Source organism: Phycodurus eques, chromosome 7 (assembly GCF_024500275.1).
Source record: "Phycodurus eques isolate BA_2022a chromosome 7, UOR_Pequ_1.1, whole genome shotgun sequence".
Taxonomy (NCBI): Eukaryota; Metazoa; Chordata; class Actinopteri; order Syngnathiformes; family Syngnathidae; genus Phycodurus; species Phycodurus eques.
Window position 1 is genome coordinate 18,787,739 of NC_084531.1, and position 144,179 is coordinate 18,931,917.

The 144,179-nt window shown below is 40.6% G+C and overlaps 3 protein-coding genes and 1 non-coding gene across 7 annotated transcripts; 1 reads left to right on the forward strand and 3 right to left on the reverse strand.

Moving 5' to 3' along the window:
* Positions 1-25,561: 25,561 nt before the first annotated feature.
* On the reverse strand, positions 25,562-57,803 carry kcnj5 (potassium inwardly rectifying channel subfamily J member 5). 2 transcript variants are annotated; one of them, XM_061682177.1, is made up of 4 exons: positions 57,649-57,803; positions 41,190-41,272; positions 36,373-37,246; positions 25,562-27,829 (listed from the first exon to the last, which is right to left on the reverse strand). In XM_061682177.1, exons 2-4 carry the CDS (start codon positions 41,250-41,252, stop codon positions 27,456-27,458), a joined length of 1,311 nt encoding a protein of 436 aa, XP_061538161.1. In that variant the 5' UTR covers positions 41,253-41,272; positions 57,649-57,803; the 3' UTR covers positions 25,562-27,455. The 2 variants fall into 2 exon arrangements, with proteins under 2 accessions (XP_061538161.1, XP_061538162.1); XM_061682178.1 differs by lacking the exon at positions 57,649-57,803 and adding an exon at positions 41,556-41,629.
* A 13,494-nt stretch (positions 57,804-71,297) lies between these two features.
* On the forward strand, positions 71,298-75,215 carry kcnj1a.1 (potassium inwardly rectifying channel subfamily J member 1a, tandem duplicate 1). The gene is made up of 2 exons (XM_061681887.1): positions 71,298-71,388; positions 73,315-75,215. Exon 2 carries the CDS (start codon positions 73,333-73,335, stop codon positions 74,452-74,454), a length of 1,122 nt encoding a protein of 373 aa, XP_061537871.1. The 5' UTR covers positions 71,298-71,388; positions 73,315-73,332; the 3' UTR covers positions 74,455-75,215.
* Positions 75,216-78,991: 3,776 nt separating this feature from the next.
* fli1 (Fli-1 proto-oncogene, ETS transcription factor) lies at positions 78,992-115,392 on the reverse strand. Of its 3 annotated transcripts, XM_061681337.1 has the most exons (10): positions 115,212-115,392; positions 113,769-113,877; positions 101,521-101,732; positions 100,580-100,731; positions 99,431-99,634; positions 93,355-93,423; positions 82,886-82,945; positions 82,676-82,735; positions 80,555-80,602; positions 78,992-80,455 (listed from the first exon to the last, which is right to left on the reverse strand). In XM_061681337.1, the coding sequence occupies exons 2-10, from the start codon at positions 113,805-113,807 to the stop codon at positions 79,926-79,928; spliced, it is 1,374 nt and encodes a 457-aa protein (XP_061537321.1). In that variant the 5' UTR covers positions 113,808-113,877; positions 115,212-115,392; the 3' UTR covers positions 78,992-79,925. The 3 variants fall into 3 exon arrangements, with proteins under 3 accessions (XP_061537321.1, XP_061537322.1, XP_061537323.1); XM_061681338.1 differs by lacking the exons at positions 113,769-113,877; positions 115,212-115,392 and adding an exon at positions 109,011-109,231; XM_061681339.1 differs by lacking the exons at positions 113,769-113,877; positions 115,212-115,392 and adding an exon at positions 103,801-103,990.
* Positions 115,393-141,500: 26,108 nt separating this feature from the next.
* trnaa-cgc (transfer RNA alanine (anticodon CGC)) lies at positions 141,501-141,572 on the reverse strand. The gene has a single exon. It is a non-coding gene; the product is annotated as a tRNA-Ala (tRNA).
* Positions 141,573-144,179: the final 2,607 nt, after the last annotated feature.

The window sequence follows — 144,179 nt, forward strand, 5'->3', positions numbered from 1 at the left end:
TTTTAAGCTAGCGTATGTTTTACCATGCCTGCGCCCAATAATACGGTGCGCCTTATCCATCCATCCATTTTCTGAGCCGCTTCTCCTCACTAGGATCGCGGGCGTGCTGGAGCCTATCCCAGCTGTCATCGGGTAGGAGGCGGGGTACACCCTGAAATGGTTGCCAGCCAATCGCAGGGCACATCCAAACAAACAACGATTCGCACTCACAGTCATGCCTACGGGTAATTTAGAGTCTCCAATTAATGCATGTTTTTGAGATGTGGGAGGAAACCCACGCAGGCACGGGGAGAACATGCAAACTCCACACAGACGGGGCCGGGGATTGAACCCGGGTCCTTAGAACTGTGAGGCTGACGCTCTAACCAGTCGTCCGACGTGCCGCTCGGTGCGTTTTATGTATGTGTTAAATACAGAAATAGACCCCCCAACTGAGGCTGCGCCTTTTAATACGGTGCGCCCTGTGGTTGTGAAAAGATGGTAGTAATGAAGGAAAATGCTAAATTAGTTGCAATTTGAATGCATCAGTCATAACGAGCAACAACAATAAGGGAGAATGATTGCTGTCTGCATTTACTTCCAATTATGTGGGCATGCCAGTTAAGGCCATTTTCTTTTTTCAAGGGGACACTTTATGGGCTGCTGCAGCGAAGTGGAGAATGAGGACTGTCATAGTGCAGCATACAAAGCTTAGGTGCTGCAGCAGTATAAGCTAATGTTAGCATGTGTTTATTTTTGTCATTTCTTTCCATGTGTTGCCTTCATAGTAACACTGCTTTCCATTGCACTTCAAAATATCACAGCAGGAAAATGCAAAAACCACACCGCATTGAATGCACCGGTTGGACCAAGTAACAAAAACAGAGAAGGAGGGTCTTCTATCGGCTATTTACTTCTCAGCATGTGGGTACATTGGGAAAGAGTCCAATTTTCTTTTAAAGAGAAGACTACGAATAGTACCTGGTCCGATCTGCTTTAATAGCAAGTAGGGCCATGTCTAGTTAAGTCAGTCATGGGGTAAAATAAGAAGCATAACGTCCATGTCTGCTTCCATGGTTAATGTTACACTTTCCCTCTTTGCTAGCATCAATACCAGTCTTTGGTGGCAGCACAAAAAGCCAAAGAAAACGCAAAAAATGCTCGTGGAGTCCTTTAGATGCTCACTGAGCCGAATCTTGTTGGATTTTTAACGTGACGTTAGAGGCTTATTTTTATTTTTTTATTAGGCTTATTTTCCCTAATAATTCCAATTTGTACAGTATGACTTGATTGGTATTCTGGTTCATAGGCTTCTCTGTATTCTGTCTTTGTTTATTTTTCCATGTCACTGGCTCACTTTGGACAAGGAGAAGAAGTTTCCCACTACAGCAAATGCCTGGAATCTTCCAAATGGGGAACGTTTCAAGCTCTGTGAACTCCTAAATGGCTGTGATACATGACGCTGTGATTAAAAGCAGTGGAGTTCGTCTATGGGCCATACTTGATGCATTCTGGGATGTTTTCATTGTGCTCTCTAAAATGCACAGACCCATGAAAAGAAATGAATGCAATTCCACCATTGTACTTCATGTTCGCATGCATCTTTGGTTCAATACAGCCTACTTGATTGTTCATTGTTTGTGGAATCTGCTCTGTGATACATCCTTCGGTCATTTGCCAACGATTACAGAATACGTGGATCACGCGGACACCGAACAATTGCATCAGGCTTTATCAAGCCAAGGAGTCCTCGTGGGGCAGCATGACCACATCCTGCGTGAAGTGATGGACAGCGTTACAGCTTTGACTGGCTAAGTAGAATCACTAGATTCGTATTTGAATCATGTGTGTACACTTACCTCATCTCCTGTCACGATTACGCCCCCGGTCTCGAAAATGTCGTTTCTTGATGAACCTATTATACATTGTCCCTCGCAATATACAGGTGAACGTGATTCATGCGGACAATTCCTGAATCAACATGCAGATAACAATGGTTCGAATTCTACACTTTAATACATCAAAAACAGTTTGGTTGTCGATTTAGTGTTGCTGTTTTGGTTAGCAACTGAGTACAAATTCTGCTCAGCGCTAATAAACAAGTACATAAAGAATAAATAAAAAAATGGTAGTATGTGCCGCTTCAGTTATTGACGGTCCTTTATTTGTACAATGCACAAGCATTAAATAAAATAAACTGTTTTGGATTAATGTAGAATGAAATGCAACAACTGAGGCAGACTAGGCAGAAAAAAAAAGTCAGGTAACATATAAATATGGATGGCCTAAACAATTGTGGAGTGACCACATGTAAGAGTCTCCAGAAATGTTCATCACCAAAACTCAGTAAATAAATTAAAAAAACACAAATAGCAAACGTGTTATTTGCTGCCAAGACCTGTTTTCTTCAATGTTCTCTCCGATTGGTTATCTTGAGCTGCAAGAAAGTCAAAGTGCACTGATGAGATGTGCAATTTCGTATTCATCACCAGACGGCCTTAGTTGTAACCTGCGGGCCTGTTTTCTCAATTAGACTCTGACGGCAAGTCTTGTGCACTAGGAAGAACTGCAAATGTCACTTTGGACTTCAGTTTCGCCTCCATCCGTCTTAAGCGCTCCCTGTTGATACCCACTCTGTCTGTGTGTGCGTGTATGCGTGTGTGCGTGTTCAATGCAAGTGTATTGGTCTCTGAGGAGCAAGTTAACCCTGGTGTATAGAGGCAGGGAGTAGCAGCTGGAGATCCACTCTCCCTTGGTTCCTGTCCCAATTAATTAGCATGGACAAAGACGTTTACGCAAACACACACGTCTGTTGCCCACACGCAAATGCACACAGACACACACAGTGTGGTTTAATGCAAGCAAGACAGAGCTTATGCTACAGTGTCTTCCAGACAAAAGCCCCATGTTAATAATTACAACAGAAGCTATATCGGGTGGTTTTAGTGTTGCTAAAACAGAATATTTGGCTTATTAGTCAAAAAGTAGTCAGCAATGACTTTATCACATATTACAATGAGAATGAGTTAGAGTGCAAAGTGCCTCTTAATGCTGCATGTGGCTGGCCAAATCGATTTCTTTTTTTTTTTTTTTTTTTTTACTTAAGTTATATTGTGCATCTTGTTACATAAACTGCATTCACTCAAAAGCTGCAGTATGCAATTCCAGTACATTACGCAAGGCGACAGGATTATGTTCTATACATTCCATAATTCTGTGCCAACCATATTATTCGCAGTCTGTCTGCATATGATTGAAGCTGCTGGAAAAGCTATTAAAAAAAAGAGATGGAAATTTTTATGTAAAATTGGTTGGAATGATGAAAGTTGATGACCTGATAAAAATGGAGAAATGATAGTCACATCTTTAATATTTTGTCATTTTGGTCTAATGGCTCAATCGTCCTCTCGTCTGACCATTAAACTTTTGTCCAGAAGGCGTTTGGCTTACCCATGTGCGCATCTGCAAATTGCAGTTAAGCTCGAAGGTGTAAGGCAGGGCTTTTTTAGTAGTTGGCACCCTCTCAGCCCGTGGAGAAATAAAACTCACTTCACTCTGGACAGTGACATTGATGTTCCAGCAGTTTCAGGTTTATAGTAAGCTCAAACTTTGGAGGTTCTTGGGTCATGGCTGAACATCCTTGCCAATTTTCTTTCATCCAAGGGTGACATTTTGGGTCTTCCAGACCATGGCAATGTGTTGACATATTCCAATAACTTTTAAAGTTGTTTAAACTAATGATCTTAGAATCAACAGTTCAGAAATGGCACCAAAAGACTTTCATTAACTTGTGAAAATCTCCTTTTCTCCTTTTTTAGACATTCGAACTTGTCTGAACAATTCTTGTTTTTGAAAATCATTGAAGATATACAGCATGTTGCACCTCATGGAAAAAGAACAGTTTGAATATGTGTGTATGGGGTCTCTCTTTTTCACTAAACTGTATTATACTTTAGCATAAAGGTATATGTGTGTTTTCTGGTGTCTTTAACACTCCTAATACTGTACTGGACATTTTCTTTTTTGCTTTAAATTTGGAATTAGACCAATTCCTGTTAGCATTTACACCCACTGAAAGACGGAGAAGCAACCCACACAGATCATGAACTGCGTTGTGTTTACTTTTATTGTTACGTGTCCAACTATCTTAGAAAAAGTCAAAACATAAGTGGGCATGAATTGGAATCATTTGCAGACTTTCCTATAGAAGAATAAAGGTACATATCTCAATAGATTAGAAAAGATTTATTCTAATTTATTGAGATAACATTCCTAAATAAATTGCACAACAGAAGCCTGCAGATGACGACAGATGTTGTTTATTAGCTATAAAATAAAGTAGGAACACAGCCTTCAGCCTCACAAAGTTCCACTAAAAATGTGAGAAAAATAAACTAAAAACCCTAATCCGGACCACAAATAGGTGAATTGGCGGGTGCCGAACCAGGGCCCACTGTACTGCTTCTTATTTTCCAGGAGTTTGGATGCCCTGTGGCACCATCCTGTCTCTCACAGGTCACATTTGGTATTACGGCAGACATGATTATGTGTATGGTGTGCTGTGCTGGTTATCCGGAGTATCTGCACGCACATGGTAATTCTTCATCATGTGTGGGGTCTCTCACATTAAAAAAAATAAAAATAAAAAATAAATCGGTGTTGAAATCAGTGTGTGTAACCCTCTTGAAATGCCTGCTCGACAATAAAATCAAACAAAGCTTACAACATTTTACAAAACTGGTGCTATGTGGGCCTGCAGTAAAAGGTCTGGATTTATTGGCATGAAAGCCAGAAGCAGGATTGACTCCATAATATCATGCACGTTTAACTTTATGAATGGGTTTTATATTGAACACAGGTGAAAACACCACTGTGTGCTTGTGCATCCTTCAGTTGTGATGCATTTTAAAAGGGTTAAACCGCCTGCTGCGCCGCCCGCTGTTGCTGCAAACTTATCAAGTCACATGACGTTTTCTTCATGCTTGTGTCACTCAGCAGATGGCTGACAGCTCCTTCACATCTGCCCACTGGCGATGTGAGTGCTTGAAGAATGACATGAACAGGACATGTTTGTCAAAAAGGTTTATGCTTATTTTAAATCATTCTGAATGTTTCCTAAATCGGCAGCAGGCTAAAAGTGAATAACTAACACGAAATAACACGGTCTCCATGGTGATGAATTTGGTCTCAAATCGCTTCAAGGTCTCACATGCCTGCCAATGAATAGAGAATTAATCTTTACTCTAATGACCAGACTCAATAGTTGAATATATTTGAGTGAAAAATGGTTCTTCTCACATGAGGTCATCCGTTTCTAATTAAAGACCACTTCCAGCTGAGGCCTAGTGCACATGGGTGTGTGTGTGTGTGTGTGTGTGTATGCACACACACACACACACACACACACAAAATGAATCATTATTCAGTTGTCAAGGTACAGTCTGATATTGTTCATCAAAATTTTGATCATGAAATAAAGTAAATTGCGTTTTTGTCACATATGGGGTCATCTTTTACTCGGTCATAACTTATAGTGTTTTGAGGTTACAAAAGGCACGCAGTGAACTATTTTGCGCAGCTACATAAGAATATGTCGTAACACGGCACAAGAAGGCACCACTGTTCTTACAGGTTTTCCTTTGATTGTTTGATATTTATGTTTTTTTTTTTTAATATAAATAATAATTGTGATGACAATCCTAATTTAACAAAATAATGGAACATTTTTCATCTGCCTACCACAAACTAATTGTGACTAACACAACAGCGTCTGAAATAAAGAATAAAGAGCTGCAAGACCAGCCTGGTTTTCATGGAGCCATCTTTTCCAATTTTAATCGCTTTAGAAACCCAAACTGAATGAAAATGCTTCATTTAAACCTCAATCGGAATAAGCAGGCCGAATCTGAATGGAATTTCACTCGGTTTCACAGGGCTGGAATATTCCTTTTGCCAAACCGAAGTAAATTTTTGCCATGTAGGCCATCCTTTTGGAAAAAAAGCTGGGAAGCGCTTTGTCTGGAAATAAATGCACGGTGGCGTCAACCTTTACGCATTGCGCAAATATGGCAACTCCCGACGGAGTTTGTACGTGACGGAGATCTTGTTTTTAACTACTTATGAGTTGTTTTTAATCAAGTGTTTTTTTTTTTTTTTTTAAATAAATGTATAAAAACAATCGCAACTACTGTGCTGAATAGATGACAGACCGCTGTCTTGCTATATGACGTGACGTTCACGACGAAGTGCGCATGTCAGATGGCTGTTCCGAAGAGTGCACATGTAGAAACCCGATCGGAATAGGTGCCCTCACATGTAAACAATTGACCAGAGATCTTCAATCGGAATGATTTCAATCTGAATGACAAAGAACATCTCCGTGTAAACCCGGCTACTGTGTGGTTGGTATGTTCCGAAACTCGTTAGCTCGTCAGCTAGCTCACAAACACTACAAGCAGTTAACTTTCCCATGAGTGTCTCTGTTGTCTGAATCTAGGTGTTGCACATGAAGCAAGGCTATAGACTATTGGATGGCCCCAACACCCGCAAGAGTCTACCGGTCCGCCGGCATTCCATGAGCCCACTAGCGGCTAATGACGCAGCCGTCCAACTCGCTCACTGTGAGATACGCGCGCCGGCTCACCAGAACAATGACAATTTATCGAGTCCGGAAAAACTATAGTGTCCATTTTATTTATCGAAATATAAGCCAATATAGTAATTATCGTGACAGGCCAATCACTGCAATGAATCCAGGGTACCCATAATGCTTTTTGCTGTCTACATTGCAGGACCCCGATAGTGAGGAATAGTGTAAATGGTTAACCAAGGTTCACACCATGTCCATCCATTTTCTGAGCCGCTTCTCCTCACTAGGGCCCCGGGCGTGCTGGAGCCTATCCCAGCTGACATCGGGCAGGAGGCGGGGGTACACCCTGAACTGGTTGCCAGCCAATCGCAGGGCACATACAAACAAACAACCATTCGCACTCACAGTCATGCCTACGGGCAATTTAGAGTCTCCAATTAATGCATGTTTTTGGGATGTGGGAGGAAACCGGAGTGCCTGGAGAAAACTCACGCAGGCACGGGGAGAACATGCAAACTCCACACAGGCGGGGCCGGGGATTGAACCTGGGTCCTCAGAACTGTGAGGCTGACGCTATAACCAGTCGCCCACCGTGCCACCCACACCATGTCCACTTGGGCTATTGTTCACATCGCACAAGCAGGGCATGCTAAATAGCCATGTGCTTGTGTTGTGTGTGTCGATAGCGACGTCAGGTGCACAAATAAAATACCTGGACCTCTCTGAAGTGCGTTTTCTCAAATTGGCATTGAAATGCATATATGAAACTGAGAATTCTGGAAAGTAATATATTAAATGATTTGTCACTACTTCTTGGATTTCATTTCATTATTTACTGCAGGGGGTTTCTGGAGCGTAACCCTTGCGATAAACGAGGGTTTACTGTACTATGATCAGCCACTATTTTAGCAGTGGTTAATTTATTTCTATACCTGACAGCTATAATTTTTAAAATGTTACTTCCAACATTGCTTGTACATTTAATCTGAAGCTTTGTGATGGCTTTCCATTCCTGGGTTTGAATCTCTGCTCAGGCAACCCTGTGTGGATGTTACATGTTCTCTATGTGCTTGCATGGGTTTTCGTCTCCAGGTACATCTGCTTCCTCCCACATTCCAAAAAGGTTAATGAAGACTCTAATTGTCCATAGGTGTGAATGCAAATGAGAATGCTTGTTACTTGTTTGTCTATATGTGCCCTGCGATTGACTTGGGACTAGTCCAGAGTCAGATGGAATAGGCTCCAGCTCACACACAACAATAATGAGGACAAACGCTATAGAAAATGGATGGATAATTATTTCTCCTTTGGTCGACTTTCAATGGGAAAATAGTTTCAAATTTGAAACAGATAAGAGTCCTCAACTGCCTTTGTCTATTTTAGTTGGTTGGAATGTTTTCACCCAAGAAGTGCGTGCTACTCTGATACTTTCATGTCCAACTTGGCTTTGCCTCATTTACCTGAGATGCATAAAGAGAAAGAAAGGTTGATGCAAAAACCTGATTTTACAGCCTGTCACTATTCTAGTGGGATGCTAATAAATGGCTCCTCGATGCCAACATATTCACATGATTAGCCAACTGAGAAACTGGCTGGCAGGAAACATGAGGGCTGAAGATACACTATGTAAACACTTTGCACCTGCATGCCTTGATTAGACCATGTGCATGAAATGGTTTGGAAATTATCTTTCTAAAGATTTATTTAGCAGTCATTTTGCCCATCACTTTTGATAATCGGCATTTCAAACTGCACTACTAAAGTTTATGATTATCCTTGCAGATACTTTTCTGCCTGGAGTATCAATGTTTAGCATTTATGGCTGGTGGTAGATTTAAAAAAAAAAAAAAAAAAACATCCAATGCCAAACAAACTGTCATAACATTCTACTAAATGAGTCATCAATAAAAGGCAACCGTAGCTTTTAAAACTTGCGGTGCACTAACATTAGTGGCAGAGCTAGACTTTTATCCTTGGGGTGGCCGAGGCTATTTCAGGGGATCCCGGACAATGAGAATGAATTTGTTTCCCGACCAATGAATTGCAATCCGAGTCTCTGAATGTTGCAATGTACATACTAAGCACACCGAAGATGACGTTTGTGCCCATAAATTAAAGTTCATTAACAATGTTTACAACACAATGTACACACAAACACAACTTCAACAATTTTTCAATCATCACAGAGTAACCCGCTCACATAGTTATCCACTCACACACACACACACGCACACAAGCTATTCACTCACACTCTCTCTGTCCACCTTACCGTTACCTGGCTTGCTTCTCTTTAAAAAGAAGTTATATATCTTGTCCCCCTGTCTTTTCATTTTTCAACGGACCCTATGAAAAAAATAGGCCAGATTTGTTACTCTTAGCATTACTTAAAATTGCACAATGTTATCAAATCCCCACTTCAAGCCTAAAAAAATGTCAGGGGAAATAGACCACTGTAGATGTAAGTTTAATATTCAAACTTTTAGCTACTCAGTGGTTCTCAGCTGGTTTCGCCTCAGGACCCAAAATTTAACTTAGTCATTAAGTCACAATCCAAATTTTTGACATTCTTTAGCAACTCAAATTTATTTCACACAAAAAAAAAAAAAATAGCCCAGTAATACAAAAAGCCTTTATGCACTGTTGAAACCATGAAAACAGTATATATATATATATATATATATATATATATGAAACATGAACATGACAAACATGAAATATGAAATAAAAAGGCACACCTTTTATGAAGTAAATAAAAAGGCAGACTTCTTTTTTTTGTCGTTGAAAAAGCCAGACTTCTTGAATCGAATAATCAAATAAACAGACAAAATGCTTAAATAACAATGCTGAATTAACTTGAATTACATGTAGGCTATACCTATTTCAAACAAGCTAAATTGGTGATAGTGGTGAAATTTCAGAAATCAAACTCTAAAATATAAAGGCAGAATCAACTTGAATTCCAGTATTTATGCTGTTTGAACAAGTTACACTTGTGAAGCTCATTAACAGCACTTTTGTAACACCCTCAACTCCTGAAGTTTTCTTCGAAAGCGCTCCACTAGTTTGTCTTAAAAGTGTTTTTAGCTAGCCTGTTGTGCAGTACATTATGCATGGAATAAGATGCCGCACAGAAGAGGAAAAAAATGCAACAGCAACAATTTTGACACTGTAGCGGTGTCAGTTTTCAAGCTTTTAAACAAACATCAGTATACTAACGGTTCAGAGACATAAGGGCAAAACGTGAAGGATAATCCCCCATCCTCCTCCACGTTAGATTTAATATAAACCTAGAGCATGAAACAGCTAGCTGGCCGATTGTCTGCTTGTTTCATTCCTCTAAAATCATTGGAGAAACACGTCAATATATAAGCAGAAATCCGAATTAAATGTACACGTTCATGTGGAGTGGCTGTTTGAAGCTGACACTGGGGGGTCCAATCAGATTTCAAGGGGGTCCAGTACTCCCCTCTGGCTCCGCCCCTGACTAACATGAGCATTAGCATGAATCTACCAAGAGAGACAGACCAAAAATGAATTATTGTAAAATGAATATAGATCACATTTGTTCAGTTTTTGACTGTACAGGGATTAACTTCTCTTTTTACTTAAATGACAGTTAGGTTGCAATGTTTCAATCTTACGTAAAGTATTATTTGTCCAATTAATAAAGGTTGTTTGTGGGCGACAGTTTGACCCTGGAAAAATGTAATTATTTCTTGTATTGACTTTTTTTTTTTTTTTTTAATTAGAACAACCTAAAAGTCAACCAGACTCACAAAGCTGATTGTGTTCAACTTTGGAGGTTCCACTGTAGTTATAAAACGATCAGTTTTGCCGTTATGAATAAATGTGTGCAATAAATACGCGATTCTTCCCAAGATTAATTTTCTCAGACTAATATTGATGCTCACAGATAAGTGAGTTCTCGGTTTTAAAAATAACATCCATGGACCTTAGGAATTAAAATCAAATTAGGTAGACAAAATGAACAGATCCCCCTGTCTACCTTCAATAACCCAGCTTCATTTCAGGTTTTAATGGCATTTTCTAAGCGTGAATATCACATATCAACTCATATAAGTGCCCTGAATGTGGTATCAGTTAATTTTAGATAAAACAATCGGACATTATTTGTCCTCATCGCGTCAAGAAGACAAGCAGAAAGAGATTCTACAGCCTGATAGATCAATGAGTTATATTAAAAAATGGTAACGCAAGAGACTGATGGGACTTATTTCTTATCTTCATCAGAGAAAGTACTTATGTAAGAGGTTTCTTTCTCTGGGGGCCGGCTCAGTGTCAAATGGATATGCACTTTAACACTTAATAAATGTGATAAACCCCACACCTCCGTTATGCAACCCTTTAAGCAATTCCAGAATTAAATCACAATAGTCTGAGGGGGAGAAAATAAAGAATTTGGGTTAAAGATTATGGACTTGGCAGCATTTGGCTTAGAAGCTGACAGATATGCCTTCCAGAAGCTCATTAGCATACTTCTTTCGTCTAAATATAGCCCTTTATCCAAAGCTGAAGGGCAAACAAATGAATCTGCGTAAAAGGGTGTGTAAGCAATGTTGGATGGTCCCCTTTAGCTCGTCGTCTAAACTGTGACGACGATGCGTACCCAATGTTATACAAGTAAATAAGACGTGTGACGCCGATGTACCCGACGTTGCAATTTATGCGCCCATTTGGAAACGTTTACTATGCTGCTTGTGAGAGCGCAAACTGCAAATGACTGCAGGCTGCAGGGATGCCAGGGGAATGTGCTAAAAGGTCACAGGCAAAACAAGCTTGGCTGGAGGGAGGACACGCAATGACAAGGAAGCACGTGTTGAAGATACACAAATCTCGTGCCCCCCCCCCCCCCCCTAGAAAAAAAAAAAAAGTCCCCGAGACTCTATGGCAGAGTTTGCATCAAGGAAGTGAGACGTAACGTGTACTATACCAGGCAGGCGGTGGGTTCGGATTGGCCCACTCTGTATGGGAAGCGGCATGTGTTCGCTGTTCGCTTGATGTGATTATATATGAATCATAAAGGGTTGCTGCCTTATGCATGAAGAGTTGAAGCACCAAGCAGGTCGCAGATGCATGTAAATGCCAGGGCCCAAAGGAGACCATCGCCCCACGTGAAAAAAAAAAACAAAAAAACGTCAATTCAGTATAATTAATTTCACAAATATTTGATATTTTCAGAATACCCCAAAAAGCTGACCGAGTTTAAATGTTTGTGCTGTTACAAAGCGAGCAATAACTGTTTCTCTGTTGTTTCACTTCCTTTAATTTGCAGAACCATCAGCAGTGGGCTTCCATGAGAACCGATTTTGATTGCAATATATTGCGTCGCCCCTTGTGTTTCATGCGCTAACTTGTTAAGACAATAATCAAACAAGTGTAACCCAAATCAAACGATTTAACACTACTTCAGCTGTGCTCACAGGTAGTTTGCTACTCTGGTCCAGACCAAAATATAATGTAATAAAGTAGATCTTTAATATACAGGGTAATAAATAATAAATACAAATTATACTTTAGAAGTGCAAAATTCAATTAATTTTAATTTTTTTTTTTTTTTACTTTCAATATATAGTGGGAACATCATCTACTTTTTCCACATATGTGGCAATACACTTATGAACTTCTTGATGCAACTGTGGTTTAGTTTTATTGACAATCGCTGCTCCTGCTGTGCATGTCTTGGCCTGGTCTTGGCAGTGTGGTGCACACAATGAGATACACACTTGCAGGAACAAAGAAAATAGAAGTCACGATCGAATATCGCTTTGATAACTCGTTTTTCACATAGTTTGAAGAATATATGCCAGAGAGTATCGTTATCTTGCCTGTTTGTATGTGGTTGTACAGCGTTTGGGCACCAATAGTCATTATTTCGAGAGATATGTGCCGCAAGTTGAATGCTAATTTTCGTTGGCTCATCAAAGGTGTTTTTCATTCATTGTCTGTTAGGTTTGAGTTAGCGATTTTTGTGAACAAAAACGACGAAAGAAACAAAGGTTGTGATGTATTTGAACATTCGATAGGTATAATTCAGTTAATAATTCTTGTTTTATGTGAGTTTAGTTTTACAGAAACGACCTTAAGCAAGCAACATTCACTCTTAGCAACCTGTTGTTGTGATCACATGGGATCTCCATGCTGTCCGGGAGCTGCTGGATAACAGTGCTGGAGCGGCTCCTGGAATGGACTGCTTATATAAGAATCGTAAAATCTGAGATTTTTGATCCAATTCGATCTGATCCGATACAATTTTTTTTGCTGACATCGGACAGATTTCCGATCTCAAAGATTGGATCGCGACACCCCTAACAAATACCACGGCCAAATTTTGACAAAAATTCAGAACACATTTCTCACAGGCACATTTTCAGAACTGGAGAGCTCACAATAGGATTGTCTTTTCCACTCGTTATATTGCAGTTCACTTTTTGCAGGTTGACTGCATCACATCATCATTTTTTTGATCATACTTATATCACTGATTATTGGCTATGATGTTGGATTATGACATGATTATTTTGTACACCAGGACTGTAATTGCAGCGCTGTAAGTCTGAGTCAGGAAGAAAGAGTGTGTAAAAAACACATTGTCCAAAGTTTGAGATCATTTCATACAATAATGTAGTATGTGTGAATGGTGACCGCAAGTGGACAAAAATATTACCTGCAATTTACATGCATATATTTTGGTATTATACAGTATGTATGAAGGTTTAAAATCCATCTATTTTCCATGCCGCTTATCCTCACTAGGGTCACAGGCGTGCTGGAGCCTATCCCAGCTATCTTCGGGCGAGAGGCAGGGTACACCCTGAACTGCACGCCAACCAATCGCAGGGCACATATAAACAAACAACCATTCATGCTCACATTCTCACCAACGGGCAATTTAGAGTCCACAATTAACCTACCATGGATGTTTTGGGGATGTGGGAGGAAACCGGAGTACCCAGAGAAAACCCACGCAGGCACGGGGAGAACATGCAAACTCCACATAGGCGAGGCCGGATTTGAATCTTGGTCATGGGTTTCCAGATCATAGATAGCCAATATGACTAGATCCAATTAGCAGATGTGCCTACGTGGTGGCCATGTTGAATGTGGCAACATTATTTACATGGTGGCAGGAGTTCATCTATAGAGTAGCATATCGAGCATAGTGCTCTGCGCCGCAGAGAGAGCTCACATGGCTGTCTGCGGTGTTTATATAAAGAGAAATATGACACACAGGTCTCTGTAGTCTGGAACATGCTATTTTTGGTACAGTAACAGCTTTTTATGTATTTATCAAGCTGTGCAACTATGACAAGGGAATTCAAACTAGGAAGCACTTATTCTTCGTGGCTCATGAAAGCGACTCGCCTATGACGAGTACGTCAACAATGTCTACATAAAGCGCACCAGCGGTAAGTTTGGTTACATTTCGAAACTTTTCAAACATTTTCAAGCTTTTTTATATTGATTTACAATAACTTTGTACTGTGCTGGGCATTTTAGGCCACGAAAAAAGTAGAAAACATAAATTTTTTACTGTACAGTAATATGGCTGAATTTGGCGACAAAATAAGTGCTTCAATGTACTGGACAATCAGCTGTTAGTCCATTTTATTGAGGTTCCACTATATTTATTATTCTGAGAAAAATGACATTTATTCAACCAGATCTGAACATTTTACAAACTGTTCATTGGCTCAATCTGATTGTGTTCCACATCAGTTGACAATTCCCCAAAATGTTTTTTTCAAAATCGATGTGTGCTATTAGTTCTTTTAAAAAATTCATACAGTGGAAGAACGTGAGTCAATAGAACGGACTAATAGGGGCGAGGGGTGCGTCCTGCATTGCGCCACAGCGCCAGTAAACAAAAGCGGCCAATTCTGGAACAAACAGACTTTGTCAATGGCATTTTAAGTGACAAATGGAAACTATTTTTGGACACATTGTTCAGTCGGGACAGTGCGTTTAATCCAATATCTGTTATATCAGGGTCCGTTTTATCGAGGTTCCACTGTACGTGTAGAAATTTGGGATGAGTTGGAAAACTATATTTTGTATCCAGATAACACAATGGCATGATGCACTAGTTAAGAAACCTGTTTAAATAAATTGAGGAAATTTGTCATGAAAATACACATGGGTTGTCTTCACTTCTTCACCACTTCTTCAGTATCTGTTGTCAGCCATCGAGACATCACAATTAAAATCTCTTTGTCTGGGATTCCCATCGGTACATGTGCGGGGGGCCGTTATAAAACAAGTTCCCAAACCCATCAAGTCACTGGGATGAGAGAAAGTGAACTATTTGGGTGAAGGCATCATCAGTCAATCTATCTTCTAGGTTGAAACATCATGATACTGTGAGTGTGTGTATGTGTGTGTGTGTGTGTGTGTGTGTGTGTGTGTGCGAGCGCGCGCGCCTGTGTGCACGTGTCTGTGTGTGTGTGTCCGTGTGCGTGTGCTAAAACAAATGAGTCATCCACAGGTAGGTGAGCACCGGACAGCACTCTTTCCTATTCTAGTGTTGTTTTGGCGCGTGGGAGAGAGAGGAGTCACAAGGGGTCAGCTTTTCAATGAGCAGGAGAAATGGGTGGAAAGAGAGCGCGATGGAGAAACCCAAAGATAAATGTGGAGCATGAGTTTATCTCCCCATGAGGTCATTTGGTTCAAATAACATAACATAATGCTAATTTGGTCAGTCGGTTGGATACTTGTAGATGCGTGTACACCAAATATAAAAAAGTCTACATATCCCTGTTCAAATCAAATTAGCTTATTTTTTTTTTATAAATAAAAATGAGATCAAGATAAATAATTTCCAAAAATTTCCATCATTAATGTGACCTACAGTATAACCTCTACAACTCATTTAAAAAACGGAAATATTTTAGAGGAGAAATAAAAATAAACAACTGTGATAATGGTACTGCACAAGTGTGCACACCCTATATAATTGGGGATGTGGCTATCCGGGGAGGGTGCTATCTTCAGAATTAATCAATCACATTCAAACCCAGGTTAAATGGGAGTCAGCACACTAAAGCCCCCCTTTAAAGTGCCTCATATCAACCCCAAATAAAGTTAAGCAGTTGTAGTAGGCATGACATTAGGACAAATCAAGACACTATTGCAGTCTCATCTTACAGCACAAGCCATGATCCACAGAGAGCTTCCGCAACATTAGTGGGATCTCATTGTTCAAAAGGTGTCAGTTAAGAGAAGGGCACAAAATAATTTCCAAGGCATTAAATATACAATGGAATTGATGGCAGTTTTTTGATGACTCTCATGACTTTGAATGTGACTGGTAAATTTAGAACAAAACCACCTCCCCAGTTATAAGAGGTTGTGTACACTTGTGCAATCACATTATCTCAATTGCTTCTTTTTATTTTCTCTCTACTTTTTTCAGTTAATCACTGCCAGCCTTCCCAGTTAATATGGCTATTTGACTTCTAAGGCCGTCAATGGCAGTGAATGTGTTAAGTGGTACATGTTGGTACAGGTTCAGATTGGTATAAAATGTTCTGAAATTATTTATCTCGGGTTATTTTTTTATATATCCCCCAAAACCTGGGATTTGAACAGGGGTGTGGCCACCTTTGAAATCCACCATATATATTTTATTTTTGAAGATTTAATACAGCTTTTGTTTCAATCAGTACTGAGAAGATTATTTAAGGGAGAGCCACTGTGGTTATTCACACTGTTTGAAGGTATTAATAACAACACAGAGTTAATGTAGAGAGTTGCAAACACCATTGCTGATTTAAATGTATCCTGCACCGCTAACACAGGAATAAATCAAAACGAGCTGCAAACAGCTGTTCTAGGTAGCATGCTATAGCATACTAGGTATTGCTGCTTGTCACTAATCTGTATTGCAGCAATACCTACTGCCTGTACATATAGCCCTTTGTGTATTTTTTAATCAGTAGCGATGTTGTGGAACATAAGACATTTTATCAATCTAGCATTTGTATTGTTGACCTTATTTTGTGTCGTCGATTTCATGACTTTGCAGCAACCAGCAGAAGGTAAAAATTATTCATGCCCTATATTGGCTGCAGAGCAAATCAAGAAGGAAGTTCGGTAGCAGTTAGCAATGACATTCAACCATTTTGACAAAGAACATCAAATTTGCGATTAGCTGTTCACACATTCACCTATTTGCGTATTTCTATGTGGAACCTATCCTTTTGCGAAAGCCTTGGCAAATATGTTCATAAATGGTATTTTGAAGTGTTGCGTAACACACATGAACTTCTACTGAAAGGTTTTTCGAAATAAAAATCAATTCCATCAAATTTACAGTATTTTTGAGGGTAATGTCAGATGAGTTTTAAATGCTAATGATTTTTGGGATCAACAAGAATAAATAAATTACAATGGTTCTGGTTTTGTTAATCAATAGACAATTTCAGAGTAACAAAGTAATCTTTTTTTAGTTTTATGTTCAGAATCTTTTTCTTTTCTTAACTGACTAGCAAACTGTTTAGAAATTGGAATAAAAGTTACAGCAAACTGAAGTGACACTTGTGTAGGGTAGAAATGTTCTTAGAACAAAGGGGATCTTCGTCATGGAGCTCCCAGACAAAGTAAAGCGATTACTTCATTTGGAACTTGTGTGGAACGATTGTTTTATCTTTATCATTGATGAGGTCTTGCACATCTGACACACATTTGCTCACTTTCTCCTCCACATTCAAAGGCTCTCAAGTAGGATCAAATTCACCACATGAGTTCAAAAGCATCCTATTTTCCCAGACAAAACAGGTTATTGAACTGTTTAAATAAGAAATGAGAATGGCTGGTAACCAAAAGGGTATTGATTATCTGTCTTTACCAAAAATTTGCCTCATTTTACAATACTCTTCTGCATGCATCACTAGTACAGGATGTCAGTTTTTGCAAGTTCTCATGATGTGTTGAGGCAGGTCAAGTGTATATTTATGTGGTTTTATGATGGCTCCCTTAGTGTGGCATTAATTCATACAAATGCTATTCTGTTATCCACCTACATAGAGAGCTTAAATTGATACAGTAAATCAAATCTAGTCCAAAGCACTAAGTAGTGCTGGATTACAGGAGATGAGTGAGACGTGCTGTGCATATTTTATACACCTTTTAAATACACATCCTGTTGAAGAACCTTGAAAAAACAAAGTGTACTGTATCAGAACTTTAAAGTGGTAACACTGTCAAAAGCTGCTGCTGCTACTTCTATGAGTACAAAATAAATCTTCAAGCAACTTCGTGTCATAAATACAAATGACATTTTCGACCTGACAGATGCTAACGTGGTGGTTGCTCCTCAAAATGGTTGCGAGCAAACACACTGTCTGCCCATGACTTGCAGCCCTGGCAGCTTGTTTACTTTCCCTCTATAGTCAGCGTAACACTGGAGCTTTGACAGTCAGCTATTACATCAGAAGATGTATAAATAATGGAATTTGTGATAGAGTTATAGAAGAAAATGTACAATGGCCAGCCATTAAAAATGGTCACCACTTGGGTTGGACAAAGCAAATTGGCAGCAAATGGGTATCCCAACTAGGTTATCTAACACTAACTGATAAATCTGGGCTTCGTGTAGTCTGTCAGGTTGGGTTTAGTAATGTTTTGGACACATAAAATGAGGTCATCAGGCATTCCTTACTGAAACAGGCCCTAACCCAATCAAGATTGTTTTCGATGTGCTTACACAGCAGTATAATTCATTCATCCACCCATCCATCCATCCATTTTCTGAGCCGCTTCTCCTTTCTAGGGTCGCGGGCGTGCTGGAGCCTATCCCAGCTATCATCGGGCAAGAGGCGGGGGTACAACCTGAACTGATTGCCAGCCAATCGCAGGGCACATACAAACAAACAACCAATTCACACTCACATTCACACCTACGGGCAATTTAGATTTTTCAATTAACCTACCATGCATGTTTTTGGGATGTGCGAGGAAACCGGAGTGCCCGGAGAAAACCCACGCAGGCACGGGGAGAACATGCAAACTCCACACAGGTGGGGCCGGGGATTGAACCCCGATCCTCTGAACTGTGAGGCGGATGTACTAACCAGTCGCCCACCGTGCTGACCACAGAAAATGTGTGCTGTAAATTGACTCATCCGAGTCTATCAATTAGTCTTGATTCACCTGTAAAGTAAAGCTTATTTTCAATACACAAAATATTACAATAATGAGCCAAGGTTGTCGGCACTTGGTTTATTAAAACAAATTAAGGGCAATCACCACTCGTCTTGACTCTGTCCTTCAAAACAAAGTGAACTGGAGGGTGCGGTCTGAAATGGAAGTACTTATATGGTGGTCTGTAGAGCTTCTCATTAGAAACTTGTCATTCTAAAATTTCAACAGAACATGCAGGATAATGCAAAGAATCAAAGTGAAGATCATCATGAAGTCAACCCTTATGTTCACTTGATGTCAATGTGAGTGAAATTAGACTTTTTAACCGCAGATTTAAGATTCATTCAAGGGGGAAAACTCCAACTGGACTTTACTAGCCTTTTGGTAAATCGCTGAGCTTGGAAATGATTTTGTTTTCATGTGCGCTTTCCAGCAGCAGAAATTTGGGAGAGAAGCACTCTGAGAGGATAAAAATTGTCATCAAAGGCAAAGCTCTGTTTGCAGCCACGATGAAGGCAGAGGTTTCTCTGCCTTGTCAAGCTTTTAATCACGACCCTCTCTTCATAGCAGAGATTGTTTAATCTGTGTTCAGTCTTCCATGTTTCATGTTTGAACAGATTGCGTGTTGGTACATTTTGTCTTGTGGGGAAAAAACAGGTCATTGTCAGTGTAACCCCATGTTTTTTTGCTCTGAGTTTGCTTGTTTTGAACGTTGTTCCAAACTGCATCACCTTACTGCATTTCCTGATTGGTTGGCTGACTAGCTATGTCCGAAGACTCCTCATTAACTGAGGCTTCACAATCACGTTTACTTTCGATTCCCAAGGCTTACAGCATTTTGTTGCAGACAGTGCAGAGATCATCCTTTCCAGGAAACTCACAGAAAAGACTTAAGGGCTTTTGACATGACGCGCACATGAGGATGTACGATGCAGACACACAATGCAGCTGTATCTTACACAGAAAATAAGGTTGGAGGGGTATCATGCAAGAAGCCAGCTCTTTGTCAACATTCTCAGATCAAGACTGGAGTTTGGCATACTTATTTAAATACAGTATTGCCATTGACATTCTTTATAGAAACAAATGATAAAGCACATATAAGACATACTCTACAGTTACTACAAACTATGATATGCTAACAATGCCAAGACATTGTGTGCTTGGTTTATTGACTTGTAGAAATTGAAAGGGAATCACATTTTGGGTCCTGGGCGGCGGTCCTACACTTAGCACATGTCAATTCCCGCCACTGGTGGTGAACCTTCCCAGTTTAGAAAAATGAGCCCAAAAGCACAGCAAAAAATCATCCAGGTCCCAAAGGAACTCAGGGCAACATCTAAAGACCTGCAGGCCTCCCTTGCCTCAGTGTTCATGACTCAACAATAAGGAAGAGACTGGGGGAAAAAATTCCAAGGTTCCAAGGCGAAAAACACTGCTGACCAAGAAGAACATAAATGTTCGTCATCCTTTTGCGAAAAAAAACATCCAGACTTTTGGCAGAATATTCTATGGACTGATGAGACGAAGGTTGAACTTTTTGGAATATGAGTGTTACATCTAGTGTAAATGTAACACAGCATTTCAGAAAACAATAGCATACCAGTCAAACATGGTAATGGTAGTGGGATGGTCTGGGGCTGTGTGGTCCTTAAAGACCTGTACGACTTGCTGTGATTGATGGAGCCATGAATTCTGCTCTTTAACAGAAAATCCTGAAGGAGAATGTTCGACCATTAATTTTAGACCTCACGATGAAGTGCACTTGGGTTCTGCAGCAAGACAATGATGCAAAGCAACCCAGTAAGTCAACTCCTAAAAGGCTTTAAAAAAAACAAAACACACACACACACACAAAGAAGGTTTTGGAGAGACCTCGTTGCAGTCCGGACTTTTGAAATGCTGACAATTGAAATGCTGTGGCATGACCTTAAAAAGGCCGTTCATGCCCAACAATCTTCCATCGTTGCTAAATTAAAACAATTCCGCAAGGGAGAATGGCCCAAAATGTAAAAGAGTCATTGTCAGTTACAGAAAACACTTAATATCAGTTGTTGCTATTGAGGGAGGCCCAAACAGTTGTGTTTAGGTTTATAGGGCCATTACTTTTTCACACAGGGCCAGGTAGCTTTGAATAGTTTTTTTCCCTTGATAAATAAAATCACCATTTAAAAACCACATTTTATGTTTACTTGGGTTATCTTTGACTGATATTTGCATTTGTATGATGATCTTAAACAATAAAGCAGGCAAACTATGCAAATAAAAGGATTTGAGAACGGGGGTAATTTTCACACTGTGTTTTTTATCTTCAAAATTTTGACCAGTGATTAGGTTCCCGATGTGCAAGAATGTAGATCAAACAGACAAAACACTAGCAATGAAAACAAACCTCCCAAATTATTTTCACTGCAATTGCTCTTTTTTCTTATGTGCCCCTTTTCATTCTGACTACAATTGCTACACATGCATTATTTAAAGGAGAAGCAGAGGAAGTGTATTAACGAGCTAGTTAGCTGTATAAAGAGGAGTTGTCCTGCTTTTATATTCTTGGTAAGTTTCCGACTTGCTTTTAGGAAAATGGTATGCACTTCATAAACATTAGACTGTAGAGTGAGTGTTTGATTTTATTCACTTGCAAATGATGATACTTTTTAAATATATATATATATTTTAATGCATGCAAACACGACGGTGATGTGACAACTAATGGAGGTCAGAGAATACAACTGACTGACTGATAACGAATATCTAATATCAGCTTTGATGCCGAGTAGGTGACAAAAATTAAATCTATAATGAGCAGAGACCTGCTATTTTTCTCTTTTGAATAGTGTTTGTTGTCTGTTATTGTTGGGATTACTGTCTGCTCAAAAGGCACAAGGGATATGCAAATTACCACACCAGGGCGCAAATTAATTGTTTCAAACTTCGAGGCTAAAACGTTTTCCTTAAAGTTCATTGCTCTCTTCCTGTTGCAAAATGAGAAGCATATCCAGACTTCAGAATTATCTCTTGTCACCACTCACTGCTCTTTAATAATGCCAAATTAGAAGAGTTTGATTAGAGTGTAGGTACAGTAGAACCTCTGAAGTTAAAAAAAAGTAAAGCACTCAAGTTCAACTAAAATGTGTTTAAAAATATGCCCCTTAAGTAGAATTCCCGTTTTTTTTCTTACCTCGGAGGTTTTGTCGCATGCAGTATCATAACTAACCATGTCTCTCTCTCTCTCTCTCTCTCTCTCGCTCTTGCTCTCTCTCTTTCCTCTCTCTCTCTCTCTCTCTCTCTCTCTCTCTCTCTCTCTTTCTTTCTCACACACATACACACACACACACACACAGACTCTCACACTCTCTCCTTCTCACCACACATGCTGTCCCCACGCACAAGCTCCTGCCTGCACCTGCCCTGCGCAGAAATTTCAATGTGCCATTCGAAGGATGAATTTATTCATCGTACATTATTCAATTTTGAATCAGGCCTTGCCGTTCTAGGTTCCAAAATTTAATAGCCCAGACAGGAATAGCCTTGACAGCACACTGCTGGGATTCTGTGAATTTGGACCACACATCCCCCACACCATCCCTCTTGAATGTAACATCATGTTCCTGTTCTTAATACAGTAATGTGCTCATTAAATCTGAACCTTGCATAGCGTTTCCTGTGTTTCTTGTCGCTAGGCAATAGTTGTTTGGTTGCATTTATCACTATGTCAACGTTTTCTGTATTTGCAGTCACACACAAAGCTGACTCAGGGATCGTGCTGAATTTCACATTCCCTATTTAAGCGTTGCGAATCCATCAGATGATAGTTTTCAGAAAATGGACCTGCTGAAGTGTATCCACTTTTCTCTGTGTCAGTAAAAAACAATTGAAATACAATAGAACCTATCTAAAAATGTCACTTTGGAAAATGCTGTGTCCCATAATTTTTGGACTGAAGTGTCATAATGTGAGTTATTGGCATATCCCATTAGCCAGCATCAAATGACAAACTGTGTGTGTGTTTTGCTTTTTCATTTGTATTTTTGACACCTCTTCATAAAAAAGGACAATGAGAGGAGGAGACCAATATTCACCATGACGTAAGCAGACTCAGCGTTCAGCTTGTCGTGATATCTGTAGATGATCACCAGAAGTCATGTGATTGAGGGAAGTGGAGCTTCTGTGACTGTAGGCTAAGAGATATTTAGCGCTGTTAGCCCAGCGCTTTGTAAACATAGGACTTTGATTTGGATCGTGTGACTGTTGTGCATTTTGAGTCATCAGTTTGTTGTGTTTGATAAGAAGGAACATGAGGGAAAATGTAGAGTGCTGCGTTATCTTCTTGCGTTAGCTGCTAGCAAGCTGTCAACAGATGTTAGATCTTATCTCAAAAGGGTTCCCAAAAGCATTTACGGGGGTTTTGCCTCAAGCTTTGGCACACAACAAGATGCGCTGCATTGATCGTTAAAACACGTTTTCATCATGTCATGCACTGATAAACCAGTTTTCATTTACCTATATATTGCAACCGTAGCATTGTCAATTTGTTACAGAGTGCCATGTCACACTCTTCTAAACTAAGGTCATTTTTGTTCTTTAGTTTGCAGTTATCTGCACATAAAATAAATCACATGCAAAAATAATGCTGACCTGCTCGTTCATGCGTGAACACATTCACAAGAACATGTTCTGTTCTTTTGGCTGAATTATGTTTATTCCCATGAGAACACATAAAACAGATGACATTCCTACAATGAAAGAAGATGGCTCTCTTACAACAAACCTATCGTTGAGCAAATGGGATACATATGTAGATGCAGTGAAAATAATTATATTGATGCATCTGTGATACAAGAAAATTGAGCATTTTAAATGATATGATTTTGTCAATGACAGTTGGATATTAAAATGTCTTTGTATTGTAGAAATTTTATAATTTGCATGCCTAGAAAATACCCTGTATCTTTCACTGTACTAAATGTATTTAGAACTAGAGGACGTAGGGGTCATCTCATGCAAGTCAATTAACTACTGTCAGCCATGGCCAACTCGGAAGCACGTGTCTGCTTCCAAAACCGCTCACAAGGGCCATTAAATAGAAGACAAAGGGCAGTTTGGGAAACAAGTGCAGGCTGAAAATGGGGAAGGACAAAGAACACTTCAAGTAATAGGGTGAGGTCTTCTCATAATGAAGAAGGCAAATATCCCAGATGGTGGAGATTACACAGAGAACCTTTTCCTATCATTATCAGCAGTCGTGTCTATGCAGGTAGAATTCCTTATGAATAAATATTACAAGCCCAATAAAAATAAAATTCCAAGTTAATGATTATTTGCTAAAAACAATAAAGTTGATCAGTTTGAACATTAATTATCTTGTCTTTGTCGTGTATTCAATTAAATATAGGTTGAACATGATTTGCAAATCATTGTATTCTGTTTTTATTTATGTTTAACACAACGTCCCAACTTCATTGGAATTGGGGTTGTACATAAGCACACATGGTGTCTTTCTTTTTCCTAACGTGACTCTGTGAACATTTCATAAAACTTTTGAAAAATATATTTTATATAAAATCAAGAGCCACTTATACCTAGAACCAACATGCATCAGCCAGCAGCAGTCGTCTGGTGGGTAGTTTGATCAACACTGATCAAATATACCATCATCTTCCTCCTTATGCAATGCTAAATATTATAGCAGGGTTAGGGATCGAAAAGTATGTGATAACTGTACATTATTATTTGATTAAAAAAAATGTGGCTTGTCACTAGGAGAACAGTGCTTCTCATTGCCAGGAACTTCATTGCGCAAACATCTAGGCCACCATTAGATTTGTTGTTTTAACAATGCTATAATTACTTTGTATAATTTGAATGTCACTCAGCAAAACAGACCTGTTAAGAAGAAGAAAAAAAGAAGTTTATTCATCTGTTCATCAGTTAACAAGCTACTTCCTGGTTCTGGGAGGCTAATGAAAATGTGGGCGATGCCATTAGAATTTGTGGCGCTTTTATTGGACTGGATTCTTCAATTGATGCCATAAATTACTGTATCTTCAGTTTTATCTAGATTATCCTGAAACTTTATGGCTTATTCTTCAGTCAATGCACCCCTCAGCAAAGTTGGTCAAATACAAAAACGTTTAGTATTTTTGTGTTTTGTATCAGTCCTACAAATGATGGTTTTTGCTAAATATGAATGCCATAAAAAGGTTAGAACGTCAGTCCATAAAACCAGTGGTGGATGAAGACTTTTCCACAATACTGTAGTAATACTAGTTATTATTATCATTGTTTATTTCAAGATGGTATTGTAGTATTAAAGTCTGCCTTGGTCTCAGGACTGGTCTAGAGACCAATGAAGAGTCACTGATTGTAATTTAGCCCACTCAGGTTAATGTTGTTGAAACAAACAGAACAAAAAATGCCTTCATACATCAGAGAGAAAAGTCTAGTTAACAAGTCGGACAATGAATGAATGAATGAATGAAAAAATAATGTGAAATCAGGCTTCAAAATGGTCAAGAATGGAGACATTCTTTCAGCCTTCAGATTTTCTGGGAGAGTTGCTGAATGCTCTGAAAATGCCTCAGCTGTCAATATATAAATTTTCCTCTCTCACTCTCTCTCTCTTTCTCTCTATCTCTCTCTATCTCTCTCTGTATATGTATAGATATGTGTGTGTATATATATATATATATATATATATATATATATATATATGTATATATATATATATATATATATATATATACATACACATGTGTATATATGTATATGTAATTTTATATATATATATATATATATATATATATATATATATATATACATATGACTGTGATTGGATATTGAAGCAGATTAAAGTAGTGTAACCCAGCTGATTTTCATCGATTGAGCATACCATTCATACATTCCATTTTCGATGTCACACTGGCTGCATGAACATCAGCTTCATTAACCACTACACCATTCTCCTATTTCTTTTTTTTTTTTTTTTTTTTTTTAATTTTTGCAAACATTTAATATAAACCAGTCTCGATTTTGAACAGTTTCGGCCTTGGTGTTGATTTGGTTTGATCTCCTCAAAGTTTTGGTCGCGACGTGTGTCTTGGTTTACAGTATGTGGTCGTGACTACAACACTTAGTCTTCGCACATAAATCAATTGGCTTGGCTTCTTTCACTTACTGCCATGTTTTTGTACATTCCCAAATTCTTGCTGACCACCGTCCATTTGTATTGTATTTACAACTGAGACTTAACAATTGTAGGGAGAGCCCTGGTGGGGAAAAAAACTGGAATCTTACTACCAATCAATCAGTCACACAGTCTTCTTTTATCAGCTTCTGCTTCACCTAATTACCCTGAAAATGAGCATAGAATGAGGTACAAGCTGGTTTCTTTTGGGGCTAAGCTCCCTGTGTGCGAGGGACAATTAGTCACGAATATGACGATATACACAAAGAATGGGTTTCAGAAAAGAAAACTGCATATTAGTTGAGTACAGGATGTATTTGGATCACTTCCTATATTGTATTTTCCTATAAGCAAACTATTAGCCTTACATATGCCATCCTACTGATGCAGGACAGAGATGGGGGAAACTATTTTCTTCCATCATTATGGAGTAGCATGTGTCTGAATCAATACACTTTCAAATTAGAGCATAGCTGTATCCATAAAGGCCAGCACAATCTGTCAGGACTACTGGTTTCTGCAGAAGTTTCTCATACAATCCTTAGACAACTTACGCAGGGTACACACATAAAGATAATCCTGAGTCCGAGCCTGATTCTCCCTTTTGAAACCTAAATCAGAAAACACCCAATTATCTGATGACTGATGATTATCCTGACATTTCATTCTGTTGTTTGAGGGGCTTTAAAATAATTGTATCATCCCCAATTAAAGACAATAGTAAATGTTCACTATTTATGAAAAAATATAATGTGCGGTGTGAAGGACTAGGACATCCCAGCCACAGGCTCTGGAACTGTCAAGCGTGACGAAATGATAGGCAATCATGAAGTGAGCTGCCATAAGCATAAGAAAACAAATGAGTGGCAACAGACAAAGTTCACAGTGAGAGGACTTCAGAATTGAAGGATCAACTCATTGAGTTGAGTGTTATCCAACTCTTACCACAAAAGAAATGTCAACAGAGAAGTCATGGCAAGAAATTCTTAGAGGTCTCGCTGCTGCTGCTTTTTTCTTTTTTTTTTTTCCGGCCGTCTGGATGCTCTGCTATAGATTTCTGCCTCTCACAGGTCAGTCCGGGTACTATGTAAAGTCACGTTTGCTCAAGCGAGACTTCTGGTTTGGAGGACAAGACTCTGATTGTCAGAGGACAGATTAAGTGTGTGATGTGCTGTGTTATAAGTACACCACAGACAATAAGAACAATACAATTGCTATATTGTCTTCCTTTGTTGTCTTTGTGTGTACCCCGCTGTAAGTTGCATTAGCGGTAAGTGTATATGATTATAGGATTATAAAAAGACAATCGTACCACCAACTTTGAAGTGAAGCTATAGACGCTGTATGTGTGTCAGTACTTGTCTAAAAAAAACAATCTATACTATAGATCGACACTCTAGTCCTGTAGAGGAGTATTGCATGTTTCAGAGGCTGGAGGACAGTGTTTTGTTTCTCCATACCTTGCCAATGAAATAAGCTGGGCATTGACAAAAATAATTATAATACTCTTCTGTCCTCTCGGTCAAGTTTTTGTCTCGTGGCGAATCAGTCAGGGAGTCCATCAGCAAAGGGCGTATCCTCCAAAGCGGCTGCTGAGCCATTAGTCTCTCCTTTGTCACATCCTGATTCTCTCTCCTCCTTGTCCTCATCCTGGCTTAGAGGATCCAAGTCAGACACGCCAAATGTATGTATTTTTGGTTCCGGGCTCAGCAGTGACAACTGAGGCAATAGCGGCCCGTCCCGAAGCTTCGCTGCCATTTGCTTGGCGCTACAAGCAGGGGTGTTGGTCTCGTAGACGTCGTGGAAGTTGTTGTAGTCGACCTCATAGAAGCCCTTCTCCAGGGAAAGAACAGGTGTAAAGCGGTAGCCCCAAAGTACCTCTGTGTCCAGATAGGAACTCCTTGCTTGACACGTCATCCCTAATCCAGTTCCAGGCAGGTGTATACATTCACACACACATCCAAAGTGGACAGGTAAACAAACACACACAGAGATGAAGAGAAAAGGAGAGAGAGGTGTCAGTAAATTATTCATAGAGACCCTAACTGCATAAAGAAAACCCCAATCTGTTAAACAATCAGCTGTAAAAATTATATTGCTATAAGCACTGAATATTTAAAATCACCATGCTATTTTCTGTAGGCAAGATTACCAATTGTGAAAAGCAGCTATACATTTTTCAGCTCGCTATCTGCCACAGTTCTAAAGCAGTTTTCTTTATATGTGCAATAATTATTGGGTAAAAAAACTACTATTAGAATCTTATCCAATACAATTACGGCCACCCCGTCATTTCTTTTAATAACAATTTTAAACCGACTGTATCGCCCTCAAACTGACAGTCAGGCATGTTCTATGCAAAAGCAAGAACACCCACGTCTTTGGGCTCGTTTTTTTGTGAGCTACAATTTTCCTTACGTTTTTTTTGTGTGTCTTTTACAAGAAAACAGAGAATGCGAGAGATAGTGAATGTGTAAGTTACACGTCAAGCTGTCTTCTCCTATTCCCCGAAAGGTGAAAGGATTGCAGTGGATTAATCCTTTATACCAAAAACATGGCACACAATTTGCTCACTCTGCTGTTGCCTGTGATGCATAGCGTGCATTCGATGTGATCAAAAATAGAAGTACAGTGGATTCAGACTGATGTGGTGTCTTATGTTGCTGCACAGGAAATGCTCATCGACCTTTCTTTTTTAATTCCCTTTGTAAATTGATGGCCTCGTTTCTATTTTTAACTTGTCGAATATTTGTCTTTTTGTGTGACAGGATTATAAAAGTTTGCTTTTATTTCTTTTTCGTAGAAAATGTTTTGCTTTTCTTAACTGGATGAGTAATGTGTATTTATGTAGTTTCTCAGTTCATACTTTGCAGGTCCAAATGTTTTGCTGTCCTTTGATATGTAAAATAAAAATGCCCAACTAAATTTCACAAAACATGGACCGATGAAGGGACAGTTTTTTTGTGAAATGGATGTACCACTGCACTATAAGGTAAATACCAGACTTTACGATGCAGACTATCACTCCAAAAACAGTGGAATCTCTAATTCCAAGGACACTATAAGTCATAACTCATATTTTTTTCCTAATTCAAACAAAATGGGCAAACTACTTCCCCAAGCGCTTTTCTCTTTGCTTTATCGTGCACATGACATAAAAAAATGTCAACATGACCATGGAATCCGAAATAGAATGCACTGCCAACATAGGAAGAAAAAAAACGACACACACATCTCTGTCCTGGTTGCGCAATAAAATATGATTAAAAAAAACAGTAGTAAAACAAGAAAGTGGAATTTACACCATTAAGTGTACACCATTATGTAAAGCGACTTGCCTCCAAAGCACACGCATGTTTGAGATTACATCGGCCACTTGTCATCAACAGTTAAAACAGCTGTAGCTTTAATAAAGGTTTTATGATGCTGACAGTTTGACCCTGGAAGGGATTCACTCTTTTTATTGTTTCCGATGAATTGTTTCCAAATTGCAGTTTGGGCAAAATCCTGTAATGTACTGCATTTGACCTTGGCTGTTCCACTGCCTCTCTGTCTACTAAATACTGTGTAAGGTCACCGAGGTGAAATCAATACCTATAATAATTGAACCACATTACAGTAATCGACCTCCAGCCAGGATTCAGGTATAGAAGCACCCTTTTAAGGCAGACCTTTTAACCCATTTAAGCAGAAACATAAAAGAGCACTTAATACAATAATTAAGCCTGTGCTCCATTTAGGTGAGTCGCTTCTTGGTTAATATGCACTCTCACCTAATGGGATGAAGCAATCTTTAGTATTTTTTTTGACTGTGTGTGTGGAGGTCAATGCTAATTACCAACAATGCGCATATGTCACATCCCTATGATAATTCTGCTAAAATGGGGTACTTAACATGTTTTCATGTCAAGTGTTTCTACAGTGTGGAAACAGTACAGCCCGTCTTGACAAGGTCATATACACGTGTTTGTTTTGTTCTTTGCTCCTTTGTAGTTTCCCCTTATGTTTCCCCTCAAGGCTTCTCATATATGCTCAGGTCTTGAGCTGACTAAGCTTTATTACTCTGTGGAATTATTTGTCCTTGTGTTTCTTTCGGACTATGCTGAGGATATGCTCCCCTCTAGGCTTTCCTTTCTTATTCATGTCATTTGCTTACCAAACTCACTACTGTGCTGCACACAAATGGAATAAATTGCCAACAGAAGTGACGTCAGTCCCAAGTGTGAATGTTTTTAAATCCAGGTTTAAAACTCTTCTTTTTTTTCTCATGCTTTTTAGAGCATTTCTACTTTTAAATTATATTTCTTGCACTGTACGCTGTTTAAATTGTACTTTTATTTTTCTCTTTGTTTTAAATGTTGATAAGCTGTTTTGTTTTTTGTTTTTAAATGCTTTAATCATGTAAAGCACATTGAGTTACCTTGTGTATGAAATGTGCTACATAAATACATTTGCTTTGCTTACTGGCTATGTGTTGTGGCTTATGGGCTTGTTTTTGTCAAATCAAAAATAAGGTGATTCACAATCAAGAGGACTTTAGCAAAGAGTATGTCTTCCGTATACTTTGCTTGCATAAAAGTACTGAATTTCATTGCTGTCCAATTTCAACCGTCAAATTAGCCTTTTTTTGTCTTATGAGCAAGATGAAAAAAACAGTAAACAGTATTTGCATCAGACGACCCATATTGCATCAGGCGACCCAATAAAACGTTCAGAAATTTGTGTTTAATATAGTTCACTTGTAAATAAATAATGACCGTTTTTTTTTTTTGAAGAAACATGCATTTGTGAGATAAGCTGCACAACAGAGTTTGTGTGTTGTACCCATGTTAACTGTGTCAAATATTCACTGGAGGGCAATTCACCCCTCAAACAACAGTCATCAACCTGGTTGCTTTGGTCATACGAGCATTATCAGCAAATGGAATGAGTTGTGGTCTGGACTGTTACAGGTAAATATTTCTTCTCTTGCAAATTAGGGCTGTAAAAAAAATCGTCAAACTTAGCTAAGTCGACCACAAAAACCGTTCTACTTAATAATTTCTGACTCAAGGTAATAAAAAATATTAATAAAAGCATATTTGTGCTGTCCGGAACCAATTTGCGCCACCCGGAACCATTGGCCCACTGTCGATGTTTACCTCACGGACATTTGTTGCAGAAGGACGTATTGTTGGGCCTGTGGAAAACGACAGAGGAGCGTCTGTAAGTGATTTCTAAAACACGATTAGATGTGTAATGTACATATAACATAATGTATGAGTTAGCTGAATGGTAGTTAGCGTTTTTCCCCCTACCTAAAATGGTAATCGCTAGCGCGCTAATGCTAATCGCGAGTGCTAACTGTTTAGCAAAGGCTGATTTTGTTGTCTGAAAATCTGTACAGCGTTTTTACCATACACTCACACCAACATATGCAGTTTTAGGATAGAAGTGTAGCCCTCTAAATGAGAATAAAATTCATGTTAGTAGTAAAAAAAAAAAAATTTAAATCAATAAAAAGTAAAACATTTTTTGGGGGGCAGGGGCAGTGATTACTCGAGTAATTGACAAAATATCTATAAGTCTATAAATATCTATAATTCTAAAAAGGTTTGATAGTGACAGCCCTACTGCAAATTCTACAGGAAGTATTTGATAAATGCCACATCTGTGGGGGCAAGCACTGCCATCATGGTAACTGAAGTTTAGGCCGAGAGTTCCCATCATAGTGCCTCCACCAAAAAGTGTTATTCTACCGGTGCAGCAAGCAGCCTAGCGTTCTCACCATTTCAGATTCCATGTTGGGTGAAGTGGAATCTCTAAACATGACTCAATAGCAAGAGCAGAATAAGATCTTTGGCACTGGTGGTGAAGATTTGGAACATTGTACATGGGAAAAGGCGACTGGTTAGAGCGTCAGCCTCACAGTTCTGAGGACCCGGGTTCAATCCCCGTCCCCGCCTGTTTGGAGTTTGCATGTTCTCCCCGTGCCTGCGTGGGTTTTCTCCGGGCACTCCGGTTTCCTCCCACATCTCAAAAACATGCACGAATTGGAGACTCTAAATTGCCCGTAGGCATGTCTGTGAGTGCGAATGGTTGTTTGTTCCTATGTGCCCTGCGATTGGCTGGCAACCAGTTCAGGGTGTACCCCGCCTCCTGCCCGATGACAGCTGGGATAGGCTCCAGCACGCCCGCGACCCTAGTGAGGAGAAGCGGCTCAGAAAATGGATGGATGGATACATGGGAAAAACATTGCACATAGTCAGTTGTGCTCCTCATTCCAAAAATGCATTCCTTACAAATGTGGCATCATCCATCCATTTTCATTTTCCGTACCGCTTATTATCAGTAGGGTCGCGGGCGTGCTGGAGCCTATCTCACCTGACTCTGTGTGAGAGGCGGGGTACACCCTTAACTGGTCGCCAGCCAATTGTACACATAGACAAAAAAAATCTCACTCTCATTCACACCTACGGACAATTTAGAGTCTTCAATTTACCCACCAGGGATGTTTTGGGAATGTGGGAGGAAACCAGAGTACCCGGAGAAAACCCACGCAGACACGTGTCGTACATGAAAACTCCACACAGGCGAGGACGGATTTGAACCCGGGACCTCAGAACTGTGATGGGGCATCATCCATCCATCCATTTTCTGTACCGCTTATCCTCATTAGGGTCGCAGGCGTGCTGGAGCCTATCCCAGCTATCTTCGGGGAGAGGCGGGGTACACCCTCAACTGGCCGCCAGCCAATCGCAGGGCACATATTAACGAACAACCATTCACACTCACATTCACACCTACGGACAATTTAGAGTCGTCAATCAACATACTACGCATGTTTCTGGGATGTGGGAGGAAACTGGAGTACCTCGAGAAAACCCACGCAGGCACGGGGAGACCATGCAAACTCCTCACAGGCGGGGCCGGGATTTGAATCCCTGGTCCAATCGTGCACCGTTCCACGATGGGGCATCATTTAAAAGGAAAATAAATAGGCTTTGCAACAGTTTACATTTCTGGGCCAAAAGGTATTGTTACAGCATATAAATAATCTATTCATCAGTGTATGTTGTGCTTGTACGTAACATTTTTGGATTATGCAGATGTCCAACTATTCCTTTATTGGCTAAAATATGAATAAGTCAGAAAAAGCATGAGTAGCTCGTACTGTTTATAAGATCTATTATTACATAAAGGCTAGATTGTGTTGCTAAAACACTCCATATTTCATATATAAATATTACAAGAGATGGAAGATGACAAAACTGTCATAAACCTACTATTTTGCGAGTACATGGACCCATAATGAAAACAAGGTTTGTTGTCGGCAACATGGACGCACATGACAGGAACTCTGACACAGAAACTATAGATGTTTGCTCAGCTGAATGTGAAGTTGTCAAAAATAATAACCAGAATAGATATCCAAACAAACACAGACACATAAAGGTTATGAGTGGATTGTTCTGCTATCTGTGGTCAGCTATTATCTGGTTGCCCGGTAGACATTGCATATGCAGTGTATTTCATTAGATGCAATCTTCACACATATTGGTTGACAAAATAATGATGGTTTTGGGGGGGGGGGGGGAGGTATCACTCAAGTTTAGAGGCATTAATTAAAATTTCTAAGAACTTGCATCTCGGGGATTTGACTGTCTCTTCTTTCTGAGAGCTTGTTGACTTTTTCTCATTCATGTATTCTCTTGCAAGAATGAAACGTTTGACTGGGAGATTCATCTCTTCAAATATTTAGTGACAGTGCACATTATTAATTTGAACATTTACAGTATAGAACCAACTTTAAAATAACATGGTCTCTTATGGGTGGTTCTTTTAGATTAGTGTAATTCTGGAAAATGAAAAAGAAAGATAATGTCTATAAAATGAGGTAACTGTAGTTAGGTTTTTTTTCTTGATAGAAAAAGGGATATGTGTATTTGAAGAAGGCTTTCATTTGTCTTTAGTTGGAGCTTTGTACTTGCAAAACTGTTGCCAGACAACACCAACTCTTTACTGAGCCAGTATTGCAGCAGCAGCTTGAGACGGTGACCTCATATCCCTGGCGCAATATATCCCTGCCATTTTACAGCAAAGAGGCAGCAAACACCCGTCACTGCTTTGTGAAGAGGCATACAGTGACAATGGAATGATACAGTGTATTGGTGACGCAGTGGCATATCTCTGGGATGGCTCTCTGCCAACGTAAATGGTATTTGACAGTGTGCAAGTTGAGCTCAACCTAACTCTACTGGCATTAACACTACCACCATGTAATAAAAAATTATTAAACAAAGCTAATTTGAATTTCTCAGGCGTAGGCTTGCAACTAGTTTTAAGAGTCTCAGGGGGACAGTGTGTGGGTGGGGGTGTGGGGTGGTATAGGCAATGGCCAGATTGGCCCGTTGGCTGGCGGTGAAAGACAGTGACGATGTAATCCCTGAGCGCTACAGCGGTTTGTCCTGGTGAAGCGAGGAATGATTTAATGGCTGAGTCAAGTATCCAGCAGTGTGATCAGGGAGCATGATGACTACTGGTGCTTTGGGAGAGAAAATAAATATAAAAATCCAACGTGAAATGGAGCAGAAATGTTCAGATGCATGCAAAGCCATGCCTGATCGCATCAGGGAGCGTTGTGCTTTGTACATTTTTGTCCAGGAGTGTAAATCCTCCCAATCAGTCAATGTTTCTCATTTACAGATGCAAAATGTGCCCAAGAGCATACATTAGTACCATGTTTCATATGTTATTTTATTGCAATGTGTTCAAAATAAATGCATTATTATTACACATTCAACACTGGCCAAGAAAGAGCTTAAGGAAATCACAATACCTACTTCAGTCAAAACAGACTGAAAGCTCATTAGAGCAGACAATAAACAGCTAGCTATGGGCCATTTTAATCACATCATTAAAGTGAACTCCAATTGTAATGACATGTTTGGTATATATAATCTCTTTCGACTTGAGTCACATAACAATAAGATACAACTTTCGATAATCATTTCCAGATTAATATATTTTTACAAATCGTAATTTCAACATAGGCTGCCATTGTTTTATTTTTGCGGTGCATTCTGGGTGGTGACGTCAAATGGGGTTGTGCCTGACGCCCGGAGTTTTTAGCAGTAGCTACAGTAGCAGCCCCTGGCAGCGATAAACGCTGTTCAGCCATTTCAGTTTGAGCCAGAGTGTCATCAAGGAAAGGAGAGTGAGGAAGACACAAGAAATGAGGATGAAGATGATGGGTGTGAAGAAACTCGAGTTGGTCATATACATACATATATCATATATGTATTTGTAGCTACTGCTAAAGTGGGCTGATCAAGGTACGTGGCCAGTGCCTTCTGTCTTTCGTGTCTTTCTGCTCGGCTTTTGCTTGTCACACGTGGTCGTTTAGGCTCCTTGTGAGGAAAGAATAAAAAGAAAGAATCTGGGCTGAAGTGACGAGAACACAGCCGCGGATCTTTCGGCAGCTCAACTCTTCCGACCGCATCCTCCCCCTTCCGATTGCATCCTCCCACCGTTTCCTCAACTTTCTCTCTTTGGGAAAGCTATGAATGCTTACCTCCTTTTTTGTATTCTGTCCTGATTGGAAATTGCATCCGAAAGCGGCACAGTATGGCATTTTTAACTCTTATCGCTGACGATAAGTTGTTCGCAACTGGCTAGCTTAGCTCCACAGAGAGCAGCAGCATAACAATTTTCCAACAGCTATCTACGTCATCATTCCCAGAATGCTTTGCACACGCTAAAACATGGCGGTGATAGTGTATCAAATTATGGTCTTAAAAAAATATTTTTTTAAACTTATAGGAATACATTATAAATATATCCCACTATATTTCAGTAGTAGAGGTCAGTAGTTGTAAAATTAAATGTATTTGTCATTTCAATCGGAGCGCCTATCTTTATAAAAGACACAACTTTGAATGCTTTTCAGTAAGATGTCATAAATTCTTGTGTAGGGAAATAGGAGGGTTTTTGGAACTTTACAGAAATACCTTGTTCCACCTGTCTTTTAAATGTAACCAGCCTGCAGCAGTTTTGAAGGGCTTGGCATTTACCCAAACAAAGACAAGCAGTGTGGGTAGCTAAACTTCACTCATTTTGAAATAAACACATCAACGACAACCTTGGGTAGCAGCAACTACATGTGTAAGGCAACATGGGCAGTTGTTATCCTTAAGTGACATATTTTTATACGTAGAGTTGTAGGGTAACTAAAAACAAGCAGATGTGTAGAACTGGGTCAGCGTTGAGAAATACTCAAATAATGAATTGCATTTCGTCTATGTCCCACTTACCGTACTAACTGTCTTCTCTCTGCGTCCATTACAATATTATTTCTTAAAACTAATTTTGTGAGTATTTGTCGAGTGATTTATCACAACCCTGCCGTTTTAAAGTAACCTGACCCAAGCCTGTTTTCTGCAAACTGTCAATACCCCATTTGTCAATATACCCGATTTCATACCTGTGGCCTCCACCATGCCCTCTAGGATGACCACGATCTCGAATTCTTCCTTCTCCATTTGTGCCATGGACATCTCCCAGAAGGGACTCTTTTCATTGATTTCATGTGAGATGATAAGCGGCGACACCAGGAACAGGCGATCGTCTCCCGTGTCAAAGCCGATGTTTATGTCAGTTTGGTTGAGCGGGATGAACTCCCCTTCCTTGGTCTGCTGAGAGCGGATAAGCTTTGCTCGGATCGAGGCTTCCACAATGTGAGAATTCCTCAGATCCCCCACCCGAAACATCAGGCACATCTTGTTGTCTCGCACCGATATGACAGCATTTTGCGAGAACATGAGGGTCTCGGCGCGGTTCTTTGGTTGTGAGATCTTGACAAACATGCACCCGACCATCATGGCATTCACAATGGAACCGAGTATGGCCTGCACCAAAAGCAGTATGATACCTTCCGGGCATTTTTCCGTAATAACACGATAGCCGTACCCAATGGTGGTCTCCGTTTCAATGGAGAAGAGGAAGGCCGAGACAAAACTGTTGAGGTTCTCCACGCAGGGGGTCCAGCCCTCTTCATCTGCATGCAACAGATCCCCACGGATGAGCGCAATCAGCCACCACAGAAAGCCAAAGAAAAGCCAGTTGACGACATAAACTAGCGTAAAAATAAAGAGACTAAGACGCCAGCGGAGGTCGACTAGTGTTGTGAACAAGTCACTGAGGTAACGGTAGGTCTCTTGCACGTTTCCATGATGAACATTACATTTGCCGTCCTTTTGCACGTATCGCTGACGTGGCTTCTTGGCGGGGTCATATATCAAGTGTGTTCGCTCTGTCGAGATCTGTGCCTCCCGTAAGTGTTTAGGAAGCTTCTTCACCTATATGGAGAGGACAGATAAAGAGGAAATGTCAGAGAATGTGGATTATAAGAGTTTTTCCCTACTCTTCAGTAAACCGCAACCGATCTTAACATTTTCTCTCAGGGTACGATCATGTAATGAGGAAACATTTTTTATGTGATTTTATTTTTCTCAGTGCTATAAATATTGACTGTCTCGATCAGAGTATGGTGTACTCATTGCTACTCATGATGATTGCATTTGATTTTTAAAATGATTCAATTCGGCTGATATGTTCTCTTTACTAATGCCTCCAAAAATGTCCTTTATGAACTGCATTTTATATGCAAAGCAGCAAGTTGTAGTAATACTCAATTAATTGTTGGGACGAAAATGTAGTGCACTTGTTGGTTTCAACCAGCAGAGACTATTGATTCCGTATCAACAAGTTTGTTGTCGAAGAAGCAGCATACTGTCATCGCTATGGAACATCTCCTGGGAGCATTGTTTAAAAAAATAAATAAATCAAGACCAAAATTCTCCTTAAAAATAATACACCTGCCCTTAAAATGTCATGACATATAACTTACGATATTTTCTTTGGAAATCTCTGTATTGCAAGTATTTAATTTGTAATTGTATGTTTTGCATTTTAGAATAACTGAGATCAAAAGAAGCAGATGTTAACACCAACGCGTTCCAGGCAAAAAAATTCAAAATGAGTGAATATTTGCAAACAATGTTTATCATTTTAAACATTAAATATCATGTCCGCGTAATGTATTCAATTGAATATATACATACAATGTGTATTATATATATGTATATAAAGTATTTGCAAATTACAATAGAATGGTCATATTTAGTAAATGAGAGGAGAGAGATGGAAGAGGCCTTTAAAAAGGCCTTGAAAAGTCTTAGGTTCGGCTTCCTTTTTATAATATTATATATTTTTAAAATTATCAATTGATTAAGTGATTAATTTTTAGTCAAGGTGCTTTTATTGTCAATTCTTCAATATGCGTGACACATACAGAAGATTGAAATTACAGTGCTCAAGGGCCTGCAGTGCTACAAATAATAATGTCAATATAAAAAGCTAAAAACTATGGTATATACAGTATAAAAAGTATTAATTTAATGTGAAAATATCAAAGATCAGGTGACGTGTGGAACATAGTCAAGGTCAGAGAACCAAGGCAAATAAGACATAAATTCGATGACAAAACCCCAATGCTGCTAAATTGGCTGGTGCGACCCTGATTCTGGTGTTTGTGCGTGTGTGTGTGTGTGTGTGTGTGTGTGTGTGCGCGCATGTTCATGTACTGTATGTGGGGTGTCAGAGTTCAGAGTTCAGGTGGGCAGAGGACAGAAGAGGTAGAAGAGCAGGGGAGAAAGGGCAGATTCCTGACAGCTTGATGAATAAAACTGTCTTTGTTGGCTAGTCCTGGCCCGCAGACTCTGCAGTCTCCTCCCTGATGGCAGCAGACTGAAGAGACTGTGTGATGGATGTGTGGCATCCCCCGCTATGCGGAGGGCTTTGCGGGTCAGGCGGGTGCTGTAAATGTCCTGCAGGGAGGGAAGAGAGGTTCCGATGATCTTCTCAGCTGCCCTCACTATGCGATGGAGAGTCTTGCGGCAGGATGGGGTGGAGGCTCCGCACCACAAAGTGATGCAGTTGGTCAGGATACTCTCTATGGTCCCTCTGTAGAACGAACATATAATGGGGGTCGGGGCTCTGGCTCCTCTCAGCTTGCGCAGGAAGTAGAGCCAGTTGGACATCGAAGTGTTGAGCCCCAGCTGGTCCAATTTGTAGCTCAGTAGTTGAGGGAGGATGGTATTGAATGCTGAGCTGAAGTCTATCAACGGCAGTCTGACATATGAGTCCTTAGAGTCCAGGTGTGTGAGGACAGAGTGGAGGGTGGTGGAGACGGCGTCACTGGTTGACGGGTTGGACCGATATGCAAACTGGAAGGGGTCCAAAGATGGGGGGAGGGAGGACTTGATGTGGTGCATGACTAGCCGCTCGAAGCACTTCATCAGGATGGGGGTGAGTGCTACCGGACGGTAGTCATCGAGGCAGGAGGGAGACGACTTCTTCGGGACAGGGATGATGGTGCTGGCTTTGAAGCATGTGGGGACCACACCCTGACTCAGGGAGATGTTAAAGATGTCCGTGAAGACATCTGTGAGTTCAGCTGCACAGTCCCTCAGAACACAACCAGGTATGTTATCTGGGCCCGGGGCTTTTCGTGTGTTGATCCTGTAGAGAGATCTTTTCACGCTGTCCCGGGTCAGTGTCACCAGGAGGGGGTGGGTGGCGTCTTGTGTGCAGGGGTTGTTGTGTGCTTCAAAGTGAGCAAAGAAGTCATTTAGCTCATTTAGCAGGGAGGTGGAGCTGTCGCAGGCCTGTGGTGAGGGTTTATAGTCCGTAATGGTCTGAATACCACGCCACAGACTCCTGATGTTACTGCTGTCAGTGAAGCTTCCTGGAGTACTCCCTCTTGGCCTCCCTAATGCCACAGGACAAATTGGCCCTGGCTGTCCTAAGGCCCCCCTCATCCCCAGATCTAAAAGCCGCGTTGCGGACCTTCAGTAGTCTGTAGACCTCCCCCGACAGCCATGGCTTCTGATTAGCAGGGCCGGTGATGGACTTAGTGATGGTGACATCATCCATGCACTTGCTGATGTAGACAGTAACAGTCTCTGTGTACTCCTCAAGGTCTGTGATGGAGTTGTATGTGGCAGCCTGTTGGAACATGGTCCAGTCTGTGGTGGCGAAACAGTCTTGAAGTGCCTCAAGGTACCCTTCGGGCACCACTCGTACCCGTTTCCTAACTGGTTGGGAGACTTTAACCAGTGGTCTGTAAGCTTGCATTAGCATAACAGCGAGATGGTCTGAGGTGGGGGAGGGGAAGGGCCTTGTTGGCCCCTCTCATTGGGGAGAAAACATTGTCCAGAGTGTTATTTTCCTGTGTTGGGAAGTTAACGTTTGAGTAGAGTTTAGGAAACACAGCCTTGGGGTCAGCTTGTTAAAGTCCCTAGCTAGGATGAGGAAAGCATCTGGGTGGGCCGTCAGCTGTTCATTGACATGATGGTATAGCTCATTTAGCGCCTCACACCTGTTATGGCTGGAGTTCGGAGGAATATAGACTGCTACAAACAGCATGGCAGTGAATTCCCTCGGTAAATAAAACGGCCGGCACTTCAGAGCCATAAACTCCAGTAGCTGTGACCAGTGTTGACTGACCAAAATACCGTCCTGGCACCAGACATCATTGATGTAAACACACAGTCCGCCACTGCGAGTCTTGCCTCCCGCGAGAGTTCTGTCCACTCGGTAGCATGCTAGCCGGTCGAGCTGAATGGCGCTGTCTGGAACGCTGCTGGTAAGCCATGTTTCCACAAACACAAAAACACAGCACTCTCCCACCGTCTTACGAGTATAGCGAAGCAGTCGAATGTGTAAAGTATCTTAATAACCACCTTGTAGATGCTTTGGTTGTCTTTTATAATAGAATCAGCCAGATGTTTTATTCAAAACTGGCATGTTTCATTGAGATGTCAGGTGCTATTCACTGCACCTCTTCATACACATACATTCACTTAGCCCGGTGGGTATTGAGCTTTCATCTATCAATTCGAGGTGATCTTAGGTTTAGGAACGTTTGGACGAATAATTGAAAGACGATGCTTTATTGACCCGCACTCCAATTAGTTCTTTGATGACAATGCATTCACTCAAAGTCTGTGGACTCCCTTTTAGCCAACCGTGCCTAATCCCCCCTTTTGGATTCTATTGATGAAGATATTCCCTTGTTTTTATATTTTACACAGCTTTAAATGAAAGACAAAATAGAAAGCCCATCAGGCTTGACTGAGTGATTGATGAAGCTGTCAAAAGCAGTGCCAGCCAATCTTTGCCCCTCGTAGTCAGTAGATTCGCTGGGGATGATGAACAGGTTTTGCTCATTAGTTTTACCTGTGCAGGTGTGACACCTATCTCCATGTTGTGGTCCATGAGGATTCTGGAATCTCCCGCCATCCTCAACTGAAGCTCAACACCTACAGGACATAAGAAAATGTTTCCATTATAACTCAGACAAAATTTGCCCTTTTTTAGTTCTTAACATTAAAACCATCCATCCATCCATTTTCCGTACCGCTTATCGTAGGGTCGCCGGCGTGCTGGAGCCTATGCCAGCTGACTCTGGAGTAGTCACCAGCCAATCATGGGGCACATATAAACAAACAACTATTCACACTCACATTCTCACCTACGGGCAATTTAGAGTCGTCAATTAATTTACCATGCATGCTTTTGGGATGTGGGAGGAAACTGGAGTACCTGGAGAAAATCCACGCAGGCGCAGGGAGAATATACAAACTCCACACAGGCGAGGCCAGATTTGAACCCGGGTCCTCAGAACTGTCAGGCAGATGTGTTAACCAGTTTTTCCACTGTGCCGCCACATTACAACCAAACAATGCAAAAGCGAGTAAATACCAAGCATATGTGCATTTAAAAGCTTTGTCTACTGAACCCCCTATTAATTGAAAAGAACATGGGCATTAATACATTAACAATGTTGTTTTGATTTTGTGAAATACCAAACTTGCAGGCAAAATGTTTTTCTTTTGCCATGTATTTTTTTCAATTTGTCATTATGTCAATACTGTCAGCAACTATGAGACAGCAAACCAACCCAACACAGTGCTTTGAATTATAAGGTTTAAGAGGTTACATGCTCTACAAATGACCACAATTGCATGTGTGTACCATATTTCCCTAAAGGTTAGCCATAGACGTTTGTTTACTCAACTGCCAGGGATAACAGGAATCTATTGAGAGAAGTGTTTATTAGTACAAAGGCTCGAGCTGGACTACTTATTCTTCATCCCTATCAATGACGCGCTGCAGTTCTAAGCGGAACAAATTCCCCCCTTGTTTCCGCGCCGTCTCATTTTGATCGACGGACCTGCCTAAACAGTGCAGACCAGTGGGAATGCTGCTCATTTGTAAGACCGTGCTGATTCATATTTTGTTTGTTGTAGCTTATGCTTTATTAATAAACAATTGGTTTCTTCTTAACGAAGTTCCCATAGCTTATTTTCAGAGGTGGGTAGTAACATGCTACATTTACGCCGTTACTTTTACTTGAGTAACGTTTTGGAAAAATTTTACTTGTCAGAGGAGATTAAATGCAATGAACTCTTTACTTATACTTGCGTGTATTTACCAGGAAGGATCGCGACTCTTATTTTGTACCATTGTGCTGCATTGCACTTGTGCCTTTTGATTTCGTCGCAGCGACGTTGTCACCGCCAATTTTGGGATCAGAATCACGTGTTCCAGAAGGAACAACCTAAAATTAACTCACAGTGAGCGTCTATCACACGTCTATGTATCCCATAGTCACACTGTACGTATACTATATGTCTAATAGACTGTGAAGAACTATAAAGGAGCAAGGAGGGACAAATGTTGGAGAAATAGGTCATTGGTTCCTCGATGTTGTCATTTAATGGAGACTGCAATTCAAGATGCTGTCACGTAATTGTCGTGTCTCACAAATCAGTCGTCTCCGTGTCTAAATTTTTGCGATATATATATACAACATATTTATATACTATACTGTATATATACTTTTATGTTTCAAGTGGATTCAAATTAGAGTTAAATATGATCAACACTGTTACCCTTCACAGTGTACCATAAGGCAACACTTTAAGCATTTCTAGTGGAAAGGTTTAGGAGGCGTAGCAGTTTTCGCTGTCCGTATGTTTCAAGCTACTGACGCCATCTGACGGAAAAATAACCTAATTCTTTAAATGTGTGATAGCGTGGGGTTGTGTAATATAGATATTTAATAGTTCAGTGTTGGTACTTTTCAAGGTCAAACTTTCATCAAAAGTTTGTACTTTTTAAAGACGAAGGGATAGTGTTCAGCATAAACTTGTTTTGAGTTTTAACACGTTTACCATGTTGTCACTATGCATTAGCCTGGTGACCTGCTTTTAGCACACCTCCTTACATCAACTGTGGAAGTGCTGCGTGCATAGAGTCCATACACAACTCACTGGCCGCTCACCACCCGCCCTCTACATCTCTCACGAGCAGCACATATTTTGAGTGACTTGTAAATATGAATTCAGTGTTATGTTGCTTATGTTTTACGTGGACTATAACAACATTGTAAACCCATTAAACTTTTTTATTGATGTGGCCAAATACATTTGACACAATGACATCCTACACATTAGAGACTTTTACTGCATAGTAATCATGAGCCAATGTAATTAAATAGTTTCAGTATTAAAAACTACCTAAGTAGTTGAGTCTTCAAACAAAAATCAGGTTGCAACATACAGAACGGAAACCTACCTTGTGGAAACGTGTAAAAGTGTTGTAAATACGGTGTTTTCATCACGTAAAAAAGGGATGCCTGTATTTTAGTATTTATTAGAGGCCAGTTGGCATACAGTTTGTGCCAAGGGCTCTGTTTTTGATATTGTTTTCTGGTAATCAAGATATCAATAATTTGTATGATTTATGCTTACTGGTAGTATTCATCCAAGCGATGTGTTTTTCCCTTGTGTATAATTGTCGAGACATAACAATAGATTATGTGAGAAGCCCTAATTTTTTTTAGTAATCCTGTTAAAGCTTTTTAAACTACACAAGGCAGTTAATTTAGAGAGCTCCTAGATGTTTGAAAATCAACAACTGTTAATTCAGCAAAGGAGCAAGGGATTCCCACTACTCTGTAATCAACGATGCTAAAAGAAATACAGATAAATGTATGATGACCAATTCATGACGGTATGTGACATTTTCCTCATCATCAGCTCGCTAGCATCAATCTACCGGTATTTGGTCACTGACCAGCAAAGGGGAGGCAAAATGGAGGCAGGAGAGAAAAAGTGAGAGGAACACATCACAAATCAGGCCCACACAGGAATGTAGTGTTGACATTGATGGTCCAAAACAAAGGGCAGAGTGACGTGACAGGCATCCGAGCAGGGAGACAGACAGCATGTGCGGGAAACACACAAAGCTTCCCACTGAATACATGAAAAGGATTCTGTTTTTCCGAGTCATTTTTGCTTCTCCCATAAATTTAACATGGCTCCATGGAACTTCATGAACTTTGGGCTTGTACAAAAACGTCAACGAAACTGATGGCAGCTCACATCAGCATTCCTGAATGGGAGGTGTTTTATCTTGGTGGTTTAAGAGGGTAACAAGCATTTATCTTGTTACCAGGAGAGTGACTGGATGCTTTCGCTGAATAGCGTTTGTGTTGATAACAGGAGTATTATATCTGTTGTGCTTCAAAGCAACAGTAAAGAATGGTACGCTAGGCCTTTAATACTGTACTGTGTGCCACTGTGGTTGATACACATCAACAGCAGTATGTAAAGAGGCCAAGCCTGTCAGTATATTTGCTAAACATTGGTAGTACCATAAAATAGAGCATTTCGTATTTCACAAAGTTAACAGCTCTACGAGAAAGGTGATAGTCATCTGAAATTAACGGAGCACAAATGTTGTCCAGGATGGTCCACTGCTGTATGAGACCACAAAATTTGGCAATTGTTTTTTTTCTGACACTGACTTTATTCTACTCAGTACAAGCAAATACACCATCAACAATGATGTTGAAGCTGTTAGTAAAATTCAAACATGACCTTTTACTTTACTTAAGTGCTATGGGAACCAGTAAAACTGAGAGCTTGCTGTCCGATGTAAACCATATTGTACAGTATGTTTCCTAGTCGATAAAGCAGTGACATAAAATGTACAGGTGGGGCTAAAAAACTGGTTCCCTATTTATGCAAAAGAATGTTGTTGAATACAGTACCGGTACAGTCTATATAAGCGGCGTTGATGTGCACTTCGAAAGTCCAGAAATAACTCAACGCAGTGTCGCGAGTTTTAGAGCATGTGAAAAAGAAAGACCGAACAGTAAAGGACTGAAATTGTCACAGTACACATTGTAAGTCTTCCACAATAACACTGAGGCAAGATGGCTGTATCGTGGAGATCAATCCCTGTAGTGCTTTTGTTTTTGTTCTTTTCTTTAAGCATTGGCTAAATATCAGCATGAGATGGACATGCATATGGCAAACTGATCTGCAGCGGAAGTCATACAAAAATGTATTTCACATATTGTAGTGCAGTCGTGCTTACATACTGAATGCCACCAAGAATATCATTGTTATAAACAGCAAGCATTGTTACAAATAGCAGTAATACATTGCAAAGTCAACAATATAACTTCCTCCAGTTTAGAATACAAATGTGACTGTGATACTACTGGTTGCTCAACCGGATACTTCAAAGGTCGTAGTTTACAATTTACTGTTGTTGAGGAAAAAAAACTGGAACTGAAAAGTGCCTATAAGGGAAAAGAAACTAGCGACGGTCAATACTACCGATTCCGGCACTGCTTACCTCAACTTGGGATGTTGTGAGTTGGTGGGCCAAATACTTCAAACCCTCCTCAATTCTACCGACGCGCCTTCCCATGAGAAAGCAGAATCTGGGAACTCTGAGGCAGGTTCCCCTATTGCTGGGGTTGAAGTCACCGAGGTGGTTAAAAGCTCCTTGGTGGCAGAGCCACCCGGAGTTTCTAAAGGCTCTGGATATTGTTAGGCTGGCCTGGTTGACACGCTTTTGCAACATCGTGTGGACATCGGGGACAGTACCTCTGGCTTGGCAGACCGGGATGGTAGAAAAAGAGGGACCGGAGGGTGTGTTCCAACTACAGGGGGATCACACTCCTCAGCCTCCCAGGTAGGGTCTATTCAGGGGTTCTGGAGTGTGGTTTTCATCCTGGCTGTGGAACAGTGGACCAGCTCTACAGCCTCAACAGCGTCCTCGAGGGTGGATGGGAATTCACTGAACCAGTCTACATGTGTTTTGTGGACTTGGAGAAGGCATTCGATCTTGTCCTTCGGGGATTCCTCTGGAGGGTACTCTGGGCGTATGGGGTACCGGACCCCCTGATACAGGCTGTTTGGTCCCTGTACGACCGGTGTCTGAGTTTCATCTGCATTGCTGGCAGTAAGTCGAACACGTTTCCAGTGAGGGTTGGACTCCGCAAAGGCTGCCCTTTTCCACCGATTCTGTTCATTTCCTTCATGGATAGAATTTCTAGGCGAAGCCAAGGTGTTGAGGGGGTTCAGTTTGGAGACGTCAGTATTACGTCTCTGCTTTTTGCTGATGATGTGGTTCTGAGAGCTGCATCAAACCATGATCTTCAACTCACTGGAGTGGTTCGCAGCAGAGTGTGAAGCGGTTGGGATGAAGATCAGCACCTCCAAATCTGAGATCATGGTCCTCAGTTGGAAAAGGGTGCAGTGCCTTCTCAAGGTCGAGGAAGAGACCTTGTCCCAAGTGGAGGAGTTCAAGTATCTCGGGGTCGTCTTCATGAGTGAGGGAAGAAATGGAGCGGGTGATCGACAGGCGGATTGGTGCAGCGTCGGCAGTGACGCGCACTGTATCGGTCTGTCATGTTGAAGAAGGAGCTGAGCCAAAAGGTAGAGCTGGTCGATCTACATTCCTACTCTCACCTATGGTCACGAGCTGTGGGTCGTAACCGAAAGAACAGGATTTCGGATACAAGCGGCCAAAATGAGTTCCCTCCGCAGGGTGTTCGGGCTCTCCCTTAGAGAGAGGGTGATCCAGGAGGTGCTCAGAGTCCTCCTTCACATCAAGAGAAGCCAGATGAGGTGGCTCAGGCATATGGTTAGGATGCCTCCCTGGTGACGTGTTCCGGGGACGTCCCACAGGGGGGAGGCCCAGGGGATGACCCAGGACATGCTGGAGAGACTACATCTCTCGGCTGGCCTGGGAAGGCATCGGGATCCCCCTGGAAGAGCCGGACGAACTGGCTGGTGAGAGGGATGTCTGGGCTTCCCTGTTTAATCTGCTGCCCCCCGCGACCCGATCTCGGATAAGTGGAAGTAAATGAATGGATGGATAAAATATAATTTTTTACCCATCTTTTCTATTATTTAGTTTTCTAAGATCATTGTGGCTGATTTATTGTAATTGCTCTGTATTATTTAATGACAGTTTATGTAATCTACTACTAAAAGCTCCACATTTTGTGCCTCAGTCAGTGATGGTGTAGTGGTACACTCGCCTGACTTTGGTGCGGGCAGCGTAGGTTCAGTTCCCACTCAGTGATGGTGTGAATGTTAGTGTGAATGGTTGTCCCTGTCTGTATGTGTCCTGCAACTGACTGGCGACCAGTTCAGGGTGTAGTCCACCCTTTCGCCCAAAGTCAGCTGGGACAGGCTCCCCACGACCCTAACCAGGATAAGTGGTGTTGAGAATGGATGGATGGATTTCTGCCTCTGCACCTAGATAGTGCCAGTGTGTCCTCTTCAGCGTGCCTCATCATAAATGCCTCGTATTGTGTTGTGTTATAACCTGAGGTGTTTCACAAGTGTGTTTTGGCTGTTTGTCGAGCTGAAAAAGCTCCACACATGACTTTAATTTCTGCCCTGCCATAATCCCTTTGTATAGAGTCGAACTGAGACTGAGTCAGTGACTGAGTAGCATGGCATGCCCTTGCGAGTATGCATTTACGCACTTACCCAGGCAGAAGAAAAACATTTTTCCACCACCCGTGTATCATTTATCATTTAGACAAGCTCTCAGTAGTTTAGTTACTTTCAACTGTGTTCCTGTTTGCGGTATACAGACCCTTTTAAGAAACGTTTATTTATTTCCATAATTCCATTCAAAAAGTTAAACTTACATAAATTGTAGATTCACGGCCCACAATTTAAACAATTTCAAACATTTATTTGTAACCTTTACACCGATTTTATCGGCCTGATCGGTATCGGCCGATAATTAGCATTTTATGCTGATCGGCTTTAATGTCATAATTCGCCGATCCGATCAATGACGTCATTGTTCGGCTCCGCAAAAGACATTTACTCCGCGTCGCCATCGTGCACAGTATATTTGAATCCAAAAGCTCGTTTATTTTTAGTCTGGTCGCGTGTCTTTTGACGTAGTACTGTAAATATCTCACGGCCATTAAAGTTATTACAAAAAATATATATATATGGCGGCGGTGTGGGACAGGCAACACGTAATGCCCGGATCAGAATGCAAGACAAATTTGCTCTTTCACAATTGCACAATGTCAGACTACTGCAATAAAATCTTCTATTCCGATACCACTGCATCACGTTTTTTACAATCATTGGGCTTTATCTTGTCAAATGTGACCGGATACACTTGTTACCGTGACGACGACAACAAGAGTGGGTCTCACCGACTGTATTATAAGGACAAAATAGGGAAAACGTATGTTGGTGGTCACCGGTGCGCAGGACAGGAGAGGACGTTCGTTTAAAGCTTGCTTGAGGTATGTTCACATACTTTTAATACGATACGGTTCGCAAGCAGGCGACAAAAACGTTGTATAGCCTAGGAAGCTAGTGCTAGCACTACCGCCGTTCTGTCGAATCATGCTCTAACGTTTCGGTGTGGGTGAAGTATTATGTTGTAATGTTGGTTTGACCAGACTGATTAGAATACACAATCTGACTAACTGATTTGATTTCTAACCTTTATGAAGCCAATGAACATATTTTACAATTGAAAAATCTCACAGCACACCAACAACAAAAATGTCACAAAAAGTGGATACATTAATTACTGTATGTACTTCCTGCCATCTAATAGAAGACCATTCATTTGTTCTGCCTGTCACTGTGCCTCACTGGCATAAATAGATGAAGATACATTATTTATTGTAAATATACTTTTTCGAGCAATTAAGTACACAAATATATACAGTAAATGAACCGGTCATTTAAAGAGACACATTGCTCCGTCTTGTGATCGGATCGGTGATCGGTTATCTTTTTTTTTTTTAAACTTGCTGATCGGTCCCAAAAATCCTGATCGTGTAAAGCCTATTTATTTGTTTATTTTTACATAATTTGGGCTTCCAGCTCATAAAACCCACGAAATCAGGAATTCACAAAATTACAATACTGTGAAGAAATCACCATTTACGTCTCAGTTTTTGCAGAAAAAAAAATGGAAATTAGGGTCACATTAAATCAATCAAAATATGGTACTTTCAAAAGGATATGTTAATCTTCAATACTTGGTTGGGAATCCCTTTGCTTTAATCACTGCCTCGATGCGCTGTGGCATTGAGGCAATCAGCCTGTGGCATTGCCTGGGAATTATGGAAGCCCAGATTTCCTTGATGCTTGCCGTCAGTTCTTTGTTTTTGGGTCCGGTGCCCCTCATTTTCCTCTTGATGATACCCAATAGATTCGCAATGGGGTTTAGATCCGGCGAGGTGGTTGGCCAGTCAAGCACTGTGATGGCATAGCATCAAACCAGGTTTTGGTGCTTCTGGATGGACAGAGGCCAGGTCCTGCTGGAAGATAAACTATGTATCTCCATACAGATCCTCAGCAGAAGGACTCATGAAGTCCTCTAAAACATTCTGGTAGACTTTTGCGGTGACATTGGATTTAAGAAAGCAGAGTTTAGCAACACCTGCACTGGACATTGCACCTAAAATCATGACTGTCTGTGGATATTTCACACTGGACATCAAGCAGCTTGGGTTCTGTTCTTCACCCGTCTTCCTCCAAACCCTTGGACCTTGATTCCCGAATGAAAGGCTCACTTTACTTTCATCGGAAAAGAGGACCTTGGACCACTGGCCAACGGTCCAGTCCTTCTTCTCCCCGGCCCAGTTGAGACGCTTCCGACGTCGGCTTGACCCCAGTAACCCAACAATTCCCATCTCCCGGATGCGTCTGAATTTGGTGGTTATTGAAGTTGTGACTCCCGCCTCATTCTACTCTTTCTGGATCTCTGCTAGATTATTGAATCTTCTGCTTGATAATCCGCTGAAGCCCACGGCCATCTCTTTTGCTGGTGCATCGTCTCCTGGTACATTTTGTCCTTCCACTAGACTTTCCATTGATATGCTTGGACACAGCACTCTGTGAATAGCCAGCCTCCTATGAACTTTGTGGCTTACCCATCCTATGAATGGTTTCAATGATGGTCTTCTGGCCAGTTGTCAAGTCTGCATATTGAAAGTCTGCATATTGAACACAACAATTGAACCAAACTGAAGCAATTTAATGACACCTGGGGAAACCTGTGTAGATTATTTCAGTTTAGTAGATGATTCGTGTGTGACACTCAGTTTAAAACGTGTGGCCTACAAAATATGGGCTGATTCCTGATTTTGTGGGCTTTATGAGCTGGAAGCCCAAATTATGTAAAAATAAACAAATAAATACTTGAAATTGTTTACATTGCAGGCCCTGAATCTATAATTTATGAAAGTTTAACATTTTGAATGGAATTATGGAAAAACTGTAAATAGGTGATTCTTCTTCTATAGGTGATATTAAAAAATTGTTGGAAAGGGTCTCCCATTACCTCAAATGACTGACGTATCAAATGTATCGATATTTTGATTTGAGTATTGATTTTAGAGCACGAAGATCTGGTATCGATACTTCAATATGGATCCGCACATCACTCAAAGAAACTACAACTCTAATAATTGAATCAAATGTCAAAGCTTGTGTCACTGCATCATAGTCATGGAGGCTGCTTTACTTGAAGTAACGAGTTATTGTTACTGGTAGTGTCACAAGTATGTCCCTGGCCTTGATGGGCTCATAAAATAACAGGGACTTCATCCCTATCTTTGTTCACTTGTGACACTTCGAGGTCGGGCAGGTCAACTGACTAAAAATGTACCCAGCAAGTTTGGCTCCAGGCCAGACTAACACTGATACGCTCATAGACCCGTACACAAACTTCACACCAACCCTCCCTCCCTATTTTCCCATTATGTCCGATAGGGAGCCGAGTGTATCAAGTTTTCCCCTTCTCATGGATGACCTTCTCCAGAGTGACACTGCTGCACTGAGACCCTCCTCCTCACACTGGAGAACAAATTTCCCTAATGATATGTCAATCTCTCTCTCTCTCTCACACTCTCTTTCTCTCTCTCTCTCTCTCTCTCTCTCTCTCTCTCTCTCCCTCCCTCCCCCTCCCCCACCCCCGTGTCTCTCAGTCATCTAATAGTCTTAGGTGTGTGTCACTCTCACACCAATGGTAGTATGTCCTCAGTGCTATCCAAAACTTGGATGGTTTCAAAGCACAACACCTCCTGGAGCCACACCACAACCCTCTTCAAGCCCTCAAATGTTTGTTATCTGCTATTGGTGTCAGACACTTGCTGTGATTCAGGGCTTAGAGTACATCTGAGGTTTTCGGTGCCATAGGGACCTCATAGCTGGAGAGAATGATGGCCAAGCAAAGAAATATAGGAAAATAAGAACATAGAACACAGAATATAGGGAAACAAGTAATGACTTCAGTTTAGCCTTCTATACCATGTTTCCACTAAGAGTGGCTGGGGATTTTTATGCACTCAACTGCAGCTTGTATATTAAAACTTATGTCAACTTTAAAACAGAATAACTAACGATTATGACGAATGTCATCGGTAGACTGGGCTCAACAAATATGTCACGTAGTTCCCTCGAACATAAACATGCACACAACATTGCAGAACAATCACACCTTAGTCTACTTGAACACTGCTCTTTACTAGAGATGCAGTTTCAACATAACTTACAGGCATCTTTAATACAGTGCAGAGAAAACCCGATTATAACAATTTAATTCATCGACGGGACTGCACTTTGTTGCAGATGTTTTGATTTGCAATGCAGTCCAAATGAGCTCTGCAACATCCATGAATGTAAATAAATAAATATGTTAACCAAAGTCAAATCAACTAAACTGATGTACACTTCTTGCATAACAGTAAAGACATAAACATCTTCATAGGAGCCATGTGAGTTCCACAGTTTACATGTTGCCCTTCAAACTCTGCAGATACAAGTGCATACAGTACAGTACATTACTATACACAGTAAACCCATTAAATTTTTGTCGTTACTGTATATATATATTCATAATAACAGTAAAGACTTGCAATTGTTCTGACACTTTCGCAAATTCATACTTATGAAATAACAATTTATTTTGCTTTCTTCTATTGTGTTCATGAAAAATGGCATCCTGGCACTTCAGATCACACATCCCTCTGATGTATTGCAACAACATAATGAGGCTCCCTCCAGTGGCATTAACGGTAAAGACAGCTTGAGTGACAGAAAGACCATTTGTATGGGAAGCATCATTATTTGATGTCAGATGTAGTAGTGTATGCCTGCAATATCACTTGACACAACCTATTGTACTGTACATTCAGTGGAGATTTTATCAGGTCCATCAGTTAGCCTGCTCATTAAGAAATTTCTAATTGGCCAGTCACGTTGCAGCAACTCACTGATTTAAGAATTACAATCTGTATCGTAGGGCTGGAATTTTTAATCAACTATATGCAAGAATAGATCCATCTGTTGTGTATAAATGGTTAAGATTGATAGTTATGATGTAGAACTTTATTATTAAGAAAGTTTAGTTAATATTCCAGATCCTAAGAGAGCATTGTTGCTGACCATGTCTATCCATTTAGAAATGCGTGATTGTAGGTCTAGGCAGGAATAGCTACCTAAAATAATCTTTCAGGTCCCTACTTCTCTACAGTCAGCATATAAATCGGACAAAACTGGATTATAACAACAATTTTACGACAAGAAGTGTCACCTCGTTGCGCTGGTTGATGTAGTTGTAAGGCAAGTTGCCACTTAGAAGATACCCAGATGTCTTCCAGATGTCATTCGATCAAAGGAAATCCATCCATCCATCCATCCATTTTCTGAGCCGCTTCTCCTCATTAGGGTCGCGGGCTTGCTGGAGCCTATCCCAGCTATCATCGGGCAGGAGGTGGGGTACACCCTGAACTGGTTGCCAACCAATCGCAGGGCACATACAGACAAACAACCATTTGCACTCACATTCACACCTCTGGGCAATTTAGAGTCTCCAATTCATGCATGTTTTTGGGATGTGGGAGGAAACCGGAGTGCCCGGAGAAAACCCACGCAGGCACGGGGAGAACATGCAAACTCCACACAGGCGGGGCCGGGGTTTGAACCCCGGTCCTCAGAACTGTGAGGCTGACGCTCTAACCAGTCGTCCACCGTGCCGCATCATAGGAATTTAACAAAAGATGATAAAATACCAAGAAAATCAATGATGTCGCCTTGTTAGCCATCCCCTATTTCTCCCTTTCATCTGTGTTAATGAGCTGCAAATGTATGGGAATGTATTTCCCCTGGGTGAAAGGCGCTCACGCTCACTCGATGGTTACATAAAACCTGAAAAAAAAAGGGAAGAAACCCCTCCCATTTGTGTAGAACTGTATGTGCTCTCTTCTCACGTCTTAATGGCACTGCAATAATTAGCAGTCTTTTATTTTGCTCAAAACTATGTACTATTCACATAATTTAGAAATACACTCCTTTCACTAGTGATTTGATTGACTGATTTGACACAGTAATTTGGATGCAGTATGAGAAAGTTTATTAGCAACTAAAATACATAGGTATTTTTATTTGTGGTCAGTTATTGAGGTAGTGTTTCACATTCTACAAAGCAGATAATGTGAGAGTATTGCACTTTTCCTGCATAGACAATCAGAAACTTAATGGAGGCACTGTATGGATACAAGAATCCTCAGCTGGAGTTCAGCTAAGCTGGCACGACCTGCATGTTTAGCAGATGGACAACCAAAAGCATCTCTACCCTTATCTGCCTTGCTTAACAAAAGGAGTACTAATGAATTAGACAAATAATCTACCACTACATTCAACATTCAAGTTAGACAAAGGTAGGCTTAACCTTACTGGCCTCAGGACTAAATGTTCCAGAAGTATTTCATCTCACATTACCTCCTGCTTAGAGATAAGGATAAAATTAATTGATGAAGATTCTCCTTCAGCGTCATTAGCCGCATTACATTTCAATGCAACGGGCTCGCCTCCGCGCGAGGTGGTCAGTTTCTGTTCACTCGTGTGAAGCTGCATCTGTCAGAGACATGCTAACATACAGCAACAACAACAGAAATGAAAAGAATGAGGACTGCATGTTCTAAGCTTCCAATTTGCACACAAGCACCTTGTGACCAATGCAACCATTTAAACAATTTCACTCATTGCAATAACACTGAAAAGAACAACTATTACTTTAAACATTGAAGGCAGCACATTACCATGACTACAGCTCTAGTATTTGGCTAGAACAAGTGTGAGTTTGAATACAAATCTAAAAAGATTACCAGCTGGATTTCAACCAAGAGACTCCCAATAAATAAAAGACAAGGTTATAGAAAGCAAGTCGATTGTATGATCTTTTGGGTAAACCTACTCACTACTTTCTTGCAAGTCAGCCTTGAAGACAATGGATGTTCTTGCTCTGTTGAGTAACTGCAGTATCAAAGGTGACCTGAACCTATTTCTACTCATTGTAGTATTTTGCAAATACAGAGCCCAGATGCAATTCCCAGCAGCCAGCAAAGTCCATTGACTTTGCAGCTCCAGTGTATGTGTGAAGTCAAAAGACAATACCTAAAGCAAAAAGAGGGAGTAGTTGAAATATCACTCCAGAATCAGAATCAAAAAGTAAAAATCGTCTTTATTTGCCAAGTATGTCCAAAAAAACACAAGGAATTTGTCTCCGGTAGTTGAAGCCACTCTAGTGCGACAACAGACAGTCAATTTACAGAGAACACATTTGAGATATAAATACCTTGAGAAAAACAGTCACTGAGCAATAAAGGGTTGCTAGTTATCTGGTAATGGTGGTACAATTTTTATTTTTATTTTTTTGTGACAATTGTGCAAAAAGATGCAGAGTCCTCGAGCACTTAGAGCAGTTCCAAAGGTGAATGATGGCGTCACACATGCTGCACTATCCCAAAGCAGAAATATATCCGCTAGCGAGGTTTTGGGTGAATCAGGGAGTGGGCCGTACTATAAATCTTGATGCTTAGAGTCGTAGGTGCAGTTGAATTTGCATTGGTTGATTTATGAGTGTGTTTTCTATGGGGTGATCGAATTATATAAGCAATTTTAGACAGCTTAATATATTCATGCAACATCAAGCACCAAGTTTGCATTAATATTGTCTCCAAAGTTGAATTATACACTGTTAATCTTCAAAGACGAGTAGATAGGAACACGCAGTATATTGTCGCCACCCGATGACAATCTGATAGGCCACTCTTTAGCAATTTTGACTTTTTGAACATAATGATGTACTCCTTTTTCACTATTATCATTGTTAAAACTGTACTGTTTAAAATAATAATAAAAGAATATGTAGAAATCAAGAGAAACTGCAAGAAAGAAGGCTGGGTGAAAAAAAGTAAGTTAACTCCCAGCAAAATAAACATGGACATACACACAACATTGTGGAGCGATGGAACTATTAAAAAAAGGTCTATCAGAGTCTATTTTCATTAAAGACACTGTTGCCTCAGAACATATCGTGTTTAATACTAGGCAGGAGACACATTTACAAGAATCTCTACACTTTTGTCCTTCACATTTTTCCGACAAACTGTGCTGTGGTAAGTATTGCTGTTTTGGTCAGCAAAAGACTTCAAAAGGGCTCAGAAGCTAATTAATTTCCGTCTGTGAATAATAGCATCTATTTTATTAACTGAGATGATTACAGTTGCCACCGTTTTTTTTACCCCTGATGTGAAAAAGGAGGCATCTATTTGAGAGATTTATTCGTTTAAGAGGGATGACACACCTAGCGACTAATTGGGGCATGGCATCTATTATTAGGGTGAACACTATTTCAGGAAATATGGTACTGTCCTTGCTACATACACAGTCACCAACATCAGAATCCGTGAAGACATACTGAATTCATGCAGTAAATAAAGAAATACAATGTTAACTTGATTAATGACGAAAATGTGTCTAAGTTGGACATGCACACATTTTCTTAAGACCCTTAATACAATCTTTATATCTGGAAAATCTCTTAAAATAACAACATTGCAATGTAAGTAAATGTGGACTTTCTTTGCGGTTGGCATTCCCCCTATGTCCTCTTTAGACATAGAACCCTGACTTTATAAACAGATCCACTTAATAATTCACACTTCTCAATGACTTTGGAGAGTCTCAGAACAAACAAAGTTTTGCCCTCTTCTGCTGGTTTATTAGGGAGAACTGGTCATAGATGACAGCCCAGCACGAGAGGAGCGCTGAGTTGCCGCTACAATGATGTGCAGATAATAAGGTCAAAAGGCCTATCAGAAACCATTATGTCTTCGCTGTTCACACTTCCCCCAGTGCAGTTAAAATAGCCAATAATGACACAAGCAGCTGTGAACAGGCTCATTAAAGATTATGCCGGTAAAAGAAGTGTCTAAGGCTTTGTTGCTGTAAGACATTTTGAAATCAGGCTGTTAGAACTGTTAGCTCTGTGTTAACGAGGAGAGCAGTGCTGTCTTGCTTTTCATGTATTAATTTTTTTTCCCCGAAAAGAGATATTAAAAAAGTATGATTGATTCGGCACATTACGTAGACACCTGCCTTTAGATTCCCCAGTGAGACAATAGCAGGCGGACTAAGGCTTTGTGGGAGCTGTACTTGATTAATTGGGCAGCCACACTGCATTGCCATAAAAGTTTTACAGCAACTACTTTCAGGATGTGTGTTTCCACTGAGTACCGAGGGGTGTGTGGTCGAGATGCTTGTTCCAAGAGAATCAATATACATTATTTTCAGTCAAAGCTTTGGTGTAGCCTAAAGTATTCATGAAAACACAACCAGCAGATATCACTACCCCCGCGTCCACTGCTTTATCTCCTGCTCCCGTTGAACAGCCAAAAGCAAAAACATGCTGTCTGTGGTCCCTACACTCTTCTCCTCCTTCTCATGTGCTTACAGTAAAGCAGATGCACTTTCACTTTGTAAAGTCCTGCATTGCACCGAGCGCGACTGCAACACCATGCAGCGCACAAGGGGGGCTGAGAGCTTCTCTACATTTTTGCGTCACAGAAACCCCTATCATCACCCTGCCCCCGCCAACCACGAGGGCACGCAGAAGCACAGCCCTGGCTGATGCACGCATCGCCGCAGTGACACCGGCGATAAAAGATGAGGCGAGCAAGATGTGATGATGTGATTAGATTGTGCGCTGATGGAGGAGGCTAATCCAGCCACTTTTCCCATCAACAGTTTTTCTTCTCCCTTGAGGTGTCAGATGGTTTCTGGTCCTTATTTGTCGCTTTAAATCCTCTCTCTGCTCACTCAAGCTACCTCATCCACACAGTTTTCTCCCCAAGTGATGTACACTTTTCATTTGGCTAACGAATCCTGATATGGATATCTGCTCTGAAATGTACACCATCATGCAAACAGATGCCACCCAGCGATACAGCAATACTGTTATCATCAGCCATGTGTATCAGGCTTACCTTCAGGTCTTTGCGGGAGTAGCTGTCCCTTCGAGGCATCTCACAACTATTCCCCCTGCCAAAACTGTGCACTCCTTTTTATCCGGCTTCTGCCTCCTCTATTGCCACCCTGCTTCTTCTGCTCCTTTCAGCTCTATATCAAGTGTGAGCGAGGGCTCTGTGTCTCAGGCAGAGAACCATGGGTGGGGGAGATAGAGGTAGAGGCAGAGTGGGAGAGAGAGGACAAGACAAGGGGCTGTATATATGTGCCTGGTGTCTTGATTGCTTCTCTCTTCCCACTTCCACACACACATTGGACCTCCTCAGGATTTGTATGCTATAACTTATGCTATATCTTAGGAAAGGATGTGTATGTGGATTTAGTGTTGAAGATGCAGACAAGGTAGGGAGCCACAGTGAGGAGCAGTGTGGTGTGATCATTTGCCAGAAAAATGCCTTAAGGATTTGAGCGAGATGCAAGAAGAGGAAGAAGAGAAAATTGTCTTTTGAAAAATCGACAAAAGGAAGGCATTTGAAGACTATATTGAATAGAAAGATGAAGATGAGTCAAGTACAGGTAAAAGTGTGAGAGGTCATTTTGACCCAGAATCTCTCATGAGGAGACAAAAGATGATGCATCATATTCACTACTTTGCCCCCACCAACCAGCCAACAATTTTCTGTTCTTGACAGACAGTAATGCAGCATTTCCAGTGCTTGATGAAGGCTCAGCTCTACTTGCATCAGTTTGGGGCTTTTTGTTTTTCTACTTAAAATTGTACTGTGTTAAACTGAAACCACGTGACCAAAGAATTAACAAAAATTGACAAAAAATAGAACAATGGTCTCCTGAGTTTACTTGGTGTCCATTGAAAGGAGTTGGTCAGCAACAGCAAAGAAGAGACTGGATAAACTTCCATAGCTAATGCTTAGTAACAGGGTGCGCTAACTTCCTGGCGTTCCGGTAGTTGGAGCCGCTCTAGTACAACAATAGACAGCCATTTTGACTTTACTTTTGAGAGACAAAAACATAAAAACACAGTACGGTGAGCAGTGATGCCGGTAACGTGTTACTCCCAAATGCCGCCATTGTGAGTGGCAAACAAAGTAACACGTTACTTTTCTAGGAATAGTTACTTTTGAGTCATCGTTGTCTCTCACCAAGTCCTATTTTGTAGCTGGTGATTTGAAAACAAAACACAGTCCATCTATTCAATAGCATTTAATCGTTCACACAGACCGCTCAAATCTCAACCAGAAGAAAGCGCTCAAGACTGTAGAGATGATCGTGGACTTCAAGGGCATCCTTCGCCACAGCTGCCCCTCACGCTGTCCAGCTGCCTTGTGTCAACCGTCGAGACCTTCAAGTTCCTGGGAATTACAGTCTCTCAGGACCTGAAGTGGGCGATCAACATCAACTCCGTCCTCAAAAAGGTCCAGCAGGGGATATACTTCCTGCGGCTTCTGAGAAAGCACGGCCTGCCACGGGAGCTGCTGAGGCAGTTCTACACAGCGGTCATCGAATCAGTCCTGTGTTCTTCCATCACAGTCTGGTTTGGTGCTGCTACAAAAAAGTACAAACTCCGACTGCAACGGACAATTAAAATTGCTGAAAGGATTGTCGGTACACCTCTACCCACCCTTGAGGACTTGCACGATGCCAGAACTAAGACAGGACCGTGCAAAATCCTCTTGAACCCTCCACATCCCGGTCACCGGCTCTTACGGTTCCTTCCCTCAGGTAGGCGCTACCGATCAATGCAAACTAGAACTAGCAGACATTCCAACAGCTTCTTCCCTCTTACAATCAACTTCTTAAACAGCTAACTTAAAATTCCATTGCAACATGCTGCCAATTTCTTTTGTCTGAGTTTGTTGTCACATTTCTGTCGGGCCAATTATATACTACTCGTGCACTCACTGTCGTAGTCTCGTCACGCTGCACTATTTGCATACCTGTTGTTGACCAATACTGGCCACTCATGCCAGAGTAGCGTCTGCCCCATTTGCACACTGATTGAGGAGTATCTGCAACATTTGCACAATCAACATTGTCCCAGATTATCGCACTACTCGTCACTTTAAACTGCATACACTCCTTGAAGTCTCGGCGCCCTTTGCACAATGGTCATTGCACCGGACTATTGCGAGACTAGTCATTCGAACTGCTCTAAGTGCTAGAGGACTCTGCATCTTTTTGCACAATTGTCAAAAAAAATAATAATAATTGTACTGGCATTGCCAGATAACTAGCAACCCTTTATTGCCCAGTGACTGTTTTTCTCAATGTCTTTATGTCTCAAAAGTGTTCTCCGTCAATTGACTGTTGTCGTACTAGAGCGGCTCCAACTACCGGAGACAAATTCCTTGTGTGTTTTTTGGACATACTTGGCAAATAAAGATGATTCTGATTCTGAGGGAGGTGATTGTTTATTCTACAATGCAAAGTTGTGGTACTAGAACTGCCTTCTACCATCTGAAGATCATATCCAGAGTGAAGGCTTGCATGTGCCAAGCAGATGAGGAGAAGCTCATCCATGCTTTTATCTCAAGTAGATTTGACTATTGTAATGGTCTTCTGACTGGACTCCCCCAAAAGAGCATTAAAGAGCTGCAGCTCATTCAGAATGCTGCAGCTCAGGTTCTGACCAGAGCAGAGAGGTCAGAGCATATTACTCCAATTCTAAAGTCTTTACATTGGCTCCCAGTCAGATTGAGAATAGATTTGAAAGTTCTGCTACTGGTCTATAAATAACAAAATGGTTTAGGTCCTGAGTACATGAAATAAATGCTAATGGAATATGAACCCAGTAGGGCTCTGAGGTCGACAGTCTCAGGTCAAATAGTGGAGCACAGAGTCCAAAGCAAACATGGTAAACAGCATTTAGCTATTATGCTGCACACAAATGGAATAAGTTGGCAACAAAAGTGACGTCAACCCCAAGAGTGAATGTTTTTAAGTCCATGTTAAAAACTCTTCTTTTTTTCTCATGCTTTTTAGAGCATTTCCACTTTTAAATGATATTTCTTTCACTGAGTAACTCAGAGAAAAAAAATTGTGAAAGTCCGGAGAAGACTCCCTAAATGTTTAGCAAGTCTTCCCTTGTGTAAGTACTGTAAGTGGTGCAATGTCTCCAAAGACGAACGAAAAACACAAAAACATAGACAGAAATAGAGAGAGGCGACCAACTGGTTAGGCGCCATGATATCGGTTTGGCATACTTGGCTAAGTAGATACTAGAAATAGTACTTTGTAGTACTTGTAGTACTTTTACCAATGCGAAAATACTTTCTGTTAGGATCCTTGAGTAGAGTGGTGTAGGTACCATGCAGTGGAAAAGAGGAATAACTTATGCCTGGATATTGTAGAACTAAGGCTTTATTTGCACCTATGGTTGAAGTGACACAATGTTTTTTCCAGTTCGTGGAAGTAGAAAAGAGTTAATCGGATCCGAATGAAATGGGAATCAGAATCTGCGCTAGATATCATCTAATTAGGGTGTTTGACGTACACTCACACGCAACAAAATGTAAAACCCACAAGGTGCATATACCATTTTCTATTTTTTCTTTACTGCTGTTGTTATTGCCCTTTGTTGGTGGTGTTCAGTGCCATCTATCAGATATGGCTAACTTGAATGTAATCGTAAATGGTCTAAAAATGTCAGCTCAAACACAGTGTAAATCTTACCTTGACCACACTTACCACTGTCTGGTCATGCGTGGGTCAAATAAATTCATATAGTTTGCAGCAAAATGCACGCTCATTTATTATAAATGTGTTACGATTGAGATGTATGTCCACATGAGCTGACACACAAATGAAGACATGTCACACATTCTGGATGTCAAAATTTTACTGCCATACCATTGAGTAGATTGCATGTTCGGTGCTTAAAGGAGAAGGAGGAGGTAGAGGAAAATGAAAAGATGGGGGAGGAAGAGCGTCCTCGTGTACTTGCAGCATTGTATTTTGGGGGAGATTTATGACTCTGTCTAGCCCTTTGTATCTCACTGTCACAACCCCACCCAAAGTCGCCCCACTGAATTGGCGGGCCACTACAAAAATGGAAGATGGCTGTCAGAAATTTCTTGTGGTACCGGCAGCGAACGACCAGGGAGCCAATTACACTGGATTATCAAGGAAAGCGCCTGCAATAATGAGGAGCTTTGCTTCTGTTAGATTAATGCAAGTTCTGGGTCATACTGTACATGCAGCCCTCACTCAAGTGCTGGTCAACTTCATTGTCAGGATTTTGGTCCTCCTCCTGCTTCATTGAGCCGTCGTATGGCTCAACCTCCCCCGATCCTCGAGTGACACATTCAGGGTATGTGTAATTATTCCCCATCGGCGATCACACCCCTCTCCTGTGTGCTCACCCTGTGGAGAAAGTCATCCAGTTAGCTGTACTACCTCACATTAATCACATATCACACATTGACAAATTGCCGGCACATTCATTACTGAGGAAACCTGTGTACGTTTCAGTGGTATTTGCATAATCGGGCTGGATATCAGATTATAATAGGGTACTCTTTACCATTAATAGGCAACCCATTAGAAAGATTAAAATGACAGCCTTGTTGCTGGCATTCCCAAATAAAAAATAGGGAGGGTTTAAATGGATCTGGGAGGGCAGTCTCAATAAGCATATAAGCACAATCATGATGGAAGAAGCTCAACCTTTACTTTTCAGAACACGTGCTTGGATCCACGCATGGGGCTGAATTGTTGCATGTCAAATAATTAGCTAGTTAACCAAATGGACATTTGGGACTTTGTGCTGAGGCTCGTGGATGGGTGAGTCTGGGCAGGCCGGGATTAAAGTAGTTTGCAAAAGGGTGAAGTTTTGTACAGGAAAATGTGTAAATATTAAAACTCTCCCTCTGCTTTTAAAGTAGTCCATGTCATCAATATTAACTTATTGGTCCAACATGATCATTATTGCGTGGGGGGGATTACAAGCATAACAAAGACAACAATGGCGCATCTTTTAGTTCCATCATCATAAGGAGAGTTAAGAGAATGAGTACATCTATTAGGCTTTAAATTATGAATTAAAATGAGTGTATGGCTCTAGACAGCAGCATAGTGTTACATAATTTAGGAATCCTGTACATTGTGTCTCTTATGCACAGAATTGGGACGTAAGGGAGTGGAAGTGGGACACGGAAAGTACTGAGTCCTCTCTCAGAAAAGACAACAAACAAAACAAAACATGATTACAGCCATTGTATGTCACAGCACGATCTGGCATGGCTGCGTTGTTGCTGCAACATCACAATTAACCCCCCACCCCTCCTGAACCACCCCCTGACCTCTAACATTAATGATGATTGTTCTGCTGACACCAACATGGCGCTATCATGTGCTCTTGAGCTTATCATAATATGGTGATGTTTTGTGGTTATACTAATCATAAATTCAAAGAACATCAAATGAAACAAATAAAATACAGTGGCTTATAATAGTCTATGATAGGCTTATGATTAGTTTGCTGATAGCTCATGTTTGTCCTCTACATCAGTAATTCCCAACCACTTTGCCATGGCACATTAGTGTGCTGTCAGATTTCATCATGTGTCCCAGAGGAAAATATCCAGTTTGACTTTTCATTGGTCTGAAGCTATTACTCAAGATCTCAGTGTGTCTCAGTTCAATTCCTTCGATTACAACGGATATAAAGTCTACACATCCATGTTCAAATGCCAGTTTTATTGTGAGAGGGGAAAAAAAAGAGAGAGAGAGAGAGACCAAGCTAAATCACTTCAAAACTTTTTCCACCTTTAATGTGACCTATAGTATAACTCAATTGGGGAAACCTTTTTTCCCTAGAAGGGAAGTGTTTTTTTTCTTTTCTTTGTAAGATCAGGCTTCTGCCTAACCCGTAGCCCAGACAAATGAAGAAGATGGGAGATTGTTGTCACATGTATAAAAAGTGAGTATTTACCAGAAATTCCTGCAGTTCCTTAAATGTTGCCGTCGCCCTCTCGGCAGCCTCCCTGCCCAGTTTTCTTCTGGTCTTTTCATCAATTTTGGAGGGATGGCTAGTTCTTGGTAATGTCACTGTTGTGCCATATTTTCTCCAGTTGATGATGACTGATACCTCTAAACAATAAGATCCCTCTGATGCTGTGGAATTAATCTGTGGACCACGGCCTGTGCTGTAAAATGTGTCTAAAAATGTCAGGAAAAGCCTACCAGAACATAATTAATCAGAAGCACATTAAATCCCCAATTATAAGGGGGTGTGCACACTCCTGCAACCACTTTATCTCAGTTGTTTATTTTCACCTTTTTCTTTTCTTTTTGTTACCAGGGTTGAAAACATAATTGGCAAAGGTGAATTAATCCATAGACACACATTTGTGATGATGGAATGTCGAAATGTCGTATACTGGTACTGATTCAGGCTGCAGCTGCATCCACCGTTTCAAGGTTTGGTGAAAAAAAAACATTAAAATGACAAATATTGAATCCATAATTTACGAACAATTATGATTATGACTGTCGTACGGAAATGTTCTTGACAACATTTTGAAAATAAGGAAAGTCAGACAAATCTGGACAAATTGTTTTGGAAGTGAAGCTCTGTGACAGGTTATCAGTCACAATGTGGATTTCTTTGGAAAATGGTTTATCTCATTTTGTTTTATGTCAGAAAAACTTTTTAACAAGGATATGCGCACTTTTTATATCCACTGTATATAAGCTTTGTGCTAACTAACAGGCCCAGTTTCACACTAAGTAACTTTGTGAATAAAGTCAGATGAGATGAAAATTATTTCAGGATACATTATGCACTTTTGTGACATTTTTGTTTGGTGTGCACTGAGATTTAAAAATGTGTGCTACTGCTCTACACTAATGTATTACTTGTGAATGGACTTCTTAATTGTTTATAATACTTATACATACAGTATACTTTAAGATATTACCTTTTTTTTAAAGCTGATGTACAGGGTCGTGCGGGTGTGGTGGGGTGGGGTGGGGTGGGGGAGTCTTTAGGTCCCCGGCACTGCCCAAGGTGCCGCTTTGACAATTTCTTGTGTGCTCAGTGTGTATGTGTGTACTTGTCTAGGACCTTTCATTAATGTAACTGTGTTGAAAAAAAAAAACGTATGAAGCTATAAGCTATTATCAAGGAATTAATAAAGTTATACGCCTAGTCCCTCCACGTGCCCGTGTGGACTGTTCATCCACGAGGGAGATTCATATTTATCAGACATAAAAGTTACGCAAGTTTCACCAGAATAAGAAGCACCGTAACAGAGCAAGAAAACAAGGCACCACTGAATATTTCCCCTGCTACCCCTCACTCATACACACAATCACAATTTTACAGCTATTAACACAATTACAATCCTTTTTAACATGCTATGGCACACATTTCTGAGCTCTGCTTGAATACACCATATGCCATGGCTCACACACGAACAATCTGACCGATCAAATGTTGGATGAAAAAGCCATGTAAGTTGAGTAACTCTTCTCCATGTAAATGTAGACAATGTAAGACAATAGGTCATGATAATGTGAAGTGAGTCGGTGATTGTGAAAAGTCGACAGGCAAGGAAATATCTGCGTGACTCGGTGGGTCACTCCACTCCTGACCTGACCTTCCAAATCGAAAGTTAGCATTTTGATACACTATGTGTCATAAAGTCAAATCGCAGCACTGATGAAAGACTGATATTGTTACCTACAGGATATTACCTTGCTTGCTAACTATTTGAATGAAATAAAGCCAATCACTGCGTTTCACATATTTATGGAACATTGTTTGGATAATTATTGATCCTCGCCTCATATGTTGATCAGAGTTTTGATTTAAGGTTTTGGTGGGCCTTAGAATTTCCAATTGGATAGACTGGGCACTTTTTGGGAATGACTGGGTTAGTGTTTGATTCCAAAAATGTCAGCAAATTGGCAATAATGTCCATCACTTTTCCAAAAGCTGCAGTCCATCAATGTCTAGTTTTGCTTAAAACATAAAGGTAACTTGTTTGCTTTGACAGAGGACTTAGGAAGTCAGAAAGTAGAAATCTTAATTTCTGTCAAAAAAGTGGTTCCATTCCTTTTCATTTCCTTTCCATCTTGTGACATCATTGGACAGTTAGGTAATTATCTGATCAGTTGTGATTTAACATTGTTGTATTTTAACTCAGTAGAGGTTGTGCAATGTTCATTAATGCATTTTCGTTTTATGATAATGGCTTGGTAAATTCAGTCGAGATCAGGAGCGTTATGAATGTATTGTTGAGATATTTTATTTACTGTCCTGCAGAAGGTGCTTAATGAATGTCTAACTTTACACTGTAAAAAACAAAATCTATATATGATTACACAGTAATTGAGGACAGAGAAGCAATGCTATGCCGTGAATTGAGAATGTGAGGTGGACCATGTTCTAAAATCCATTATCCGAGCCGCTTATCCTCACAAGGGTCGCGGGAGTGCTGGAGCCTATCCCAGCTATCTTCGGGCGAGAGGCGGGGTACACCCTGAACTGGTCGCCAGCCAATCGCAGGGCACATATAAACAAACAACCACTCGCGTACACATTCACACCAACGGGCAATTTAGAGTCTTCAATCAACCTACCATGCATGTTTTTGGGATGTGGGAGGAAACCAGAGTGCCCGGAGAAAACCCACGCGGGCATGGGGAGAACATGCAAACTCCACACAGGCGCTGCCGGGATTGGAACCCCAGTCCTTAGAACTGTGAGGCAGATGTGCTAACCAAATGTGCTAACCAGCTAACCACCGCCCCTTCTAAAATCAATTTCTCAATTGTGTTTCATTGCAAACAAAAACAGTTCTTGAGAATAAATCCACTAACATGTAAAGAGTTCCAGCCATGACATGGGAATTTTATTTTGGCCAGAATATAGTTGCAACATGCACACAAATTGCTGATATATGACCACAAAATAGGTGTAATTTGCACACAAAATACTAATTGGTAAGTTTATCATTTCGTTTAACAACGAAGCAAATTTGCTAGAAGCTGCAATTCCCGGTGTCCTTAAGGCATGTGTCTTTTCTTATTCTGTTTTCATGAATAGCCTGCAATGCTATGCTGAGGTGTTTCAAACTCTTCTTACATGTTCCCCCCTTTTAACTTCGAGCACCTGCTCCTCCAAAGGTCTCTGCACGCCCCTGCTGATGTACCCTGAATTTCTTCCCCTTTTGGTTCAACCGTGTCCCCACCCACGGTTTTGTCAGTGACAATGTCAGTTATAAAAATGATGAGCATACATATCTCGTTTGTGTTAGGAGGATTAAATTAAAATCTTTGCCGAGAATAATTTCCTTTAAGTTCATTGTGTTTTGTTTTTTCGTTTAATCGCCCATTGTTTACTGAAATCCAAGCGCTCTTGGGACTGTTTCCATGTGAAAAGGCTAGTACCAATAAGACTTGGCAACACGGTTGCATCTTTTGGAGCTTCCTAATAGCTGCTGTCAAATTGATTGTTTTGCTGGGACAAAATCATGTAGCATCTCAGAGTATCCCTCCAGGCAGAACGATTTTAGAGATATCTGGAACCTTCCAGCAGTGAGTCTGCCATAATATGAGGAAATAACCCTGCAGCAGCAGTGCACTCTTCTCTCCAGAGCACTGTCATTCTAAGCAGAGCAAAGCTGAGAAGCTACTTCTGAACACGATGGTCCATTTTTATGCAGTTTGAAGAAAATTACTTTGAGACCCAAAAAAGATGAAAACTAAAATAATGACCTAGTCGTAAAAATGAAACCAGGAATGAGTGAAATGTGATATGATGACTACTGTGTCGTTTTCCTTTAAGCAGGAGAATAGTGCTTCTTTGGGCTAACCCTGTCACTTTATTCCTTACATGCTCGTCCCTGTTCTCTTATCACACATGCTACTGGCCAAGGTGGGGAACAAGATATGAATGATTTGAAGTGGAGCTAGATACTCTTTCCCTTTCATTGACTTTCTTATTCCGGCGAGGGAGCTACCTAATCAAGCTGAAGTCCTTTGAGTGGGGGATTTGTGACAGCGAACAAAATCACAACATGAGAGCAGAATTTTGAGTGGCAACAAAATTAAAAAACAACAACAACAAAAAAAACATTGACACAAAATGGGGGAGCATTGCCAAAGTCTACAGTTTAATTAATCTAGGACACTGTTTACATTTTCTTTAGTGGCCGATGCTGTTTTGTTTAGCTACATAAAATAGTTCAAATAGAATCAGCAGTTAATTGTCCATTTGTGAACAGTAGCATCTACGAAAGGTGTAGATTACGTTATACAAGTAGTACTTTTTATTTTATGTTTTTTTTTTTTTTTTTTATTTAGTTTTTTTGAAGCGTTAGATCTGTCTTACGTGGCTGTCGCAACTGGCGACTAAATGGGACTGTCATAGGAGCACGTTTTGAGGAAATAAAGTATATATAGTTACTGTTACATCGCCTTCATGCAGTATTTCCTCTGTACTCACCAAGTAAGTTTGAATCGATAGAATTGTTAAGAATGCATCTGACTTCCTCGCAATAAAATGAAATCCACGCTGTAGATGTGTGCACAATAATTTATAACTATAAACCTTATTATTACTATTGTGTGCATCCTGGGTCATTTCATTAAAGCATTTACATTAGAAAACCACACAAACCTACTAATTTTAGTGAACCACTTAGAAAATGTGATGTCATTCATGTGAGAACACATTTGGAGGGTATCTGAGGTTACATGTTGCTACATGATCACTCAAGGGACTTTTGGCCCATCAGTGAGTGGACGAGCAAGTGGAAAATTCCCACAAACCCCGCAGGCTTGTATTCTCAACCGTATGCTCGTACAGGCATGGCAGCCTACAGCCATCGCCTACAGGCTCCTATTGATATGCACATTGCAGCCAAAGGCGTCAATACTAGATTCACGGATCCTGGGATTATAATGACCTCAAGAACTTTATCCTTGAATATTGCAGACAAAAGTAATCCTGCCCAAAGTAGCAACAAACAAGGTAGAAATGTGATGAGGATATTTACAGCTACTAAATAAATGATTCCCTGCTTGTATCTACCACAAGTGGGAAAAATGCTGCACAAGCAGATTTCTTCAACTCGGGATTGCAAACGACTGGCATTTAGCACGTTGCCATTTTTACCCTGTGAATGATGGACATGGAATATGAATGCTCAGTGACATGATGACCCAGCAAAATGGCTACCCTCAGTGAACATCGTGAACACATGCATGTACACACTCGCATGTGACAAGCTCCCTGACATTTAAGTCCTCCTCAACTGATCACCGAATATGACCTTCTTTAAATTAAAATTCATAGACTTTTTTTAATTGATACCACATTGAATTGAAAACCCTCAGCCCAATCAGTGCTCCTTATTATAATCCATAATTGCTTTTTTTTTATCAGTAACCTAATGTGGTTTGTAGCCAAACATTTTCGAGATGTAAAGATTCTGGAGTCAAAAGCCCAAGTGTATAAAACAAATCTAATTCAGTTCAGTTGAGTGAATTTTATCACAAAAGTAGGTTATTATGCACAACTACATATGTGCTTTATCACCCAGCCACCTAAAGCAGACTGACAGAAACTGATACAGAAACTGCCATTGTTTTAAATTCCCTTGCCAATTGGTGGGAGGGGGCAGGAGGAGAGGGGGGCATACTGCTATTGTTTAACATCAGTCTGAGACATGTACCCAATGTATACTGTAATTCTAATCGGTGAGACCTTAGTGAGACCAAAATAAAATCAATACACAGTCATGCCCATTTCTGACTTAGTGCAACCAGGTTGTGTATACGCCTGAATCAGCCACAGCCAGTGTAAACAATAATATAAACTTTAAAGGGTAAGTAGTTTAACTTTATTTTAGTTTGATGTAGTTTTATTATAGAACAATTTTTATACTCTTGTTTAATGCTTTGTGAAATTCAAATGTGACATTTATCAAGACCTTTTGCTGTAGTTTTGATTTACTTTAGGTGTTTTTTTAATTCACAGTGGGTGTGTTTGAGTTATCATGTGCGTGCATACTGCATTGATTGACGGGGTGTTTTTGAATTGTTCATTTATGCTGAATCCTGATTCATTTGGGAGAAGCCTTATTCCATATTGAGGGTATCCATTTCCATGAGTTTTCAATTAAATAAAAAATAATACACAATTGATGCCTGTTGGGAGCAAAAAAATAAGAATTGTCACTGGAACCACTTAGTGTAAATGCAGTCTTTGTCAAAAATGCAAAGTATTTGAATAATTTAATTGCATGTAGACATATATTTTACAAAAAATAATATTTTGGAACAAAAGTTACTATTTGACTTCCTTTCACACTGACACAATATTTACAATTAACAAAAACAGCGGGCAACAACAGCTACTTTTTTCTATTATGACTGCTTCTTGATAACCATTCTCATTTTGATTGCAGTGCCGCTTGCATGCGCACATCCTTTATTTTATTTCAGAGGTCATTATTATTCATTGCTAGTCACTGACTGACCATTCTCTTGACTTACTAGCAGTCAAAAGTAACTTCCAAAGTTGCCAAACCAGCCCGACGATCAGTGCAGTAATGGTGACTATTTGCAGGCCCATTGGGTACAATAAAAGGCATCACAAATGACAGAGTTGATCAAACAATAAAAGAATACAAGAGCTTTCAATGCCTCATGCTTAACATCCTTCTACATAGGCATGGATTAACAGAAACAGAAATTTAACGGCGCTGTGTGCTAACAATACAGCTTTGTGGATGCAGAACACGCCTTCTACAGCTCGTAAAAAAACTACTGAAGGTCTTTTTTTACACTTTTACTCGGAGTAACTGTGCTGAAAAATGACTCAAACTTATAATTCACAATTTTTCTCCTCTCAGCATTTTGAATATCCCCAGGTAGGTATTTGGATCTGGAGCATCTTCTCTTTTTATCTCCTATCACCTCTTGTCCCACTTCATCACCTATTTTTGTTCCCTGTTTCACATATTTCACAACAACACAGTTCTTTGGTTGCAGTTAAGGGATTGTACTGATTTTTGATTGACAGTGACATCTCTATTTTGTGAGAAGTAAAGGTATTAAAAGTTTATCAAAAAACTAGTTTCATTTTTTTTTTGCCATCGCACAGGCCATGAACATGCATATTATTCCAAAATATTGTATATTGTATATTGTATTTGACCTATCTTGATCAGAAATTTGATATAGTAATACACTTTAGTATTATTTCCACAAGAGGGCAATATGAAAAAAAATAGATAATAATAACTGCAGCCATGCATTTGGGTCCAAAGTAAAACAGTTTGTTACTCGGACACAGAGATTTGGAACTTGCTGTTACAGTATCAAGCTTTTCCATTTTTATTCTAAACATTGAATTGGTCTTCATCCAGAAATGTGTGATATCATAAACTAGAAAGGGAAAGGCCTGCACGGGGAGTGGATCGAGGTCAGCTTGGCCCTTGGTGCCAGGCGTCTGTGGGGTAAACACAGCTTGTTAGAGCCGGGGGAAGGGTATCCATGCATGTGTGCGTGTGTTTGGAGGTGGGGTGGGGAGTTTACTTGATGTCTCTGGGGGCGTAAACACTACCTGGCCGGTCCGCCGTGAGAGGACAGTATAAATGTACGCAGGTGCAGTAGAGCAGGCATAAGAGGACACGCCTCTCCCATTCAACTGTGAAGAGGACCAAAGAGGTGGAGCTGGAAATCAACACTTAGCTGGATGTGTCTCAAACTACTTCACATTCATAGAAGTGAGTATAGTTCAATATTATTTCGTCATGGAAAGCCATAGTATGGAAATCTGTTGTTGTTTAGCAAGTCAACTAAATGTTGCTGACTTTTTAGGCCATCATTAATCATAAGGACATTTTGGCGCTGCTCTCAAACAGCTATGATTAATTTATTTAAATTACACAGTTGCATCCGACAAAACCTTTTTAAAATGTATTTTGTGTTTTCTCTCTGGGCGTGATTTTACACCAAAGTATTAATTCATTTGAGACCAACTTGAATTCTCTCTCAATAGTTTGGTTGTTTTTGTGTAAATCTAATATCATGAATCCAAAAACTTGTACCATTTGATAAAAAAAGAAAACCTCTGTTGTCACTGAAATAAGTTGGAACTAACAAAAGTAAAAATGTATCACATTTTACTGATAGTTATCTGACATATATTGTTGCAATATGTTTTGCTGCCCAACCTTTTGAGGCAATCACTGCAAACATATAATTTATGTAACTCTCAGTGAGGCCTGTGCACCTGCTGACAGGTATTCTGTTCCACTGCTTGCGAACAAACTTCACCAGATGTCTCAAGTTTGAAGGGTGCCTTCTCCAGACTGCATGTTTCATCCCCCTCCTCAGTTCATTCATTTAGGATTATCTCGAGGAGGCGCTGTTACATTCTTGCGCTGCTTTGTTGCATCTGGCACATGGTGTTTTGAATCTGTGCAGGTTAAAATGAAATCTCAACACGATCAAGGTATTCTTGAGTGAAATTTGCTGTCCAGTGCCAGAAATCCTTCATTCTAAAAAAGAAATTCAAGGATGGACTTACATTAATTTACTCATTTTCAATACATTTTTGTTCATTATTGCTTTTGTCAGTTTCAAGTTATTTCATTGACAATTGTTCTTTATTTAACTGAAGGGTACCAACAAGTTAGTAATTGTGTGTAAACCATTGCCACAAGCTGTTGTTTAGTTGACTTGTTCGTATTGCACATTGCATCTGTGTGTAGAATGTTAATTCATACATATTTGAACTGCATTTGGTGTCACTCTTTTAATAACCATGAGTTTGAAATGCCCAGTTGAATTGAAACACACATTACCGCTCTGTGTCCTGTAGCTCATTAGCAAAATTTCATTTGTACCTCGAATACGTTTTTTTTTTTTTTACTCCCTTTTGCATGAAGCTCAGTGGATGTGCAATGACCACAAACGATTAAGAGTAACTCAGTTTGAAGACCTGTGCAGAATCACGAAGATATTCTAGATTATGTGTAATCATTTAATAATCCTAATTGTTGTTCGTTCGATTTGAACAAAAACAGAAGAGACTGTTAATATTTAGCATCATTAGACAACTGAGCGTAAGACTGTGAAATGATGATAACAAAAGCTATAAAAATATTTTACTCATGCGAAACACAGATGACCATTATCAACCTCAGGCCACTGTGTAGTTTTCTTATGTGTAGATAAGAAATTACTGTGTTTAATTAAGAACTTTCAAGGCCCATGAAAAAAAGGATGCAAAGGGAAAACATGAGATGTAAGCTTTGAAGGCTGAAAAAAACAAAAAACCTAACTCACTGTACAGTCTGTTTTGTACCAATTAAGACTCGCCAACAAGCGTATGGTCACATTTATGTGTACACATGACTCGGCAAGAATAGGCACAAAGTTGTTTTGAAGCTAAGTCAGCTAATTGTGCCTGAACTCAAATGTTATCTGAACAGTTTGTTTTCAACACATTTATTTGAATGGGACTTTTTCTGCTAGATGTTAAAATTTTCTTTTGTGTTTCTCAGCTGGTTGGTTTATTTCGGCTAATGATTTTGTCTTGTTTCAATGATATAAATAGATTTATGTAATGTAAGATGCCAAATCAAGCTATACTACTATATTGTTTTAGGAAAGAAATGACCCATGTTTACTTTTCTGTTTTCAAGGTTGTGGACTTGTAGAAAATGTTTGGACCTTTCAGCAAACATCTCCAGAGCTACCTGGCTGAGCGAAAGAGTCGTAGGACCAGGCTGGTGAACAAAGACGGCCATTGCAACATTGAATATGGAAACATTAAGTACAGCAAATACTTTGCTTTCATAACCGACTTCTGGACAACATTCGTGGAGATCCGGTGGCGTTTTGTGCTCTTCTTCTTCATTGCGTCTTTCACCCTGAGCTGGTTCATTTTTGGCCTGCTCTGGTACTGGATTGCCCGTAGTAATGGAGATCTGACATGGCAGGCGCCCCCGGCGGACCACACGCCTTGTGTCGATAATGTTGTTGGACTCACCACTGCGTTCCTGTACTCCCTTGAAACCCAAACCACCATTGGGTACGGTGGTCGAGCCCTCACTCCTGTGTGCCCCGGTGCAGTGGCAGTTCTCATCATCCAGTCTCTTCTTGGAGCAGTTATCAACTGCTTCATGTGCGGAATCATCTTATCCAAAATTTCCTTACCTAAAAAGAGAGCTAAGACCATCTCATTTAGTGACATGGCTGTTATCAGCCCAAAGAATGGCACACTCTGCTTGTCAATACGGGTAGCCAACCTTCGCAAGACCCTCATGATAGGAAGCCAGATCTATGGCAAACTGTTGAGAACCACCATTACAGCAGATGGTGAGGCGATTATCATGGACCAGGTGAACATTGACTTCATGGTGGACGCTGGAAAGGACAACCTTTTCTTTGTGTGTCCGCTCACACTTTATCACATCATCAATAAAAGCAGTCCTTTCTTTGAGATGGCGGTGGACACTCTCCACAAGCAAGAGTTTGAGCTGGTCGTGTTCTTGGACGGTACCGCTGAGTCCACCAGCTCCTCCTGTCAAGTCCGGACCTCCTTTATTCCTCAGGAGATCATGTGGGGCTACAATTTCCTGCCCATCATCTCCCGAAGCAAAGAAGGTAAATACAGGGTAGATTTCTCCAACTTTTCCAAGGTGGTGCCTGTGGCCACTGCACACTGCGCCTACTGTTTCCACAACATCAAAGGTCATCACCACCACTCCAAAGATGGAATTGACAACCAGGGTTTTGAGGTGATTGATATTCATGATTCTTCAAGCATCACTAAGATGTAAGACCACAGAGATGGTGAACAAGACACTTGGCCTTTTACCGCTCTCTTATGAACGAACCTCTTAAGCATCCCAAAGTATATTTGGGAAAACAGTTAATTTTAGATGAAGCAAACCTCATTATAATTTGGAAAATGTGTGGATCAATTGAGTTATAGCGAACAATTCTTTTATGTATGTACTGTATGTAAAAACACACCTGTCAAAGTCTTATCAGCCAAAACCCTGTTTTCAGACGAGGTGCCATGTCATGAAAATGTCTTGGTTGAAATACCAGAAGAGAAAAAGATGAATATAGGTCTTCTCACAAGATAAATATACTCAAATGAGCGCTTGCTGTGACTGAAGAGGAGTTGCTGTAAGTTACCTCAGGCCCTGCACATCGGGTTTACTGAGGATAGCAAAAGACTGTATTTTTCTGTGTATGAATCTTACTTGAACAACTTGTTTTGGGTGCCTTGCAATTGTCATGGATGAGAAAACAATATTAGTGCTTGTTTAATAATTCATGCCTGTGTAGTCTGCCATACACAAAAAGACACTAGGGCTTGAAACATTAGCCTTTGTTTATCTATTCCAGCACAGACACTCACATTGGTTTAATGTGGAACTTTTGCGTGACTATGTAGTGGGAGAACAATGTTCTCTGGGAAACACTTAATTATTGGCTTCGTGCAGCCTGAACTATTGAATGAAATCAAATATTATTTGTTTTTTAATTATTATTTGATCTCAGGGTTGAAACAGCCAAAATAAAACTATTTTTACACTCAAAATGTCTGCCTTGCATTGCTCTCCACCTGAAATTACTGTTAACATAATCAAAAAGGTCAACGCGACAACCTGCCTGCCAGCCAGCAACCCCCATTACAAATTTGCATCCAAACAAAGTGAAGTTGTGACAGCAAACATAAGAGCCAACGTATTTGGTCCCAGTGAGTCGTGGATGCTCTGATCAATACATTTATTGTCTTCAATTCTTCAGCATCTGATCACATGCATGCTAACCGCTGTCAATACTTGCCTGCCACAGTAACTTTAAAGTAAATTCTATTTTTGAAAGCGCTGGTGCAAGAACAAAGCAATAAAAAAAAAACAGGTACAAACATATCTGACGTTTCTTTGAACTGTATAATGTACGGTATGTATGCACCCAGTTTCTTTATCAAGTTAGGTTGTTTATTTATACTATATTATATATATATATGAAAAAATAGGTTATGGTAATTTTCCACATGACCGTTTGCATCTTGGTGTATGTTCATGCAGGCTGTTGTGGTTTCACACTCACCGTTATAAAGTCCAGTGTATGCATAAACAAGTGAGTTCACAGTTGTTAGCAAGTAAATTGAGAAATCGGCTTCATTGTGAAACTAATGGTTAGTGCCATTTGAGTTCTATGATGAAAGCGCATTTACAGTCTGCTTGCCAGTGTGATTGTAAGATCAGAGAGGTCTGAACACTCGATGAGCGTACGTACACGTGGTTACGATAATGGTGTCAGTTGTCTTGTTGCATAAGCTCTCAATTTGACACACACGTGCACAATCGCATGCAACCCCCCCCCCCCCACACACACACACACACACACAAATATAAATAAATATATATATTTACCTGTAGCAAAGACTCAGATCACCTTCAAGAATGGAGCTGATCGCCGTTACTTTTTTAAAAATAATAATAAAGTAAATGCCAACAACTTTTAGATTCTGATTGTCTCCAGCTGACACATTTTGAATGGAGTATGATTGACACATGCAAGTCAAAATCAGGTGAGTAAATTCTCCATTAAGTTTTGCGTTGTATTGATTTCAATGTAATCTTTAAAGGCATTGGTTTGTGAACATCATCATGTAGATTATTTTCATGTATTTTTATTTTTTTTAAATGCAAGAGGCATGTGCACCTTTCTCCCCGTATTGATTTATATACTGTATATATATCTATTTGTGCATACTCGGGCCAACATCGCATTATTAAAACTACCCTGCGTTCCAAATTTCAATAATTCAAATGTTTTTGAACAAACCTCCCAGTGAAAAATAAAACTTCACATGCAATGTTCCAAATTATTACGTACAACAGAATTTCAAGACATTGTACAGGTTTTAAAAAACTGAAAATGGTAATTTAATGTATTTGCAGCATTGGGATGTCATAGTTACTGAAATCAAAAGCTATTTCAATCGAAAACATAAGTCAAGATACATTTTGATATAAGACGCATTATTTGATACATACTTATATCCATTAAATTTATGAGGTTTTGGAGAGTTTCTGGTTGAATTTCTTTGAGATGGTGCAATGTCATCCTCGAAGAGGATTTTGTTCATGAAAGCACGATTCTTCTTTTGTTATCGTGAAAGAAAGTGGTCAGTCAGAAAGTCCCATTATCATTGGAAGGTTTGTTAAAAAAATATATATAATTTGACAGTTGATGACTTGAAAACTGTCAACTGTCATTTGCCTCAACTATTTAGGAAAATCCCAGAAAAACTTCATTTGAATATTAATTTGGAATGCAGTGTATTGTCATGACATGCTTGTTAAATTTGACTGCAGGAGTATTGCCTAAGAATGCATTCGATGTACCTGATGATATAGCAGTGGCTGAGTGTGTATACACAATGTAGAATTTCCTAGTGTCTTTCCATAATTAATTTGTGCGTGGATTAAATTGCCTTGCTATCAGGTTAGACTTACTGTACATTGTTGATCAAGATAACAGCTATAAATCGTAATGGTCGCTTTATCCATCCATCCATTTTCTGTACCGCTTATCCTCATCTTTTTGTAAAATCTGCATCACAATAAAACTACTATTCATTTGAATAGTAGTCACCTTCGTTCACGTAAAAATAAAAAGAGACAGAAAAAAAAGACATGTTTCACAGACATGAAGCCAATTATTCTCAAAGAAAAGTGCAGGCGTTGCCATGGAAACACAACTGAAGCCATTGATGGGTATCAGGTCAGAACTTGAGAGGTAAAAACATTTATTTGTCACATTTTCCTATACAAAAGTCCTTTTTCAAAAGGTATGACTTCATACATTACAGGATTAACTTGACAATCAAAATAATAATAATAAAATAATAATAATAATATTATTAATAATAATAATAATAATGCATTGGTTAATTGTAAAATTATACACACGCACAAATATATATATATATATATATATATATATATATATATATATATATATATACACACACACACACACACAATTTTATATTTCATATCCAAAATACATTGCTTATTAGAAGTAGTATAGATCTCTTTTGATTGATTTTGTAAAATAAAAGGAATGTTCAGGGTGCATTACAAATTGTAGGTTCCCTTTGTATTCTATTGGTCAATGTTAATATGCTATTTGCATTCATTTACATACAATATCTTCATTTCCACCAATTCTAGGACTTCAAAAGTGATTAAGAACCATCCTAATCACATGTTGCATACAGAGTCAATAGGTCCCTTGTTATTGGATTCAAGCAGTCACTTATGTTTTTGGAGAAGGCTAAAAATAGCTTGTGCACACAAAGGCACTTTAAGGTGTTACACAATCTCATAAAAATAATTACAAAAAGAAGAAAATAAAAAAGCTAAAAATGTATTGCCCAAATGTACAAATATAAAAACGCTTAAAATGCTGAACAAACTACTGAGCAGAAATGGACTTCAAAGGTTTGCATTTTTTGACCGAGGTCAACTCGTATTAATTCTCTTGTCTCTTTTTAATACTGTCACATATGAAAATAACTCTGCATAATTTATACAGTAAGTTGCTTTAATGCCTAGTTGACTGATGCATATAAAATAATAAAAAATAGGTCTGACAAACGCACAGCGTTTGCGAATCTGAGGAATTCTTTGTTTCATCTCGTCATATTTTAAATTGGTTTTGTTCTCCGATAAACTTAATCCAAAGTCATTTGCTTTCAAGTGTCCATTTTGCTTACTGGTCACGGAATGCATTTGCTAATAATAGCTTGTACACCTGAAGATGAAAACCTTATGATATGATGTGATTATATGAGAAGGAAGTCCATGTGCATGTTTATCTGGCCTTTAGATCAGTGAGAAACTAACATTCAAGCATACATGCTGCTCTCAAACTAGGATCCAGCCCCGGTAATATGCAACTTGACACTGTCGACTAAGGCGACGAACTGAAAAAGCCACTTCTCAGTGTGACCTACATGATCCTGACTAGCCCCAAAAGAAGGTGAGAAACAGTGGCAGTCAGAAAACAAATCAAAAATTGTCAGATTTTTCATCAGGGAATATTTCAACTCTAATACAGACTGGGCAGAACAGCAGTTAAAAAAACGATACTAACACTGTTGTGGTTTAATGCTCATTTCATCACATAGTAAACTGGATGCAGTCACTTTATTTCAATGCACTTATTCTATATTTGCAGTCTTGTTAGACTGCTTCTCCATCTAACCAAGAGAAGGGCTTTTCATATTATTAATAGCTTTGGTAATTCTTTTCAGTTTTTTAAAAATGAAAACACCTGACAATCTTTGATTTTGCATCCTCTTTTAAGACACAAACCGGATAACATTCACATTAATACTGACATGGTCGAGAGACATAACATGGCTTCAAGGCGTCAATGCGGTAAACTTTTAATAGTCGAGTGTGTCGGCCTGGGTTGACTTGTTGCAAAATTGCTTCAATTACGTCTTGACACGGCTTCCTCAGCACAACACAGCTGTACACATTGCCCATCATCAACTCCACACGCAACGCAGAAAGCATGTAGAGTACAACTGACAGTTCAGCAGACATACAGCGCTTCCTTTTCTATGATTCAACTCCTCTCTTGCCTTCCAGTTTGGAGGATAAATTAAATTGTGAATGGCTTATTCCAGTTGTCAACTTTCATTCAGTGCCGAGAAAGGTCCGTGTCTTGTGTGTGGGGGGGGCTCCTTCTTTTCCAGCGAATTCCAGAAGACTCTACACACACACAAAATGATACAGATGGACGAGCAGAGACAGTGGGGGAAAAAGATGAAGGCTTTGGTGTGTGGGAATAACAACCCCCAACAAGGTTGTAGATGGTGGAAAGAGCAGATGCTTTCAAGCATAATGGCTGTAATGTACTCAGGAGGATGTAGATTGAGACCCGTAAATAAAGGGCCATGTCTGGGCTGAGGAGGCAGACATGATTGCTCTTCTGTCCTCAGACTTTGGCGTGGCAAACATTTTGGAGAGGAACTGGCTGCAGCTTCCAGGAGGAAGTGGAAGATAAAGGCACATGTCCGAAACATCAAGTCTTCTAAAGGTAAGTAGTATTCCATTTAGGACCATAGCATCCAGTTGTTTAGAAATTATTAACAAATATTTTAAAATCTCCTTTGATATCATCACGCCTCTTCATTGCCTTCATTACGGTATTGGGAGTGCAGGTCAGCAAGGGCGGGCTTGGCTAGTGGGTGTTTATATAGAGGTGTTTAATAGTAACTGCCCAGATGGGAGGGCACATGGGTGTTCGGGTGGCGGGGGACGTTCGGGTTGGGGTAGATGCCAGCAGTGGGCGAGCTCCAGTATGGAGCAGTTGGTCCGAAGAAGTTGGAGGAGGTAACTGGCATGGACGGAGGGTGAGGGGACACAAAGTTGACCTTCTGTTGATGGCTGTGATAAGAAGGCACGTAGGCTAGGTCCGAGGGGTACTTATACATGGACGACTCGGTGGGATGGGGTTGCAGCGCCTGGGCGATGCCATGGAAGTCAAACTTATAGGCATAGCGTTTGCCGTGCACCTTGGTCATGATGTTTTTGTCGTAGTAGTAGCGCAGCGCACGGCTCAGTTTGTCGTAGTTCATGTTGGGCTTGCTCTTGCGCTCGCCCCAACGGCGCGCCACCTCGTCCGGGTCCGTCATCTTAAACTCGCCGTTGGTGCCCTCCCAGGTGATGCAGCCGGCGTTGGCGCTGTCCGACAGGAGCTCCAAGAGGAATTGCCAAAGTTGGATTTGGCCTGAACCTGGTGAGCAGAAGGAGAGGTGTCATCGGTGAATGAGAGACGCACCGGAACGTTGTTTGGAGAAATAACAGATGTGTTACGGATAATCAACATTCTTACCAGGATTGGCTAGGCGACTACTGGTGGGACCAAGTATCTGGTAAGGATCTGTGAACAAAAGCAGACGTGTTAAAATGCTCATGAAAAGAACTCGGACTTGCACTAATTGGCAAAGAACAGAGGTAAAGTATTTTAACTGAAATAGTGAAGGACTAGACATGGGAGGAAAACAGACTAACATATATTGGACTATTCCACTGTGAGAATGTTTTTTTTTAAAGTAATATTCAACAAAATTGTTACTATACATATTCAAATTTAGATGAAATATATTTTATGGGCGGCACGGTGGACGACTGGTTAGAGCGTCTGCCTCACAGTTCTGAGGACCTGGGTTTAATCCCCAGCCCCGCCTGTGTGGAGTTTGCATGTTCTTCCCGTGCCTGCGTGCTTTTTCTCCGGGCACTCCGGTAGCGCTGGAGCCTATCCCAGCTATCATCGGGCAGGAGGCGGGGTACACCCTGAACTGGTTGCCAGCCAATCGCAGGGCACATACAAACAAACTACCATTCGCACTCACATACACACCTACGGGCAATTTAGAGTCTTCAATTAACCTACCATGCATGTTTTTGGGATGTGGGATGTGGGAGGAAAAAACCGGAGTACCCGGCGAACATGCAAACTCCACTCAGGCGGGGCCGGGATTTAAACCCCGCTCCCCAGAACGGTGAGGCAGGTGTTCTAACCAGTCGTCCCCCGTTATTTATTGTCATATTTTTTTAAATTTGAAACATTAGAAATGGGATACTGGCTACTAACAGTGATTTATTTGCTTGATTCCAAACATTCCAGTGAAGCCAGAATGGCAGGAACACTCTTACGCACCTTTAGAAACAAGCAAATAACAAGAAATGAAATAATCGTGGGACTCCTGCTTAGTTTATTTTCCTCAGCTGAATAAGCTGATTAGTAAGAAGATTTATTTTTTTCCGATCAGCATGAAATATGGATGTTTCATTTGAAGAGAGGGAAGTATGTTCGATGATTTATTTATTATTGATGCTGGTTGTATGGAGTGGACCTATTATTTCATTTTTCTGGACTAATGGGATGGATTGGCAGATGGATATGTTGTAACGGGAGTCTGAATCGTTATTCTCTCTCCGTGTGATGTTCATTCACCCACGACTTGAGAGAAACACTCACGAGCACACCACTAAAGAGTGTTATGCTTCGCCGGATAATCTCTTTGATGAGGCGGGGGCGGCGGCACAAGGAGACCTGATTGTGAAACGATGTAGTGAGCCGTAACAAGTTGCGATGCTTCTGCATCCCTTCCAACACGAACCTTTCGGTCACGTGAGCCAGTCAGCCAATCAGTGTATTTCTTGTGACATACCCGCATGGTCACATGGGATATACGTCCAGTCGGGTGTGTTTACACACAAATGAGGAAGTGAAGCGCTCTTGAAACCTGGCTAAGCGCCGTGGCTTCGTATCGCCATCCCAAAACTACATTTTAAGCACGTTTCATTATTTTATATCGGGAAAAGACCATGACGATATCAAGGCACTTCGAACTCCATGATATCTCGATATCGTGAATATTGTGACATCCCGATTAACATCATGATCATATGTTGTCAGTTTCTGTGTTTAGCAAGCTTTCCTATGATCCCAACCTTTTTAAAATAGGATAAAGATTCTGAAAGTTTTGTGGCCGGCCAGTTCAGGGTGTACCCTGCCTCCTGCTCGATGATAGCTGGGATAGGCTCCAGCACTCCCGTGATCCTTGTGAGGATAAGCGGCTCAGATAATGGATGGATGGAAGTTTTGGGGCCATCTCTTCCAACTTCTCGCCAATCTCGTTATGATACATCAAACGGATGTCCTTTTCTAAGGAAATACGGGCGTTTTTTTATGCAGATTGCTGTTCGTGGACACAATCCCATCAATTCGATCGAATTCTGATTCGCTAACACATGCACAGTGGTGAGAAGAAAACTGACCAGTTTGTACTCGTCATTTAATATAGCCTACCACTGCTAGTTAGAACGAAGTTAGAACTATACTTATCAGCCAAAACTATATTTAGTTTTGGCTCATTTTAAAATCAGTCTACAAATTTGCAGGGTTTGCCACATTGATGGCAAACAAAAACGGGTCGAGGGCTGTTACCTGGTTGAGCTCTGGGCTGCTCGGTAGTCTTGGTCACATTCTGAGTCACAACTGGTGAGCCTGCAGAATGCGAGAGAGTGACAAAGAAAAAATGATTGAATGTAACCACGCACACATTGATTGGCACATTAACTTCATGTCTTGGGGACAGAATTGGCCACAATGTCTAACATCCATGAACTTGGATTGTGCAGTGCTTTTAGTCCTCACCTTTGGCGCTGTGCATGTTGTTTGACCATCCTGTTCGCCGTACAGCATCATATGAAGGGTCTAACAAAAAATAAATAAAAAATGGAGGACAGCATTTAGGCGGGCCATGTCTAAAATGCAGTAATGGCTAAAATTGGGATTTCTGTGCAAAGTGCTCTCTTGCCTCCCTGGTTACATTGGAAGCACAAAAAAAGGTGACTTTGTTGGTTGTATTTGTTTTTTTTCATATTGTATGTTTTGTTATATTGTATGTAACAAAATGGGTTGTTAAATTATGGCTCACGTTTTAGCCATTTTTTTCCTTAAATTGGTTAAATAAAATTTATTTATTCATCTTGTAATTAATCTATCTAAAAATGTTAATGAGTTTATTGTAAATAATATATTTTATTTATTTGATCAAATAATTGGTTAATTAATGATAAGTAAATAATTATAAATACTGTAATACACTTACAAATGAAATATTAGTTTATTATTAAAATAGACAATTTTACATACATATTTTAACCTCATGCATGAATGTGCTGGCCCATTTGTTCGTTTTAAATACCCACCCCTTGTATACAAACTATTCACTTAAAAAAATGGTGAGTCCTGAGGCAATGAGTCAATGCACTCCATTATCATGTCAATCTGAAAGTCTTTGTCTGCTACAAAGATCCGCAATTTGGCCAAAATGTCAAAGCGGTTCAGGCCGGTTTTGGATGATTGGGGTTACATCACAATAATAAAAGAAAAAGGAGCCCATAAAATGTGTCTGTTTTACTAGCCTTGGTTGTGTTAAAACTAAAAAGTATTAAGTACTCACTAGAATGCTCTTGTCTCGTGGTTCTTAAACTTTTGATACCAAGTACCACCTTAAAAAATACTTAGCTCTCCAAGTACCACCGTCAAGACTGACATTAACATTAAAATACGTTGGTGTAGTAGGCCCACGTGTTCATCAAAAACTATTCCTAAAAAGTATATTTAATATTATAGTAAGCCACTGTCACATTATGCAGTTTAAACATTAGACCGGCAGTATGTAACTATAAAAAAAATCCTTTTCAGCTCCTCTAACACAGAATTTTTCAGTATTTGATTTTTTTATATTTAGTGAACACCCGATTCATTTGCCGCACTAGCCCACTTGGTGGAGCACCGTAAATGATGGCACGGGAATGACACATTTTACCTGCAAATGGGAGACGCACGGCCCCTTGTCTTTTGTAAAAAACTTACTAAACACATTATTTAGCGTTTGTGTAGCAGAAAATAATCATACAAAAGTTACTGTGTAAACGAAAGCAATAGTAATAATAATTGCCGTGAACGAACAAAACCTCTTTCCGAGGACCCCTTAGCTGCCCAACAAGTTGCCTGACGTAAAATAATCAAAGTTCACCTGCATCCAAGCAACACATGCACAAAACGCAGCAATAATAGTGAATTTACAACAATTTCCTCTTCCGAAGAATCTATCTTTTGTCCCCACAGGCTGTCCTTCAAACCAGAATCAAAATGTTGTAGAGTGTTGTAGAATCATCACATACACGGGCCCCCCTACGTCAATATCGAAGCGATCGTTCCTGTTGTTGTAATACTGAATTCCAGCTTAGGGGGCGATAAAATTTAGGGACCATAGCTTTAACACTGCGCGTATATAGAGGCGTAAATAAAAAAATCCATCCATCCAAGCCCAGACTTCCCTCTCCCCAGCCACTTCATCCAGCTCTTCCAGAGGGTTCCCGAGGTGTTCCGAGGCCAGCCGAAGACACGTAGTCTCTCCAGCAATTCTTGGGTCGTCCATGGGGTCTCCTCCCGGTGGGACATCCCCGGAACACCTCACCAGGGAGGCGTCCGGGAGGCATCCTAATCAGATGCCCGAGCCACCTTATCCGGCTCCTCTCAAGGCGGAGGAGCAGCGGCTCTACTCTGAGCCCCTCCTGGATGACCGGGCTTCTCACCCTATCTCTAAGGAAGAGTCTGGACATCCCGCCTGTTGCTCTCCCGTTCCAGTCTTCCCTCACTTGTGAACAAGACACCAAGATACTTGAACTTCTGCACTTGGGGTAGGATCTCATCCCCGACCTGGAGAGGGAACTCCACCCTTTTCTGACTGAGGACCATGGTCTCTGATTTGGAGGTGCTGATTTTCATCCCAACTGCTTCACACTCGGCTGCGAACCGCTCCAGTGAGAGCTGGTGATCACGGCTTGATGAACCCAACAGAACCACATCATCTGCAAAAAGCAGAGATGCCAGTCCAACCCTCACCAGAGACAAATCCGACTTACAAAAAAAATACATTCAATTAAAATGTATTGCACAGAAATTAAATAAAATCTGTACCTCAAAAACGTTGTAAAAGCAAATCTACAACATTGAATGCAAATGTATTGTTAAATACAACAAAACTCTACTTAACAAAAGTACCAAAAAGAAAAAAAGTAAGCCACGGTAACACTATGCACAGTTTGAACGTTTAATTCAGTAGTTGTGTTATCCATACCGCACTTTGAGAGTCAATGCTGTAGTCATATTACAATGACAATTTTCAACATTCACAACATTCAACATTCATTATCGCTTTGTATGTGTTGATAATTCATCATCACTGTGTACCAGACTATTTGTCCAGTACCAACAGCACATTAATCAACTATGGAGAACTCGGCCGAAGTGGCTCTTGACAGGATATCTGGCCGTGGCAGTGTTGTTGTGTTTGGCACACAGGGACGATTGTGGCACACTGTTAGACAACGATTACAGTTAACCGGGCACCTTGCGACATCCCACGCCACAAATGAAAGACAAATTAACGGCCACAGTTCACAGTTCCATGTGCAGCGCGTTCACTTCCTCCCTTCATGAAACCTTGACAAATGGCCAATCCTGGCTCACTTTTGCGTGGATTCTGCTCTGTATCTGGAGAGCCTCTACTAACAATCAGTCACTCTGACACAAACAGGTAAAACAGAGGATGTGATGAGCCTCCTGGCTCAGTCTCAATGACACCCTGCTATACTCATAGTGCACCTGGCCAGCACCTTTGATGACTTGTATTATCCTCAACAGTTGCCAGAACACAGAATTCTAAAGCGTTTGACAACCACACATTTTTTCTCTCTTTCTCTTTTCTCTGCTTTTTTTTTTTCTTTCTTTTTTTCCCAATTCAAATTTCTCCCAGAAGGCAAGGGAGGTGTAAGAGTGATGACAGAGGTCGCGACTGGGATCCACATGCTGTTTTCAAGGTCAAGAGGCAATCCCTTTTCCCATCAGTGGAAGTGGAAATTCTAAAAAGCTCTCAAGTTCACAAGGCAAGTTTGGAAAGTCTATATACTTTTACATGGATATATGACTGTTAAGATATAAAAAGGTATAACACTGCTCAGATATGAAATATGTCTGGAATGTATGGGACTCAAGGACATACAGTAGAACTCTATATGTATGTATGTACAGTATAGGGAATTGGTGTTGTTATTTAAGGTTGTATGCATTGGTGAACAGATTATAGCTGATATAGTTATTTTATCACCAACAGTGGCATTCAAGATCATATAAACTAAACCGAAAACATGTCAGCGTCCTCATCACCCTCATTGTAAACCTTTTATTCATCATATGCAATGATTTAATGGAATATATTATGTAAATATGTCACTATATCACATTGTACAGTTTGTTGTCGATATGTATTCATTTGTATTTGCTTTCATTTTGCTTAGTTTTTAAAATCTGTTTTCTGCAGTCACGTCGGCATTGAAAATGAGAATTTGATTGCAATGGCCTTCCCTGACTAGATCAATAAATCACATCCGAATCAGACCCTTATCCACTGTGCGATATTGCCCTCTTGTGGAAAAATATATGTTGACAGCTCAACGAACAAAATCCACCTCTTCTCCCATCTAAAAATAATCAAATACTGTTCTGTATTTAAGAAAATGCAACTATAACTTCTCTTTGAAATAAAGTTCAACTCTGAAAGTGTCATTCTCTAGTCCTAAAACTTATTTTAAATGGATAATTAATGTCATATATGGTTTCTAATAGTTCTCGAGAAAGGGGAAAATTCCTGCTGCAGAGTAATCTTTTCATCTCATGAATTATTTTCCACCTATTAAACATTTAAAACCCTAAAATATTTCACCAAAGGGCCCATTCCGGGGGTGATGTTCAAAGTGTAGTAAAATGGCAATTGAGAGCGTAGATATAAGCATGAATGCGATGGATATTAACTTGCAAAAAGTCATTATAATGATGAAAAGAGGGGGGAAAAGAGCAAAACGGGACAAAGAACAAGCGGGGTGCCGTGGCTGAGGGGGCTGTCAGGTCCAATCTGGTGCAGGCTGAGGAGCAGCGAGTCCTGGGAGACTTGTGTTTCCTGCCTACCTCGCCTGAAGACAACCTCTCTTTGTTTTACTGCCCCCCCCCCCAAAGCACCAACACACACATCCACTCGACACCACCTAGAAAGAAACCCAACAAGGAACAAGGTTTGCTCCAGCTACACGCAGAGAAGATGGTGGATTAATATGAGACAGAGGAAGAAATAAATCATTTGTGGCAAGAAAATATTAGAAAAGAGGACAAAATGTTTGGAATTCAGAAGGAAAACAATGGTAATGAATATCCTGGTGAGGACAGGCCGAGCCCTGCTAGTGTTGTGTGCTCATAAACAGCCTTTAGCGGCTTATTGATATCAATTCGAAGTTGCCGGCTTCACCAGCACAACCGTGTGATTGAAGAATGAGGTAGGGACGCTACAGAATGTGTGACACCACAATCCGCTTTTATAACTCTTGTTTATGTGGAGTTCACCGCAGCGAGAGCTTGCGAGAGAGGAGCGAAAGCACAGAATGAGAACCAGCACATATCAAACATACACAAAAAAACAAAAACAAAAAGTCAAGTGCTCTGGGGGCAATGCAGAGCAGGCCAGCCGCGCAGACGTCGACCCAAAAGTGCAACCGCCAAACCCCCCTGCCCTGTCCCACCTCCCTTCGCCTTCATTTTTCCAGGCTTTGCTCTGACTATGACTCGAGCCAGTTTCCACTCTTGTCTGGGGTGTGGTGCACGCTCCTGGGAGACTTGACTGCACGAACAGTTAGTAAAAAAACAAGGCCTGAGTGCTAGACGCAGGGAGGGCGAGAAAGGTAGAAAGACATAATGAGAGAGAGAGAGAGAGAGAGAGGTGGGTTATACATATTCTACATATTCAATGAAAGAGAAGAGGAGAGAAAGAGAGAGACAAAATCCCTTTTACTGAAAAGAAGCCTGGCACTAAAAAAGCGAAGTCACATCTTGGCTGGACGCTTTTAAAGAACAGTGAAGCATCATATTTTTCTCGGCAAAGCAAACCATTAAACGTCATCAACACCTTGTTTCCTCATATAGAAGTTGGGGGCACTTACTTATGCAACTAACTCTATTAGGAGCAATTAGGGTGCATTTATTGTACAATGGCTTTTTCTAATACTATATTAAATGTTATTATTGTTATCAATGGCACCGTGGATGACTGGTTAGCACATCCACCATCCTTTGTGGTGTTTGCGTGTTCTCCCCGTGCTTGTGTGGGACTAATATTTTTGTCATATAAAATGTAAAAATAAGTGAACCACTGTAAAAGTATTTGCCTTTTGAAAATATCTGACAGATGTAAGGAACATGAGGATGTTTGCAGAGTGATGCTGTCACCTAGTTTTATAGGTCTTGCTAATTGTACGGTTCATATTGTAGTGAGTTACACTGTTGGTTGTCATTTGGTCATGGTCAAGCTTTTCCATCACTGTTACCAGGCCAGTGAAAGGCCAGTGAAAAACACATTTTCACTGGCCTGAAGTCTAACAGGAATTTTTGATGTCAAACGCAGTCGTTTCTTTTTTTTTTTTTTTTTTTTTTTTAATTTTGAGTCATTGATTGATTGGATAATGTCGAACTTTTGGGGCGTTCCACTTAATTCTTTCCGGGTTAGCCCTGAAATGCTTTTTCAGGCCACTTTTTGAGGAAGTCGCCCTTCCCACAAACATCAACCACTGTCTTTCCTCATGCACTGACAAAAGGTGGACCAGTGAATATGTTTCAAGCCATAAATCCAGCATTGCATATAGAAACCAGTTTTTAAAGTTAGATTAAAACAATTGGAAATTACCTACTAAAGTATATCATGTATTGCCATAAAATACAGATACACACACAGATTAAAGCTAGAAAATATGAAATCCGTTTAGTACAACAAAAACAAAATAAACTGCAATAAAAAAAAAAAAGTATGACTGATTGACACTCAGTAAAATATTTTTACATATTTCACTTTCACAGTAAGTAACCAGATGCAGACTGACACAGGACCAATTTTGGATCCTGACACTACATTTGGAAAAGGCTGGTCTAAAGCAATGTAACATGCTACAAGGAGACGTGCAGCACGTGCACACACATGCCAATCCACAAGCAGACAAATTTTATAGACAGACGCACGCACAGACCCACAGACAGACAGACACTCACACCCTTTCATTGCTGCTACATTCCGTGTTTCATACGCTGCCTTTTATTCATAAGATTGCATTTTACACCGCAGTGTCTGGGCCAGATTACAGGTTGTCTCATGCGGGATACTCATGCTTACTCGACCCCAAAGAGTCTGCAAAGTATTTGGCTCCTCTCGACTGGCAATATGAGCATGAACATCTGGCAGTGTTGATCTGTGAAACTGTCCGATAAAGGCCTATCCTGGAGCAAACTTTGTTTCATATTGCCTCACATTTTTATGACATTTTGGTGTGAAAAGCTGCGGTTGACTTCTGTAGACAATTATACCAAATATATAAACAAAAAGGCAGACGGGCTGTCACTGCTTTGCTAAAAATGCTGCATTTTGTCCCCTCCCCCCAAGCATTATCTTTTACAGGTTTTCCAATCAAACAGCAAGCAGTTTGCGGCTCCTTAAAAATGTTTGCATTCTAAAGTAAAGGCATTAATTATGCTTACAAATAATGCTTTATCCTTAAATATGACATGCTAAGGTCTTTCCACTCCTACAGACAACAACATTGTTTATCTTTGTAAAGTATTGGACAAATTTGTGATAGAGATTTTCAGCACTGGGGTTTCTCAATCCTGTATTCTTCAATTCAATGTCAACATTTGCGTTGTTAATTTAATTTAATTTTTTTACATTAACTTCTTATTATACTCATGTGACAAGTTTGAATATCAAAATGAGATACAAGATGTAATCATCGTTAAAAATAAATTGCAAAATTTACCTTATTTTTCCACTTGTATAACTAATAGAATATTATTAAATTATTATATTATTATTCATAAATATTCCATTGAAATCGTCCAATGTCCTTAAACTGACAGTCTTCAACCTTATTTTCCATCAACAAATATAAATTGCGGCAACGAAGAATTGTACATAATTCCCAGAGAATAGAGACTTAAAACACCGCTACAGAAATGGATTGCTTTCTACAACTGGATGCAAACTTAAGTGGAAAATATCTGAAAAACAGAGTTCAAGTGCTTTTGGCAAAAAAAAAAACAACAGGAAAATGGTATGTTTCCCCTTGTAATTTGATAGCTGTTCTGATCGTTCAGAAAATTCGGCAAATGATCGATATTACAAACTGTGCCCATACTCAAAAAAAGTTAAAAACGGCAAGCTAGACCATAGGTAAGTTCTAGGTATTTACTAACTGCATTATTTCGGGGTCAATAAGGTTTTTTTTGAGGATATTATGTGATTGTATCCTCTTTTTCTTAGTTGTGAGGTGGCTGTACATTGGTACAAGTATGGACAGTCAGGCAGCCCGTAATAGAAGTCACCTCTTGTGAAAGGGAAATGCTCTTGAAGGGAGTGACCCGCTATCCGTGCCAGTCCAAATACCTGGTGCTGAGAACAGGAAGGCCGGGGTCGAGGGGTGACCGAGCAGAATCTTATCTGCCCTTCCCAAATGGGCGATCGTACTGTATAGAATCCTCACGACTTTGGCCCGTTAGCGCTCGCCGCCTGAGGCAGATAACGAGTCCGAGGGCATTCTTGGACATTTATCAGATGCAGAGTTTCCTCTTTTCCTGCCTGGATGGGACTCTCATCCTGCTAGTTGTGCTATCATTGTTGTTGCAGTGCACTCTCGCTCTTCTGGTGGTGACCCCATATGGCCGACATAAAGGATGTGTAGCTTTCTTTTTGCAATGGGAGATTCGGCCATGTTTGTGTTATGTCACCATAGTAATGTTTGTAGAGTGAAAAAGTATCTGCAGGAAGTCATTCTGGGCGTCGTCCGAAAAGGCTTAGTTCGGCTTTTTGCTATGATTTTATTGGAAATGTCTCATGCAAAAAAATTCATAGCTGGTTTAAAAACACAAAATCTGGATTAGTTTGAGTAGGACTAATTTATTTGGAAAAATGCCTCTAACGTTGCACAAAACGTCACGATCGTCACGCATATCACAAGAAACCGAAGTTCAATGGGCGAAGGATAAACGTTTGTTTGCTTTTTCTTTGGATTTTTAATTTTTTTAATTTTTTGGGTGACACTTATTCCAAAAGGAGCATAACCAACAAGGGGTGATTGGAGAAGAAGAAGAATATTATTGACAGTTAAATGAAGTATGCAGTAAACCTACTCAGATTCAAAGACTGCAGTGTCACCAGTATGTTTTTTCTTTATGTGAGTTGTTTGATAATTAAGAAGAAAAAAGTGTCAGGATGAATTGAGATGGAGTGTTTGTTTTCGCATAAAAACGATTGTTAAAGTGTTATAAATGCCTGTACATCAATCAAGATTTTACCATGGCAAGCATTTTCGAGATCCGTACAAATTGTATGTTGACCATCATCTTAGGACAGATTGTTTTTATTTCGACCACACCAGGTGTTCTTTTAGTTGTGTAAAATTGCAGTGTTCCCAAGATTTTGGTTATTTTAGTTGGCCAAAATATTATAAACACTTCTAGGTATGCTTTGAAGTGGACCCCGACATACTCGCAGTTCGGCACTTGCATATTCATCTATTCAAATGTTTTTTTCAATTTTTGTTCTTTCTCTTTTCTAAATTGTGTTTTATTTTATTCTTTTTGTTTTTTTCTTTTTTGGGGGGAGGAACCAACCTCAAAATTGCTTATTGGTGGTTTATCCCCACCTACTCAAGAATTGTTTGGGCTTTACATTTTTTCCCCCCCTATCCGCTGGGGTCTACTGTTGTACACCACAACAGTCAACAATACTGTTGAATAAATACCTAATTTAAAAAGGCAATCAAAACTCAGCAGACGTGTCATACTACAAAATCTATTTTTTTTGGGATGCAGCATTTTTTCAAATTTATTTATTTTTTGATGTTTTAGAGTGTGCAGGTGTACATTGCGTATAAAAAGTCTACACACGCCTGAAACCTTTTCTACCACCATTAATGTAACCTTTAACCTGCAAAACTGCATTGGTTTTTGTTACATCTTTTCGAGAGGGGAAGTGGGAAAACAAACAACTTGCATAATGTGGTTGCACAAGTGCGCACACCCTCGTATAACTGGGATGTGGCTGTGGTCAAAATTACTAGTCAGTGTTATTGCAAAACCTACAAGGTTCTTCTCGAAAGTAAAACAATCTCTGCAAAAGCCCACTACATCATCTGATATGTATTTGGGGTAAATCAGAGGCACTCTAAATGATGGCAGGTGAGTGCTGACTCCGATTTAACATGAGTTTGAATGTGATTGGTTAATTCCAAAGACAGCCGCATTCCAGTTACAAGAAGGTGTTCACGCTTGCGCCCACATTTTTTCAGTCGTTTTTATTTTGACTTATTCTCTCAAAAACATTTATTTAATCAGCTGAGCTTTACAGGTTATGTGTTACATTAATGGTGGAAAATGTTTTTGTCTCTTTTTTTTCCATATCACAAAAACCTGGCATTTAACTGTGTGCATAGACTTATAATATCGACTGTACCTGTGTTTCCCCAAAAAATGCAAAATGTCTTCTGACTGCCCTCTTTTCAACCATCACATGTACACACTCACTACCCATGATCAATACAATGTGCTCTGAGTAGCCAATCATCCTCCTGCTTCATACACATTGTTGCCTCAGCACCTGTCACTGATGCATATCCACCTCTTGCCTCTTTTCCACAATCACTGCATTCACCGTCAGTCTTCACCCCGCCTGCTGCGGATGGAACTCATCAGCACGCCGCTTCTCAGATCCTTGTTAATATTCTCCTATTCTCTCCAAGCTGGCTTGTCTCATTTTGACACACAAAAGCTACACCTGCCGCTTGAGCTTGTACAAAAGCGAGCAGGGAAAGTGCCTTCGACTTGTGTGAGCACCCCTCCAAGCAATTTACTGACTTTTACTTCCCCTTTTCTCCTCTTCCATCTCTTTGTAGCTCACACCCCTTTCCCATTTATGAATAGAAACATGAATTCCAAACAGAAACAATAACAAGAAGTGCTCCTACCTTCTTTGGCAGTCAGACGTGGGGATGGGTCTGTGTGAGATGGTGTATTGTAGGATAATGATGAACTACCTGCAAGGAGACAAAATTAGCATTAAGAGCTAACAAAACTGTAAAATTGATAAAAACACTGAATGAGAAATGTAAAGGAAAACAGTATGTCTTAAAGCAAGAGTGAGGAACCTTCAGGCATTTGATTCAACCCATCATGGAATACTGAAAGAAAATAAAACCTCAAAGGAACTGGTATATAAACCAGTGAATACTTATATTATTATTAATAATAATAATAATAAACGTTTGTTTGGGCATTGCATCATAGATTTTTGAAGGTTTTGTACAGCACTTTGCTGACTTTATAACAACACTGAATAACCCCTGATTGGACAAATGGCCTACTCCCTTGGCCTAAACAAGCGCACTGCTATTGTACTGTAGTTAAATATAAAACGCACCAATAGGTGGCACTAGATGGCCCATTAGCACTCGGCTGCTCTTATTATTCTGAACTGTGGTCCCATTTTGGACATAACAAACTAATCAGTAGCATTTGTATACTATATGACTGAAGCACTGAACAAACTAAATGCAGCAAGTTGCAAACTCAGTCGATGCCCCTAAAATTTAGGAACAACTCCAGAAATCACTCAGCATTTTCATTGCAAAGTCTAACCCTGAATAATAAAGGCTGCCTAGTCATTTCACCTTATGTAGCAGAACCCGGCGGTGCATTCCTGCACTTACACAGGCACCCTGGGCGGCACCAAAATGCTCTCTTAATTTTAGCTGCCCCAGGCATAAATCAGAGAGTGGAAAAACAGACCCAAAAAAAATGCACAGAGAAAACACAAGAGCTGCTACTACGTGGAGCGTGTTAAGATTTAGCACTGCTGAGTTGGGAGGAAAGTTTTCTTTTTTTCTGAATTGGACAAAATGAATAACGGTGGAGAAAAGTTTGTGTATGATTTGATTCAGATCCTCTGTGCTAGTGTTGAGGGGGATGGAGTAGCCAACTAGGGCTCTGTTTTTTTAAGGGGTAAAGCTAAAAGGGGAGAGGGTTGCTCCACAAATGTACGCTAGCCAACCAACACCCCACCCCTCCTAGTTCTACCTATTCCACGGCACCCCCAAGGCTCTGGGTCTCGTTTAGAGACCTGGGGCCTCAGAACAGGGGAACCATTGTATGAGGCAGGGTCCCTGCACAGCAATCAAACGCAGCTCCTCATACAAAAATAATTCCTCATGCTGAGAGCAGGCACGCAAAAGTCAAGCGAGCCACCAAAGCAAGTGTGTTTGGAATAAGGGAGAAAGTGTATAAGGGAAAAGATGAACCGAAAACGGGGGCGACTGAGGGGAGAAGGAAAAGGGCTGTTTAACCCTTTTCCTACTGTGCGCCACATATGTGGGCTGACCCAGACAGGCAAACAGGCAGCATTGCTGAGAAAACCTCAAACCATCCCGCAGAGAAGTCCAGCATCGTTGTAGCATTGGAGAGGGAGAGCAAGGAGGGGTGAGAGCAAGCGAGAGAGAGGCAAATGACAGGGAATTTTGACTATGCTGCATAATTTTTGGACGACCTCTTCCTTTCTTCGAAAACAAACACGTTCTGCTAATCTGACAGCACAGTGGCCCACGAGTAATTCCCCCCATTTCTTGTTCTAGACTACGTAATGTAACTGTTGTTACGAAAAAGAAGGTCCTCCAGTTAGTCAGGGCCTAACACTAACAGAGTTCGGTCTCAAGCATCTCGATGGACCTTTGTCAATCCAGGTTGTTTATTCTGTGGAACCACAGGATATCATCACCTAAACATGTGGCATAGACTTTGTCAACAACCAGAGGTTCCAAGTAAGTCACTTAAGAGTACCGAACTATTTATAGAGAGACAATAAGGCTACTGTCACAAGAATGTCATACTATGCTATAATATAATGGATTTGACGGTTCGAGTTCCCATTTATTCTGGTTTAGAATCTGATTTTCCATTAGGAAACAATGGAAATCAAATGGAACTTTTGTGATCATCCTAAAACCTTTATCAACTGTCATTTAAACAATCCCAAGTGTAATACAAGTTAACCACTGGTAATATGAAAATGTAAAAAAAAACTAATGAGCTATAAAAAAGCCAAAATATGAGCCGCAATCAGCGTCAGAATAAAACAATTACAAGCCAACCACACACCCAGAATCCTTTGATGTGAAACTGACTCTTGCGATACTTAGTGACGTCTCGCTGGAATTGATTCGTGACTGCCAAAGTTTTGTGCTATTTAAATTCAGATTTGTCCCAAAAATGTTGGTCAAATGATACAACCTTGGAGGTTCCACTATATTGGGAAGAGTGACTTGCTTGAGTTTTGGTTGGAATATACTGCACATTTTGACAAGCAAAACACCAAAACATTACATTAAGAAAATTAAAGCTGTACATCCGTGTTTGTACAAGAATAACAATTGAAAGTTTCTCAGAATTGTAGCTACCTCTATATAAAGACTGGCAAGAACATCAGCTACACCTACAGAATCGTATGACGTCCAATACAATAACTGTACTAAAATCAGTCCATGCAATAGGTTTATTTTTTTTGGCTGTAGTTCACCTTGACGTCAACGATGGTGTACTGTAGTGGTTTCTTGACAGACTTCCATGCAGGCAATGTGGGTTCCAATACCCACTCAGTGATGGTGTGTATGGCTGTATTTATATGCGTCCTGTGAACGACTGGCGACGAGGCCAGTGTGTACCCTGCCTTGCACCCTAAAATCTGCTGGGTAAGGCTTTAAGAGACATTGAAAGTTGATGGATGGATGGACAATATGTCTCAGTGTGGAACTACACCTAATCTGATTTTTCTGATATGTTGGCTGCTATTAAACTTAAATACAGCTCCTGTGTTGGAGTTCATTAAATTACAATGTCCCCAATGTTTTTGTTTAAATTTTGAAGTTTGTCTGTAGTCAGAGCTCAGGCATGGATGTACTGTAAATTGTAAGTTGAAAAAAATCATCTACAGCTTGAGAACTAATGAAATAATTAACAGAAATTGCGGAGATTACTATGTATTCACCCTTGCATTATCATTTACATTTTCAGTGATATGCGGTCTCTCGCGCACTATAGCTCTGAAGCATTTTTCAATCGATATTGATTTGAATGGTCTTTGGAACCACAAACAGTAAAGGTTACTTGACTGCATAACACGAAACCATAGTCCCCCATTAAGTCCCTCATTCAGCACCCACTAGGCCCAACACGGGATAAACATGATCGAAAAAGGATGAATAGATGGATGTAGGTTCAGAGAAAAGTTAGTGGAAGAAGCATACATACTGTATAAAACAGTCGCCTGTCATGAGGTCTGTCCAACTAATGAACCAATTGTCCAATATCAGCATTCCTGTTTGGCAGAAGCCATCTGCATCTCCACTTATTTCAAAATGATGTAAATTCTTGTAGCGCTGAATGTCTGAAGGCCCACGTTAAAGTGAGCAGCTGCATACTAGCTCTGTTGAGGCGGCTAGCAGAAGACGACTAACAGTATAGGGCGCAGAGCCAGACCAGCCAGCCCCTGCACACCAATGATAACCTGCCAGTAGAAGGAACTAATGTGCAAGGAGCTCAATAAAAATGTTGCAAGGGTAAAAAGAGAGAGAGAAACATTTTCCCTACTCAGCCTTCAAGGCCAGATGTTTATGGTCTGTATAAACTATTAAGGATTAGAGAATGTCCCCCACTCAGCAACAGTGCGGTGCAGAAGCCCAGACTTATCACTCGTTTTTTTCTTCCACTTTCCCATTTTGACTTGACTCCCACTGTAATCCGTCCAGATACACAAGAAACGGCAACAGTTGAGAAACAAAACTATTACTGTTTTCGAATGGTGCTCACTCATGACCAGCTTGGACTGTTTCCATGCCCTTTCCAAAAGCTCTTGAACTGATTGTTACTCTTACACCCCCAATTTGTGTCTTGTTACTCCTATAACTTCTACAGTCTCTCCTAACCTGGCTTTTACCCCCCTTGTGTGCTCGGTTCCCTGCACATGTGGTATCAAACTGACTATGTGGGTGCGATAAAGCAAACAATCCATGGTGCCTCCCCGACAGACTAATTTGAACAAATTCTCCAATTGCACCCCAAATTGAAAGCACATTGAGTTGCAGACAGCCATCATTTATAAAAATCTGGATAAGTGACCGAGAATCAAGCCAAAATATTGCTCTGGCAACTACCCTTGTTACTACAAGCAGCTGGTTGGCCAGACAGATGTTCCCATTGTACTGGCAGAGGCACTAGTGTGGGTACCTGAATGATGAAGCTGCGTGAGACATGGCGGCTATGTTTGGCTACACTATGGCCGCAGGGTGGGGAAGCGTGTCCCAGCCGTGTGCCCAGTGTACATTCAGAGCTTAATGACTGTGTGGAATGTTAATCAGAGGTTCAATAAACAGACTCACGCATGATACACACAGATGTCTATGAAATGATTGCATTGCCCATTTAGACAATGTACTGTTTGAAGGTGGGTGGGAGATCATGTCCATTAGATATCACGTGTCCTATAATCACTAATACTTCCAGGGCTTAGCTCTGCCGTCCCTTCCATCATTTTTTGAGCACTTGAGATGCAAGAGTGAAGCCAGAAGTCTATTATCTGGACAGGTTTACGCTCATCTGTGATTGTGCTGCAGGAGGAGACGAGGGAATGGGTTTAGTTAACCAAATCATCGTCCCTGCAGGGTCTGCCTCAATCCTCCATCTTCCTACTCTGTCTCGCTCAGACATTTGGTACTAACGCACTTCGTCCTGCCCCTAGGCTTCCAGTGTCAATAATATGCCGTGTGCTTCCCAGACAGCTGCTCCGAAGCAGGTCAGCCCAAACACGGGAAGGGAGCATTCTTTGCTTTTGTTTGTCGGGAATGGATCCAAAGCAATTTCAACAGGCAAGCGGAGAGGATTCCACAGCACACAAGGTCTAAATCAAAAGAGGGGGCAGCAATAGGCAAAGTCATGGTACAGCATGCCTAAGCCGTTGCTAAGTCCTGCAGCCGGTGGCCATAATGAAAACTGCAGTGCCTAGTGGCAGTCAGACAGATCACCGCGCTGCAGCATTGCACAATGAGGCTGTTATACTCATGACAAGCATCCCTCTCTGCTCTGACAACGTGCATGGGGAAAACTGTTGACACCCACAAAGTACAGTTCCCATTACATCACGCTGAGGTCCATCACAACGTTTTGGGAGCAATGTTAATTTTAGTGGAGACATCAATCACTCCACCCAGTGCGGTTTCTTGATATTCTGCAGCAGTGAAAGCAGCTCCCACTGTTCTTTAACGTACAATGCAAAGCATTCAACGATATTTCCAACAGTTTTCTGTGAGAATCACTGAGACTGAGCTGCTGCACTTAAAAATCTTAGCCCCACCAGATGTTATATTTTATATTTCAAAGGCATTTGCATACTGCCTCAGCAAATAGCTTTGGGTTCCCAGCTGAAACATATGAAGCGGGATTCCATCGAGAGCCTCTTCAAAGGTAATAAGCTCGAATTTAGTTGCCTGGACACACTGGCCTAGCCTGCTTCCCGAGGCAATGCAGCTGGACTCATTTCAAAAATCCATGTGGTGTATGGCAAGCAAAGTACAGCGAGACATGTAGTTGATGGATATCTTGATAGGGAAGAACACTGTTTCCAGAATGCTGCTAATGACCAGGGAGTCATTATGGAGGAGAATCTTCAAACTGACCAACAGAGCCAACACAACGGACATGGTCTAAAAGTCAAGAAAACAAAAGGGAAACTACACGCTTGTAAACAATGACCAGGGATCGGTACTGGACAACATTGAATCTCTTCTTTCGTGTCTGTGGCTTCATTCTCCCTTTATAAATATGATTTGTAGAATGTCACCCGATCAACCCCCTTTCAGATTTGCTGGAAAGTACCTTCCCTTTTCCAAAGTTAGTCTACCACACAGTTTCTATGGATTGCTTTACAACTCCATCTGGGAAAGAACCGTTCATCTCCTGCCTGTTTGCGATTTCTTGACCATTTTTGGAAAGCACACTTACTTTCCCTGAGGTAATTGAGATGAGAGAGAAGAACTTCGGCGTTGTACATGGTGGTGAGTCGGAGGAAGTCATCCTTGCTCATCTTACACAACTCTTTGCCATCCGTGTTTTGAAACATGGATGTGTCAATCTCCAACAGGCCGTACTCCTTGATGGCCCACTCTAGCCACTGGCGTACGTGGTCCTGGGACCACAACGAAGGATCTGCAGGGAAGAAGGAACAGAAGTAGTCGTTTATTACCTACACATACTACTTGAACTTGCTGGACTAAAAGTGAGTGAGTTGAGCATTGAGCATCTCGTGACAGAAAGGAATAGGAAAAAATGAACAAGTTGAAAATGCCATGATTTATTAGGAGCAGACGTGGCTCAGTTATTAGATATAAATAATTCTTTGTCCTCCTTAAACCACAGGAGGATTCATCAGAGTAGAATAATGTTTCAGGTAAATCGACTTTCACGGGGGAGTCTTCATTTTCAAATCCCTTTCTGTCATTATTCAACATTTCTTACATATAGTTACATCTGGAGAGACACTACTCAACAAACCATAGTGTCTGTTGAATATACTGGTAAGACAATCTGGAATCCAGACTCTTAGTAGTCACAGTGCAGCCTCCATGCACTGTGTGGTTGTTGGACTACTGCGGTGTCTGTCTGCATCAATTTACAACCTGTGACAGTTCACCTTGAGTCCAATCCTTTTTATTTTCTTTTGTTTGTATTTAAATAAAATCAATTTGCGGTGAATTTGCTTTCGGGAAAAATGTAACCACTCCCCATCTTTGCGGCTTGAATGAATAATTCTGGCAATAAGACATCTCTTCAGCGTTACAGTGCTGAAACTGCACTTGCAGCTACACGAATTGTGCCATTTCACATATTTAATTATTAACTTGGTGAAACCATAGCTGTTAAAGAAATATAGCTCTGGCAGGCCAACAGATATTTCTACTTGCACACTCTTGGCCACACTCTTGTAGGAGAGATGAAATGCTGGCACACAGCTAAATGAAAATAGGGCTGCGTTGGCGAAGCTGTGTCAAAACAGAAGGACCAACGAAGACAGCACTGAGAACTCATTGCTCCTGTATATGAAATGGGTACAAATACACAGATTTCAGAGGTAGTTATCTTTTGAAGACTTACCAGCTGGTACAATGACTCTCCGTTCATTCGTAGTCATGTTGGGGGGCGGGGCGTTCTTCTCATCCATGTAGTTTCCATAGTTTATCTGAGATGTCTCGTTATTCCCCACCAGCTTATTACATTTACCCACGCTGCAGTCCACTGGAGACTCCCTGTTATGCACATTTTGCAAAAAATATTACGATGGCTTATGAAATGGTTGTTTGTCTAAAACGAAGGACAGTTAAACTGAGGCTGTTCTCAAGAGAATCTGGTACATTTCTAAATAATAGTTATCCGTTGTAAATGATCAAAACAAATATCAGTTTAAGGGTTTTTATGAGGGGAAAAAAGTCCTTACACAAACTTGATTGGATAGGTTAACGATCACATTTTTAGTAGAACATGTCCGCCACGTTTGAGTCATCAGGATTTTGTTTGCAACTGTTACTGGTGGAAAATCTGACAACTTTAAAATATTGTGCTTCATATTTTTTTTTCCATTCCATCGGTTGACAACTTTTATCGGGTGTGTCTTCTATGCGATTGACATATAGTGACAAAAAGAGCAATTAAATGCTCTTCCATTAGATGGGAAATGGAACAATGAACCTGTGTCTCATTCTGTTGCCATTCAGGTAACAGAATGATAGCTTTGTTTTCATCTAAACATAAAACAATTGATCATCATTATTTCAGTGGACTATATATACCTTTTGTGACATTTTGGTTTGGTGCTGTGCATTGAGATTAGATGTAAAATATGTTCCTTGGGTCAGTAAAGGTCAGGAAAACCGCTTCAAATAATTAAGCATCTCACCCAAAGTAGATACCTCCTGTTGGTAACAGTAATTGGCTTTACTGATAACCCAATTCAATACGAAACAAAACAAAATACTTTTGTTATCTTAAGAATTACATTATTAAACTGTATATCGACCACACACAGTTCTGCTTCTTACCTCGATCCGTTCATATGTTCATATTCCCGCTTGACATTGACTCGCACTGGCTGGTTGATCCACTCCTGCTGTGGGGGTAATGGGTTGATTTTGTGAGTCTGGCCATAGTCCTGCGCGCCAGATGCAGTCATGTCTGTCTTGGGGAGAGGGGCAGCAGCAGCGTACGGAGGCTCAAATAAGGACTGGTCTTCACTCACCACTGATAGCGCCTCCTGCAAGGAGAAGCGATGTTCATGTGACGTGTCTTTCTTTGCTCGAACAGGAATTACATCGTAATCCTAACTAGACAACGTGTTTTTGAAACATTAGTGATAAGTAGTTCATTAATCATTTAGGATTTGAAGCAATGGGAGAGCTGGCAAAGCTCCGTCTATAAAAGCAGCTCTCAAACACCCCGAATAACATGATGCATTTACAGTGAAAGGCTCAAACGTCACTCCCACGAGCTAACTTTTAGTGTTGATATTGATTTTTAGGGCAATTTTGATTCACATAAAGACTTTTCATTCACTGTATCAGCAGGAACGAAATGTATGGGCTCAATATCCATCCATCCATCCATTATCCGTACTGCTTATCCTCACTTGGGTTGTGGGCGTGCTGGAGCCTATCCCAGCATTCTTTGGGTGGGGTAGACCCTGAACGGATCACCAGCCAATCGCAGGGCGCACATAAACAACCGTTCGCACTCACATTCACACCTACGGATAATTTAGAGTCTTCAATCAACCTACCAGCGGCACGGTGGCCGACTGGTTAGAGCGTCAGCCTCACAGTTCTGAGAACCCGGGTTCAATCCCCAGCCCCGCCTGTGTGGCGTTTGCATGTTCTCCCCGTGCGTGCGTGGGTTTTCTCCGGGCACTCCGGTTTCCTCCCACATCCCAAAAACATGTATTAATTGGAGACTTTAAATTCCCCGTAGGCATGACTGTGAGTGCGAATGGTTGGTTGTTTCTATGTGCCCTGCGATTGGCTGGCAACCAGTTCAGGGTGTACCCCGCCTCCTGCCCGATGACAGCTGGGATAGGCTCCAGCACGCCCACGACCCTAGTGAGGAGAAGCGGCTCAGAAAATGGATGGATGGAATCAACCTACCATGTATGTTTTTGGGATGTGGGTGGAAACCGGAGTACCCAGAGAAACCCCACACAGGCACAGGGAGAACATGCAAACTTCACACAGGCAGGACCGGAATTTGAACCCCGGTCCACAGAACTGTGAGGCGGATATGCCAAGCAATCCCCCACCAATGTTGCGATTATTTTATTTTTTTATATATATTATTTTGGGTCACCGTTGGTAGGCACAGAATCATTGCTGGTGGCTCCGCTCATTCCTGTCTCCGTTCTGGTAAAATTCAAAACATTCAAGTAGTACAATATTGTTTGTGTCTCTGGTACCTTTTAAGATTGTTGAACTGCGGATTGAAGTATTACGAGACTTATTTCAGGATAATTATTGTAGTAATTTCAGAGACCCCTGGGATACAGAAATGCATTTTCTCTATTTGAAAATGGCATCAGAGGAACCCCTCCAACCCTCAGAATTGTAAAGACATTGTCCATCTCTTCGTCATCCTATGAACCAGGAAGTAGCCTCATAACTAACAAACAGATGTACAAGCACTTTCACTTTTGTCAACAGGAGGTGTACACTATTGAGTTTTAACTGCTTATTACGGCATACCAATCTAAAATAGATCTTATTGTGGCCTTAGACTTTTGTGTAGCAAATTGAGAGTTTTCTGCAAGGTTAGTGCCGGGCTAATTTTGGAACGGTTTAAATTTCAGTTTTTATCACTGTGTCAATTTATATTAAAAACCAAAACAAGCTATCGTAAGAAAGTCAGTGAGCTTTGGAGGCTGTCTGGCAAATGTTCACCTCCACGGTTTCTTGCCAACACATGAGAATGACATCAATCTTGTCAACACTCTCTGGGCCAAGAGTGCAAATAAAGTTTCCAAAATGTTGACCTCTTCCTTTAAGAATGGGAGGACATTGTCATGAGATGACAGTGATAAGAATTGCTACAAATAGAACATCAGAATCCACTTTTTAAACTACACAGAAACTTGTGATGTCAAATATTCACTCTCTTGGGGATTTTTTTTTTTTTTTTTTAACAGTAATTATGTGCAGTTATGGGTCATATCACAGTCTGGCATCCTAAGTAGTTTGACTAAACAGCCCCTGTAGCTACTGTTGCTTCCTGTTGATGTTAGATGACTTCAATCATGCTCACAGTGGAGTTAGGATGCAAACAAATGCTGATTTGCTTACATGTCTTCAGTTGTCTCCAACAGTTCGAATGGCAAAAGATTCCTCAATACATGTATATTTAATGTTCGCCTTCTGTCTTTATGGAATTACAGGTTCTGTGTGTCTGGTCCCTGTGGTGTGTCTTGTCTGGCCCCTCGGTTGCCCTCCACAGCTGAAGACTCAACAGAAGCAAAGGCAGGGGTGGGGGTCACTGCAACACTGACCGAACTGCTGTGGCTCAGCAATGTAAGCAATGTAAGTTTATTAAAGAAAACATAAGCAACTCTCGACTGGACGACATATTGGACGGTTTCAGCGGGCTCCTCTTGAAACGTCTCAGGACTCTTTGTTAGATTGGTTCTTACTCTTTTGCATGCTTAAATGACATGTTGTAGTTTGAGTCCGTTAAAAATGCTCTGTGCCAATCGCTTTTGTTGAGCCATTTCTCTACCAGCCATTGTCACTGAAAATCAGCCAAAAGTCCAGAGAGTCTGAATATTATGCATTCTCATCATGTGTCTCTGCTTTTGACTTGGGATTGAAACACATCTGGATCTGATAGGATCTGATGTGTTTCAATCCCGACGTGTCTAATCCTCAAAGGATGGAATTTATATCATTCTGAAATGCCACATATGTTTGTCAGGGGAAAGAATGACTCAACTTCCAGCACTGCTGCCCCTAAAGATCCTCAAAGTACAAAGACATTGTCCACCGTACTGAAGCTGTACTGTTAGATGTCATACATTTACTCACAAATGTCACAAATAGTCATGTGCATCTGCACTGTAGCTGCTCTATATAAACAGTCAACACAACAAAATTATTTATACAAAATCACCAGTCATAAAACAAGCCTGTGACGTAAACTGACATCATACCTATGACACACAACAGGAAACTTAAGATGATATCAATAATACATATTTGATTCTGACATTAAAGTGCAGCTCAATTTGTGCTAAACAAAGCTCTCCGTCATTACCCTTGAGTCTATGCCAGAAGACCAGAGAAAAAGCACATTTGGGAGAGGAACTATGGAATAAAATGCTCACCCACAGGTAAAGTAAATGGTCATATAAAAGCTAAACCTTTCTAGAACCATTTAACCTCCGTCCCCAGAATGAGATTTTCCAGGGGATGTAATCAGTTGATCCATCATATAGTCTGAACCCTGGCAGTATTACTTGCTATCTAAGCAGCGCACACCCGCTAGTTTGCCACCGATAAAGCCACCAAGAAGCACGGGAACGTCTCGTTACGGCCCGATAAGGCCCCACGCAACTATTGTGACTGTTGCAAATTACATTCGAGTGACATATCTGCCTGACAAGTAGAAACCATGATTGGCAAGTGGTGTCTGCCCATCAAGATGGTTGAGGAGGGCATTTAAAAATAGGAGCAGGACGATCTCTTGCTGAGGTGAAATCTGCAGTCTTTTTTTTCTGTCCTATCTGCAAGGAACACGAATGTATGCATCAAGCTTCTACTCTGTCATAAAACCGTTCCCTTGTGAAGAGCATCTCCATTCAGTTTCACCTTCAAGGTATGCTACAACCCAAGAGATATATATATATATATATATATATATATATATATATATATATATATATATATATATATATATATATATAGCAACTCAAACACCATCTGTACACCAAAAAAAGCATTGTTACACCTTTCATTTAGTTCCTCTTTTATACTACAGTACTAGAACATCCTTAAACTGCTACTTAGAGATAACTTACAATTACTCAGTACAATTCATTCCCTGTAAGCAATAGTGGTACCGTAGACAATTACTGGCCCCCAAGGTGAGATTTACACTAGTGTATCCCGTGAGGCTACATATGCAACTCCAAAGGACCTTTTCCAGGACCGACAACATAACCGATCGCCATTAATTTACATTTGGCGTACAGTATATACATTGAACCCATCACGTCAGTCAAAACAGCAAGTACATATTATTTGTGACACACTGGACTAAAGAGGACAGTTTCATGCAGTTAGGAATTATATAAGGAGGTATCCGCCTTGCTCAAGGGCTGCTCAGTCGTTTTGAATGTGTGGTGTGAAATTGAACCTAGGGAAGAATAAGCTTGTCCAATGCTAACCCCTCAAAAAGACAATAAATGTCAAGTATCTTCCCACCTGAGTACAATTGAGGATAACAGTCACTGTGCTGCTCAAGTACAACTAGTACAACAGTGGGACCTGTTTGCCAAAACACAATCTGTTCCAGGATACTGGTCGACCTCTAATTTGTAGGGAATCTGAAATTGTTTCCCCATTAGAAATTATGTCCCTATCGACCAAAAGCCTTAATTAACTGTACAAGCAGTTTTTAAGTGACACTTTAACATTCTTAGCTGTCATGCAAGTGCATAATGATGATATACATTTTTTTTTTTTTTTATAATTAAGTAAAAATAAAGTATAAATGACTGATGACTCAGGATAGATGCGAAAAAATATGAAAGTGTTAGCTCACTGAGCTGAAGTCTGACAAGACTTCATACATGACTGCGGTTTTGGGCAACTTTAGAAATCTGAAAAGTACAGAATGAGACTCCACTGTTCTTTTTTGTATCCATCCATCCATCCATTTTCTGAGCCGCTTATCCTCACAAGGGTCGCGGGCGTGCTGAAGCCTATCCCAGCTATCATCGGGCAGAAGGCGGGGTACACCCTGAACTGGTTGCCAGCCAATCGCAGGTTCTTTTTTGTAATAACACACAATTGTTTTCGATTTAATACTGTAGCCATATTGGACAGGACATAAAAATGTAAGCCGCTTTCCTTCACTTTATGACAAAGTTCAATTTCTGGTTCTTTGAGGTGCATCAGAAATGGTCCAGTGGTGTCACATAAGATATATTTCAGACCCAAAGTACAAACTACAAGTATTTTCCATTCAATATAGGCCAGACGATCAACCAACATGTCTACAAAGACATGAGGAGAGAGTTGTGTCAAGACAACTCGCGACTGCTTCACCACGACAACGTGCCTGCTCACAACGCCCTGAGCATCCGACAGTTCCTGTCCGAGAAGAACACGGCCGTGCTGGAGCAACCTCCCTGCTCACCTCACCTGGCTCTGTGTGATTTATTTATTTTTTCTCCTAAGCTCATGGCGTCATCCAGGGTACCTGTTTTGAAAACATTGACGTCATCAATTTGGCTGTGACGGCAGCGCTCTGAGGATTCCTCAAGAATTCTCCCTGGAGTGCATGAAGGGATAGCAGAAATGGCTAAGAAAGTGCGTTAGACTCCAAGCGGGATTACTTTGAAGGGGGAAAAAAAAATTTTTTTGTAGTTTTTGTTTGAAATACTCTTTTGTGACACTAGTCCTGTAACTTGTCTGACACACCTAGTACATGATGGCGGTTTGAAGTTTTGCAGGACTTAAGAGTGGCCTTGCTACCCCAAATTGTTGAACTTTTGCGACCCTGTAATTTGTTTTGTTGGAAAAACTTCGATAAATATTAGCAACTTATTGTTACTGAGCAGCCAGGACAGAAACGTGTACTGCGTTCCAGTTCTATGGTTCAGAGTCGATCCTGTAGATGCTCACTGAGATGAAGTATTGTGCATGAGCTTGTTTTGTACAACTTCAGAGTTCCCATTGTAAGGGCACACATAGCACCTGCCTGAAGCCACCGCCTTGCTTTTGTTTACATCAGCCATCCAAATGCATCACAACACGTTCTCCACATGTACTCCACACGTGTATCTGTTTGCCACACACAACACAACAGATATCCACCCAGGAGGGCGGTGGAGCGGAAGAGGAGGAAGGGGCTCCATTCCTGTCTTTTGTTTAAGTAGGAAAAGGAAACCTGTCAGGAAAAGATTGTGTAGAACAGGAAGCTCTCATGGCTCGACAGCATTTTGTTTCTTTAAGAGTGCACAAGTCAGCCCAGCCATTGACACCCACACTTCAGTCTTCATTCTTGGCTTTTTTTGCGATAAAACATCTCAATGGCCCTCGCATCCGTCCATCCACCATCGTAAATGACAAAATCATCACACATGGATGGCCTTCTTTTTTGCTGCTGCCGCCAACACTGACACTTATTCGACACACACCACACACACACACACAGACCACACCCAAGTACCGCAAAGCCGCTACTTAAAATGTCCCCAAAACACAACATCACTTGTCACCGAGATGAGCTCCATTTGTGTGCATTTTTGGGGAGCTGACACTTGTTAGGAAGTGAGCCAAGAGAGGGACTTGCCATTCAAACATCTGGAAGCATCCGCAGCCATCTGGAATGTGACTGTCTAGAAGGGAAGAGGAGGAGGGGGGCGCAGTAGCCAATGTTAATTCAGACAGGCACTCCTGATTACTACCAATTTCACCAAATACCACTTTTCGGTGAGGATAACCTTATAATCGATGCAAAATGGTGTTATAAACTTTTGAAAATGATCATAAATACGCTACTTTATTTAAGTAATGCGTGTAGTTTAAGCTGCCACACATGTTGGACCTCTGTCGTTATAACTTATCAACCTAACGAATTTTTAAACACGGCGTAAGGGTAGCGTCGTTGTGTAACTCTTACAAAAAGAACACTTTGCGAAGTGTGGTTTTAAAATGTTGCAAGGCTTGCACGTTGCCAAATAACAGCTTTCCTTAAACAACACACAACTCCCCCTTCTCCGAAAAAAAAAGAAAAGAAAAGAAAAACACTGATAATCATCTACAAGTTCCCCCGAGATCACCGAACCATCACATTATTGCCACCAATGATAGGCTCCGTTTGGAACCGTCACCCGAGAGCCGGGCGGTGGACAATCCACTCGCATTGCCCCGCTGCCGGTCACACTTAATAACAAGCTTCGAGTCATATACCTACATGAAAACTTTTCCCCAAAAAAACAAACAAACAAAAAAAAATGTGTTGCAGGCCAAAATAGAGTGGCGCTCCAGACGTGCGTAATTTGCGCGCTCGCTCCTCAGAAATCCAACGTGCCAATCAAGCTTCGACGCACATCCTCACAGCGTAAGAGAAATATGATTTTTTGTGAGGGAAAAAAGAAAAAAGAAGTAGACGAAGGGGGATGGTTTGAAAGGAACAGCGAGAGAAAAAAGGTCCTCAGTTCCAGACTGAGGACCACAGCTCACGCACGCAAAAAAAAAAAAAAAAGGAGGCGCAACTTTGGGAGAAAAAAGCGATCCCCCACAATGTCCTACACCCCACTCTCCACCCTTACCTTAATAGTTCCGTCCATTTTGCGCAACTTTCAGTGGACTTCGACGGTATCCCAAACATGACACGCTCCTGAATTAATTCCAGCTTCTAGTCCCGGTATGTGTGGCGAAGAGAGAGACGCTTTTTTCTTCTCTTTTTTTTTTCTCTCCTCCTAAATTTGGGAAGTGAAGTCACCGCCGCTTGCCTGCTCGCTTGCTGCTGCTGCTGTTGTTGCAAAGGAAGGTTGAGAGAAGGAAGCTGTGTGTCACCCAAAAGCCCTGCCTTCAAATAAAAAAAAAAAAAAAAAAAAGAAGAAAAAAAAAAAAGCAGGATACTGTCCCGAGGAGATAAGCAGGCATAACAATTGAGCGTTCACTCTGTTATGTTGTACTTATTTTTTTAAAACTGGGAAATATTTACAGGATGGCAGCCTGCTGTGGAACAATTTTACGTGATTTTTTTTTTTTTTTTTTTTTTTTTAATGACACAAAACGGCGGTGGTGGGGGTGTAATAATTATAATGATAATGGCACATATTTAACTTTTACGTAAAAAGAAAAATGATGTTCACCCACTCACATCTGGCAGCATCTATATTTTAAAGTCAAATGTGAGCAGGATAGAAAAGTGTGACTGGGCTTTAAATCACCTAAAGATGACAAATCAGAGAGCTTGTTGCAATATTTCTTTGCCTTACAAGCCTTCACGTCAAGGTGAACACTTCCCACTGTAGCCATAAATTACATCCATGCATTCAGCACCCAGCAACACCAAAAAGTCTGCTCTACACGTGTGGCACCGCAGGAAATACAAGCGTCATCTTTTGGATTTTGTTTAAAACATTATTTTCAAGTCTGGCTTAGTTCCTTTATGGTGGAAAATTCTTATCTCCACCCACACGTCTTTTATCCTTTCTGCATCCCCTTTCAAACTGCCAACTTAGCACAAAAAAAAAAAAGGAGAAATAAAAAGATTTTTCTCAATGGAGTTTTGCATGTGAATTTTCCACATGTTCTTTTAAAATTAAAACATATCTGCAAATTGCACGTTTTAAATTTGTTATTTTAAAGCCAGTACATATATTCTAATCCATTCAAGTCCTCAAAGGATGACAAAGTTTTTTTAGAATTGCACGGTGAGACAGATCAAATGTTCTTACGGACAGTATATGGCCCACGTGCCATAGGTTCTCAACCCCTGATGCTATATATATATATATATATATATATATATATATATATATATATATATATATATATATATATATATATATATATATATATATATATATATATATATATATATATATATATATATATATATATATATGTTTATACAGTATACTTAAATTCAATAGCAACTTGATGAATAATACTCTTTGCAGCCAGCTCAAATTTGTGACCGCGCCACTGGCAGCAGGGCCGGCCTGTCTGCTCCCCTCTTGGGGGTCTGGCGGGGCTGAGGGTCCCACCCTTGGGACCGCCACATCTGGATCCTGCTAAGGGTCAAGGCTTCTCCTGCCTGAGGCCAGCTCAGACTTGTATAATTAAGGGAGACACCTTGTTTAACTCTTCACTGACCAGTTTGATACCACCTCCCTGTTTCTAAATAGTCTCCATAATTGTGTGTACCCTCTCTGCGTTTTTTTTTTTTTTTTTTTTGTGCTAAATATATAGCTATTTAGAGTTGGACATGAGTACAAACAGGGTTCAAACAATAAAAGTCATCCCCTCAGTTGTTGTTTGACCCATTCATAAAAAGGGTGACCCAAAACTTGAATGAAAAAAGCATTTCCTATATATATATATATATATATATAATCATCTACCTCATTAGATAAACCTGCAATCCAACGAGAGACAAAACAAGAGCAGTAAGGCCGAGTTTTTGTCTTTACTCAGAGATTAAAGGTCACATCAATGTTTATTGTTGTATTGCCAGTGGTGTTGAACTGCATTGCCTTACTGTGAGCAGTTTCTAATATTGGTGTTAGCTTATTTAGCTTCATGAAGGGGTCAAAATATTAAAAGCACCTGTCAGTAAAATGTAGTTCAGGAAACTACACCCACAACAATAAATCATTTGGTACAGAGACACTTTTTAGAGAATCATCTTTTTAAAGAATCATATTTGGTGACTGGCGATGTGATCGGTCCCAGCCAATCGGTAAAGAAAGGTAATGATACATTTTATGAAACAAACACATAAACAATATAAAGAAAATGATTATATAATGACAATGGTTATATAATAACTCATATGTCTTTGTCAATCACAACTGAAGGAAAATTGTGGAAACAGCTCTATTATTGAATCTCACTGGATTATGCAAGTGTACCTTATAAAATGACCACGAGGGAACAGCAAAAATCGATTTAACCAACCAGACAAGATAACATCTTACCAAAAACCGATTTCCTCCCTCGATGTCAACATGGAGCCTATTAGGGTGACTTGGGGTCCGGGCCCTATCCCAAGACCATAATGAATACAGTGGTAACAAACATTTTGGAAGGCCAATAAACAGATGCAAGTTGGTTTACTCAGTCAACCACAGAGCATCTGGCTTGACGCTGCAAGGAGACAGCCAGCAGACATTTCTTCCTTTGCACACACACACACACACACACACACACGACATGCATGCAGTGGTGCCCTTGCATGCATGGCCCCATGCATTCCACTGTATGGGCCATGGATGTCAGAGATGGGGAGGGGTCACATGGACCCTCTGCTGTAGAAGGCAGTCTTGCTTTTACATCTGTTTCAGCCCTCAAGATCAGGGGTCCCCAATGTTTTTTTTAAATATTTTTTTTCATTTTTTTTTTTTTAAATAATTGCTCCGGACCGCTAACGCCATAAAGAAGCTCCCCCGCGATAAAAAAAAAAAAAAAAAAAAACATTTAAGGTATAATGGAAGGGGTCATTTTTCAACATAAACCAGTCCACGGATAAATCATAACTGAAATCATGATTTAAAAAGATACATCTCTTTGGGTACACCAAATGATTCACAGCCAGGTATTGGGCCGCGGACCAGTGGTTGAGGACCCCTCAGTTTGACGTCATCGGGCCAAACAAGTGAAAATTGTTTTCAAGAGACAGATGGAAATAAAATGGAAATGTTGCTTGTTGTCCTGCTAGAGTGGCTCCAAAGAAAAATTCCTCGTCTTTTGACATACTTGGTCAATAAAGATGATTGATTCTGAATAGAACAACCATTAATAATTGATACATAGAATAAAACATTTAAAATATTTTTTCAAAATAAAACAAAAATATCCCAAAGGTATCACTATAATCTATCACTATTTTATCTTAGCAGCTCAACGGAGGAGGAAAAAAGTACGAATACAGTTTAAAAAGTATACAAATAACAATACATAAAATATTCGTTCTTGTGCTTTTATGATCACATAAAAAGAATACAACAAATTAAAATGGAAAATAAACTCTTTATTTAACAGTGTCACCACTGTATTTTGTTATTCCTGCTTCTGAAAAATGAAAGTTACAAATATGAATAAAATAATGTAGTAGTAGTAATAATAATAATAACAACAATCATACATTAAATAATAAGTATTGCCGTTTTTTGAAAGATAAAATCAACCATAAAAAGTATACAACTACCAATAATGCAGTTACAAAAACAGGACGTTGTTTTTTTGTTTTTTTTTTGCATATGTATTTTAAAATCATCACTGTGAGAATCGTACACCTGCTACAGCATAATGTAGTGTACATGGATGCCATTCATTTGACTGCGCGCACTCATATCGTGGCCGTCCAGTCCAGACGCCTGAGTCCAAATACCAAAGGCCCGAAAAAAAGTGGCGTCTGCATGCAGCACGTATGTGCACGAACTGTCTGGCCCCCCTCGCTCCAGGCCATAATTAATTTGAGATTTATTTTTATTGGAGAGTTCCAGTCTCGCCTGGCCTTAACCAAACAAAACCAAATGCTTGGACCGTGGAGTCTTTTGAAGGAGGAGGGGAAGGCGCGAGGGAGGTGGGGACACGGATGTCTTATAGTTCTGCCACATTCTGAGAAATATCTGACAGTGAGTGTGCACGCAAAAAAATGTGAACTTGGCATCCAACATGCAACGTGCCGATGCAGTTTGCTTTTTTTTTTTCACAAATAAAAGCGATTCACTACGGAGTCCAGCGTTTATTTAATAACAAAAAGAAGTTTCCAGCCTCTGCCATTCAAGGAGAAGAAAAAAGCCTCATTCCGAAAGCGTATTTTCTCACCAAACATTCCTACCTTTTCATTTTTTTTAAAAAACAAACCAGGAATTGTTAGAGTCCTCTTTAACCTTGGCAGCATGAAAAGAGGCCTTATTCAAAAATATTGTTTTGCTTTGGGAAAAAAAACAAAAGTACTCTAGTAGTGTTTTTTTTAAACATTTTTATATGAATTAAATGTTGTCTTTTACAGGCAGCAGTGCGTTTGTGAAGCTGTCCAGTTACAAACTTGTACAGCTACAGATGCTCAATGTATTTATTTTATTTTATTGTATTATTCCCCCCCCCCCCCCCAAAAAAAAAAAAAAAACAACAGACGAACATTTTGCATGGTGCTTCCTATCTGCTTTATTAATTTATACCTCAACTAAATTGCATCAAAGTGAATATTTAAAACCAATAGCAAGATGCATCGAAAATATATCAGTTTAGTCTACAGTATTTGGAATGTTTATTTATTTTTGGGCGGGGGGGGGTGAAAAGAACAAATATGAAGAGCCCACCTGACAAGAGAGGTTGTGCTGTCTTACCTTGACGTAAGACGACGTGTCAGGGACAGTTTGGAACATGACTGTAGTATACCTGACGCAAGGGGGGTCCCCAAGGGTGCTGCTGCGTGTCCGACAGTGGACCCTGATGCTAAAGGGGTAAAAGAGCATTCATGTAATCGTTAGTGTTTGTTATGCGACGAGGTGCAGGTGTTTAGTCTACTTGTTTTTTTGTGTGTGTGTGATTTATTTTTTTGTTTCTTTGTTTTTAGTAGATGTCACCAACATGGATGAATTATTTGTGGTGGCCCGTGGAGGAGGAGGGGCGGGGGTGTGTGGTGTGGACCCGGGGCCCCATCATGCATCCCGACCACCTTCCCCCTCCAACCCTGAAACCTACCACATATTGAAACACTTTTCACTTTAATAAGTGCAGCTTACAAAGTCTGGGGGTGAAAGGGCACTTGGAGGACGGTGCATTTGAGTCGTCCTTTTTTGCAACTGTTAGGAAGGCGTATGCATCCTTTATATGTATGTATAAATCATTCCATTTCTTTAATGAAGGAGTATATAATTAATGCAGTTAGAAATGCAATTAATGAACAGTATGCAGTAGACGGGTGATTTGTTGCAAATTGTGTCCACAAACTAATAATGTTAAATGAAGCCCCCACAACAATAAAACAGGACTTTTTATGATGCTTAAACAGTGATCAGTGGTTAACGGCAGTGCAATTTTCCTCCTTTTACAGCCCAATTTCACCTATCTGATGAGGTGTTGTTATTTGTGGTAAATTCAACCCATCTCACGCTTGTGAACATGGAAGAGTTTAAAACAGGGGTGGGCAACCTTTTTCTTATCAGGGGCCATTTTAGAATTAAAAAAAAAACTAAATTTATAACAAATATGATGCAACGACTAAACATGTTTTAGTTTTTATCAGAGTACCTCAAAGGTGGTATTTGTTTTTAGAATGGCATGGGCCGGATCAAATCGTCTCACTTGGCCGTATATGGCCCACGTTCCATAGGTTGCCCACGCCTGCTTTAAATATGTTTTTCTTTTTTTTCTTTTTTCTTTCTGTAGGTCAACTCATGAAACACCCCCCAATGCATCCAATTTCTGCTCGGTAAAAAAAAAAAAAACGGTGCAATGGAGCCGGGCATCTGCAGCCAATTAGGCAGGGCAGCTCTGGTGAATAACGGCGTGAACCTTCCTCTGAGACAGCCCCGTGGGCCCGTGGGCCGGGACCCCTCTAGTGTTACATTTTAAGCGCCTTACTTTTACTGTTATCCATCATGAGTCTGCTAATACGCATTCCGTGTTGCTTCACACCCCCACAAAACGGTTGCAAGGTGAAAAATGATCAAGCTTTAAAGCAGTAACGCTAACTTGTGCAAAAAAAAAAAAAAAAAAGAGAGAACATGCGCGCATGCATGCATAAAAAAAGGTGTGCAACATTTACAACATAGTTGTCTACTCACCTGTTCTTAGCGTTTAATGCGCGTCGGAGCAGGAAGTGTCCCTCCTCCTCCTCCTCCTCCCGCTGCTCCACCTCGTCGACACACTTTGAAATAATTAAGTCCTGTCCACGCGAAGCCGTCCGTTTGTTTTTCTTCTTCTTTGCGAGTTATTTTGTTGAAAGAGTGGAGCAGCGGTTGTATGAATGGAAATGTTGAGATGACAAAGAGAGCTGCGGCCAATGAGGGGCGAGAGAAAAACCTCCCCTTGTCTGCAGCGTGAGGCCACTCGAGCGTGAAATAAGAGGACACGCACGCGCGCGCGTGCGCGCGCGCAGACACGCACATCCACACACTCAATCGGCTACATTAATGTGCTTCTTCTTGTGTTAAAAAGTCATCTTAATGCTCAACTAAGGGGTATTGTTAATATCCATTTTACATTTTCGTTGGTCTGGCACCTTGAAAATAATAATGAGTAATGCCAATAAATAATACAACCCCAATTCCAATGAAGTTCGGAGGTTGTGTTAAACAAATAAAAACCGAATACAATGATGTGCAAACCATGTTCAATCGATATTTAATTGAATAGACTACAGAGACAATATATTTAATGTTCAAACTGATCAACTTTATTATTTTTAGCAAATAATCATTAACTTAGAATTTTATGACTGCAACACGTTCCAAAAAAGCTGGGACAGGGTCATGTTTACCACTGTGTTACATCACCTTTTCTTTTAACAATATTCAATAAACGTTTGGGAACTGAGGACACTAATTGTTGAAGCTTTGTAGATGAAATTCTTGCTTGATGTACATCTTCAGCTGTTCAACAGTCCGTGGTCTCCGTTGTCGTATTTTACGCTTCATAATGCGCCACACATTTTCAATGGGAGACAGGTAGGGACTGCAGGCAGGCCAATCTAGTACCCGCACTCTTTTACTACGAAGCCACGCTGTAGTAACACGTGCAGAATGTGGTTTGGCATTGTCTATCTGAAATAAGCAGGGGCGTCCACGAAAAAGACGTTGCTCGGATGGCAGCATATGTTTGTCCAAAACTTGCATGTACCTTTCAGCATTAATGTTGCCTTCACAGATGTGTAAGTTACCCATGCCATTGGCACGAACACAGCCCCATACCGTCACAGATGCTGGCTTTTGAACTTTTGCGTCCATAACAGTCCGGATGGTTCTTTTCCTCTTTGGCCCGGAGGACACGACGTCCAACATTTCCAAAACCAATTTGAAATGTGGACTCCTCGGACCACAGAACACTTTTCCACTTTTCATCAGTCCATCTTAGATGAGCTCGGGCCCAGAGAAGCCGGCGGAGTTTCTGGGTGTTGTTGATAAATTGCTTTGGCTTTGCATAGTAGAGTTTCAAGTTGCACTTACGGATGTAGCGCCGAACTGTATTTACTGACATTGGTTTTCTGAAGTGTTCCTGAGCCCATGTGGTGATATCCTTTACACATTGATGTCGGTTTTTGATGCAGTGCCGCCTGAGGGATCGAAGGTCACGGGCGTTCAATGTTGGTTTTCGGCCTTGCCGCTTACATGCAGTGATTTCTCCAGATTCTCTGAACCTTTTGATGATGTTATGGACCGTAGATGATGAAATCCCTAAATTCCTTGCAATTTTACGTTGAGGAACATTGTCCTTAAACTGTTTGACTATTTTCTCACGCTTGTTAACAAAGAGGTGAACCTCGCCCCATCTTTGCTTGTGAATGACTGAGCAATTCAGGGAAGCTCCTTTTATACCCAATCATGGCACCCAGCTGTTCCCAATTAGCCTGTGCACCTGTGGGATGTTCCAAACAGGTGTTTGATGAGCATTCCTCAACTTTCTCAGTCTTTTTCGCCACCTGTGCCAGCTTTTTTGGAACGTGTTGCAGCCGTAAAATTCTAAGTTAATGATTATTTGCTAAAAACAATCAAGTTGATCAGTTTGAACAGTACTACAGTACACTACAGTTTGAACAGTACACTACAAAGACAATATCTTGTCTTTGTAGTGTATTCAATTAAATATAGGTTGAACATGATATGCAAATAATTGTATTCTGTTTTTATTTATGTTTAACACAACGTCCCAACTTCATTGGAATTGCGGTTGTAAAAACCAATAAGAGCAGTTGAAGCTAAAAATGACACGCCCCCCCCCCCCCCCGAAATCAAAAGAAAAATAAATAAATAGCCCCAGATAAATCATTTAATGTGATGTAAAACCTGTACAACTCAATTGAAAAAAAAAAAAAAGGAAATAATGTGATTGCACAAGTGGGCACACCCTCTGGGATGTAGCTGTTTTCATAATTAACCAAAGACATTCAAATCCATGGTAAATGTGAGTTCCCACAAACCTGCCACCATTTAAAGTGCCTCCGATTAACCTCAAATAAAGTTCTGATGTTTTAGTTGGCTTTTCCTGATATTTTGTGCTAACACTGACTTCCATCCGAAAAGCCGGACGTATTAAAAAAAAAAAAAAAAAAACTCAGCTGAGAGTTTCAATGCCGAGAGCTGCTATACCTGAGCTGTAATGGCCATAAATTATGTGCCCACCATCAGACTAACAATTTATTGGCTAAATGCAAATTGATAACCATCCAGCATTCGTATGCAGTTTCATGTATCTGTCTGTCCCCTTGGTGACATTTCCTACGGGATTCCAACAATATTGACACAAGTTTATCTGCAGCCCCCATCTTGCTCCTTTCCTGTTCATATGAATCCCCACCCACATACCCCCAAACTTTGTAACCCCCATACTCTCAGCTCACTAACTTTATTTCCTTCACAATGCCCGTCCGTATCTTCCAAGCAAAGAGTTCCACCAAAGGGGTGTTGGTGGCAATCCACGTCAGGACGCTCACCCATGCGTGGCCTTTTATTGGCCCGTCAAGGTTGCTATTTCACGCTAGGCAAACGCCGGGAAACAGGCGGCTCAATTGTGACTTTTTGTTCTACTGAGGTGTGTGTTCATTTGTGATTTTATCAGAAGGCCTAAAACTGCACAGGATGTCTTTGAAATTCAATACATCTTGCTCGCTCTCTACAGTACACTCAGTGTAGCTGGGGAAAAAAATTCCATATTGTTGAATGGAGACACCAACACTTTATTCAATTGACTACATGTATTTTTTCCCCAGAAGAGAGATCATCTGGTATATAGGTTTCCTTTCATCACTCGCTGTTTGTCGCAGCATTTCCCAACAAAGTGATTCGGAAAAACAGCGTCAATAATGTTGTTCCCAGTGTCGAACAATGGGCGGAAATCCCAACATCCGTTTTAGTGAAAAATGGCATTCATGATCCTGCTGTGTTGCCTTCCTCAGGATATTGTATCACAGGTTTTCTAACACGTTTCAACAGCAACCGCCGAATTCCTCAAAGATGGACAAAATACTGTATGTTACATACATGATGTCGTATGTTATAATGTTAATGTTGATATTAGGGATGGGTTAGTACCAATACCAGGTATCGTACCAGGCAGATGTCTGCCTTATTTCAAGGTATCGGGTACTCGTGAAGGCTGCCAATACCAGTCAGCAATGCGTAAGGCAAATAAAAATCTGACATAGAGTATGTCCTCCTGTCCAGTAATTGAAGCTACACTGTGGCAGTTAGACACATCGGCGAATCATCATGTGCGTATGAAAGAAAGAAAGCTCTTGGTTTACAATCATTGTGCTAAATCAAATTGTATGTTTCAAAAGTACAAGTGGTATTGGTACTCGGTATCGGTGAGTACTCGAGTGAAGGTATCGGTCTGAAAAAAGTAAAAATGCGAGATGCTACACTGGTCTCACGTCACTATGCTGCCGTTATGTGATCGAACTGTGAAAGGAGTAGAAAAAAACAGTTGAATGTCATGCCTGACGTGGATTGTTGCAATTTTTTGTTGCCATGGAAATGAGTTGAGTTAGTTAGTCAAGGCAAGGCTTCATGTGCTGCTTGGTGCTATCACTGAACTCAGGACGATCACATCGCTGGAAAAATAGAAGCGCCTCGGTGGCATAGCATTGAAGTGATTGAGCAACTATGACATTGCAGTTGTGGAAATAAGCTTTGTTATTCAAGACTGCATATTCCTTTTTGTTGCCTTGTCTTGTTGAACTCAGGAAGAAAAGAAGTCCTTTGCCACCAAATTTGAAACTGATCACATTGTTGAACTTGACTCTGCAAGGAATAGATCATAGTACAGACAGTTTATGGCATGCTGCTTGCTAACAAAACAAGAAAAGGAACCAGAATTTACTCAAATCTGCAAATGATGACCAGGCACTATTCTGGCATATTGTGATTGTGATTGTGACTATAGGAGGAGTAGATAAGTAACTTGACTTAACCCTGTTACAGAAATAAACTCCTTTCGTCAAGACAGTGCATGATATGCTGCTTGTTGATATGGCTCACTGAAATCAGGACAGTCACTATGAAACCATCATGTGATCTACTTGGCCATGTTGAATGGCATATTCACTGTGTGGACAGTCCCACTTTGATAGAAATATGTTTCTTTAGTCAAGACAGTGCACGATATGCTGCTAGCTGCTATCACGGAATTCAGCACTATCAAATGTGTGGAAAAATAGAGGTACTTTGCCGGCAACGTATGATGCACGTGATTTCAACAGCTTGAGTCGACATGATAGAAATACTTTGACATTTTTCTCATGAAAAGGTTTTGTTATTCGAGACAGTGTATGTGTGATATGCTGCTGTCTGCTATGACTCACTGAACTGATAAAGATCAAATAGGCGTAGAAAAGAGTCACTTTGCGATGTGTGATCCATGTTATTATGCTTGTGTCATATGATCGAACACCTTTTCCATTGTTGTTTACCGAAGTAAGTGTTGTTATTCGGGATGGTGCATGATATGCTGTTTCTGCCGCGCCTTTGCCAAAAGTGACCATGAACTAACTTGTACCCAAATTACACTGCAGATCATTTAACCCTTAAGTGACCTGCTTTAACCTCAACTCTAAAGGATGATTAATGGTCAGCCTTGAGTAGGTTGTTCAAATGACCCACTGTGATTAGTTCAAGCTTTTTGACTCTGGTTGCTCAGCCGGATTGTGGCAACCCTGCTTCTTGTAGAAAGGTGGAAAAGGAGAACATTTGCAAATTCCTCACATGTCTGGTTCCTCCATTAAGCTCATACCGCCTGAGGCTGCTCCATTTAAAAAGTTTTGGTTTTTTTTGCACATTGACGTGGCTGTGAGGTGTTTCTGCATCCAGAGTAAATGTTGCTAAACAACCTTCCATCATGCATTTTACTGTCATTCTTTCCTCCTAGCATGCTTACATTTCGTTTCTCCTGGGACTCCAAAACGAATTTTGAAATGATTTGGACAGCCTACACAGACATCTTAAGATTCCATCGCTTAGAGTAAATGAAGCTCCTCACCCTGAACTGTAATGCATTATTTATTTAGTTTAAGGGGCTACCATAGATGTTGCAGAGATGAAGATCCAGGCTGTCCCAGCCCACTTTTTGCTCCTCGGGGAGGGAGCAAATGGCAGCGTGGCACCAGAGAACCCAGGCACTCCTCCCTTATGTCAGATCTTTTCATGGAACAACACTGATTTTCTAAGCTTAACATTCTTATCAGTTTAATTTAAAAAAGGCACAACTTCAAAATGGTAGATGACGTGGCATTTTTAGAGAAGTCTTTACCACTTCATCACCATCTCTGCACCTAATGGAATCCCCATAAAAGAGAAAAAGTCTGCCTTGACAAAACTGATATCACTCTGTTTTATGGATGGATGCTCATTGTGGCAACTTTTATTCATTTGTAGATTGCAACGCAGGACAAAATCCAGAAGATATTTGATGGTATAGCTTATGCTCAACATGGGCAAGGAATACTATCACCTTCTTGAATACTGACACAATACAGTGAACCCTGTTTGTCGCGGGGAATACCTTCTACACCCATCAGCGACATACAGAGGCCTTATAAACAATAATATTTTTTTGGTTTTACCCCCACACACTTTAAAAATATTAGAATTTATTAACGCACACTTTTTAATGTATTCCCTATTGCCTGTTCTCACTTATTTGCTCGCCCAATTCACCAAATAAAGAAGCAATGCGTGCTTGCTTCAAGCTGTTTATTTGTCACCCCAGTTGAAGTTTACAGTAAAACTGAAATATAAAACAAAATAGACATAAACATTGTATATCCAAACCAAAATATTCAACCAAACCATACAATTTCGTCTAACAAAGCCCGCTAGTTTAATGCAAACTGATAATGTGAAATACCATAGATGGGCTAACAGAAATGAGCATAGATGTCACAGTGACATACAAATAAAGTCTAAAAAAAATACTCACAATATTGTTGCTGCACTGAAGACACGCAACTCCATGACTTGCCTATATACTGTAAAAATCCATAAAAACAATTGCTTAAAAATCCATTATACAACAATGTACCACAATTTAGCGGGGATTCACTGTACTGTTGTTAAAGGAAGGATAAAACACCTTGCCTTTTAAAAAAGATTTACATAAAAAAGAAAGGTGGTTGGAGATCGATAAATAGAAGATGGAGAGCGAAGAATTCATGTTATCTATTTAAATACAAAACAACAAACAAATACCACTGATGTATTTTATCGCAAATTAGATTTCTCGTGTTTCTAATATTAAAGTTTGTTTATTCCAGATTCAATGTTTAAGCAAAATGTATGTCATATGTCATATAAGGGAAACATGCACATCGCAGTGATTTTTCATTAAAATTGAGTTTGGCCCGCGACGTTGTCCCAATTTTTAATTTTGGCCCACCGTGAATTTGAGTTTGACACCCCTGATTTACAACATTTCTGGGATGACTTTAACAACTTGCCCACTGGGTAGAGCAACTTTCATTCTCTTCAAATCAAGATGGTGTGATACGTCATATTCGTCTACAACCTTTCATTTCTTGTTATAATTGTAAAGACAGCAATTTTACTGCATGTCATTAGATAAGTTCAGGGGTACCCAATGGAGGGTCCAGTGAGTGTGCAACAAAAGCAGTCTTTCTTGAAGTCTTTCCCTAACATTGGTCCAATAAAGCAAAATTGAGAAAGAACTTTTCTTTGAAACTGGCTCACACACAGCTCAGATGTTGGTCCTATGTGTGTGAAAGTGCCTGTGTGTGTGTGTGTAATAATTAGGGGAAGTATTAAATTAAAGCAACAGACATTTTATGGGCCAAGCATTTATGAAGGTAATAGCATCCCTATAAATGAACGACCTCCTAATGCCTCCTGATGTGCTGGCACTCATCGGCTCGTACGTCCACGACGTGACCTCACGTGGCGGTATTTTACACCGCCGGCCTGAGGCCGAGCTCAGACGAGAAGATGTTTAGGGAGTCACATGCGCGTCTTGTCATTTCAAACATTACGCGCTAGTATGCTCTTATGTGTACAATATATGTGCATTAGAAATAGCCAGAGTTGGCAAAACTACTCACACGCTGTACGTAAGTAGAAGGCTAAGGTTAGTACTGATTTAACATCTGTGCTTCAGTAAGAGTACAGACTCTTAAATGTACTTAAGTACAAAAGTAAAAATGCATTTTTACTGTGAATTATACCCAATATTCATTTTTACTCATTTAGAAACTTCTTTGCATACAAAATAGTTTCCCTATTTTATGAACTTACATTAAATTTCATAGTGTTCGTACCGAGCAGAAGAAGAAAAAAATCATGATGTTTTTTGTTTAAGCGCAAGCTAGCATTGTCTCAACCTTTATGCTAATACAATATTCATACTGGCACTGAATTAGCTAATGATAACATGCAAAATAATATACTTTGTGTGTGTTTTTTTTTTTTTAGATCAGAATTTTTGGAATCCAGTAGCTTGTTAAAAAACACATTCGCCACTATGATATATTTCTTGGAGCCGACAACATTGAGCAACTGAACGATGGGTAAGATCTCGCCATTCCGAGTCTGTTGCCATCCTCGCCAATTCTTCCCGGTTCACGGTCCTCCATGTTGCTGCTTGTCCTTTTTTTCTGCCTTATAAATCAATCAATCAGTCAAGATTTCAAATGCGGTTGACTTGACCTCTCTCTTGTTTATTTCTATGATGTTGTTGAGTTGAGGATGTTTGAAAAAGGCAACTAGCTTACTTTTGACAAGGTAGTAAGTACAAGTAGCTGTTTTGAAATGTAGGGAGTAAAAGTAAATACTGACGTGAAGTACAGCTACGTGACAAGTACAGCAATTCGTGCCACTTTAAAATAGCATGTGTCGCGTGTGAGATGTGAATTTTCCAGCCCACTTGATTTGGTTGTTAAGTGCGAGATCCTGTTGTAAGCCGGCAAACAAGCTGCTCATTTTAAAACCCATTCAAAAATCCCTCCATTGATTCACGGACAACACGAAATAAAGCCTAAAAGTGATCGCTCCTGTGCCATTTAGTCATTCTCACTCATTCGCCAGAATTATAAATCGACTGACTGCTCGTCATTCAGCTGTGTTTTAAAGGGAAAACACCGGGTGAAATGAATATGCTGTCACCTCTCATTTGGATCTGCCACAATAAGAAACGTGTTGTTCCCTGGAAGGATGCAAGCCTGAGTCAAGGTCTCAGGTTTTTTTTTTGTTTTTTTTTTTAACCCCCGTCATCACGTTCCCAAAGCATTTACTTTGAGGCCCGCGTCTCTCCTTCCTCCGCCGCAACCCCCTCCCAGACATGTCTGACAGGCTGAACTCGACGTGGGCCGCTCGGCAGACTACAAAAATCATTCATCTGTGCCTTGAGACGGTCAAATCTGGATCTAATAAAAAGGAGCTTGCCTATTGATCCTATTCATGAGAAGGGGTAGTACCAACTCTGGCCGCCGGAGGGCTCTGTGGTTCAAGCCAGAGGCTAGCTCATTGAAGGCTGTGGTTGCCCCCTTTATTCATAAAACGAGAGCGTGGGGAATTTAACACGAAACCCCCCAATTACATCTATTTTCTAGAACGACTGGGGTCGCAGGTGAGCTGGAAACTTTTCCAGGTGCCATTGGCGAGAAGCGGGGTACACCCTGGACTGGTCGCCACCTAATCACAGGTTTGTTGACAAACGACCATTCTCCCATTCACACCTCTGAAAAATTCAGTTCATCTAACATGCAGAAGTCTACTCTTGACAGGAAATCAAGGAGCCAAGACTCAAACCCTAACCACAAGATACTATGCTGTCAATGCACAAACATTATTACCATGTGTCTTTTGCAGCAATCTATTTTAAGAATAAATGCTTCATAATGAAGACTTAACGAAGAGTTTGACTTCTACAAGATAGTGTGCCGTTGCTGTGTTTGAAAGTCATATACCACTAATACTGTGTAACCCTATAGAGTCAAACCATTCATAATTCAAGCAAAATTGTCGTTTGGAACCATCATCCAATATGATGTCACACAGGATGTCGACTTACTTCCCTGGGGCTAAATTCAGCCAGAATTGAAGGATTAACTCTGTGTGTTTTGCTTTTTATTTGACATGTGGAACACATATTCCAAAAAAGAAAAATGCAGACTAAGCAGATGTAAAGACTTTAGCATCACAATAACAATTGTCACTTGATATCGGCGCGAAGGTCATTTGTTTTGTTGTATTATTGCAGTTCCACTTCTACTTCTTTTTCCACATGACCATAAGGAATGTTTATAAATGATAAAAATGGACATCACGGAGGACTAATGTTTAACACTTCTACCTCACAGTTTTGAGGTATGTGGTTTGAATCTTGGCTCTGGCCTTTCTTATGTGGAGTTTGCATGTTCTCCCATATGGCAAAAATATGCAAGTTCGGTTCCTTGAGGCCTCCAAATTGTCCACAGGTGTGAGTGTTAATGCTAAATTAGTCAATAGGTGCCCTGTGATTGACAGGCGACCAGTTCTGGGTGTACCCTGAACGTCAGCTGGGATAGGCTCCAGCTCTCCCGCAAGGCCGGAACCCTAATGAGGAAAAGCGGTATACAAAATGGATGGATGGATAAAGGACAAAAAGCACAAAGCATGTTACGCTTTTGTCATTAACTGAGTATTTGATTTTTGTTGAGTTTGTCTTACTGTCAGCAGAGGTTAATTTGTATGTACGCTTGAATGACAAGTTAAATAGAGAAATGGACCAGGTTTTAATTTCCTGTAAAGTGAACCACTTGCTTATTCGCATTTCACTATTCACAAATTGCTGGGAAAAAAATCACCTAATTTGATATTTTTGAGCTCTTTCTGAAATGCCATAGGATGCAACAAAATGTGTCAAAGCATTGATGAATGGGAAAGTAGTAATTGGTGTCAAAGAAGTATTGTTGAGGAGATGCATTTTGATAAGGGAGGAACTACGTTTAGCCTGGGTTGTTAGTGGAAATTACAGCGACTCTTCGCCGTTTGTGCATGGGCACTTTCAGTGCATTCTATCGAAATCTCAATCTCAAAAAAGTCTGTAAGCCATTTATTTTGACGGGTAATGTAAGATCAGTGCTTTGGGATCAAAGCGGGTAGTATATTTATGGTTTATTATTATAGTTTATTATGTACATTTTGAAAAATAAAAAATTATGCCCATTTTTTTTTCCACAATTCACAGCATGTCTCGGGCGATAGCTTGCCTCTCGAACTGATCATTTCTATTTCCATTATGCCCGATGGGAAAAAATGTTGAGAGGATGACCAGCATCTCGGGCCTTAAGAGGTTCCACTGTATATAAAACGGGAAGTTACCTCTTGTGTAGTGATACTGTTAAAACACTACAGCAGTAGTATACACAGTATGTATATCTAGACGCCACAAACAAGCAGTATGTCACTTTTTGGCCAGTATTTATGTGCGAGTGAGGGCACTGTATACCCCAACGCGGAGGGAAACCGCAGCATTCCAAAGCGACTCATAAAGGGGCAGAGCGACGCTGTCATCGAGGATGACGATGGTGAGAGTAAAGCGTTAACACATGGTGTGTGGGGTTATTAGAAATGCCCAAGTCGGTAGGTGGCAACTGAATTGATTGCATTCCATATGTCACACATGTCACACATTGGTTTTTGCTACTTTTTTGTTGTTGTTTGTGTCTAATGTCTCCATCAACTCTCACATTTGCTCTTCCTGTGTCGTGATGCTCTGAGAATAATTGTTTGCCTTGTTTGTATTTCCGAAAACCACAGATGGAGGGCACAGTTGAGCCATGTGACAAGCTGCAGCTCTCATTTCAAGCTTGTTAACTTTTTTTTGGTTACAATCCTTACACTACAGCTTGCATATTTTACTTACTAAAATAAGATAACTTAGTTCGCATTTCACAACAGCACGTTATCCATAAAACACTGTCTCATATTCAGTGTTTTTTTTAATCCATTTGATTGAAATCTGCATAATATGAGAACTATTTGATAGAAGTCAAATTAAAATAGTTATATGCATCTCAACTAAAATTGTAGAAATAGTTCTAAACCAAAATGGCTTCAAGTAAGGGATTTTGGTGTGTTTGTTACACTAAATTCAGACCCGTTTAAAAAAAAATTTTTTTTTTTGTTATTATCAGAAGTTAGTATGTTTATGAGAATAGATCACGTATTTTTCAACATTAGCATCCTGTGCAGGCACAAAATTTTAAATCTCTCACTGTTTTGGAACTTTTTTTTGTTGATTCATACAAACATGTTTCCTGTAAGGATTTTTAATATAATAGTATGACAGACCCAGACCACATGGATGCAGACACAGAGAACGGAAAGGGTATTAGGGAAGGTTCAACCAAGACAGGTCAAAGAAAGTGGGCTTCCGAGTAGGAAATGAAATAATATGGGGTCAAAACCAGAAACAGCCTGTTTCCTTGAAGGAGAAAAAAAAAAAGTAAACTCCTCTGCATATTATGGACCTGACATCTTTAAACCAAGTGTGCGCTATAAATAGCTTTTGGCAGAGAGTGAGGTGTGGGAGTGCAAGAGGGGCTGAGTGAGGTGTGGATGAGTGGAGGCGGCCGGCGGTTGGAAAGGGGAACATGACGCTGGGAGCCAAACAAAGACACACCTACTTGCCAGACAGCCGTGATATGAAAAATGTGTTTGTATGTGTGTGCGTGTATATAAGTGTGTGTGAATGTGTGTCTGCAGTAGAGTGAAAGTGTAGGAGAACTTGAGCTATCCCAGTCCTTCTACTTTACAAACACAGTCTCGCAGTCCAAAATCAAGTTTAGCAGAGATGTGCAGATAATACATGGACACGCTTTTACTTTCTGGAACATATATTTTTTTAAATTCTCTAATCACATTTGAGTAGAGCGGAGCAAAGCGATTGGGGGCCATGAACCAGAAGTTGCAGTTCTGGAAAAAAGTTTTTGGGAGACAACCAATCAGCATTCCAAGAGTAAATGCAATCAGACATGGTCTCAAGCAACTCCACAATGATCTTGTGTTCAACCAGTATCGTACTGTTATTTTCAGAAGTACTTGGACAGCAACATCAAGTTTTTATGACAATACATGTGGACACCATCACAATTGATTTGAAGTAAAAAATAATCAAGATTTGGCTTAAGTGTTGATTTGCAGCTGTAATTCAAGAGGTTTTATAACAAGATGGTATCTCAGCAATTTATAACATCCATCAATCTATTTTCAATAGCACTTAAAGGTCAGATTACAAAGATTTTATGGGGTCAGTTAAAATTCATATGTGCATTGTTAATATGTTTGGTAATACATACATGTCATTTCCAGCAAGTTGTCCGCCATTTATTGGCGACAGAATAGGTTTTATTGAGCACCCCTGAACGCTCCCTATTTTGAGACATCCTGGGCAAAGTTACTCTATCCACCACAAGGGCTACCGGAAATGATGTAATGCTTGTCATTCAATAGCGTCCTACACTTGCACTCGATGGGTAGCAACTAGCAATATTTTGGTGTTTGAGCAGGAGAGGGATCTCGTGTCACAGGAGCCGACGAGAACTAGACTTGTCGTCAAACACCGATCAGGTGGTTGGAGCCTGTCTTTGAGGATGGCTAGCGCCTACTTAACATTGAAGAAGGGGGCACAACATCACGCAGAGCAGATTGGAAATACAGACTAGTATGCAAATACACAGAAATAGACTAGTTTGCACATTTCTCTCTCTCTCTCTCTCTCTAGAGAGAGAGAGAGAGAGAGAGAGATACATATATACGTTCCCCTCCAAAAGTATTGGAACGGCAAGGTTAATTCCTTTGTTTTTGTTGTACAGTATTCTGAAAACATTTGGGTTTCAGATCAAAAGTTGATAATGAGACAAAGGTTCAGATTTCCAGCTTTTATTTCATGGTATTTACATCTAGATGGTATTTACAACCACTACACTCCTCTTTCCCACATTTGCTCAAAGTTTGGTCTCGGAAGAAGTCTGCGTTCAACTGAGTGACATTCTAGTTATTTGTGGTCATTATAGTATTGCCAAAACATCAAGAGTTTTGTGTAATATTGTGTTTATTTGCTATATTCTCTTAATTACAGTATGTGGGTTTTTGAAACGTTCAACTTACATTGTATTATCGATACAACAACCATTGAATACCTCTCCGACAGGTCCAACGTGTGCATATAAAAAATGAATGGACCCATAAAGGAGTCAGGAAAACAGGCTAGTGAAGACCGTCCGCTGACAAGCGGCTCCTTCCCCGCTCTCAACACCCTGATAAGTGATGCTCTGGAGCCACAAGCTCATCACAGACTGGCTCCACTGAATGAAGTCGACAGGCCCACTACTTGGGGTGATGTTGTTATCAGTGTTACCACGAGGATGAAGTGGCGCTAACACTGTGTGGTGCAACAGGTCCGTAGGGAAATAGCAACATTGTTCTTTTTAATACTAAATTAAGAGTAAGAATACTTTTATCACTCTAATGGTGAGTTGCTTTTGACAACTCCTCTTCTTTCAGCAAGTAGCCCTCCTTCCGGCCTTCCTTCACTCCCCTAATGAGGGTATGCATTGCCTTCAGAGAGCCTTCTCTGCTAATTACAGTACATGACAAGCATCCCCCTCTGGGAGTCGTAAGACGCCACTGGAGGGGCGTTGACGGTGGTTGAATTAGCCACTGGGTGGGGTGTTTGTGCATGAGTTTGATGCGGAGGTGGGGTGTGGATAGTGGTGAGGAGAAAGAGGTGCGTAGAGGTGGCCAGGCCAGTCGCTTATCATTAGCTGGACTCTCTCTCCCTCTTGAGTAGGATATTATTTTTTTTTTGTTCTTTTAAGGCAAGAGATTAGCATGATTTTCATAAACAAGGTTCAGCCAAATTTTTGGGGCAAGGCGAAAATTAGGCCAGATGACGCAAGCGGGCCTCTGGCATGAGTTGTCACTCCTCCACTGTATAAGTACCACGCGCCCTTATTGCATACAATCGCAATTGACACTTTTTTATTGATAATAACATTTCTACCACCACAGAATGCAGTTGGCATTCAAGCTATGCCTACAAACCGAAAAAAATACATCTTCCCTGAAGTGTTATGCGTAATTTGGGCTAGTGTCTCTGCCGTGTGCACCCAAATGCACCACATTGCGAGGCAGCGGCGAATCAGACAGCTCCGCCCGAGTCCGCTGGCCTGCGCCGACCTGCCAGCAGCACGAGTAGCCACTCGTGGTCCAGCCCACCGGCGTCCAACTTTTTCATGATTGGAACATTATTCACTTGCAGATTTTTTTTTTCATTCAGATTTGGCAGACTTGTTAACAACACTATTCTCTGTGGTGTGTCAAAGACATTTTTGGGTTTCAGTCTACTGAGTCTTTAAAATGGCTCGTCCTGCTCCACTGGACTTTACCTACAGCACTCCTCTTCTATTGGCAAACCAGTAACCACCAGAGGTGCACTGCAGTCAGAGGAATTTAATCGATCCAGACTTAAGTAGCCAATTTTAGAACTTGAGACCTGCTTGGCTAAAATCTATGAATAACTCCACTTGACTACATGACTTGAAAAGTCTTACCTGTTTGCATTTTAAAATCTGCATTTTCAAGATAGTGTGGCACAGTTATTTATTTATTTATTTATTTTTTATGTCATGTGTGCAAACCTGGCAACCCAACAATATACTGTAATGCAGTGTTCAGAAGCCAGTAAGCCACCTCATGAAGCTAGTATCACGGAGGGAGATCCAAAGATTATTAAATTTTGATTCAAGGATGAATGTTGCTTTTGACAAAATTGTGAAAAAGAGAATGGCAACATGCAAGGTTTACAAGAGACAGAAAAATGACGTGTGTTACTTAAACCCACAAAGCCAGGTTAAAAAGAATCATAAATTTCACAGTTTAGCTAATTGAAAGCTGATTAAACATTAACTAAGTTCCACGTTGGTTACGGTTTTAATTGCAAATATAAAGTATCGAGAGTGGTTTAAGAAATCAGAACAGTATGGCTCACTAAGACAAGTACTGAGTGCAAAGTGGCTAATGTATGAATATATATATCTTGTGACTGATTGTACCTAAGATTTTATTACTTGACTAAATGACTTACTAAAACCCAAGTAATGACTTAACTCAACTTACTTGAAATTCAGTGGCATCTCAATTTGACTTGCTGAATTTTTGCCAGTCTAACTTTGGACTTGCTTGAAACTTGCAGGTTAAGACTTGAGATGTATCTATGATTTGCACATATGTGGCTATCTCTCGTTACTACCGCATACTCAAAAACAGTTACTGCGAGGTACTTATAGTAAGTGGTCAGCCAATATTCAAAGCATGCTGAGCAGATACCACTGCAGGTGATGTAAACCATCGTAAAATTGTTACTTTGGAGGCTATACAATGAGATATTACCCCCCCCCCCCGCCCCCCCAAAAAAATAAAAATAAAAAAAACCTCATGATGAGGTCAGTTTAGCTTTGCACTCTCACAGTATTTCACTCCATAGTCTTTGCTGCAGTGGTGCTGTTTTACTGCCGGCAGTCCCCTTTGGCATAAAACTCATCTCCTTATGGCGGCCAAAAAGCCACGTTGAGAAGTACATTATATGATTTGTTCAATGCACCTTGGTTTTTGTTTTGCCCTGCGACTGACTGCGACCAGCTTAGGGTGTAGTCTACCTTTTGCCCGAATTAAGCTGGTAGCGGCTCCAGCATCCCGCGACACTCAATAGAATAAGCGGTGTCGAGAATGGATGGATGGTTTTTGTGGTTCTATTTTAAAGTGGAAACCCAACCACTGCTGTGCAGTGGAAAACATAATTAAGCAGTTTATATCTGTTGCATCTACGTATCTGTTGCAGTTCGAAAAATGTATATATATAAATTTAAAAAAGAAAGAAAAATAATTTGTTATTGAAGATAAACCTTTTCAACCCACATTAACTTTGAACACTGATATCAACAGAATTGCTTGGATGCTATTCATCTCACATGTTTTAGAGGCCACTTGTTGCTCAGGAAAATTGATGTATCTATCTTTCCATCTGTTTTCTATAGTCCTTGTCCTCATTCGGATTGCAGGTGAGTTGGAGCCTATCCCAGCGGACTCTGGGCAAGAGCTGGGGTCGCAAGCCAATTGTATTGGTACTGTATATTTATTCGCATACAGTAATTTCACAATTAAGACCCTTTCCTGGATTAAATATAGAATACATATCGAAAAGGCTGCTATCTACTGAATGTAGTTTGACTACACACAGTGTATTAGTGTTCATAATTTAAAAAACAAAAAGCTAGCATCTTGTGGGAACATTCTTAATAGTGATGTATTGTCACTCCCCTTTACATAAACTGATGGCATCTGAGTAAGACAACTACCGTTTCACCAATTCCCATGTAAACCCAAGTTGCATCAATATAAAATGCACTCGACCTTGGATGTCAGTGTGGTGGGAATGTCCAGATCGCACTCTGGGGCCAAATAAACAGTGTTTTGTACATGGTCACCGTGACCATTGGCAATTGCAATGCTTAAAATGAAAAATAAATGGGTTAGTTTGACTATGGCTGTGGTTAGAAAAAAAATACACAACAGGGATGTCCATAATGATGTGAATGCGTGAATGGAGTTATTTGCCAGGTCCACTGCATATTAGATGATATAGATGTCAAGGTTTGAAACGAGCATTAGCGTAAGCATTGGATTCACTGCGTGGAAATTAAGTCACTGTATCAATTAATCTTGTGGGGGACAATTCAATTCACAGTGCTACAGCAACAAATATGCCCAGTCTTGCTTGTTCTTTTGTAGTAAGTGGCTAAATGTTGTCTTCAACGCATTTATCCCCAAAAAATGCTCACGATGCCAGTGTTTACCCCAACAAACATCAAAAGTAAACAGATTTTCACACCCATAGCTGACCACACCTCATTACCCTGGACACAGTATGCTGCGGATCCATGAACTTGTCAGTTAGACTATGAAGTACTGGTGGATCAGTGGTTGAGCCACCGGTGCTGTGCGGTAGACCTGGGTTTGATTCCTGGCCAATGCAACTTCCTTTTGTGGTGGCAGTAGCTCCCTCTTTGCCCTTAAACAGGACATCGTCCCCACCATTCCAGTACCAGTGGTGAAGAGTCCTGCCAAGTTTTCATTTACATGTTTGCGGCCTCTTATGTTTTACAAATCGGTTAAGATATTAAAAATCAGTATGTGCCCACCCCGATTTGAAACATAACCTGGCAGAGGTAATTAAACTCAAGCAACTTAACCCTAACTGTTCAAACCAGAAGAAGACAAGTGAGCATGGGACTTGGATGAAGATGTCGAGTGGAACAGAGCACGGCTATCCACAGCATCCATCCCCTGTGAAAGGAAAACCATCTGGAGGCTGTAGTGAAGACTGCGCACCCATGAAATATTGAGGATGTTTGTCTGATTTACTCAGCCTATTTAGAAGTGTTTGGACAACTTGGCTGGGGGATTGGTGCTTTAATTAAAGATAATATCAAGAACTAATATTGCTCCTAAGACATTGGCCTCCTCACAGTGCAACAGTCATGCTTCTCTCTGGGTGAGGCCATGCCATTTTAAATGAATCTAGTTACGATACATATTTCCTCGCTGGTGCCAAGAGTAATGCAGACTTTTTTGCGGGCCAAAACCTACCAGGGTGATGGTGTATTGACACTGACATACGACAATATATCCTCACTTTATTTATTAGCACTGGGCTTTCATCTAAAAATATCACAGGCATGGAATAAAACAGTTTTCAATAACAGAAAGATTAGGTCTGTACTTCTTTTACTGGACTCCACAGCTTGGGAACACACAACTAAGCCTAAAATAGATGTTCAGCTCATAAAGGCCCCCTTTCTTTGTAGTCAGCATACAGCAACAACATCTGCAGGGCAGTTTCTATGAGGGGAACATATTTGGGCAGGCTATCAAAGACAGTGGCGATCCCCTATGAGAGGTTCTAGGCGGAGGACTTGCTCTTCCTCGCTCTCATTCCCTCTGTCTCTCTACTTCTAAAATATCTGCTGCAATCAGGTCAATGCTAATAAAAGCCCATTAATATCACCTGTCAGTGCTATCTTTGGAAGATCCAAATAGAGAAAAATGAGAATGGAAAAAGAACTGGCTGAATCTGGATCTACTCACGACACAACATTGAAGGAGAAGTAAGATAAAATGTTATATTAAAGTTACAAGTGATGACAACACACGAACACTTGAAAAAATGAGTGGAAAAACAAAAACACCAGTTTTATGTTTTTTTTTGTACCACAATCCCAGATGTCTCCTAAGGTACAGTATATCTAGTCATTATAAATCATGATAATCATAATTACAATTAGAGTACTGTATTAATTAATTTCTGAGTCCAAACTGTCGTCACTTGTATTTATTGTACAGTGTTAACTAATATTTTAACATGATTTGTCATGCATACAAAGGCAGATGTTAACACACTATTAATATTGATAACGAATGAGGAGGAATAAAAACTTGATAATGACCTCACCACTGTAACATTTATTGTCATACAAGTAGGAATCGAAATGAACCACAAATGTCATGTAAAGTATTAAACTTGGCAGCTACCGAGACAAAAGCACACGCTGTATATGGATATATATAGATAGATAGATAGATAGATAGATAGATAGATAGATAGATAGATAGATAGATAGATAGATTAGATTACATTAGATTAGATTAGATTAGATAGATGTCAAGGAGGTGGAGGAATGGTGGCCGACTGCTTAGCACATCAGCCTCACTGTTCTGAGAACCGGGGTTCAAATCCTGGCCTCACCTGTGTGGAGTTTGCATGTTGTCCCCCTGCCTGTGTGGGTTTTCTCCAGGTACTCTGGTTTTGTGTCTTCATTGCAGAACAGAAGGGCACTTTGAACTGCTGAGCCATCTAATTGAAACAGCATCGGTGCAGATCTGGACCACATTCATCCTCGCTTTTATTCAATTTTGTCTCAGCATAGGAGTGCGCTTCCCTCTCCACATGGCAATAAGTCATAGTCTCGCCTTTTGCCCTCGACGTGTTGCCCATCTGTGTCCCCTGAGGCCCCCGCGTGGCTGCTGAGGCCCACCAAAACGCAGAGGGGTCTTGAGAAAAGGCAGCCTGTACCCTTTCTCGTACTTCTTCATTCCTCTCGCCTTGGACCCGACTCCCTCCCCCCGTACTTCAGCCCCACACTTCCAGACACACACACATCTCGTCAACCCTGCAGCTGAAGATTTACTGTTAAGAGTAGTGGCTGTCAGGAGGTTTGGAGCGTGCACTTTCTAATTCAAACAAATGCCAACACCGGGGTCACAGAATTATCATGGAGCCGCAAGGTGTTTCAGATGGTTCACAAGTGTTCAGAGGGAGAGCGAGAGAGGTGTTAATCTGGTCCATATCCGAGCCCTGTAAAGCTTGTAAATAAATAAACTAATAGTGAAAAATAAGCAAATGGAGAGATAAACCGGTTATGGAGAGATAAACGGTTATCTGGTGCCACTATCAAGGCTAAGCAGGTGGCTCGAAGATGTGCTGAAGCAAAGTTCTCATTTCGCAGAAGACTGCTCAACGTTCATGCGCCGTTGGGGTCAGCAGTTTGCGTGTGGAGGGTGGTATGTCACCTATGTCATGTACCGTATACTACATTGTATATTGATATTGTACATTGTATACAGGCATGTGCACCACTGTGACAGTCACACTACAGTTCATGTTTTGTTTTTTTTTAACTGGAAAAAAATATACAACCACTATGTTTTCTTTCCTTCTCCAATGTTCCCGGTAAGCGTGTACACTTATGTCTCATGATATTGCCCTCTTTTCACTGTACCTATGTGGCTTAAAATGGCTCAGTGATGCTTTTCCAAGTGGCAAAAGGGCAACTACGAGATACTTTTTACATACTTTTTGAATATAGATGTTTTTTTGCGTACTTTTTTTTTTTTCAGTCGGCATATCCAATATCGGTGATATTAACCACTGCTAATCACGTGATGATACATGGCTAGAAAGGAGTTAATGAGTTGAATGAGTTAATGACGCAGTTTGACATATGCAGGAGGTAGGTTTCTATGAAGTTCTTGATCAAAATTAGGATGTTTGAGGTCTGCATTCTGTTTAGTAACAGCATTTAAACTAACAATTGCGATTGCAGTAGCAATTACCTATAAACGCAGCAATTGCCTTAGCGCCGCCATTACATGTTCCTTTTGCGATACTGTACTACAATGACAATATACAACTATAGAGTACAGAACGCTGCAAAGGCTGAAGCATTGACAATTGACACTTTTATCCTGATCCTCACCCAAAAGTAATGGCTTTCAATAAATCCATCTTAACAGATACAAATCAATCACTGCACAAATCCATTGAATAGTTGCACTTACATGTACATCATATAATGTACTGCATGCTCTGTTTTAAATAACATGCATGAATGTATTCATTTAACAATATGTGTACTATTGTGGCTATAGTTTTCAGTGGAGCAATGCTGGGACTGTTACATTTGATTACCTCTTTTAACTGCACGACGGAGTCAAAATATTATGAACAGCATGCATGATGCAGTGCAGTTCTACACCAACTATACACTAATACAACTTGTTTGGGGTTGATACGCTTGGATTACGCAGGTGCACCAAAGGTTATGGCTGCTCATAGTAGTGTAAAACACACACACACACACACACACACACATATATATATATATATATATATATATATATATGTATATATAAAAGAAAGAAACCAGTGAAGTTATTTTCCACCATGCTGACCATGAGACGCTCTGAAGTTACCACCTGTGCGCACGAGAGCAGCTGCTGCGTGTGAGGTGCATGAATCCACGCCAAAAGGGAAAAGAGGATTTGGAGAGGATCACCGTTATGATCGAGGGAGGGACTTCATGTGTGTATAATATTCCTTCTTCTTTCCCACCGGGACTCTGTCGTAGCAGGTAGAGCATCTCGCGCGTCTCTCAAGTCTGCAGCTTTCAAACTTCTCTCAACACATTCGGTAAGCTATTGCTTTTTTTCTTTTTTCTTTTTGCCATCCCTATTTTAATACTCTTTACTGGAGAAGAAAAGACGTGATTGTTTATTGATTTGGGGCTTGATTCATCTCTCTCAAAGTGTACGTTGTAAAGTTTATTTTCTTTCATTCAGCGCGTTTTTGTCTCTCTCTCTGATTAATGGCGACCGGTCACGTCTGCGTTTAATACAATTAAAACATACTTCTACGGCAATTTCAAACTCTCTGCATTCATTTTTCTTTAATGAAATTAATTAGGCGCACCCCAGTTATCCTATGTCAAAAAAGACTTTTATTTACTCTACGAGTGAACTCTGCCGCACTTTATGAGCGTCATGCACCTAAAAGCCAAAAGGTGCAGCTTGTATTTGAATGAGATGTGAAGTGATTTGCAAATTGTTCTCCTTGAGAAGCAAGTGACTCCTACTGCACGTCTGTAAGCGTTTAGCCCTCGCTGTCTCATCATCTCTTTATGTGCCAACGGCTGTCAAAGCACATGTTGCAATGCGCCTTTCCTTTTTTTTTTTTTTTTTTTTTTTTTAAATGTGAGGAAATGAGCCATGTGGTCCACGTGTACCCAATGCCTTCTTTTCCAACTCTGGTATTTGATGTTGCTTTAAGTAAACAGTGATACAAGTGAAAGCAAATTGTGTGGGAGGGGAGGAAGCCTCAAATGAGAGGAGGTTCTAAATAAGGATGCAAAGTGTGTGGAGTGATGGGAAGTTGATGATTTACAACTGGAATCCTTTAAGAGCAAGTATGAGGTTGTAGCCTACTTTTGGGAGCACACTGTACTAAATACTGGTAGGATACAGCTGGAGTCCGTCACTGTACAATCTTCACCTGCTTTCCCCATACTATCGAATCAAATTGAGTAAGCAATTATAAAATGGGCGGCACGGTGGCCGACAAGGTTAGAGCGTCAGCCTCACAGTTCTGAGGACCGGGGTTCAATCCCCGGCCCCGCCTGTGTGGAGTTTGCATGTTCTCCCCGTGCCTGCGTGGGTTTTCTCCGGGCACTCCGGTTTCCTCCCACATCCCAAAAACATGCATTAATTGGAGACTCTAAATTGCCCGTAGGTGTGACTGTGAGTGCGAATGGTTGTTTGTTTGTATGTGCCCTGCGATTGGCTGGCAACCAGTACAGGGTGTACCCCGCCTCCTGCCCGATGATAGCTGGGATAGGCTCCAGCACGCCCGCGACCCTAGTGAGGAGAAGCGGCTCAGAAAATGGATGGATGGATGGAATTATAATATGCTGTAAGGTATGGTTAATTAGGCAAACAATTTCATATTATTATTATTATTATTATCTGTATATGTCAATACATAATTTATTGCAGCAGCGCAGTGGAATAGTAATTAATACACTTGCTCAGTCATCTCCATTCAAACATCTCTGTGTGGAGCTTGCATGTTGGTCCAACATTTGAAAAAAAAAAAAGCATGCTAAATTATCCTTAGGTGTGAATGGTTGTTTGTCTATAGGCCTTGCAATTGAACGGGGACTGGTCCAGGGTGTACCCTAGACTGGTGGTGAGCAAAAAAAAAAAGTCAATGTTATGTTTAAAACTAATAGCTCCCATAGTAGCAATTGGCTGACAATTATTCCAGGGTGTTCCCCTCCCCTCGCCCAAAGTCAGCTGGGATAGGCTCCGGTTATCCGCAACCCTAATGATGATAAGTGGGACAGAAAAATGGAGAGATGGATCAAGCAAATTACTAACATTACAACTAGTTGATAATAGGCAGCACACTGCTCCAGTGGTTAACACATCTGCCCCCCACTTCTGAGTTTTAGATTTCAAATCTCAGCCCTGACCTTCTTGTGTGGAGTTTGCATGTTCTCCACGTGCTTGTGTGCGTTTTCTACATGTACTGCCTCACGCGTTGTAAAAACATGTGCATGGTACGTTAATTGAAGACTAAATTGGCCATGTGAGCGTGAACAGTTGCTTTTTGTTGGCTGCGGTGTGGACCAGTCCAAGGTGCACCCCGCCTCTCGCACAAAGTCAACTGGGATAGACATCAGCACTCCCACAACCCTGATGAGGACAAAAGCTGTAGTAAATGTATGGATGGACAGTTGGCCACTTAAAGTAGTCAACATTAGTATTTCTGTACTGACCATGTCACTGCGACAGCTGAACTACACACCGTGTTCATGACAACTCACTTAATTCATTCCAGCTTTTTATAATGGGAACAGACCTTTTGTTGCTTCAGGACCGCCTTTTGTTCCCTTCCGATCAGTGATTTGGAAGTGAGCCAAAACAAATCAGTGTGTATGTAATATATCAGCTACATCACGTTTGTTGGTGGCATTGCATGCCACTTCATCTATTTACACACACGCATAATGTAAGCGGCACTCTAAGGGGAAACAATTAGCGAACCTCTGAGACTGATTGGACCAAAAACCTGAGGCGGCACAAAGGGAATTTAAAGGCACTCATCGTGATTCTAAAATGCATGTAAAAAAAAAAAAATTTAAAAAAAGACTACAACTTCTCTATATTGTTTTGCTTTCTTGAAAATTTGCACTCTTCAAAATTCCTAAAAGAAGAAATGCATAAATGTGTTAAAATTGCAATGAATGAACCCCAGTACCCCCCTTTTCATGGTAAATTCTTGAAATGTACTTGACATAAAACTCCACCTACAGTATGTACTTGCGATGGCATAGGCAAAAAAGCAAGCAATTTGCTTTAGTACTACCGGTAATCCCCATACCCAGTTTCTTAGGGATTTCACCACACATTCCAAACATGTATGCTACGTTCATTGGAGACTAAATGATCCTTTGGTGTGAGTATGAGTGTGGATGATTGTTTGTCTATGTGCCCAGCAATTGGCTGGCAACCAATCCAGTGTGGTCCCTGCCTCTCGTCCAGTCAGCTGGAATAGGCTCCAGCATACCTAGAACTCTAGTGAGGATAAGCGGTATCGAAGATGGCTGGATAGTTCAATGTTGATAACAGCCACGTCGTACTGGGAAAAAATAAGAGGGAAAGACATGTTTCCAAACACACATCCGTTCATGCAAAGATGATCTTCTCGATCGATGTATTTTCTGTACTATTTGTCCTATTCAGGTTCACAGTATGGGCCTATCCCAGGGGGACTCGGGATTAAATGTGGACTACACCTTGGACCGGTCTCCAGTCAATCACAGTGCGAGTGTGAATAGTCCTTTGAGTGCGAATCGATCCAATGCTATGTAAATGATTGCTATGTAAATGATTTTTTCTTAACAGCTGATTGTACAAATCCCTTGTCTCCTTGTTCCTACCTCCCATTCTTATCTCTCACAGTTGCTCGTGCACACGCACACACACACATATACACCCCACACAGCCATAGAGTGTAAACAGTATGTGATTGATGGCGCGCCTCACACTGCCTCATGTGTTGCCGTGTTGATCCCTTCAACAGGCCCAGCTTCTGCTGTCCACAGTGTCCGCGATGAGTTACTACGTGGATCCAGTTTCTTCCTATCCGGCCCTTCACCACCGTGACCGTCTGGCCGCAATGGTAAGACCCCTAACCCCCTTCTCCCCTCTCATAAATTATCTCAGACTAGCTACGCCACAACCAACTGGGAGTGTGAGGAGATTCTTTGCCAGAATGTGAGCTGTGTGTGTGTTTTTAACTGTGGATTGCATTATTCTTTTCCCTGTTCTTTCTCATGTATGGTGGCGCTCAGTATCTCTGTACATGCTGTACGTCATAATTTCGTCAAGATATTCTTTATTGCCCTCACACAATCTTCTGTGTTACACAATCACCCTGCACCAACACGTGCGTCTCTTTTGGCGCTCGGCTGGAGACCGAGGCGCCTCCGACCTTGAACTAACTGGTCCAATTGGAGTCGCAGCATCCCTGCCGCTGCTTCGCTAAGCCACCCGCTCAGTGCTCTGGATCCAGTTGTTTCCAAATAATACAGAGTCAGAAGTAGCAGGGAACATTGGGATTCCCGGGAGGTGAGCGTTTGAAGGGTGCAGGCCAAAGAGCAGCAACACAAATGCTTCCATTTGTATGCAGAGCTTCAGTGCATTAGGATAAGAGACAGAGGTTATATGCTAATGGGAACCCCACACTGGCCTGATAGAAAACATAGAAGGTTACAGCACTGCAGGTTCTAATTGGCTCAGGGATGAGGCTCGCCTTTGGAATTGAGGGACTTGCATATGAGGGCAGACTTGGTCAAAAGGTGAACGCAACACAAACTTGTTTGAATAAATGAGAATCACCAGCAGACAGCAGAAGACATCATGTTTCTTCCACTGTATTACAGTAGCACGACAAACATTTAGTACAATTCACTTTAGTTTTTATTTCACTAATTCATAATTAATGATCGCTCTAGACCAGGGGTGGCCAGACCTTTGTGCTCAATGGCCATATTTAGATTTTTTTTAAATGGCCGGGTTATTAGTAGTGGAGGTAAAAAATATATATAATAATTCATTCTCATTTTTAAATTGTATTATTTATGAATAATTTTATTATAATTGGTATATGTATGTAACTGATATGTAATGAATGTTGTTGCACATATTTTACAAAGCAGCCAAGCATCCTTTGTCACAATGAGTTCCTTTTCCTGTTCTTTGGTTATCATCGTGTTTCCTCTTTGACATATGGTACCTTTCTGTGGTGGCAACAAGAAAAAAAAAAGACAAAGAAAAAGAAAAAAAAAACATGCCGATAATGTTTTACGTTCCTGAACTAAAATTTAACAATAATATTTTGCATACGACTTACTGTAGATAATGACACCAGAATTGGGATTTTGTAATTCCACAATGGGGAATTTCAGCATAACGTGGAGATGCTGGGGTTTGAACCCAGGACCTCATACATGCGAAGCATATGCTCTACCACTGAGCTACATCCCCACAATGAAAAGACAACGACAACTATCGAGAGTCCAACAATATTTGTTGTATTTAACTTTTACATAAATGCAATGTGATGATTAAAAAAACAAAACATGCCTCTTGCCTGAAAAAGACACCCAACATATCCCCACATGACTGAAGAGTACATTGCAATCAGATTGCATTGTGTTCAACTTTGAAAGTTTTAGCCAGCATTGCAAAACACCAGAGCAATGAAACTGCAGATGTACAAACATCCAAGTGTCCTCTTACTTCACAAGTTTAATTGTAGACATTGTTATACATTACATTATACATTGTCATAAAAGCTATGTATATACACACAGTGCATGTACATGCTACTCTAACGTAACTTTTTATACTTATATTATTATTCCTTAAAATAAACATTGTCTGATCAGTTTAGTGCATGGAAAAGGGGCTGAAATATAACATTGGCATTGATCAATCAAAGTACAAACACTGTAGATGCTTGGGTTCACCATAGCAACGACAGAGGACATTATATTTTATCTGAAATGTGTTTATTATTTATTTAGGTTTCGTTTTTGTAGGTTTCTATTGGAAAATTAACTAGCTGGAGCTGTAACAAACTGTTAACCAGTGGCGAAACAATTAGATTTAAAAAAAAATATATTTTTTAATTTACTGTACATTTATGGGCCATGTTAATTCAATAGTGTCATGCTTCAGCCATTAAGCCACCCCCTTCATTTTCCAACATACACACTGACCTCTACATTTAAAGTTATTGTGTTATCTCAACTCCTCTCTCAAATGCATCCGTCATCACGTGGGCCTTCATGCATTCTAACTTTCCCCGCTCGTTGACTTGCACTGATAGGAGACGGTCACATCCCACTCAAACGTATAAAGGGTCTCATAAATTGCCCCACCTCTACCCCTCTTGTAGGCATCCATAAAGCTGGCCAGCTACTGATAAATGCTGCTGTGCTTGTACAGGGAAGGCTTATCAGATTGTCAGTCACTCTGCCAGCCAGTCTTGTTGTTTGCTGTATTATACACAACATGTATTGTATTGTGATGTATTTCCAGCGGGACATATATCTCCTTTTTTGGGCATTTTAATTATCCGATTTCTAAAAAGTAGCATGATAACTTCTTCAATAAATAATTATCTATTGGTTCTATTCACTATATGAGAAAAGTGTCTGAATGTTTCTAGTCCCTCCAAAATGTTATTAAACTATCAAATGGCACAGGAACTTTACCCCTTAAACAAGACCTTGTTATTCAGTTCGTATTTTCAAGTGGTCCAGGAACCTTTGACCTGGGGTCTGCCGCGCTGAATATATTTCCAGAAACTAATTTGGTAAATGCGCAACCTACTTCTGAATTTGGCAAAATTAGCACTTCCTCTGGGTTCGGATGAATGGCGAACTCCCGCTCGATTGTTCCCTCTCTCATGAACAAGTTCCCAAGTGGACCCAAGATGCTTGAACTGCTCCACTTGGGTCAGGATCTGGAAAGGGCACGCCACACATTTCCGTCTGAGGGCCATGGCCCTAGATTTGGAGGGGCTGATTTTTATCCCAATGGCTTCACGCTCGGCCGTGAGCCGCTCCAGGGAGAGTTGAAGATCGCGGCCTGATGAAGCTAGCAGAACCACCTTATCTGCAAAAAGCAGAGACGTAATACTGAGGCCACCAAACCGGAATCAATGACATAACTGCGGTTAGCAATTCAGCCTTGGTGGAGTTTTTCCCTCACCGGAAACAAATTCAACTTCCTGGCAGTAATGCAACTATTGTTATAAATCACAATACAACATTATAAAGAGACCAACATTTGTGGCCTATTTATAAAATTTAACCGACTAGATATAGTCGGGCTCGCCTCCACACACAGCTTGGGCTCTGGTACCAGTCCTCTTGAGAGGGGTTGGACTCTCTCCTCTACTCTGGAGTTGCCCACAGCGAGCGGCGCCGAGTAGGTGTGGGTATTCTTATTGCCCCTCGGCTCGGCGCCTGTACATTGGGGTTCACCCTGGTGGATGAGAGTGTAACCTCTGTCCACATGCGTGGGGGATGGGCCCTGACCATTGTTTGTGGCTATGCACCAAAGGCACAAACCCACCCTTTTTGCAGTGCTTGGGGGGGGGTGCTGGAGAGCACTCCCGCTGGGGAGTTTATCGTTCTGCTCGGGGACGTTGGCAATGACAGTGAGACCTGGAAGGCCGTGATTGTAAGGAACGGCCTCCTCGATCGGTACCCAATCCAATCGGTGTTCTGCTATTAGACTTCGGTGTTCATCACGGATTGTCCATAACAACCACCATGTTCAAGCATATGAGTGTGCATACGTGCACTTGGCACCAGGACACCCGAGGCCGCAGTTCGATGATCAACTTTCTGGTCATGTCATTGGACTTGCGCCCGCATGTCTTGGACATTCGAATGAAAAGAGGCGGGCATCTTTCAACTGATCACCACCTGGTGGTGTGCTAATGCCGATGGTGGGGGAAGATGCCGGTCCAACCTGGGAGGCCCAAACATATTGTGAGGGTCTGCTGGGAACGTCTGCCAGAATTCCCTATCAGAAAAAGTTTCAACTCCCACCTCCGGCAGAAGTTCACCCACATCC

Excerpts from the sequence above, each read along its gene's own strand:
- kcnj5 (XM_061682177.1), bottom strand. The coding sequence starts at position 41,252 with ATGGCGGGAGATTCCAGAATCCTCATGGACCACAACATGGAGATAGGT. Across the intron at positions 37,247-41,189 it reads TAGGTGTCACACCTGCACAG|GTGAAGAAGCTTCCTAAACA; the intron begins GTAAAACTAATG and ends CTCTCCATATAG. Across the intron at positions 27,830-36,372 it reads GGGCATGGTGGAGGCCACAG|GGATGACGTGTCAAGCAAGG; the intron begins GTATGAAATCGG and ends GAACTGGATTAG.
- kcnj1a.1 (XM_061681887.1), top strand. The coding sequence starts at position 73,333 with ATGTTTGGACCTTTCAGCAAACATCTCCAGAGCTACCTGGCTGAGCGA.
- fli1 (XM_061681337.1), bottom strand. The coding sequence starts at position 113,807 with ATGTTCCAAACTGTCCCTGACACGTCGTCTTACGTCAAG. Across the intron at positions 99,635-100,579 it reads GAGAGTCATTGTACCAGCTG|ATCCTTCGTTGTGGTCCCAG; the intron begins GTAAGTCTTCAA and ends TCTTCCCTGCAG. Across the intron at positions 93,424-99,430 it reads TCTCAATTACCTCAGGGAAA|GTAGTTCATCATTATCCTAC; the intron begins GTAAGTGTGCTT and ends GTCTCCTTGCAG.